Source organism: Rattus rattus, chromosome 8, assembly GCF_011064425.1.
Source record: "Rattus rattus isolate New Zealand chromosome 8, Rrattus_CSIRO_v1, whole genome shotgun sequence".
Lineage (NCBI taxonomy): Eukaryota > Metazoa > Chordata > Mammalia > Rodentia > Muridae > Rattus > Rattus rattus.
Window position 1 is genome coordinate 51557689 of NC_046161.1, and position 117713 is coordinate 51675401.

A 117713-nucleotide genomic window follows, 5' to 3' on the forward strand; every position below is an offset into this window, starting at 1 on the left:
TGAGCCCGGGCCCTGGCAAGACCCCAGTGAAAAGGGTGCAAGTCCTGGAGATGCTGGCTCACATGTGGGCCTGAGGTGTGCCCGGCTGCTCATGGTAAGCATGTGGACTCGCTCCTGCACTGAGAACATTTCCCAGCATTTCTGCTGTGTGTGTACACTCACCTGAAGCCTGACACTTTATACGTACTATCTCATAAAGCCTCTTACCAGCCCTGTGAGGTAGACTTATTATCCTCAGTTGCAAGATGAGAAAAGCCAGACTCAGGTTATGCAACCGGCTAGTGAATTTGAGCCAACCACCTGCTTTTTCACTTTCTGCTTCCAACGCCTGCTGAGCTGGAACAGCTCTTTAACTGCTGGCCCAGGACAGAAGTACGGGGATGAAGGAAGGGAGGGGCATGAAAAAGCAAACAAATGTCACCTTACTATCTGTCCTTGGGAGAGCACAGGTGGCCTCAGCAAAGCCCAGAGGCTGCCTTCTTCCTCGGAACAGTTTGAGGTGCACCAGGTGTAGTCCTTGTCTAGAAATGTGCCAACTGTATAACCCGAGAGCTGCCAGACCGGCGGATAATCAGAGAGCTCGGCCTTAGGGAGCTAGCTGAGGGGGCCACTGAGAGTTGGGGAGCTCTTAATAAGGTACAGGGCAACCTCAGGGGCTGACTCTCTGAACTCAACCCTGGTATAGGAAAAGCGGCATCTAGATTCCTTGTTAGAGGCGCGCTCACATCCGGTTCCAGACACCTTACCTCATCCTTAGATTCCTTTGCTAACTGGAAAATCCTTGCTTGGGAAGCAAATTGCCTCAGGAAGAAATTTACCTGACAGATCTAGGTGAGAGGCAACAGTGATTGGGTTTATTTGCGTAGGGATGAAGGGTATACTGGGAGAGAGATGACTCTGAGGATTAAAGAAAGGACCAGGAAGGATCACCTGGCCCAGGGACACAGCTCCCTTCCAAAAGGGTGAACTACTACCGAGTTAAGGCAGTGGAGTCGGGCTGTGGAATTGTCAGCAGACCCTGGCTTGGGGGTCTTCAGGCCCCTCTGAGAACTGGAATGAACTTGGTTTTCACTGTTAGAAGAGAGATCTGGAAGGTGACACCTGGCAACCCTTGTGCACCTCTGCTAGCTTTCTTCTGTGACATTATTTCCCATGGGCCTATTGTATTGGGCTCACTTTTCAAGGAAGTTCTGGATACTGTGATTGACCTCCTACGTGTTCCACCACTGAATCACAATTCCCACTCTGGAGTGGGGTTGGGGGCAACTTAAAGGGAAGACCTGGTTGGTGGGACATGCTTAAGGGAAAGAGCTGGGGACCTGACCTGTGCAGAGCGTGGGGTCCAGTGGAGTCCCTCAACCTCCACTGGGAGACAGAGACAGGAGCCCACCTTAGGGTCTTGTCTACATCTCATCTTTGCCCAAATCGTCCATCAGTGTTTTCCCAACTCCTAGAGTCAGAACAGCCTGAGATGCTTGCTGTATGTCCAGGGCCTGCCCAGGACAGAGCAAGACAGAACTGGCTCCATCTGCCTCTTACCTGCTGTCAGAGACAGTAGTGAGTGAAGGAGCAAAGTCTCTATGTCCAGTTTTTCCTGCCTTGGCTCTGGACAGAGCAGAGCCTGAGGTCATCTGGTTAAAGATTGGCCAAGTGTGCGTGAGAAGCCCAAGCCAACTCCAGTCCACTTGTGGTCAGATTGGGCAGTGACCACTGGATGTCAATCAACAGACCTGTCCTGAAACTTGCCAGGAAGCTGAGCCTGCAGAACTTTGATCGAAGGCAGTATGGAGATGTCTGCCTGTTGCCTCAAGGGTTTCCACGTGCCACGATCAGTCAGTGGTCTCCAGGGGAATAGCAGGGCCAAAATGAACACGCATTACGAAATACAGTTGGCTTGTACGATGCGGGCTCAGTAGACACTCACCAGCAGGAAGCAAATGTGGATCTGGGTGTGGTGATGGCCTTGGGAGGAAGAGGCAGGATAATCTCTGTGAGTCTGAGGCCAGTTTGGTTTACAGAGTGAGGCTATGCCTCAAAACAAACAAACAAATGAACCCCACAAAACCAAAAAACCAACCAGACAAAAGAAGTGAAGTGGAGCAGGAAAAAAATCCTGATTTCTTGTACCTGTCTGGTCTTTCTCTCTGTTCTCACGCTTTCATTTTCTTTCTTTTTTTAAATTTTTAAAAAAATTTTTAAGATGTATTTATTTATTTATTTATTTATTTATTTATTATGTATACAACATTCTGCCTGCATATATGACTAAAAGCCAGAAGAGGGCACCATATCTCATTACAGATGGTTGTGAGCCACCATGTGGTTGCTGGGAATTGAACTCAGGACCTCTGGAAGAGCAGTCGGTGCTCTTAACCACTGAGCCATCTCTCCAACCCATGCTTTTATTTTCTTAAAAAACAACAGCAGCAGCAACAACAAAACGGAAAAAAAAACCTATTTTTACTTTTATTTTGTGGTGTGTGTTTTGCCTGCGTGCACGTCTGTGCACCACAAGTTTGCCTAGTGCTTGAAGAGGCCAGAGGATCCCAGGAGCTGGACTTAGAGACAGTTGTGAGCCACAATGTGGGTACTGGGAACCAAGCCTGGGGCTTCTGGAAGAGCAGTCAATGAATTCAACCACTGAGCCATCTCACTAGCCCCCCTGAAACTTCTTTATGTCTGGGCTGCTGTTGGGGAGTGCTGCCTGTCCATTCTGGGGGCCAGCCTTCTCTCCTTGGTTAATCCTTCCTGCAAACGCCCTCCCAGATCCATCCAGAAATGTGTTTCTTCATTGACTGCAGATCGGATCATGTTAACAAGCAAGATTAACTATCAATGGGTGGCCACTTTCATAATATCAGCATGACTGTTATGGTCCAACCACTTCTGACTGAATTTGAGGTCTGCTGTCAGTAGCTCATTGCTGGAGAGCACATAGGCTCCAATGGGATGGCTACCACTGTTGCTTTGCTGAAAGGGGTGTTGATAAACTGCCTTCTCAATTTTGTTTTGTTTATGACCACCATAAGTGCTACTCTCAGCTCAGAGAGTCATTACTTGTAGGCCATATTTGTTTTGAACTTTATGAGTCATAGAGAAAGCAAAAATGAATCTAGGGAGCGAGATGGAGCCTGACGTGGTGGTGCACAACTTTAATCCCAGGACCCAAAAGGCAGAGGCAGATTAACCTCTGTGAGTTTAATGACTTCCATTCCAGTAAAGGGCTACATAGCGAGCCCCTGCCTCAAACCCAAACCCAAAGTCATCCCAGGGCTTTTCGCATGCTGCCCTTAGCATCCAGCCCTTTCCTTCTCCCAGCCTCACTCCGAGCACGCCACTAACATTTTCCCTCCTTGTTTTCCCACATCTGGAACCCAGAGAACCCTTAATCCCACCATAGCCAGCAGCCCTGTCCTTAGAATTACAACAGCGATTAAGGAGTCCCAAGAGGCCTCGTTTAGTTCAGATGCGTAGGCTCCGAGCTGGAGGTGTCTGACCCCAAGCCTCTGCACACCGACTGCACAGTCCTGTCTCTGCTGCCCACTGGAAATTGGCTTTGCTCTCACAGAGGAAACACCACAGACATCTTCACATCTTGTTATTTTTATTGTTCTAGACTTCTGTTTTCATCTTATTTTACATTATGTCTATGTGTGTCTCTGTGTGGGAGTATTTGCACATGTGTTTAAGTACTCATGGCGATCTGGGACATTGGGTCCCCCCTGAGCTGGAGTTACCGGTGGTTGGGAGCTGCCCAATATGGTGCTGGGAACCAAAGTTGGGTCCTTTGTCGGGGTTATGTGTGTTTTTAGCCACTGAGCCATCTCTCTAGCATTATTATTATTATTATTATTATTATTATTATTATTATTATTTAGATGAGGCTCTCTAGATATTCCTAGTTGGTTTGAAACTTGCTGTGTAGATCATGGTGGCTTTGATATCTCATCTTTCTTTGTCACACAGTATTTTATTGTCTCACTTGACATTTTAAAGATTGTGGTAAAACACGTATGAATTTACCATTTAAGTATGCAGTTCATCGTGTGTGTGTGTTATATATATGTGTGTGTGTATATAATATATATATATATGTGTGTGTGTGTAATATATATATGTGTGTGTGTGTGTGATGTTTTAATTATGCTTGGTACAGGGAGTGGCACTATTTGGCAGTGTGGCCTTCTTGGAGTAGGTATTTCACTGTGCTTTAAGACCCTCACCCTAGCTGCCTGGAAGCCAGTATTCAGCTAGCAGCCTTCAGATGAAGATGTAGAACTCTCAGCTCCTCCTGCACCATGCCTGCCTGGATGCTGCCATGCTCCTGCCTTGATGATTATGGACTGAACTTTTGAACCTGTAAGCCAGTCCCAATTAAATGTCATCCTTGTAAGAGTTGCCTTGGTCGGGGTTGGGATTTAGCTCAGTGGTTGGCTTCAAGGCCCTGGGGATCCCCAGCTCAAAAAAAAAAAAAAGAACCAAAAAAAAAAAAAAAAAAAAAGAGTTGCCTTGGTCATGGTATCTGCTCACAGCAATAAAACCCCAACTCAGACAGTGTGTGTTGTGTGTATGTTTGGTGTGTTACGTGTATGTGCACATGTATATGGGGGTGTGCATGCCCAACCCATGCATGTGCATTCAGAGCCCAGAGGAGTGTGTGAGGTTTCTTATTCTATCACTCTCTGCCTTGTTCCTCTAAGACAGGGTTTCTCACTGAACCGGGAGCTAGCTGTTTGGAGTAAGCTTTCCCAGGATCTACTTGTTTCTGCCCCTTTACAAGCAGGTATGGATGGGTCCCTGTTTTATGTGGGTGCTTGGGATTCGAACTTAGGCTGTCATGCTTGCACAACAACAATCTCTTTTACCCACAGAGTCATCCCCTCCAGTGAAACCCGAGCACCTCTGAGGATGTTATTCTCCCCTGACTATGAGAAGCCACACCTTCTACTTGAGATAGGACATAGGAGCTACCTATCCACCATCGGCTGGATGCCCTCCTTTCTGTCCCTTTCAAGTGTCCAAGTTTCAAGTGTTCAAGTGTCCAAGCATGAGGAGAAAGCAGTAAATGAAGCAACCACCGTGACTATGAGGGAAAGAGGATTCAAGAAAGCAAAGCCTATGAACCCGTATGACAATATAAATGGACCTGGAAAGAACTGTGTTAAGTAAAAGGAGCCAGTCACAGACCATAACTCACTGGATTTATATGAAACAGCCAGAGTTGGCAAATCTATTGAGTCAAAAACTAGATTAGCACGTGGCACAGCAAGCGAAACAGGGTAGGAGGAATAGTCATAAATCTTAATGGGTATGGGTTTCCGGGGAACAATGTAGACAATATTGAAAATTGATTGGAGATGAATTAAATGGTGGAGGAATTGTATCTCGAAAAAGCTGTTATTTAAAAAGAAAGGAAAGGAAACAAGGGTGGCGGCCCCGCCGATGTCTCGGCCATCTTCACTTGGAGAAGCGTGGCCAGGCCTGGATGTGTTCACAGGTTCTGGGCTTCATGGTCAGCCCATAGGTGGGTGTCAGGTCCACCTTCACGCCCGGTGGCACAGTGAACTCCAGCTGATGCAGGAGGATGGCTAAGAAGAGGAAGACTTCCCACTTGGCCGGGATCTCCCCAATGCACCGGCGCTTTCCCAAGCCGAAGAGCATCACCTTCTCACTCAGGGTCTTGTCGATGGCCGTGTTGTCATTGGTAAGAAACCGCTCTGGGCGGAACACAAAGGGGTCTTTCCACTGCTTCCTGTGGGAGGAACAGATGGGACCTGAGCTGTGTGGCCTCTGGGAGGAAAGGGTGGCCGCATGGGGAAGGCACCACGTTGCTGTTTATTTCCTTCTGTTATTGTTCCTTTTGTGTTGGTTTTGAGACTGGGTCTCATGCACCTAAAGTTGGCCTTGAACGCCATTCATAACCCCAGGGTCACCTTGGGTGACATTCTGACCCTTCTGCCTCTACCTCCCACGTGCTGGGATTACAAGCCTGTGCTATCACACCCAGTGCTTCCGATGGAACCCAGGGCCTTGGGCGCGGTTGGTGAGCAACTCTACCAACAGAGCTGCACCTCCAGCCATACTAATGACTTTTTAAAAAAAATTCTCTCTAAAATGATCAACTTTAAAGAGAGTGGACTTCGAGGGGGGAATCTGAGGGAGAAGGGAGTTAGGGGGAAGGACTGGGGGAAGGAGAGGGAGGGCTGCAGCTGGGATATAATACATAAGAGAAGAATAAAAAAAGAGTGGATTGTGATTGTATTTTAATTTTTAAATCATATTTTTATTTATTTACTCGTGTGCATGTGGAGGACAGAGGACAACTTGTAAGGATCAGCTCTCTCCTTCTCGTATGTGGGGTCTAGGAACTAGGGCCTTCTGCACCACATATACTACCAGCGAGCTATTGAAAGAGGGAAGACATGTTGCTCTCCCTCCCGTTTGCAATAGCCCAGTAGCACGGAGCTCAGTGCTCACTCAGCTCATGCTCATTTTTCTGACTAAAAGTTGACAATACAAATACAGATGGCGTTCTCATATTCAGTATGTCCTGGTTTGGATGGATCTCCTACCTACAATTTAGAGAGGACTTACCCAAGGGAGTCATTAGATGATTCCCATAAATCATTTGGGGTATCCTTGTTATCAGATTGGAACCTTGGGGTATGAGGAAACTTCCTAATTTCTCCTTCCTTCCTTCCTTCCTTCCTTCCTTCCTTCCTTCCTTCCCTTCCCTTCCTCCCTCTTTCCCTACCTCGACCTCTACCTCTACCTCCCCTTTCTCTCTTTCAACAGATATAGAATCTATGCTAGCCTAAAACTCACCTAGAAGTCCACACTGGCCTTGAACTCGTAATTCTCCTGCCTCAGCCTCCTCAATAGGGTGGATTACAGGCATTTACCACCCACACCACATACCTAGTTAAGTTCCCTGTACACTGAAGTTTGTGAAACAGGGTCTAAATTTTGTCACTTCAATAGGCTATCTAGCAATGAGGCATTCCTCTTTTTTTTTTTTTTTTTTTTTTTTTTTTTTTCCGGAGCTGGGGACTGAACCCAGGGCCTTGTGCTTCCTAGGCAAGGGCTCTACCACTGAGCCAAATCCCCAACCCCGAGGCATTCCTCTTATAAGCACTTCCTGAAGGGACAGACTGCCTTCCTATTGCAGAGCATGACCTTTCCCGAAGGGACAGACAGATAGCCTTCCTATCGCAGAGTCTGCCCCTTCCTGAAGGGACAGACAGCCTTCCTATCGCAGAGCCTGCCCCTTCCTGAAGGGACAGACAGACAGCCTTCCTACCACAGAGCCTGCCCTTCCCTGTGAGGGCTATGTGCTTACTCATCATGGTTGACCTGCCACTGGTTTATGAAGATGCAGCGCTCCTTGGGAATGTGGAAGCCATTCAGTGAGGTGTCCCTCGTTGTGCTGAGGAAAGAAGACAGATATGTCAATCTCAGGGCTTGGAAAAGCTGAGATGTGGCTTGTTCCTTCCTCCACTCTATCTCAGTTTCTGACTACCACAGTCTCCAAACCCAGTACTGGGAGACCATGTGAAGGTCAGGGAATATGGGCCCAGTTATCTTTCCTTTTCTGGGACCCTGCTCTTCAACAGTTGTTTACTAGACTCTCTTTGTGCATTGGGGCAGTCTGAAGCCAAGAAAGTAGCAGTTGGGGCTTGCCATGATGAATCTGTAGCTGTTTGAACTAGGAATAACTAGACTAGGGTTTGAGCCAAGCTAAATGTTCGTGCTTATAGTCAGGGAACGTGGGCTGGAAGTTCTACAAATCGTTGGAGAGTTACTGAGCCAAAAGGAGCGTCTACATGGAAGAGTGCACAGTCAGGACTGACGTTGGGCAAGAGTAGAATTTGGGAGCCAGATATGTGGGTAGATGTCTTTCCAGGGAGGGTCAAGCTTAAGCAAAGTTGGCAGGTGCCTGGGTTACCCTTGAGAGGGACAGTGAGGAGCACCTGGCTGGAGAAGATGTCCACAGGGAGCAAATACAAGTGGAGGTGAATGACAGTTGGGGCCACAGGGGACTGGACTGGGTGGGGTAGACCAGGGGCTGAGGTCAGGAGCTAAGGACAGGCTTCAGGAATGAGATTGATCCTGAGCTGGGGCCAGAGCCGAGAGGCTAGGTGGAGGAAAGTATGAAAACTTGGGGGGCATAGTATAGGGTCATTACCTGTGGGGGATGGTGAAGGGGACAAAGGATGTGTATCGGTAGATCTCCAGGATGAAGGCCTCCAGATATGGCAGCTGGGGTCTGTCAGAAAGCCGTGGCTGCTGATCTCTGCCAATCACCGTGTCTGCAGAGCACAAGCAGAATTCATGGGATGTTCTGCCCACTCCATTCACGTGGGTCCCTCCTGCACTAGTATCACTCTGTCTATGTTGGACTGTTGCCTTGTGTTTCTGAGACCCCCATAATTCTCCCACCCAACAACATATCCAGACAAGTGGGGGATGCCATATGCCCAGGACTTACACATAGTGGACACATAAACATGTATCTGTAGGTCAAGTGACCCAGCACCTCAGGGCTTCTCTGACTTTAGGGTTGGGATCAATACATACCCAGCTCCTCATGAATCTTCCTCTGCACCTTGGGCTCTGTCACAAGTAGCAAAATGCTCCAGGAGATGGCTGTTGTGACTGTGTCAAATCCTGGGCAGCAGGGAGTAGGGTAAGGGGGAAATAAGATGAACAGAGGGAAATGGGTTTTTTTTTTCAGTATTGTTTTGTGGGTTTTTTTTTTATTTGTTTGTTGTTGGTTTTTTTCTTTTTTTCTTTTTCTTTTTTTTTTTTTTTTTTTTTTTTTTTTTTTTTTTGAGCTGGGACTGAACCCAGGGCCTTGTGCTTGCTAGGCAAGCGCTCTACCACTGAGCTAAATCCCCAACCCCTGTTTGTTTGTTTGTTTTTTTTTAACCATTCAACACAAATGGAGCCCTCTCTCTCTCTCTCTCTCTCTCTCTCTCTCTCTCTCTCTCTCTCTCTGTCCCTGTGTTTACCCTGAGGGAAGGACTGAGTCCTCAACAGAATCTTAAAAGCCGAGCTTATTTCTAGAATTCCAACACTATGGAGTCAGAGGCAGGAGAATTGCAGTTAGTTTGAGGTCAACTTGGAATACAGAGGTGACACCTAGTCTCAAATATAACAAGTCAAAACTAACCAAATCCGAAACCCAAACAGATAAAACCCCATAAACACTCGTTTCTCAGTCAGCAGCTGGGATTATAAGCCTGAACTTCTAGGTGGTAGAACTCTTACACTTTCCCTGTGGGTAAACCCAGACCTCCAAAGGGTAGGGAACTCCTTTGAGTTGAGTTACTCCTAGGAGTTGGTGGGCAGCATGAGGTCACACCTTGGTCCTAGGGCAGGTGTCTGACCTGTGTCCCCTGACATTGTTGATGAATGGGCTGATAGGCTGGGTGTGGGTGAATAGCAGTTGGTACATGGAGAGGTAGGAATGTGGCTCCTACCAGCTCCAAAGATGTCATTGACAATGTTGACAATCTTCTCCTGAGGGATGAGACCACCGTTGTCTTTGTAGTTCTCACTGTGCTTGAACAGGGCGCCTGTGATGTCCTGGATACTGTTCTAGGAGCACACAAGTTTAAGAGAATTTAGGCACTTCGGTGCCCAATGCCCAACCTCGCCCATCCCATTTGATATACCCTAGGGGGCCTGAGAACTGCCTTGGCCTCCAGGCCCTGGGCTGGAGCTCGGATTTTTGAACTAGCATCAGCGCTAAACAGAGCATAGTCATCTCATGTGCCCCGACCCTTCTTTCCCATAACCCCAGGGCTCAGGTTTCAGAGGAGGAAGAGATAGGGTGAACACAGGGAAGAAAACTGACATGAAGCTGGAGCTTACTTAGGTTTTGTTGAGGTTCATTTCCTGCAGAACAATAAATAGCCTTTAAATTAGCGACCCCACCCCCACCCCATATTGCAAAGTTCTGCCAAGGCTCCGTTGACATGCCTTTGCTTTCTGGGGTTTGGAACAGTCCCCAGAGGCGAGCTGTAAGGAAAGGCTTCAGGTCCTACAGTTGCTAAGTAGCCCAGAGCCTTCCAAGGTCTTGGCAGCACATGGCAGCACCCGGGAGTACCTGGGAGTTCTCTGGTGGCGGTGCAGATCACAGTCTGCCTCTCAGTCTTACCTTGTTGAAGTCTTGATAGTGTTCCTGGACTGTTTTCTGCAGAAACAGCACAAAGTTATCATTGAAGTTCTTAAACCTCTTGAGGGCTGGGTTGGGCAGGTAGCGCAGGACCGGGAAGAAGTCCACAGCATTCCCTGAGGTGACATTCTCCACAAAGTCCTTGCTGCTCTTCACGATGTTCAGCATCTCCTCGCTCTTCCTGGGGAAGTTCTTCCCAAAGCACATGGCTCCGATGACGTTAGCCACCGATTCCACCACCTGGTTGACTGGTTCGAAGTGGCCAACCTCTGCCATCAGCTTCTGGAACTTGCTGACTAGATGGTTAGCCTCTTTGCTCACGTGCTCCTCCAAGTAGCAAGAGGATACTGATGTGGGGTCTGAGGCTATGGAGAAACTCTTCAGCGCATCCTGGGCCAGGCGCCGGCGGGCAGCCCACACCGGTCCAGAGTCTGGGTTGAAAGTCATGCTCTTGCCGTTAGTGATAAGTGTGAAGCTGTAGAGGTCTGGCCGGCCTTTGAAGTCATCCCCCTGCTTCACCAGGGCCTGCTTGATGGTGTTCAGGCCGCTCAGCACCACCACGGGTGTGGAGCCAATGCGGATCTGCAGCACGTCCCCATACTGCTGACTCAGCTTTGTCAGAGATAGGTGTGGGTTCTTCCCCAGGGTCAGCATGTGCCCAATGAAGGGCAAGCCCCAGGGTCCGGGAGGACTCTTCAGACCTTTGGGAACCTGGGTCCTTGTGGCTCTCAACACCCAGAACACTAAACCGAAGATGGCAGTGGCCAGTAGCAGCTCTGGGGCTAAGGAGATATACTGGGAGAACGCCATCTGTACGACTGCAGGAGAAATGGAGATGGCCTGGTTGAAGATGGATTCTGAGCCTTCCATTTATTTTTTCCGCTCACTCACTCAGTAGGCGCTGACATATACTCTATGTTTGTGGGGCCCTCAACCTCACATCAGAAAAGTGAATCTACCTGGCATGTGTCTTGTTCTTTCGGGGATTTGCCCTGACGCCATCACAGGAGCCAAGGGCTGGAAGGGAGCCTTGCATTTACAACTTTAGTGTCTGGATTTCCATCCCAGGCTGTTCTGTCTGCCTTTCTCATGTCCAGTTCTGAGACTGGTGTGGATGCCAGTGACCACTCCAAAACAATGACGCTAAAGGCAACCCCTCAAGAGCACCAATAACGGGGTTGGGGATTTAGCTCAGTGGTAGAGCGCTTGCCTAGGAAGCACAAGGCCCTGGGTTCGGTCCCCAGCTCCGAAAAAAAGAAAAAAAGAAAAAAAAAAAAAAGAGCACCAATAACAGCGTTTGCTGCACTTTCTACCGGAGGGTCCAACACATTGTCGGTTCCCTCTACATACCAAAGAACAGAAGATGCCTCTTTGCCCAAGCAACAGAAGGCCACTGTTTCTGAGAGGATATCAATGGCCTGTGATATCCTCCCTTCTCAGTAACTCTATCAATACCCACAGAGGTACCTCCTGCAAAAGCGAGTCTTCATTTTAGCACTGTGCTTAGAGGCCGAAGTAGGCTACAGCCAGGTCTGGGGCTGTCCGATGTCAGGTGGGTGTTCTCTCCCTACCTCTTCACTCCAGGTAACTGTCCTTAGAAAAAGCCTGGGTGAAACCGTGTAATTAAAGATAATGGGCTAGTGAGATGGCTCAGTGGTTAAAGCACTTGCTGGCAAGTCTTCCTGGAATCAGTGTGGTAGAAAGAAGGGACTGACTCCTGAAATATGTTGTCACACATAAGCTTCGGTGTTCTGATGGACAGACAGACAGACACACACACAGAAACAGAGATACACACGCAAACATATAAACACACACAAACATATAAACACACACACAGACACACACACACACACACACACACACACACACACACACACACGGGGATGTTAAAAAGAGAAGCTAAGGTGGGTCCCTGTTTCTCCATCTCTCATAGCATTCAGGAAATAGAAGCGGATTTCATGGTCTGGAAAGACACACAGACATACCTGAAGGGCAGGGGCTGGAGACTGGCAGAGTTGTAGGAGTCAGTCCAGGACTTCTGGGTTCTGACAAGGGGCCTTTTATAATACCACCTCCTCTGGACTGGCTCGGCTGCCCAGGTCACTTGATATCAAAGCTGGATACTGCACAAAGCTAAAAGGATCAATTCTTGGCTTCAAGCCATGATCCCTCAGTTCCACCTTTCACTTGGGGCTTAGGAATAGCTCTTTGGGTCAGAAGTGGTTCTGGGTCCATGGAGATAAATATCCATAGAGATAAAAAATATGACATTTTAGGGGCCAGGGTATATTTCTTTGAAAGAATACACTTCTTTCAAAGACAGCAGAGTTTGGGTGTAAAAATTAAGCTGATGGACAAGTATAGCCTCTTTCCCACCCATGAGCAAGGGACATGCCTAGCCCCACAGCCAACCAGGGACAGCTCATGCTCCCCACAGAGGCAGATAGGGAGGTACTTTTACTAGTGACTTGTCTTGATGTGACAACCTACTGACAAAAGCAAGGAAAGGAAGGAAGGAAGGAAGGAAGGAAGGAAGGAAGGAGGGAGGGAGGGGGAGGAAGGAAGGAAGGAAGGAAGGAAGGAAGGAAGGAAAGAAGGGTGGGTTATTTTGGCCCACACTTTTGGAGTATAGTCCATTGTGGCAGAGGAGTTGCAACAGCAGGAACGTGAGGTGTCTGGTCACATGGCATCTACAGTAAGGAAACAGAGAGAGAGAGAGAGAGAGAGAGAGAGAGAGAGAGAGAGAGAGAGAGGACTGCTGGTGCTAGAGTCTTTGTTTTTGTTTTTGTTGTTGTTGTTGTTAACCAGGGACTACAGTCTAAGGATGGTACAGCCCACACTCAGGCTTGGTTCTCCCTCCTCAGTTAACCTTTCAAGGTGATTCTAAATCTCACCAAGATGACGCTGGAGATTAACCATCACATGTATGATCTAGCTACCTCATGATGCCCCCCCCCCCGTGTGTGTATGTGCGTGTGCATGAGTAATTGAATCTACATCCACAAACATACTTGATGAAGACTCTACCACTGAACTATGTCTTGATTCCTCTCCCACCCCCCTCTCCCAACTTTTATTTTCTTTAGAATTTTGTTTTCTAAAGGGAGGCTCTCTCTCAACACCCTCCCTCCTGTGGAAGATGGCAAGGAATTAAAAGCCAATTAAGAAAATTCATGGGAGGGGTTGGGGATTTAGCTCAGTGGTAGAGCGCTTGCCTAGCAAGCGCAAGGCCCTGGGTTTGGTCCCCAGCTCCGAAAAAAAAAAAATAAAAAAAAATTCATGGGAGCTGGAGAGAGAGGTTAAGAGAACTGGCTGTGGGCTGGCGAGATGGCTCAGAGGTTAAGAGCACTGACTGCTCTTCCAGAGGTCCTGAGTTCAAATCCCAGCAACCACATGGTGGCTCACAACCATCTGTAATGAGATCTGATGCCCTCTTCTGGTGTGTCTGAAGACAGCTACAGTGTACTCATATAAATAAATAAATAAATAAATAAATAAATAAATAAATATTTAAAGAGAACTGGCTGCTCTTCCAGAGAGGTCAATTCCCAGCACCCACATGCCAGCTCATAACTGTCTGTAATTTCCGTTCCAGGGGATCTGACACCTTCACACAGACATATGTGCAGTCAAAACACCAATGTACATGAAATAAAAGTAAAGAAATTATTTTTTAAAGAATATTCATAGCATAAATTTCTCCTTATGACAACTGGCTTGGACTCTTGTGATCAACACTATTAGAGGGGAAAAAAACAAATAAACCGGACAAGTTCCAGAACCAAGGAACAAAAGAAGTGAAAGCAAATGCAGGGCTGGGTATGGTGGCACACATCTCTAATCCCAGCATTTGGGAGACAAAGGCAGCTGGATTTCTGTGAGTTCAAGGCCAGCCTAGTGTACATAGTAGTTCCAGGACAGCCAGAGCAACATAGTAAGACACATTAAAAAAAAATCAACTGCAATATGTGAATTTGACTGGATTTTATTTTTAACATAAAGCAAATTTTAAAGATATAGGAGGCATTTTTGGAGAGATAACTGGGGACTCAAAGACATGGTCTGGAAGTGGACATGGAGATTAAGTGACACTCTGAAATGAACACCAATTTTCTCAGATGTGACTTATAGTCGTACTTACATGATATCTTAGTTACTGTGCTAGTTCTGTAAAGAGACACCATGACCATAAAACGAAACATTTAACTGTGAGTTTGCTTACAGCTTTAGAGAGTTAGTTCGTTATCTTCCTAGCAGAAAGCAGAGCCAGGCACGGTGCTGGAGCAGTAGCTGAGAGCTTTACATCCTGCTCTTCAGGCAGCAGGCAGAGAGATCAAGATTGGGCCTGCTGTGGGCTTTTGAAACCTCAAAGCCCACCCCGTGTGACACACCTCCTCCAATAAGGCCACACCTCCTAATTCTTCCCAAGCAGTTCCACTAATGGGGGAACAAATGTTCAAATGTATGAGCTATGAGGGCCATTCTCATCCAAACCACATGTAGGAAGATATTCTTGTTCTTAGGAGGTCAGTGCTGAATGCTTAGGGGTGGTTTCATGATGCCTGCAACCGTCTTCTAAATGGTTCTGTTTTTAAAAAAAACAAACAACAACAAACCAAAAAAACCCTACATTTTGGGACTGTTGAGATGGGTCAGTGAGTAAAGGTTCTTGCCACGAAACCTGATGACCTGAGTTGGATCCTAAGGACCCATGTGGTGGGAAGGGCTGTCTTCTGATCTCCACATGTGTGCCCTGGCACATTTATGTCTTGACTAATGAGTACTCTCTCTCCCCCACCTCTCTTTCTGTCTCTGTCTCTCTCACACACAATAGATAAATACAATTTTAAGACTTAAATATACATACATATATATGTGTGTTATGTATGTACATATGTATATGTACATGTGTACATATACATTATATGCCAAGTGGTGGCAGCTGCTACCACTGCCTTTAATTCCAACACTCGTGAGTAGAGGTGGATTTCTGTTAGGTCAAGGCCAGCCTGGTGGTCTACAGATCAAGTTTCAGGACTACAGAGAGAAACTCTTTATACATACACGCACACACACACACACACACACACACACACACACACACAGAGAGAGAGAGAGAGAGAGAGAGAGAGAGAGAGAGAGAGAGAGAGAGAGAGAGAGAAGAGAGCAAGCACAGGAGAGGCAGGCTCTCAAATGGAGAAACTGGAGTACCCTAGAGGTTCAGTGTGTTTACTATATAGAGCTGAATGGAGAGGTGGGATTTTTGCATATAGCTGAACAAGGAGGTGGGGTTATCAGGTACAGATAAACAAGGAAGAGGAGTTTATGGCACTCAGCTAGATCAAGAAGACAGTAGTTGTAGTTTCTGGAGGGGAGGAGTCTTCGTACTGCAAATATCCAGAAGGGGAAAGCTGTGAAGGATGTTTTCTGCACATACCATCAACATACACACAGATCAGAAGAAAAGGCTTTGCCTCTGAGTCTCAGCTCAGGGGAGAAGGCTTTGCCATGTTCTCTGTGGGTCTGAGGCTCTGGGGTGCCTGGCATGGCTGCACCACCCCAATAGCACACATTCACTCAGGACCCCAGAATTCCCTGTATGTCCCATCCCCCCAAAGTAACTGCAGTGCTGAATTCTAATTGCATGTCTTAATTTGGTCTGGTTTTTGAAAAATATATTCCTTTATTATTTACGTTATGTTATATACACTTGTTGGCACAAGTGTGTGTACACCATATTGCATTCAGGAGCTCTCAGAGTCTGTGTCCTCTGGAACTGGAGTTGCAGGTCCCTGTGATATTCATGTGGGCCCTGGGAACTGAACTGGGGTCCTCAGCAAGAGCAATAAACACTCTTTAACTGCTGAGACATCTCTCGAGCCACAACTATTTTTTTAAGATTTACTTATTCATTTGTTTATTTATTTTATTTATGTGAGTACACTGTCACTCTCCTCAGTCACACGAGAAGAGGGCATCAGATACCTTTACAGATAGTTGTGAGCCACCATGTAGTTTCTGGGAATTGAACTCAGGACCTCTGGAAGAGCAGCCAGTGCTCCTAACCACTGAGCCATCTCTCCAGCCCAGTTGTCTGCTTCTTTCTCCTAAGTGCTGGGATTAAAGATGTATGCCACTATGCCTGTCTCCACCATGTTGAGACAGGATCTCTCTACATGGTCCTGGGTATCCTGAACTCACTATATAGTCTAGTCTAGCCTCGAACTCACAGAGATTCAACTACCTCTATTTCTCAAATGCTGAGATTAAAGGTGTGATACACCCAGCCACCTTTATTATTTAATTTTTTAAAATTTCAAATATTTAAAATGTGTGTTTTATGTGTGTCTTAGTCAGGGTTTAATTGCTGTGATGACGTCATGACTGAAAAGGAACTTTGGTAGGAAAGAGTTCATTCCAGATCACAATCCATCATTGCAGGAAGTCAGGACAGGAACTCAAGCAGGGCAGGAACCTAGAGGCAGGAGCTGATGCAGATGCCATGGAGGGTGCTGCTTACTGGCTTGCTCCTCTCTCTTGGTCAGCCTGCTTTCCTATAAACTCAGGACCACCAGCCCAGGGATGGCACCACCTACATAGGGCTGTGTTCTCCCCAATTGGTCACATTGAGAATATGTCCTACAGTTGGATCTCATGGAGGCATTTCCTCAACTGAGGCTCCTTTCTCTCTGATGGATTCTAACTTGTGTCAACTTGACGCACAAGCCCAGCCAGTACAATGTGTATCAGTATTTTGCCTACATATATCTGGAGACCAGAAAGGGTGTTAGATCCTCTGAGACTGGGATTACTGCTAATTGAGAGCCTTCCTGTAGGTGCTGGGAATTGAACCTAGGTCCTCTGGAAGAATAACCAGTGCCCTTAGCCATTGAGCCATCCTTCAGACCTTTAAATTTTATTTTATGTGTATGGATGTTTTGTTTGCATGTACGTATGTGTACCACATGTGTACCTGGTGTGCATGGAGGTCTGCAGAGGCCATCAGATCCCCTGGAACTGGAGCTGCAGATGGGTGTGAGCTGCCATGTGGGTTCTGGGGATTAATGCTGAGTCTTCCAGCCAAGGAACAGTTGTTTCTTGGGTTTTGTTTGGTCTCACTATGCAGTCCTGGCTGTCATCAAAACTATGGAGATCTGCCTCCACCTTCTGAGTGCTGGAACTAAAGGTATGCACATGGCCTTTTATTTTCTGAGGGAGTCTCTTAGCGAACCTGAAAGTCAGTGGTTTGGCTAGACTGGATGGCAGTGAGCGTTAAGGATCCATCTGTCTCCTTCCCCTCAGTGTTTAGGTTACAGATTTATGCCACTGTTTCTAGCCTTCAAAATGTGTTTCTAAACTTTATTTAAAAGTGTCTCTGTGTGCATGGTGTGTGAGTATTCATGTGTATGAATGTTGCCATGCCTTTGCCATACATAGGTCAGAGTCCAACTCAGGTTTCAGTTCTCAGTCTCCATCTTTTATATTTTTTTGTTATTTACCACTGCTCATGACTGGACTTCTGACCCTTGAGCTCCAGGATTTTTCTGACTCCAACACTTACCTTGCAATAGGAGCTCAGGAATTAGACACCTGCTGCAGAGTCTAGCTTTATGTGGGTTTCTGGGATCTGAACTTAGGTCTTTATACCTGTGTGGCAGGCGCTTTACCCACTGAGCCATCTCCCCAATCCATACCTGCCTCTTTGCACCGGGTCAAGGGATCTGAATTTAGAGTTAAGGGGCTGCATCCTACACTATGCTGAGCACCACACACCAAGAGACAGGAAATACTTCACAGTCTTTCTCTGTTGAACTCCACCCTGCCTTTCTGACCCAACTCCTGCTCAGTTTTATACCCTGCTCAGTTATCACCAAACTAGCCAGGACCCTCTGAATTTTTGGTTCTGCTCATCTGCCTTCCTTCAGGACTGTGAGTAACTTAGAGTTTGTTGTGATTTGAGATGAGTGTTCTCCAAAGACCTATATGTTTGAGATTTGATTCCCTGATCAATGCTATTAGGAAGGGGTGAAAACTTTAAAGTGTGCCCTATTGGAGGTTTGGATAACCAAAGGACCACCTTCGAAGGAGATTGTCAGACCCTAGATTTCCATTTTTTTTTCTTTTTATCTCCTAGCAATTTTGCTCTGCCATACTCTCCCCTCCACAGGTACAAAACAACAGGGCATTCTGATTATGAATTTAAATTTCTAAAGCTGTGAGCATGTAAATTCTTCCCTTCTCCAAGCTGATAAACTCAAATATTTGTTATAAGAATGGAAAGTTGGCTAACAAAGAGATTGACACAGCTTCAACTTTTCTTTATACCTTTAGTCTCTAATACTGGGACCAGGACACAACACACACTCAGGAAAAGGTTTGACAAATTAATTAGTCCTTACAAGCAGGTATATAAACCTGCACAAGAGCTTGGTGAAGGCTCTCGTTAGGGAATGTCCTGCTTTGGTCACATAAGTGAATAAGAATAGTTAGTGTTCCCTGAGCATCTGCTCAGCCCAGGATCTCCTACCACGTAACACAGGATGTCTCTGCTTCAACTGCTATTACTACCTGAGCCTCATTTCTCACTTGATTCAATGGAGACCTGGAGATGTTAAGTGGTTGAGCCTGAGTCGGATATAGGGCATAGGTAGAGGAAAGGGAAAATCAGAAAGTTACTGTGAGTGAAGAACTAGGGGAGTTTACTCTCCGAAGAAGGTGGGTAAGGTAGGGTTCAAGCTGTGCAGTGGAAAGATAGTGCTGGTTGGGTCACTCAAATTTTTTACTTAGGGCTATGGATATAGCTTACTTGGTAGAGAGTTTGCCCGGCGGGCATGAAGGTTCTGTCTCCAGCACTGCATAAAACCAGACATAAGCCTCTTACCCTGATCCTTGGGAGGCAGGAGTATTCACACTTCAAGGTCATCTTTGATTACATAGGGAGGCTTGGGCCATCCAAAGCTACGTGAGACTGTCTTGGGGATTAAACTCAGATGGTCAGGCCACCCATCCTGCCCGAAAAAAGGGTTTTCTATTTTTGTTGTCTGTTTGGTACAGCTGTAAAATGTGCTAGCCAGCAGTACTGACATGTTGAGCATTTTATTCTCTTGAATTTCGAGTGTGATCGAGATTCACAGCTCCCCAATGAGTGCTCCATGTTACCACCTAAGTGAACTTTGAGGATGCCAGATTCCTCTCAGAGCTGCTTCTTAACTTCTCAAGGCATTTAAAACAAGTTTCCTCAACTCGGTGTGTGATCCTGTCTTCCCGCATCATCTTCCTCTTAGTGTAACTCTCCCACCAGCCAGAGGAGAGACATCACTGATTCCTCCAGCTGCTGCCTCTGCATTCTTATGAGTTGTGCCCACCGCCCAGAATACACAACCCCTCCTTCCAACCACTCCTCCGCCCTCGAGAAAGTGCAGTTTTCCATTAGAGATGCTTGTTTATACCTCACCATCACGAAGCACTGGTGGCAAAGCACCTCCATCCCTCCAGTCAACCACCTCCTCCGGGGTTATCTTTCTTTGGACCTTTTCCCCCCATGGAACCAACATCACAGTGTCTTAGTGATTTGGCTTCTTCTTCCTCTTTAGACTATGATGCCTCCCACCATGTCAGCAATATCTTTCCCAAGTTGTTCCTCCCATTATTCTAAGCTCTCCAGAATCCCTATATCATCTGCCTCAGCCTCCTTGGGATTCTGTAACATCTCTGGGCTCTCCTCTGGCTTTCTTTGGGGTGTGACTCCTGTCTTCCTGGTGGAGAAAGGGATTTTTTTTTTTGGTAGGGTCTTGCTTGTTTCCTGGCTTCCACTACCTAGCCCTCAGCAGTTCTAACCAAAAGCCCCCAGCTATTGACTCTGCAGGTCGACTACAAGCTCTCTGCCTCCCTCCAGCCAGAGCCCTCTCCCTTCCCAATGTGTTCCTGGTATCAGTTACTAGGAAAGCCCAAGAGCTTCTCACGCATAGGCTTATAAACTTTGGCCTCAGTTGGGTGTTTATCCCTGTGCCAAGGTCTCCAAACGTTCTGCCCTTTAGCAAGGGATTAGTGAGGCCCATTCTTTCCATTGTGACCCTTAGCACAAACAAGTCTTGGTGATCATGAGTATAAGGCCCATAACCCCAGTGCACAGGGGCTGGGGAGATACAGGCCTTTGCTTAGAGCCTGGGCCTGTTGCCCAGGGCTTCCCCTTAGCAGGTAGAGCCATTGCCCGGAAGCAAGAGGTCAGGATCTTAGGCTCAGATGTCATCCGCCAGAGGTCACTGGGTCTTTTCTTTCTGGGATCAATCTCTCCAGCAGAGAAGAAAGAGAGGAACTGGTTTTATTAGCTAATAAAGTTTTTGGTAAGGAACATGAGCAAAACAGCGGGGCTTCCTGCATTCCTGTCTGCAAGCCTTGGAGCAGATTTCCTCGACTCTCCAGAGCTAAGGCATTGGTAGGGACAATGGAAATAGGCAGAAGAGTGAGTGAGGGCAGGCTGAGGGATCTACAAGTGTCTTGCTTCCACTGCCTGGCCAGGAGTTATTGCTACACGAGCTCTTCCAATTCTCTGGTTCTTGCTCCAATGTGGGTACCAGGAAGGTTCTTAAGCTGAGTCCAGAGATGCAGTGAGTGGAATGTCGGACTGCAAAGATGGCGAGAGGACCCACCTTACCTCCTATGTGGCTTTGCTTGCTCTGATGCCCAATTTATTTCCCTATTTTCTTTCTCTCTCTCCTTGTCCTCCTCTTTCTTAAAATTTTTATTTTTTCCCAATTTCGCTATCTGCTGTGTAAGACTGGCTAGTCTACTGTTACTATGTAGCCTAGGCTGACCTTGAACTCATGAAAGTCCTCTTGCTTCAGCTTCCCAAGTATTAGAGCTATAGGTATGTGCCACCGTGCCCAGCACTTCCCGCCTAATTTTATCATTACAGAGTTGGAGCTCAGTACTACCATGTTCCCCGCCTATAATGCAGTTCGGCATTCATTTCTACCTCACAGGGACCCGTATATCTGATTAATTTTCCGCATGCATATTTTCTGTGTTGGGACATAGAGGAAGAAGAGGCAGATTGTCAGGGTCAGGTGTCCTGAGAATGGCTGCAAAGACGCTGAGAAGGCCCCACCTCACCTCCTATGCACTTCCAGCAGCGAGGAACAGGTTTCTCCCACTCTCTGGAGCCAAGGCAGTGAGTGGTAGGGACATGGACATCAGAGGGAGAGTGATACCGAGTGAACTCTAACTCGCTGTCGAGAAGATCCAGGAAAGGATACAAGGGGGAAGCCATGTTTTATTTAGACTCAGAATCGAGACTAGTAGAACCCTAGATGGGCAGACCCGGAGGATGCTGCAAGAGGCTCTGGTTCCTATCTGCAGATAGGTAGCCAAGGGATTTCAGCAAACATGGTGGTGACAGAAAGGATTTCACATTCTGAAAGGCACAGCGGGGAAGAAGTTGAAAGAGTCAAAAGGCAAAGGGGAATCCAGTCTCTGGGGATCACTAGAGGTCTGGATGAGAGTATGGACATGGGGCTTCACGGATGTCAAGATGAACAGAAGGATTCTTGCCCTCCAGTCTACCTCCAGCACAGAAGCCTGAGTGATCTTGCTCAAGTTAGACAGCGCCCACACTGCTGACTCTTATCTCCCTCGTTGGGACACTTCTTGGTGGGATAGGTACGCATGTCAGGAGAATGTCACCCCTTCCCACAATCTCTATACATTTGCCTCTGTTCAGTGCTGTCCCAGAGAGCACTCCCCTGGCCACCTCATTTGCAGCTGTAAACTGTCCTCTGCTTATCGTTTACCGATTGCCCCCTTTGCACTATGTCTGTCTCTGTGTCTTGTTGCTTAGCACCTCTCCCTACCCTCCTGCCCTCCCAGCAGAGGGTAAGCTCTGTCAAGGGAGCATTGTTAGGTCTTTTCACCGGCATCGATCACTAGTGTCCAGCGCGTAGTAGGAGCTTGATGAATATTTGGACAATATGAGGATGACATGTGACCAGAGTGGGAGGTGAGGGGGTGGATGAGGTGGTTTTTGTCTTGTTTTGTTTTTCTGGTCTTGGTCACAGAGCAGATGGCAAGGTTCTTTCTGGGCTCTGGAGCTCACAGGGGAGGGCAGGTGAGGATGTTAGTTAGGAACAGGTTGAGTTAGACACGCAAGTTCAGGTGAACTTCTTACACTAATCTCACTCTGGGAGCACCCTTCAGGGCCAGAGAGCACCTGCAAAACAGCCAGCTAGGCGTGCCGGGTGGTGCTGCGTGTCCTGCCACTAAAAATGTGGACACACGCTGTCAGGCCTTTGCTCTCAGGCAGAAGCCGAGCATCGCACGCAAACCCGGCCCTTTGCACCGCTGGCGCTGTCTAGTCGCGCCCTTGCAAAGCTTAAGACTATTTCTGTCTCAAACCCCACCCCAACGCCCGGGGAGAGCTGGCCCTTTAAGAGCCTCACCCACGGCTCCCCTCCCCCAGCTAGCGTGACAGCACTGGGACCCGCGCCCGGTAGTGAGTTGGGTAGCTGGGTGGCTGCGCAGGCCTCCAGGCTCTTCTCACGCAACTCCGGGGCACCTTGTCCCCAGCCAGGTGGGGCGGAGACAGGCAACCCGACCTCTGCCCCCAGAGGATGGAGCAGGCTCACGCACGCCAGCTCCAGGAACCTGTGTGCACGCCAAGTATACCCCTTTGTGGCCCCAGACCCCCTCCTGCTGTCTCGCGTGGATCCTCCCTCCACTCTTTCCTCCACCATACGGTAGATAGCTCTGCTCCCGCCGCCAGACTTCTCTGTGTCGCCTGCTTCAGTATGCAAAACACTAGCAAGCCCTGGGAGCCTACAGGGAGCCGCGAGAGGAATCTCCCAGGCTTGTAGCTTGCCTAAGGTGACCCTTAGAGGTGCGATCTGCAAGCCACCCTTAGATGAAACAGCGCGAACTTCGGCCGGTACCCAATTTGTGAGGCACAGTCAGTCCAATGGCGCCACCGGCCTTCCTGTCCTGTGACCTCTGGGCTGGGGTCGCTGCACTTCTCACGCTAGCTTGGACTCAGTAACCCAGGGAAGCAAAGTCACCCTCTCTCTCTCTCTCTCTCTCTCTCTCTCTCTCTCTCTCTCTCTCTCTCTCTCTCTCTCTCTCTCTCAGCACTCATTGACTTGTAGTGAGCAAGAGGATCTTATACACCCAATGTGTTAGGAGCACAAAAATAGTGGAAAGGAACTCCTATGATCCGGGATGGAGCCCCCCCCCCAATACAACTTTTTAGGCTGCCCCAGAATTTTTTTTTCAAACTCCTCCCTTAGTGGGATTCTGTGCTGTCCATGAAAGTGCTGCGCCTTGAAAGTGAGGGTGACCCCAGCCTTCACACTGTGTGTGTTTGTGTGTGTGTGTGTTTGTGTGTGTGTGTGTGTGTGTGTGTGTGTGTGTGTGTGTGTGTGTGCGTGCGTGCCTTTACCTACATCAGGTGTCCCCATTTGGCTTCTTGCCTATCTCATCCATCCCCCTCCTGCCTAGAACACTCCCTAAGGCTGTCCTTCCCTCAGTCCCACCACTGGGCTCAGAGAAGGAGGCGTGGCCAACAGACAGTCTTATAAAGGTGGTGGTGCCTTCACCCTAACCATGAAGGGGGTAGTTCTTGCAGGTTTCCCCATCCTCCCTGGGGTCCTAGAGAACACTCTTCAATTCAGTCCTTCCTCACAGCCAAAGGTGAGTGCTTGGGGGTCCTGGACTGCCTTTCCTTCCCAAGAAAAGGAAAATTTTGGTGAAGAGTTTTACTGGGTAGCTCCTCCAAAAGACTAAGTTTTCTCTTTTCTCTCTCTTTCTCTCTCTCTCTCTCTCTCTCTCTCTCTCTCTCTCTCTCTCTCTCTCTGTGTGTGTGTGTGTGTGTGTGTGTGAGAGAGAGAGAGAGAGAGAGAGAGAGAGAGAGAGAGTAAATAAATTCCTTAAGGGAGAAACTGAGGCTGGAGGAATAAGAGAACTTGCCTGGTCCAGTAGCTATTATCAGATATTTAGATGGAAATGAGCCCCCTTTCCGCTTCAGGTCCACCCCTTTGGTCCCCTGGGTCTTCTCCTTCCTTGCACATTTACCCTTCTTCAGGACTGCCAGTGGGGGTGAGGGTTCCTCTCTCGGTGGGTAGGGTGGAGAGTGGAGATGCACTGATCTTTTCCAGCTTTCTCTGTCTTATTTAAAAACCACCCCCAGTAGTCTCTACCCTCCCGAAGAGTAGCATGTCAGAGCTGTTTCCGGCCAGGGCTAGAGAGGCCCCCGGGCCCACTGACTGTCTTCCATCCTTGCTGGACACCATCAGTCACATAAACTGAGAGCTTCAGGGAACTGGAAACCCCAGTGACATTTCCCTCGGTCCTTCTACCTTACAAAGGTAGAGGTCCTTAGGGGCATCAATTATGCTGAAGTATGTTTTGCGTTCAGCTCCTCCAGGAAGCCCCCTCACTTCAAGCTGGCTATAGTATTTGGGGTAGGAATTGTACATCTTCCTGTTGTATGTGGTTCAGATTTTCTCTTCCTGGGATCTGCACCCCCTGAATTGAGCAATCTTTTTTTTTGTTTGTTTGTTTGTTTGTTTTTGTTTTCCAAGACAGGGTTTCTCTGTGTAGCCTGGCTGACTTGGATCTCACTCTATAGACCAGGCTGGCCTCAAACTTAGAGTTCCTCCTGCTTCTGTCTCCCGAGTGCTGGGATTAAAGGCATGGGCCAGCACCTCCCAGCTGAATTGGGCAATCTTGTCTTACCCTCTCTCCCAGTTATGTAATTGAAGCCTCAGAGTTAAAATGACTTGTCCAAGACTACCTGGATCGTACTTCATGGCAAAGTGATTCTCCTGACTGGGCAGAGCCTTAGAGCAGTCTGTAAATTTGCTTACCTTTTCTAGAATAAGCCCAAAGAGAAAGTGTCCTCTTAGACAAAACTAAGCTCAAATCCATTCCAGATTTGCCTGACTCCAGTCAGTGTTTTTTTTTTTTTTTTTTTTTTATAGCTCTAGCATGACAGGAATCTTCCTTTTCATTTCTGCTCTTTTAAGACCAGCAAAAGAAGGGAGGGACCAGTCCATTCATTCATGAGAATTGAGCGCAAGAAAAAGCTTGGCTTGGATTGTCCTTACATGGAGCTGGTTCCCTTCCGCTTTTAAAGTGGCTCAGTTAAACTCAGGGAGCTAGGGCTGCGAGCAAGGTGACTTGGGCACTGGTTTCCCTGCACCCTCTCCTATTCATTCCTGTCCTCTACTGGGGTTTGGTGGGATTCTTTAGATCCTGAGATGAACAGTAAAGAACTGAGAACTCAAATTCTTTGATTTTTTTCAAAAGGAGGCACCTGGGGAAGCAGCCGTGCATTCCACGGAACTTTCCCTAAGAGCTGTGAGCCCTGGCTCTGCCATTATTGTTGGGTGACTTTGGGCAAGTCAATGCCCCATTTGGAAGTTGATTTTCCTGCTGCTAGAGTATGAAATGAGGCTGAAGAAACAAATGATCTTTGATTTCCTGATAGGATGGCTTTCCCAAAGGTGATAGGTAGGACCCAAAGAGACTTCGGGGTGATATTTGTTGATTGTGCATTAACTGCAATGTGTTAGGTGGAAAAAAAAAATCAAAGCCGTATTTAGACACAGCTACCTAGGATGATGCTACCTAGTGGATGCAAAACTGATTTTAGGAAACACAAAGTAATTGGGGGTTAGTGGAAACCACAGAGATTGGAAGCCACTGTTTGAAACCATACAGTTAAGAGAGGGTTTCTAGAAGTGGGTTACTTGGGTTGAAAGTTTACCCAACATTTCCTAGCTGCGTAACTTTGAGAATGTTACCTACTCTCTCTGAATCTTACTGCAGCCTTCCTCATCTGCTTATGTCTAAGACTGAATAAAAAATGATCGTGTGTGTGTGTGTGTGTGTGTGTGTGTGTGTGTGTGTGTGTAGTATGATTAAAATATATTGTGTAGGGGGGTTGGGGATTTGGCTCAGTGGTAGAGCCCTTGCCTAGCAACCGCAAGGCCCTGGGTTCGGTCCCCAGCTCCGAAAAAAAGAAAAAAAAATATATTGTGTAAAAAATAAAACGAACTCACACTGAGCTTCCTGGGTACGAAGACGTCTCCATGAGAGCTCAGTCTAGCAGACCTCAGCCTTTCTGTGTGTGGGGTAAGAGAGAGCAGCAGCACACAGTGGTAGCTCAACAAACTCTGCCCTGCTCTATGCCCAGCGAGCAGCTCTAGGAGGAAGGCTTCTCTTTTCCTGACTAGCATGGCGACACTTTAGGATATTCATTCCCTTACCCTCAGTCTGATGATTTCCTTCTTCTTGCCTCACTTCTCAGCAGCCACCTAGATCATGCCTTCTGTGTACGGATTCCCAGCCTTCACATCAGCCACAGAGCTGCTCCTGGCCGTCACCATATTCTGCCTTGGATTCTGGGTGGTCCGAGCCACAAGAACCTGGGTTCCCAAAGGTCTGAAGAGTCCACCCGGACCCTGGGGCTTGCCCTTCATAGGGCACGTGCTGACCCTGGGGAAGAACCCACACCTATCTCTGACAAAGCTGAGTCAGCAGTATGGGGACGTGCTGCAGATCCGCATTGGCTCCACACCCGTGGTGGTGCTGAGCGGCCTGAACACCCTCAAGCAGGCCCTGGTGAAGCAGGGGGATGACTTCAAAGGCCGGCCAGACCTCTACAGCTTCACACTTATCACTAACGGCCAGAGCATGACTTTCAACCCAGACTCTGGACCGCTGTGGGCTGCCCGCCGGCGCCTGGCCCAGAATGCGCTGAAGAGTTTCTCCATAGCCTCAGACCCAGCACTGGCATCCTCTTGCTACTTGGAGGAGCACGTGAGCAAAGAGGCCGAATACTTAATCAGCAAGTTCCAGAAGCTGATGGCAGAGGTTGGCCACTTCGAACCAGTCAAGTATTTGGTAGTGTCAGTGGCCAATGTCATCTGTGCCATATGCTTTGGCAGACGTTATGACCACGATGACCAAGAGCTGCTCAGCATAGTCAATCTAAGCAATGAGTTTGGGGAGGTTACTGGTTCTGGATACCCAGCTGACTTCATTCCTATCCTCCGTTACCTCCCTAACTCTTCCCTGGATGCCTTCAAGGACTTGAATAAGAGGTTCTACAGTTTCATGAAGAAGCTAATCAAAGAGCACTACAGGACATTTGAGAAGGTAGGGGCTGGGGAGAAGCAGGTGGTGATGGGAAGCAGTTAGGATCCAGGGCCAGAATGTCACGGGCAAGCTTAACACTGGTAGCAGTGTGCACTCAGTCCTCAGCAGGCCAATACAACTTTCCTTGGCTGGTCCTTCTGTGCATCCATAGGACAAGAGCTGCTGAATGGGAAGGAGCCCTGGGCCAGTTCTTACTGGATTAGGAAGAACCTGTCTCCTGGCTTCATGGTAGAAAAAAGAACTCATCAAATAACTAACAGTGTCAGGCTCTGTGCCTCCAGGGTCCCTTGAGTTGGGTCATCAATTCTCTAAGGTAGAACGAGACTCTGAGAGGCAAAGGGAAACTGGGACAGCTGCCTCAGAATGTCACCTCTTGAACAAAGGTGTTAATGGCAGTGAAGGGCCAGGCCAGATGGAGAGGTAGGTCTGAGATATTGCTCACCTTGTGCTCTTTTGTCTCTCAGGGCCACATCCGGGACATCACAGACAGCCTCATTGAGCACTGTCAGGACAGGAAGCTGGATGAGAATGCCAATGTCCAGCTCTCAGAGGATAAGGTCATTACGATTGTTTTTGACCTCTTTGGAGCTGGTACGTGTATCTGTGTATCATTTTTGTGCTCAGGGGCCCCTCCTTGCTACCTACCTAACCACTGCCTCTGTTCTATCCTGTTCAGGGTTTGACACAATCACAACTGCTATCTCTTGGAGCCTCATGTACCTGGTAACCAACCCTAGGATACAGAGAAAGATCCAGGAGGAGTTAGGTAGGTGGTGGCTCCATTCCAAGGACTCTAAGTGGAGGACCCTGATAAAGTCTTGGCAATCCCTTAATCCTTTTGAACCTCTGTATTTTGTAGATACAGTAATTGGCAGGGATCGGCAGCCCCGGCTTTCTGACAGACCTCAGCTGCCCTATCTGGAGGCCTTCATCCTGGAGACCTTCCGACATTCATCTTTTGTCCCATTCACCATCCCCCACAGGTCAGGCCACAGATCCACTGACATTTGATACTAGGTCTTAGTTTAGTATACACAGCCCATTATGATTCATGAGAAGGACATAGCATGTGTGGATTTCCCTTGTGGCCCCGATCCTGACTGAGCATCTTTTTTTCCCCAGCACCACAAGAGATACAAGTCTGAATGGCTTCTATATCCCCAAGGGGCACTGTGTCTTTGTGAACCAGTGGCAGATTAACCATGACCAGTAAGTTGACAGGTGCAGTGGAAACTCCTGGGTGGGATGGGTCCATCCTTGCCTGGGCTTCAGACCCCCTTGTCCCTTGGGGATTGACCTACTTGATACTTATATAATCCCCTGAACACTGACTTCAGCTGTCTCCCTCTGTATACAGGGAACTATGGGGTGATCCAAACGAGTTCCGGCCTGAAAGGTTTCTTACCCCCAGTGGCACTCTGGACAAGCACCTGAGTGAGAAGGTCATTCTCTTTGGTTTGGGCAAGCGAAAGTGCATTGGGGAGACCATTGGCCGACTGGAGGTCTTTCTCTTCCTGGCCATCATGCTGCAGCAAATGGAATTTAATGTGTCACCAGGCGAGAAGGTGGATATGACTCCTGCCTATGGGCTGACTTTAAAACATGCCCGCTGTGAGCACTTCCAAGTGCAGATGCGGTCTTCTGGTCCTCAGCATCTCCAGGCTTAGACTGTCCTGGATGCTCACCAGGCCAGGTGGCTGTTCCTGGGATTCAACTTCAGTCAGAAACACAGACCCTGGGGCATTGTGCCTGCCTCCTACTTTGGACTTGTTTCTCTATATGCTGAACACAGACACTGGGCACAGCGGAGACCCACAGGACCCTCAGATCCTTCTCAAGTTCAGCATCAACTAGGAGACCTAAAAGGGTTATGAGATACCTGGGCCTCAGAAAACCCCTGAAGAGCTCTCTGGATCCTCCAGTGGCTGGCTGGTTTGAAAAATACTTACAACAGGTCATGCCAGGATCTGGCTGGTTACTATGACAACCGGGAGTAGCCCAGAATGGAGGGAGAAGAGAACTCAAAACACTGGCGCGGAGGTGCTCTTGCCATCTGCTGAGGCTAAACTGTCTTCCCACATAGATTTATGACACCGCATGTGGGGGTGTAGCACCTTCATTCACCTACATAGAAATAAACAGGGTCTCCTTGTCCTTGCAAAGCCCATGCTCCTGTTTAGGAAGGGCTGAGAGTTGTGTCTAGAAAGACCTAAGAACATAGGGACAGACTTTCTGGGCAGTAAGACCAGGTTTAGAGTAAAGGAATGCCTTTTGAGACAGTATTGTGTAGTCCAGGCTGCCTCTGAACTTGCTACCAAGGGTGGCCTTGAACTCCTTAATTCTTTTTTCTGCTTTTACCACCCTACCAAGTGCTAGGGTACAGTCATGAACCGCTACACCAGCTCTTGCTCTCTTGTCTTTACTGTATAAAACGTTTCTTTCTTTCTTTCTTTTTTTTTTAAAAAGAAAATGTTTGTGCATAAGAGCTTTTTATTATGGCCTGTACTTTGCTTATGCATTTGTATTAGTCATACCTCAATAGATTTAGATAATTCGCTTAGTGTAATAGAGAAAAATCTAACTCAAGTATCTAGAAATATATAGGAAAAATGTACATGAGCTAAATAAAAATATTACCTGGAAGTACTCTGTGTAGAGAAGTTTTGAACCTGAAGTTAAGCCACATTCCCGTCCTTAAGCTCGACTTTATGCTGTGTTTTCCTGTGGGGAGGAGAGGGCTGGCTATTGAGAGCTGAAGAGAATGGCACATTATCAATGGGGTCTCCTCTAATGTGTCACACTTTGATAGAAAGTACTCTCTGGAACTCTAAAAAAGAAAGACTGCTTTCAGAAGCCCCCAAAGCTGGTGGAAGGGTCTGATGCATAAGCATACCATCTAATTCACAGTAACCAGGGCTTTACTAGCCCTTCATAGGGGAATAGGAATTCAAGAGCTGAGGATGTGGCTAGGTGGGGAGGAATACTGGAAAAAGACCCTAGGTCTTTGGGGGACATTTTAACAGAGCCTTCCTTGAAGGATGAGAATCAATCTCTCTAGCTTTCTCTTTATTTTGTATTGGTTCTTTGTGAATTTCACATCATGTCCCCCGATCTCACTCATCTCCCCATCCCTTCGTATCTGTCCTCTACCCTTCCAGTATATATATTGGAAACAAAACAAACAGAACCCCATCACAGAAGCTTCAGTGTGTCACAGTGTGTCATATAGTATACCCTTTCGCCCACACTTCTTTGCTTGCAAATGTTTATTGCAATGAATCATTCATTGGTCTAGTTGGAGGCCTCTGGCTTCTGCTGCACTATCAATATTGGATGCTCTCACTAGGACTCCTTTCAGATATCCTGTTGTTGCCTCGTGTCATGGAGATCCTGCAGCTTTGGATCTGCAGGGCCAGTCCCTTCATGTGCTCCAGCAGATCATAGATGGGATAGATGTTGGGGTGGGGCAACTCAAAACCCTGGGTGATAGCTAAGCTGGTCAACCTGTCAGCTCTCCCATAATCACACCGCCAGGTTGAGCTCTCCAGCACTGCCTCTGGCTAGCTCAGCCAATGCCACAAACAGTGAGGGACAGGGCCAGCTCTTCTGGAGAAGCATTCTCTTAAGTGGCTCACATTTTTTTATGCAGAAATCCTCATCCCTTAGTAATGTCAGAATGGCAGTGTCAGGTAGTGGTGAAGGACAGACCCACAGAGCCAGAAGCTCCTCTAACATGCTAAGAGGACATGCATCTTGGGATGTGACCCTTCCTAGTATCACCCCATTCAAGCCCCTTCTTGAACAGCTGGGAGTGGACAGTAGTTACCAGACTTATGCCTTCTGAATAGAGTAAATAGACAGTAAATAGAGTAAAAAACATTCACCAAGAGTTTCAGGCCACGATAAAGAGCAAACCCAAATCAGAGGGAACAAGGGTGCCCAGTTGCCATTCTCATGGTTGTATTAAAGCAAAGCAGTCGCAGCTGGAATGCTGCTCAGCTGATGGTTGTCTAGCATGCCCAAAGACTTGAGGTCTGTGGCAGCACACAGCTGTAATTCTAGCAAGCAGGAGATAAAGACAGGATGGTCAAAAGGTTAAAAGTCACTCCCAGGGCTGGAGAGATGGCTTAGCGGTTAAGAGCACTGACTGCTCTTCCAGAGGTCCTGAGTTCAATTCCCAGCAACCACATGGTGGCTCACAACCATCTGTAATGAGATCTGATGCCCTCTTCTGGTGTGTCTGAGGACAGCTACAGTGTATTCACATGTAATAAATCTTTAAAAAAAAAAAGTCACTCCCAGCTACAGAAAGTTTGTAGCCAGCCTGAAATATGGGAAATTCTGTCTTTGAAACAACAAACAACAAACAAATTTGTATTATATGCTATAATGTAGAGGAACACATAATATATCCAGAATAGGCAAATTAAATAGAGCCAAAAATTAAGGAACAAAGGGCAAAAGGAATCCGGAGGTGTGGGTTTCTTCTACACAGAGAGCACGTATTCTTAAATCAGGAGTGATGCTTGTATAACTTTATGTACACTAAAAAGCAAAACAAACAGCAGCAGACCGGGGAGACCTATGTGTTCAAGAATTCTTGCTCCTCCTCTAGAGGACCCAAGTTCCATGACCCTTGTAGAGCAACTCACAATTGTCCATAACCCCAGTTCCAGAGGAACTGAAAGCCTCTTCTGGCATCTGTGGGCACTCTCACCCATCCTGACGTATGCATATACCCCCCTCAAATACCCACATACCCACAAAAAGTAAATCTTCATTAAAATACAACAATCAATTGTGCAGGGTAAATGGAAGGGAAAATACCATTTTAAAAGTAAAGAATCTGGACAGCATAGGTAAAACAGTTTATAAGCAGGGCAGTGGTGGACACACCTTTAAACCCAGCCCTCAGGAGGCTGAGGCAGGCAGATCTCTAAGTTTGAGCCAGCCTGATCTACAGAGTGAATTCCAGGTCAGTGAAAACCTGTTTTGCCATGTACTATCTTGCTCCGCTAATATCCTAAATCTTAGAATCCATGGGCAATTGACAGAAATGAGCATTCTAACTTCCTAATGCCCAGATTGAGATCCAAGGCTTCTTATGAAAACAATTGGCCACAAATCTGGGACAGAAGTATTAATAAAAGACAAGCCTGGAACACTTAGCCACGCCAGATGGTAAAGATACTACGAAGACTCCAGGGATAGATTAAGTCACTCGAGACACTCTTAAACAAGTTTTAACTCCTGAAGATAAGGCAGTTTGACTATTGATAATAATTCCTATTGTGTAGGCACATGCTTTTAATCTCAGAATGTAGGCAGGAGGATTTCTTTGAGTTTGAGTCTAGCTAGGGTTATATAGCAACAAAGTAACTAAAAATTTGTCCCCATAAATTAAAACCCTTCATGAGCTCATAAACATTTCTAAATTTGTTTTTAGATTTATTTTATGTGTATTGAATGTTTTTGCCTACACCATAAGCCTGCTGGTCCTCTCAGTGGTCAAAAGAGAGACCCTCCCTACCTGGAACAGGAGTTATGGACAGTGGTAGGAAAGCAATGCTTTTAACTTCTGAGCCATCTCCCCAGCTTCTCTTTTCTTCTCTCTCTCTCTCTCTCTCTCTCTCTCTCTCTCTCTCTCTCTCTCTCCTTCTCCATCTTCTCTATCTTTCTTGCTAGCTCTCAGGAAATACTTCCCATAAGATTTAATCATGCTTAGTGGTGGCACATGCCTTTAATACCAGCATTTGAGAGACAGAGGCCAGCTGATTTACAGAGCAAGTTCCAGAGAAGGAAAGAAAGAAAGAAAGAGAGAGAGAAAGAAAGAAAGGAAGGAAGAAAGAAAGAAAGAAAGAAAAAGGTTTCACCTCAACAATGTTTTTCTTTTCTTAAGTACCACTAATTTCTCACCTCCAGTCAAACAGTATTGAATATCCCAGGAAAGCAAAAGTTTCACTTTTGTAGTTCTTGTTAACCACAGCCATTTCTTCAGCCCCACTTAACCAGAACCACAGAATCTTAATTTAAAGTAACAAATGGCCCAGATAGTCTTTAAATTTTTCTCTGAAACTTCACAAGCCAGGCAATCTGCACTGCTCTCAACATTCTTATCTTCCAATCTCCTACAGAAGAGCCCACTGAGCTCTCGTGGCTTTTCCAGTTCAAAGTTCCAAAGTCCTTCCGAAACATGATCTGGCCTGTCACTATACCCTACTCCTTGTACCAATTTATCTTAGTTTGGATTTCTATTGCTGTGATGAAACACCATGACCAAATACCAATTTGGGGAGGAAAGGGTTTATTCAGCTTACACATTCATATTAGTATTCATTATGAAAGGATCTTGAAGTCAGAAGCTGGTACAGGGACCACTGAGGAGTGTTTGTTACTGGCTTGCTCTCCATGCTTGCTCAGTCTTTTTTCTCATTGAACCCAGGACTGCCAGCCCAGGGAGGGCCCCACCCACAATAGCCTAGGTCCTCCCCATCAGTCACAAGTTAAGAGAAATGCTTTACAGGCTTTCTTACAGCCAGATCTTACAGAGGCATTTTCTCAGTAGAAGTTCCCTCCTTTCAGATAACTCTAGCTTGTGTCAAGTTGACAAAGTAGCCAGCATATTTTCTTCCTTTCTTTCTCTCCTCTCTCTTTCTTCTTTCTTACTTCATTCAGATTTCACACATAGAAAACATCTGGCTTAATTTAGCGGTCCTGCCCATCAATCCTTAACAATCCAACCACTCAAATTTCCCGGGAGCCCCGCCCCTTGGCTCCTCCCTGTGTCAACGGAAGTGACATCATTCGCGTTGGTCGAGACGCGGGGGCGTTTCCGGCGGAGGTGGTGGCTGCTCCTGTGTCTGTGGAGGTGGGCGTGAAGCCCCTCGGCGGTGTTCTGGTGAGTGAGGACATCTTGGTGTGCTGTGCAGCGCAGGCGGGGGCAGGCGGCCAGACAGTGAACTTGAGGGAGGCCGCGTGTTCGTGGGTGCTCGTTGGCTGGCGCTTCCGGGTGGTCAGCTCGGTTTTCTTTTTAGGCTGCGGGCTTCCAGGCCTTGTAGATTTTTATACTGGCGGACAGAAACTGCGGTGTGTGTGTGTGTGTGTGCGTTTTAGGCTGCGGGCTTCCAGGCCTTGTAGATCTTTATACTGGCGGCAGAAACTGCGGGGTGTATGTGTGTGTGCGCGCGCGTGCGTGCTCATGAAGAGAGAAGAGAGAGAGAGAGAGAGAGAGTGTGTGTGTGTGTGTGTGTGTGTGTGTGTGTGTGTGTGTGTGTGTGTGTGTGTGTGCGCGCGCGCGTCCCCGCAGGAACTGGTGGGGGTGGGCGCGTGGGCGCATGTGGAGTACTCACTGAGTTAGGTGTAGCCCAAGGATTCGGGTTGGAGGCAGGAGGTAGAGAGATTGGACATGATAACGGCTTGGACTGTCTCAGGCCAGCTTTGGTTGTCACTGTGGTTCTCACAGCTCTTTGCCTTCATTTCCTTTGACTAAAAGGTTAATAGCCAGTCGTGCGAGTGCCGCATGGTGGCTAATAACTTGTCACGGGACTGGGATGTGGAAATAGAGATACTGATGCCCTGCCAGTGCACACACTTAACTTCCCTCGATGCACTGCTGTGGTTATCCTTTCTGTGCTGTGACTGTAGTTATTAGTGATACTTGATCTGTGGTTTGAGTATTGGGGTGTGTTGGGGTGTGTTGGAGGAATAGCCCTCATCAACGTAAGTAATTGATTTTCAGTGTCCTGATTGCAGAGTTAAGAGGAACCTTAGTCTTTCCACAATATAAATGACTATCCTTGGAGCCCTCAGGTGGAACCCAGTTTTTTTTTTTTTTTTTTTTTTCTGTGAGCTGGGGACCGGACCCAGGGCCTTGAGCTTGCTAGGCAAGCGCTCTACCACTGAGCTAAATCCCCAAACCCCCTCCCCCACACACACCTTTTTTTTTTTTTTTCTTAAAAGAGTGATCTATCAGTGTTTTGGGGCACAAAATTCCTAGTTGTTGGTTTCTCTGAAGTAAAAGTAGTTGCAAAGAATGACTTTTTTTGGTGACAGGCTCTCAGGCCAGAGCTACATAGTGAAGAGCCTGTTCAATTGTCTATGTAGATCAGACTGGTCTGGAACTCACAGCTATTCTCTGTCTCTGCCACCAGAATGCTGGGATTAAAGGCTTGATTTTTGACTACAAAGGATTATTGGTTTTGATGTCATGGAGACATTCGGCCACTTGGGTCCCTGTTACTCAGTAATACTGCTGCTTTAGCCTCTGGAGTACTCAGATTATAGACGTACACCAACACACCTGACTCTGCTTGGCAGTTTCTGATAAAGTCAAATGCAATTTCAATTCTGATTTTCTATGTAATATTAACCAGAGCACATGTAAAAATGTTATTTAAAATGGAACTCAGAACTTGAAATAATTCAACTGTGTATAATAGGCTGGCTAAATTCATTGATGCTTAAACAAGATGGTACAGACATGGTAATTAACTTCTCCCAAATACTAACAGCTGAATTTCACAGTTGTACTATTGATTAAAGGAAACCAGACACATGAATCTGCGTGATTCTACTTTTGTGAAGTTTGAAAATAGCATAAATTTGTCTTTCATGATGTCAGAATAGCAGAGACACAGTGAGCCCTTTGTGATGTTTAGGTCACAGCTCCGTTGGGGATTACTGTGAACATTTTTGAGCATAAGATGTCATGGTGTGTCCCTGTAGTCACAGTACTCAGGAGGCTAAGGCAAGGGGATCTTGAGTTGAGCTTGTCTGGGTTACATAGTGAGTTCATGTCTTGGGTTGTTGTTGGTTTGTTTTTTAATGTGGAGTGATATACTTTTATGTAGATTATAACTTGATGGAAAAGTACAAAATACAAAATAAAAGGCCTCAAGATTTGCCCTGTGCTAGATACGTAATTCAGTGACAGAGGTTATCTCGCAACTAGCACAAGCTCTGTATTTGATCTCCATCAAAACGCATGCATGAGCACACACACACACACACAGGTCAGCCAGGCATAGTGACATTAATCCCAGTAGCCGGGAGATACAGGCAGGCAGATCTCTTGAATTTGAGGCAGACTGGTCTACATAATGAGTTCTAGGACAGCCAGAGCTAAACAGAAGATCCCCCCCCCAAAAAAAAAGTTCTTTTGTAGTTCCTGTCTATCTTCCTGCTTCACAAGCCCTAGCTTTTTTTTTTTTTTCCTTTTTTTTTTTTCGAGCTGGGGACTGAACCCAGGCCTTGCACTTGCTAGGCAAGCGCTCTACCACTGAGCTAGATCCCCAACCCCAAGCCCTAGCTTCAAAAAAAATAAATAAATAAAAAATAAACAAAAACCAAAAACCATGGGAACCTTAGTAGTGTGTGGGTAAAGGAAAATGTTCCACTTTTTTTTTTTTTTTTTTCGGAGCTGGGGACCGAACCCCGGGCCTTGCGCTTCCTAGGCAAGCGCTCTCCCACTGAGCTAAATCCCCAACCCCTATGTTCCACTTTTTGTTGTTGTTGTTTTCAGTGTTGGGGAATAGATCCAGAATTCATGCACACATTCTAGGAAAGCATTCTCCCACTGAGCTGTGTCCCCAGTCCTAGGAAATTTTGGCTTATGTTGTTTCCTCTGAGCCTGGTTTTTCTGTGTAGCTGTGAATAGCCTAGAACTTGCTCTCTGGGACAGACTGGATTCAGACTTGCTGTAATCCTCCTGCTCCAGCCTTTCAGGTGCTGGGATTCCAGGCATGCACCCCCACACCCAAGAGGTAGTTTATAGGATAACCCATTTGATTTAATTTTCAGTATTTCGTCAATGTATTTTATAGGGGAATTTCCAATAAAAATGGACAGTTGCACATCAATATAGAAGCAAGTAAAAAATTGCACTTAACAACTAAAAGCCACATTTTCTTCTTTTCTTTTCTTTCTTTCTTTCTTTTTTTTAAAATATGGACCGATTCACAAATCTGTGTGTCATCCTTGTGCAGGAACCATGCTAATCTTCTCTGTATCGTTCCAGTTTTAGTATATGTGCTGCCAAAGCGAGCACAAAGCCACATTTTCTTAGTGTTAACATTTTGATTCAGTAGTTACATACTAACTGGAAAAACAAGAGCTGCTCTCCATTTTGTTAAATTTTAGTTGGGTTTTTTTTTTTGTTTGTTTGTTCTTTTTTTAGTTTTTATGACAGCTTTTTATAATGCTGTTATCTAAAGCAGGTGCCAAAATAAGATTATGGAGTATAAATGATAAAAAAGGAAATTGATGCTACCCTAACATAAAGTAGGCAAAAGCTGACAAGGAATGGAAACAAGTCTACAGTAGGTGCCTTTGTTGTTGTTTGTTTGTTTTTGAGATAGAGTTTCTTTGTGTAGACCAGGCTGGTCTCAAACTCCTGCCTCTGCTTCCTGAGTGGTGGGTGATGGCCAATAGGTGTCTTTTATAGATAGTACTTTCTTTAATTAATTAATTAATTTATTTATTTATTTTGGAGCTGAGGACCGAACCCACTTTAATTTTATTTATAGTGACTTATTTAGTTAAAATTTTTATGTACAAAAGTTCACCTGAGTGTGTTCCTGTGCATCAGGTGTGTGCGGTGGCTGAGGAGGCCAGAAGAGGGCCTCAGATTCTCTGGAACTGCAGTCACCAGCACGTGTGTGCTGGGAATGGAACCCGGATCCTCCAGAAGAGCAACCAGTGTTTAACTGCTGAGCTCTCTCTCCAGCCCCTTTTGTTCAGCCTTTTAATTTTTTTTTAAAGTTTTGATGGTGCTAAAATTTAAACCTTGCTTGTGAGGTAAATAGCACTCTACTGCTTAGTCAAATACTTTGTCTCTCTTTGAAAGACGTTGCACTGTTACCTGCCCTGCCCTTGGCTCTGTAGACCAGGCTGGCCTCAAACTCACAGAGACCCACCTGCCTTTGCCTCCCGAGTGCTGGGTTTAAAGGACTGTGCCACCACCACCTGGTATCTACATGGTCTTTGCATACGTGTATCAATATTGCATATTAATATGCACATTCTTACTGATGGTTTTTGTTTTTTTAGACAGATTCACACTGGGTAGTGTGGGCTACCTGGAACTTACTCTGTATACCAGCCTGGCCTCAACTTAGATCCACTTGCCTGTTTCCCGCCAGCCTCCCAATGTTGGGAATAAAGTTATTTTAAGCTGGGTGTGGTGGTACCTTTCACCCTAGCACTCAAGAGGCAGAGATGCACAAACCTCTGTATGATTGAGATCTACATAGTAAGTTCTAGTTCCACCAGGTACACTGTAAGGCCTTGTCTCACAAAATAAAGCAAATCTAAAACAAAGGTGTGTGCACTTACACCTCACTTCTTACCAAATGCTCATCTTCTATGCGTTTGTTTCCAGGCTTTATCACCTTAGTGGCAGAGTGTTATCAACAGCACTGAGCACAGAGCCTGACGTACTGGTTCTGCACGGAGCCTTCACATCCGACACGTGGCAATGGATTGGCTAGGCAGTATTGTGTCTATCAACTGTGGAGATAGCCTGGGCGTCTACCAGGGAAGAGTATCAGCAGTGGATCAGGTCAGCCAGACCATTTCTCTTACTCGGCCCTTCCATAATGGGGTGAAGTGTCTTGTACCAGAAGTCACCTTCCGGTAAGTGTCCTGACCGACGTCCTCCAAAATCCAGCCTGGTGGGTTGGGTGCTGGAGTCGAGGTGATTGACAGTATCTTCTTGCCTGGGCTGTTGGAGTTGAGTCTTGTCAGGAAGGAGAGTTCAGTCTTACAGGCCTTAGAGTTCTGTTGTTCCTCTCAGTGGAGACTGGTGTAATATAGTCATCATCCTGTACTATCTCTTGCCAGGCTTGCACAGGACTCAACTGCCAAATTCAGAAGTGCCCCCTTCTCTTTTTCTGTGGGGGATGGGGGGATTAAAAAATTGGTTTATTCTGGTTAATCTTTGGATCGGGGCTTTTACGTTTTTTTACTTAAACACCTTTTTTTCTCAGATCCTTGAGACAAGATTGCAGTATGCAGCCCAGGCCAGCCTGGAACTCACAGAATTCTGCTCGCCCCTGCTTCTCTAGCTATTTTAGATATTTTAAAGTAATCGTAATATATAGGCATAGAAAGTAGATATACAATAAATCATCTATTGTTATTGGACCATATAGAAATTTATTTTATATAATCTTTGGTATATATAGAACTTTACCACTTATAAAAGGTGGATGTGCTTACTTATTTTTACATAAAGAATGCAAGATTGAGCTGGCAGAGGTAGTGCATGCCTTTAATCCCAGTACTTGGGAGGCAGAGGCAGGCAGGTATCTATGAGTTCAAGGCTAGCTCAGTCTACAGAGAGAATTCCAGGACAGCCTGGACTAGACAGAGAAACCTATCTCAAAACAACAGCAAAAAAGAATTCAATTCCAGCATGGCTGAATATTTGATACCGTAGTACACAGAGTATCTTCTTAATACTTTGATTTCATAGTTGTCAGGGCTAGGAATGTGGATTCATACATGTAGCTGAGCTCTAGATACTTTGTCTCCCATCTGTCCCAGGTGGGTGGTCTAAAAGATACCTCAGATTGAAGACCTGCAGCTGAACACTGTTTATTTACAGGTTTCTTCCTCAGGAGGGCTGGTCATATTATTGACACCTTTCACCAAAGTTGGTCATTTAAGACTTGGACTGGTGACGTGGCTCAGCAAGAGAAAGTGCTTGCTCACAAGCCTAGCAGCCCGAGTGCAGTCCCCAGAACCAGCTCCAGCACATTTCCTCTGACTTCCATGTGCACACTGTGACACTCTGTCCCCTCCATCTGCACCCTTCCCCCATGCAATGAATAAGTGTAAAGAATCTTAAAAATTTACAATTTCTTTTTTTTTTTTTTTTTTGGTTTTTTTTTTTTTCAGAGCTGGGGACCGAACCCAGGGCCTTGCCCTTCCTAGGCAAGCGCTCTACCACTGAGCTAAATCCCCAACCCCAAAATTGAAATTTCTTAATGTGAGAGACTGACTGCATTAAGTAACTATGTACCACAGGTGTGTCTGGTGCCTGGGTAGTCTAGAAGAGGGAGTGAGATCGCATGGGACAGGAATTACAGAAGCTATGTGTCCTCTAGAAGAGCAGCCAGCCTTCTTAACCTTTGGACCATCTCTTCAACCCAAGGGAAACATTTTTTAAAACAGGGTCTCAAAAGTATATAACCTTGCCTGACCTGAAACACACTCTGTAGACCAGGCTGGCCTTGGACTCACAGAGATCCGTTAGCTTGTGCCACCATGTCCAGGGTCCAAGAAAATAAAACCTTAAAAAGGAAATTTAAGAATCATAATAAACTTTTCCCAAATATGACGATCTAGAGAGTACCCTTAGAGTTTCAAAGAAAATCCCCATCAGGAGCTGTCCAGCACAGAAAAGCCAAAAACAGGTGGAAGAGCGACTGTATCATCCTGGCTGCCTTGTAACGCTATGTAAACCATGCTGTCTTCAAATGGTGGTGATTGGAGGTGGCAATCCTGCCTTTGCCTCCCAAATGTAGGGTTCTGGGCAAGAGCTGCAATGCCCTGTTGGTTCCTTCCTCTTTCCTGTTGCCATGGAAAAGTCTGTTGTGCTTATGATTATCACCTTACCTTCCTGATAGCCTTCTACAAGCATTTCTCTTTATGTACTACCATAGAGAACATTTGCAGTTCTTCCTGTGGACAGTGCCAGATTTTCTTAGTCTCTGACTCTCTGGGTGAGATGTCTTTCACCCTGGCGTCCTCTGCATGTGTCTTTTCCAGTGCGCAGACTGAGTCCCTTAAAGGAAGTACTGTGTCTCTGTGTAGCTTGCTCATAACCAGGGCTCACCACATAGTAAGGGCATTGTATGTTGAAAAGCAAGTGAGTGAAAGAATTTAAGAAAGCTACTAGCGTTCTGGAAATCTAAGGAGGCTATAGAGCTGTTCTTAACAACTGTCTCTAAAGTAGTGTATGAGTTGAAAGTTGGTGGCTGGGCATGGTCTGTAGATGTCCTGCTACCTTTCTTAATTTTCACTTCTGTTAACCCTGAGTTACTGCAGTTTTGCAGAGTGCAGTTTCATCCTTAACCCCAGTTTCATCTCTACCACTTCCTATTGCTACTATAATTTTGAGACTTGGACTTTTGTGTGTTTCAGGGCAGGTGATATTACAGAATTAAAAATCTTGGAGATACCAGGTCCTGGAGACAACCAGCAGTTTGGAGACCTTCATCAGACAGAATTAGGCCCTTCTGGTGTTGGGTACCAAATGAGTATCAATCAGAATGGAACAGGCAAGGTGGTCAAGAAGCCAGCCTCTTCCAGTAGTGCCCCTCAGAGCATCCCTAAGAGGACAGATATGAAGAGCCAGGACGTTGCCATTTCTCCTCAGCAGCAGCAGTGCTCAAAGAGTTATGTGGACAGGCACATGGAGTCTTTGAGTCAGTCCAAGAGCTTCCGTCGTCGGCACAACTCCTGTAAGTACAGTCAAGGTGCTGTCTTTTGTAACCTGGTGTTTCAGGCTGTAAACACTTACCTACTGTTGCTCCTTCCATGAGTCCGTCATTCCTCATACAAAGGGTTTCATGGAGTTACAGTGTGTTTCTGCCATTCTAGAGCCAGTCCCTCAAGATACCAAGGAAAAGGAAATGACTTATTAGAGGTTCACCCAAGCTTCTTGCCCACTTTGTCACTTTTCTCCCTTCAGGAAAGGTCTCGGATCTGCACCATATTCATGTTTTAAATCTCATAACTGTTGGGGTTTGTGATACCTGATTGACTCTACTTGGGGTATTCCAGCTAATTTCTTGAGTAGACTTTTACTTAGAGAGGAGGGGTTAGTGTAGGCATTGCTGTTAACCTTTCATTTCTAACAAGCTGATTGGTTTGTTTGTTTGCTTGCTTTGTTTGTTGAGGTACTGTGGACTGAACCCAGAGCTTTGCATATCTGGCAAGCATTCGGCCACCAAACTCTTAACCCTAGCCTTAATTGAGTATTTTACTTTTATTTTTTTTATGTCCCCACTAAAGGCGATTAAGGGAAGCACTTACTGGTATATATTACTCTTTGGTCTTGCTTGCTAGTAACAGATATAGAACCATAGATGGGTCACTAAAACCTGTAATGTTTTTAAACGTGTACTAGAGTAATGTAATTTTGAGATATAACAGATTTGTTCACGTCTGTTACGTTCCTTAAATACATATGAATGGTCTTTTTTTTTTTTTTTTTTTTTCCGGAGCTGGAGACCAAACCCAGGGCCTTGCACTTCCTAGGCAAGCGCTCTACCACTGAGCTAAATCCCCAACCCATGAATGGTCTTTTTAAAATTACTTCTAGGAAGGCTGGATAATCAGCCTGTTGGTTAAGAGCACTTGTTTTTGTAGAAGACCCCATTTTAATTCCCAGCTTGCAAATGGGAAGTTTACAACTCTGTAACTCTAATCCCAGGGGAATCTGATACACTGTGTCCTGATTTCCAAAGGCACTAAGCAAACATGTGCTACATATATGTATATGTAGGTAAAACACTCATACATATAAAGTAATAAAATAGATACAATTTTAAAAATTACTTCTAGGACTGGAGAGAAAGCTCAGTAGTTAAGAGCAGTTTGGCTGTTTTTACAGAGGATCTAAGTTCAATTCTCAGTACCCATGTCAAGTAGCACATAACTGCCTGTAACTCGAGCTCCAAAGGTTCTCTTCTGTCTTTTGGATACCTGTATATATTTATAGACACACAGACACATACATATAAATAAAAATAAATATTTAAAAAGTACTTCTAAATGGGTCTGGAGAGGTGGCTCAGCAGTTAAGAGCACTGACTGCTTTTTCCGAGGTCCTGAGTTCAATTCCCAGCAACCACATGGTGGCTCAAAACCATCTGTAAAGGGATCTGATGCTCCCTTCTAGTGTCTGAAAAGAGCAACAGTGTACTCATATACATAAAATAAATAAATAATTCTTTTTTAAAAACGTTAAAAAAAAAAGTACTTCTAAATAGTAAACTATCTTAGGGCTACTGTTGTTACAATGTAACACCATGACCAAAGCAACTGAGAGGAAAGGGTTTATTCAGTGTACACATCTACATGACAGCTCATCATTAAGGAAGTCAGGACAGGAACTTAAACAGGGAGGCAGGAGCGGATGCAGGAGCCACAGAGGAATGCTGCTTACTGGCTTGCTCCTCATGGCTTGCTCAGCCTGTCCTCCCATACAGCCCTGGACCACCAGCCCAGGGATGACACGACCCACAATGGGCTGATTCCCAATCAATTATTAACTTAAGAAAATGGACTATAGGCTTGTCCACAGCCAGATCCCATGGAGGCATTTCCCCAATTGAGGTTCCCTTCTCTCAGGTGACTCCAGCCTGTGTCAGGTTTACTATCCAGCACACTATTCTTACTTTTCTTACATTTTATACCTAGAAGTAGTAGCAAATATATTAGGAATTTTAAGTGTGTTTTCGTTGACACACGTAAAACTCAAACTAGAGTCATACTAAAATAAAGCCAAGGCATTTCCTACTAAAAGGCAGAATTTAGAATGAGCTGTTTTCTAGAGCCCACATAGGAGTGGGAGAGTTGATTACAAAAGGTTCCAGATGCCACTTACTGTCCTTTTGGCTCCTTGTTATTGTCCCAGTGGCCGTCATAAGATTTTGGTGTGCTCTTCAGTTCCAACTTGTGATGTGACATTTGTGTCAAGCCTGACATTTAAGTTTTAGAAATTCTGACTTTGGGCTGAAGCAATGGCTCAGCAGGTTAGAGCACTGGCTGGTCTCCTGAGGACCTGGCTTCAATTCCCAGTACCCACAAGGTAACTCACACCAGTCTCCAGGATCTGACACCCTCACACAGACAGACACACACCAGTCTCCAGGATCTGACACCCTCACACAGACAGACACACATGCAAATGAACACCAGGGCACATAAAGTAAAAATAAATAACTGAAAATAAAACAAGCAAAGAGAAGAAAAAGAAATGCCTACTTTAAGTGAAAAAAAAAAAAAAAACAATAAAAAGGGTATTTCTAGGGCTGGAGAGATGGCCCAGCGGTTAAGAGCACTGACTGCTCTTCCAAAGGTCCTGAGTTCAATTCCCAACATCCACGTGGTGGCTCACAGCCATCTATAAATGAGATCTGGTGCCCTCTTCTGGTGTGTCTGAAGACAGCTATAGTGTACCCACATATTTTAAATACATAAATAACCACCACCCCCATTTAAAAGGGGGGGGGTGTTTCTAGACATTTTAAATTCCTGTAAAGCAACTGTATTAACGAGTGACGGCCTAAAACAGAAGACTGATATGCATGCAGTAGTACTTGCGTGTCCTAAGAAACACTTTAATGCTTGGGTAGAGAATGACTCAGTCCACTTAGACTTTAGTCTTTTTTGAATGAGGTGCATATTTTATTCAGGTGCCCTTGTTTTACCCTAATGTCTTAGATCTTATTCAGCATGTTACGTTTAGAAATTACTAATCTTTAACTGACTGTGTATTTGTCTGTCTATTTATTTTGGGATGTGTGTTTGTGTGTACATGCATGCATACAGGTATCCCAGGAAGTCAGAGAAGGACATTGGGTCCTTTACATCTGGAATTTTAGTAGGTTGTGATCCACAAGTGTCCTCTGGAAGAGCAGTTTACACTCTTAACCACTAGCCAGCACTTGAGCCGTAGGCTTTCCTATTTTTGTTGATAGATACTTTTGATGCATACTGGTCAGGTATTTTGTAGAAAGTTCCTCAGTTGATATTTTTCTTGTGATTAGACTAGTATATTTTGGGTAGGAAAACACAAAGGGTAAAATACCATTTTATTATAATGTATCAAGGGTCTGTGCAGTGACTGTAATTTATGACTTGTGTGTGTGTGTTGTGTGCCATGTGCATTTGTATGTGCAGATCTGTCCATGTGTGTGCACTTGTAGAGGCCAGAGGTTGACACTGGGTATTTTCTTTTGTCACACTCTCCACCTTACCTTGTTTTTTGAGACAGAGTTTCTTACTCAAGCTGGAGCTCACCAGTTGACCAGACTAGCTGGTTAATGAGCTCCTATGGTCTTCCTGTACCTACTCCCTAATGCTGGGATTTCAGGTGTGTGTAGGCGTGTGTGTGCTCGTGCACACACACACACACACCTCTCTGTTGTCTGTCTGTCTGTCTGTCTGTCTGTTTCTTTGTGTGTGGGGATATATGGTAGGGATCTGAATTACTAAAGTCCTGATGATTGCATAGCACTACAGGGAACCATCTCTCCAGCCCTGCTCTATTATTATGTGTTGGTGTTGGAGATTAAACTCGGGACATTGAAGGTTAGGAAGGTGGTGTGCCGTGAGCCATGTCCCTAGCTACTGTGTGCCACTGGTACCATATTATTTCAGCTTTGACTATAGGAACACTTTTTTATCGAGTCCCCATGTCCCTGTGACATACTCCTGACACAGGAAATAGTTTTTTATTCTCTAATACTTCCTTTATGACACTTAAGATAACTTGAGGCTTATCTTGTCTTAGCCTGAAATGAATCAGGTTCCTTGTCTTTTTTCTGGTATTAAAACCCAGTAGGTTTACCCATTGCTAACTACTGTCATCTTATAACTGACAGCAGAGAGACAGGGGTGTGTCTTTATAGACGTGTATAAATACTTATGTCTGGGACCATGTCTACCATGCTAAGTGTGAGTCCATACTGATCTCCAACATTACTCCAGTATCTCATTACTTCTATGAGTTTTATGAACTTGACAAAAACTGTAGTCACCCCGTAAGAGGAAACTCACTTAAGGAATTGCCTCCCTCCATTTAGACATTTTTGTTGGACATTTTCTTGATGAATGATTGATTAATGTAGGAGCACCCAGCCCACTGTGGGTGATGACACTCCTTTGCTGACTGTCCTGGGTTGTATTTCAAAGCAAGCTAAGAAAGCCAGTAAGTAGCATTCCTCCATGACCCCTGCTTCATTGAGTTGCTGCCTACAGACCCACTCTGCTTGGGTTCCTTCCTTAGCTTCCCTCAGTGATGAACTGTGTGATTGGGAAGCGTAAGCCACATAATCCTTTCCTCTGCATGTTATTTTTGGTCATGTTGTTTTTCAGAGCAACCAGAAACAAACTAATACATTCATGGATTAGTTTTCTAAAGATTTACTTATTTTTATTTATGTGTTTGCTTGCATGAATTTTTGTGTACCGCATGCTACAGAGGTTCAAAGAGGGTAGCAGGTCCTTTGGAAGTAGAGTTATAGGCTGCTGTGAGCCTCCACGTGGGTGCTGGCTTTTTACAGCTGAGAGCCATCTCTCCAAATGATGCATTATGAGCGGCTTTTACCTTCTTTCACTTATTATAGTCTTGCATGCCAACAGTGAGGAGCTTGATTCCTACCATTTGTCACCTCTCTCTTACTTGGTTCCAATGTATGTGTAGTGATAGAGAATGAACATCGCTAATCTGAAGATCAGAAATTTAAACTTGACACTTGAACGGTGACATGATGCCACAGTTGGAAAATTCCATGCCTATTCACATGTCACAGGTTGCCATCAAAATCAGGTATACTGAAAATATTACCTAAAATCACCTTCAGGCCTGGCGGGAAAGGCAGTTATGAATTTTGTGTTCAGTTTTAGGTCTTATTCCTAGGATAGCTTATGCGTATGAAGACATTTCTAGAATCCCAAACACTTCTGGACCCAAGCATTTCAGATGGAGAATACTCAGTTTATATCAGAATTACTAACTTGTATTCCCCAGCCCGGGAGCTGAGGCAGAGGCTGTGGAAGGATCAAGTACTGGTCCAGGTGAGGGAAATCACTTATGGTTTATTAAGTGGATAGGTCTCTGTGTAGGTAAAACTCATGTTTGTTGGGCTGGTGATGTGGCTTCGTTGCTACAGTGCATGCTTACCATGAAAACCTGGATTAGATCCGCAGAGCCACGTAAACTGGACTGGTCCTTGTCTATAATCTCAGCAATTAAGAGGTAGAAGTAGGAGGATCGGGGCATTGTATCATGGGTGCAGATATGCACAAACATACACTAATAAATTTAAAATTAAAAAACCTCCTTTTTAAATCCCATGTCAGCTAAAAATAATGACTCTTAGAGACTGATAAAGACACTCCTCTGAAATCACATTATAATTGTGGATGTGGCAGTCATTCATTGGCTACATGCTGTTGAATGGTTAAGGCTCTTTTGCTCATTGAACATGAAAGGGCTTTTAGCTCACTTTTATATAAGCAGAGGTTGTCTTATAGGTAAGACATTTTGAGGGCTCTTAGTGCCTGTAATTCCAGCTCCAGAGGATCTAATGATTTCTGCTGGCCTCTGGGGCATTTCCCCACCCCCACCCCAGAAGCACATATGCACAAAATTAGAAGTAAAATAAAATCATAGGTACAATGTTGTATTAGTTGGTGCCAAGTTCCCCCTTCCTCTATTGAAGATAGAAATTAGTATAATTAAACCATTTAGATGGAAAGTTGTATGTTAACTTGTTGCAGTGTGACTGGGCTTTAATGATTTGGTAGTGATCTGAGGTTGGAACTTAGGTTTCCATGGTTCTATTAGAAGTCCTCTTGACTTTGTTTCTCTTTGGATGTGCTTCATCTGTTTGCCAGACTGGAAAGAACAGGGCTGTAATCCGGTAAATGATCAGAATGTTTTCAATGTTGACAGGCTTTTTGTCATAGATTCTAAGTTTGGAACCAAAATATCTCAGTTTGTCTATCGGGCAACCTTAGGTGTAGGACAAAGTTCTCTTTTATACTGTATACATGGCAGAAGCCAGTTAGTAAGTGACACTAGGGTTACACAACTGTGGGTTTGTTACAGAGTGTTCTGGCCAAAGGGCCTGTGTATCAAAGGCTGGCAGAAAAATGGCACAGGAAGGCCAGTGTCCAGCCTTAATGCTTGGTCCTTGTTTGAAAGGTATGCAAGCCTGGGAAGGACTGTTTATCTTTTCCAAGGGAAGTTCCTTGTTCTCCCAGTGGCCAGAGGCCAGCCTGCTTAATGCATTGCCAGACCAGGGGCTAAGTGAGCCAAGTACTGAGCAAGCTTAGTCTCCAGGGACTTGCGAGTCCCTGTGCTGAAGGAACTGGGAGACTGACAACCCACTATCTTACCTGCTTTTCATTAAAAACAAGTCTTATTTCCTGATCATCTTTTTTTCTGGTTTGGGATTTATCAGTGTTCAGTGCCCAGAATCTTCAGAGCCAACATAATTTTCTGTCGTGAACCCTGCTGCCTTTGTAGTGGGGCATTGTGTCAGCACGCTGAGAAGCTCTGTTGTACAGCCACCTCGGGCTGTTTGCTTTGGCTTTGTCCTGGGCATCTCAGTAGTACGTCATCGTCCAGTGTGATAGCAACTGAGTACACCATATTAACTTCATTGTTGTTGACTGATCTACTTTATTAAGTTTCTTATATTCTGACTTCTACATTTCTATGATAGTCATATAGCTATTGATTGGCTCAACAATTTGTAATTATTACCTGTTGATGCAGCAGTCTTTGTGTGTTGCTGCCTTCCATAATGTCACACAACAACCAAACACTGTAACAGCACTATTCTTAGAATATGTCCTCATCAGTAAATGATTCAGGCATTGTAATTTAAATACTGATACAGCCGAGTGTGAGGCCACACATACACTAGCTTTTCCAGGAGCATTGTTGCTGGGCTACATGGCCCAGCTTTTCCAAGGCAAGACCTTGTCTTTAAAAAAAAAAAAAAAAAAAATCAAGACTTACTAAGTAGAGAATCCTGGGTTTTTCTCCAGATACCTCAGAAATGATAGTGATTTGTGGCATGAAACCTCATAGGAATGCCAGTGTACATTAGCATAGTAAATTCATGAAGTATCATTTCCTACAGTTTTTCCCTAAAAGCGAATAATAAAATGTTTTGTGATATCTTCTCCATCCCAGTGGATTGTCCTGTGTGGACCTGGGGATGAACACATCCACCTGAGAGGTGATTGGGTTAAGTGCCCATTTCCTAGTAGGGAGTTGATTTAATATTGGATCATTGATTATTTGAGAGTTGGACTCTTTGTCCTGTGCTTTCTGTCCTTTAACTACAAATATTACTGATGGCATATTATTTTTTTTTTCTTTTCTTTTTTTAGGAGCTGGGGACCGAACCCAGGGCCTTGCGCTTGCTAGGCAAGCGCTCTACCACTGAGCTAAATCCCCAACCCTTGGCATATTATTTTAATTCCTTATTTTCATGCCTGTTCTCCCATTCTTGATCAAGCTTCATTTTCTCTCCTAGAGTTCTGTGGCACTTTATAAATTTCTGGGCTGGGGAGCATCTCAGTGGGTTAAAGCACTTGCTATGGAAGCATGGGACCTGACTTCATTTTTTTTTTTTTTTTTTTTTTTTTCGGAGCTGGGGACTGAACCCAGGTCCTTGCGCTTGCTAGGCAAGCGCTCTACCACTGAGCTAAATCCCCAACCCCGGGACCTGACTTCAAATCTCCAGCACCCAAGTGAAATCTGAGCATGGCTGCCTGTGCCTTTAACCCGTGCAGGCCAGAGACAGGAGCATCTCTGGGCTACCAGCCTAGCTCCAGGCTCAGTGAGAGACCCTGTCTTGGGGAATAAGCTGGAGAGTGATGGAGCAGGACACATGACATCCTCCTCTGTGTGCGTGTGTGTGTGTGTGTGTGTGTGTGTGTGTGTGTGTGTGTGTGTGTGTGTGTGCATGTGTGTGTATGTGCATGTGTGTGTGTGCACCTGTGTGTGTATATGTGTGTGCATGTGTATGTATGTGTGTGTGTGTGTGTGTATGTGTGTGTGTGTGTGCCTGTGTGTGTGTATGTGTATGCACACGCGTGCACACACACAACTGAAAACCTTTTAAGATTTGAGTCTACATGACATCTTCACTGTTTGTATACTTTATTCTCTGTAGTCAGTATTGATTGTGCACAGTCTGTTCCCAGCACTGGGTTATGCCAGGCAGCATGCCCTCAGGGATAAGTCTGACAAACTGTTGAAAGTGCAATTTAGTGTACTCTCTGAATTTTTCTCCTTTTGTAGAGGTTTAGAATCTGAACTGTTAATGGTATCTTGGCTGCTCCTTATTATTTTCATTGTGTTTTGTTTTTTTCTTCAGAGACCAAAGTCAGATTACTACCAAAACCAGCAAAAGTTTTTCCATACCTAGGCATTAGGAAAACATGAGTTATAATTCCATAATATTTATACCTCAGGATAATGTCATTTGCTAGTGTGGATTAATTTGTCAGCTGTTTATTAACTGCCTAGAAGCTGTGCTGTGAGCATTTGCCTGATGGAGACAGAAGACTGTATTTCACTCTTGGTTTGTTTTCTTTTTTAAAAACAAGATCTCGTGTGGCCTAGGCCAGTAGGTGACCTTGAGTCCTGCCTCCCCTTCTCAGTGTGGGGATAACAGGTGTGCCCACCATTTGTGGTGCCAGGGATTGAAGCCAAGGGTTAGCACATGCAGGGCAAGCACTCTGCCAGCTGGGCTTCAACCCCATCCCCAAATTCTATAACTCTGTATGTACATTGTGTGTGTGTGTGTGTGTGTGTGTGTGTGTGTGTGTGTGTGTGTGTGTGTGTGTCTCTGTCTGTGTGTGTGTGTGTGTCTGTGTGATTATATGCATGTGTGCATGCCAGTACACATCCACATGTGCTCAGGCTGCCAGCGGTCAACACTGGGTGCCCGTTTTCATCCCTTTCCTTGGTCTCTGAGGCAGAATCTCTCTCACTGAACCTGGGACTTACGAATTTGCCTGCACTGGTTGGCTCAGCCATAGCTCTCAGGGTCCCTCGGTTACAGATGTGTCCACCTTGCATCCAGCATTTATATCTGTACTAGGGATGCAAGCTCAAGCTGTCATGTTTGCTTGGCACATACTTTAATGATTGCTGTTTCCTGAGCCCTTAGATTATATAACATTGATGGCAAAACTAGATGAAAAGCTCTTGGAAGGATTGTGAAAAGGGAACATTGCAGTTGAGCTGAAATGATGTGTAGATGTAATTTGTAAAGATAATTCTTGGTTCTCTGTGAATGGTTGGTTTAGAGAAATGTATAGGGCTTCCTCCCAGAGAAGTATTGATTGACACATAGCAGCCAAGTAGAGTCTAAGAGACAGGGTGGTTGGGTGCTGCAGTGTTGATGTTTGCTCTGCTCGACTTGTCTTTGATAGTTCAGAAAATGCTTATATAGAGATAAAGTTCTGAGAAAACAAGAATTGAAAGACCTTTCAGACTATCTGGATCTGTTGTCTGGTTCTTGCCTGCTGTGGTCTCACCTGAGGATAAATTTGGTCAGAAAGAACCTTGGTCGTTATGCAGAGAATAAGAGTCAAACGGCGTCTTCCTGTGGATTTCCCTCTTGTACCTGGTGGCAGCAGCTGGCCTGGCCTAAGGACATGTTGCTGCCCTTGCCACTCTAGCTCTTACTTCTGTTGCCTTGTGTGTTGGGAGTTCAGGGCCAGCCTAGGGGATTTATTGATAACCTCAATATTAAAAATTTCTGTTACCTCTTCCCTTATGAAAGGCAGCACTGGTTAAGGTTTTCAGGACTACTGCCTTTTTCATGGTCAGTTATTTGGGTAGTTTCTCAGATTGATGATTCCATGTGAGATTTGTGTGCTTGTCTTTTTTGCTACTAATGTGATGTAGAAATACCCTGCCTTTCCCTTTGACTATACTCTGTCAGATGACTAACGTCTTGCACTGACACTGCACACTGGCGCACTGATTTTGTTCTTTATTCTCCCTCCCTCCAGGGTCATCTAGTAGCAGGCACCCAAACCAAGCAACCCCAAAGAAAAGTGGTTTAAAAAATGGCCAAATGAAGAATAAAGATGATGAGTGCTTTGGAGACGACATTGAGGAGATCCCAGATACCGATTTTGACTTTGAGGGGAACCTAGCCCTTTTTGACAAGGCAGCTGTGTTTGAGGAGATCGACACTTACGAGAGGAGAAGTGGTTCCCGTTCTCGGGGTGTCCCAAATGAACGGCCCACTAGGTACCGTCATGATGAAAACATCCTGGAATCGGAGCCAATCGTGTACCGGAGGATCACAGTTCCACACAGTGTGAGCAAGGAGTTCTGCACAGGTGAGTCACGCTGAGCCCTGCCTTGGGCTGCTCTTACTTCTTCTGAGTTTGTTCTTTGGAAGTCAGCATCTTGCATCAGAAATTGGTGACCTAGCTATTGACACAGTGCTGTTGTTTGTTGGGGACTATGGCTAACTTAGCACTGATCTGTGGTGGCAGAGTAATTTCAATACTTGTCCCTTTGTGTCCTACATCTGGCAGATGTAATGTTCATCTGACCTTTTCTTTGGTCTGGTCTCCCTGTTAACTATCTATATATTTTACCAGAAATGTAGCTCTGTTTGCTAGTTTTTGGCTGATGCAAGAAAGAATTGAAGATGGGTAAAATCCATGTATTAAATTGGTGTCTTAAGAGGTTACATTTGTTTGCCCTACTACCCTTATCTGCCTTGATCACTGAGAGCTTGGCTAGTTAAGGTTCTCACCTAACAGAGTAGTCCCTTTGTAGTGATAAAAGCCACTGTATTATAGTGTAGTTCTCTTGCCTTAGCGATTTTCTTTGATTGATTTACTTTTCAATTTTATGTGTGTGCAGTGCCCTTGGAGCCCAGAAGAAGGCACTGGATTCCCCTGGACTGGAGTTACAGTCAGTTTTGAACAGCCTTGTAGGTGCTGGGAATATAGCCCCGTCTTCTAGAAGAGCAGCCCCTAGTTAGTTTTAAAGGTTTATTTTAGAAAACAAACTTTTACTCTGTAGCCCTGACTGGCCTGGAACACCCCAGAGAGCCATCTACCGCTACCTCCCAAGCACAGGAACTGGAGGAGTCTGCATCACATCCAGCTGTTCAGTTTTCTATTTTAGTTTCATTTTTTAAAGATATTCTTATTTTATGTTATGGATGTTTTATCTGTACATCTATCTGCACACCAGAAGAGGTCATCTGATTGCCCAAGACCTCAGTTGTAGACGGTTGTGAGTTACCATGTAGGTGCTGGGAATTGAACTCAAGACATCTGAAAGAGTGACTAGTGTTTTTCACCTTGAAGCCATCTCTCCAGTTTCTGACTTTTTTTAAAAGCATTTAATTGGGAGCTTGCTTACAGAGGCCTAGTCCATTATCCTCCTGGCAGATTGGTGTGATGCTGGAGAAGTAGGTGAGAGCTACATCCTGATCCACAAGCAGGAGAGTGGGGAGTTGGGGAGGGAGGAAGAGGGAGAGGGAGAGGGAGGTAGGGGGAGGATAAACTGTGAGCCCCTGGTTCTAGTTTGGGCTTCTGAAACCTCAGAGCCCATCCCCAGGAGCACACCCTCTCCACCAATGTTACAGCTGCTGAGCCTTTTAATTCTTTCAAATAGTGCTACTCGCTGGAGACTAGACATTCAAATATAGGAGCCTGTGGGGGCCATTCTCATTCAAATTACCACAAACTTATCTTCAAATCTGTGGCCTAGAAGCACAAATGAAAAGCAGCTGTAGGAGACTGCCTCATCAGTATCCTTCCTTCTCCAAACCATATATTAACCAGATTTGTTAGAATACAGCATACAAATTATTGCCCAGTGAACCTAGGAGCCCAGACATTTTAATCGTGAGTGCTCACAGAAAGAAAATGTGTAGACACCCAAATTGATTAGATGACAGCTTGTGCACCCTATGAAGGATATGCAAACTGCCAGGCTAAGACTGCAGTTGTTCCAGTTCTCCACTGGGAGACCCTGGTAGGCATGCCTCTTTACAGGAGTGGGGCGTGGGGGGGTGTGTGTGGAGGTCGGGGGACCTCCTTAGGTCTCAGTGACTGCTGAGCTTTGGTTTCAAAGCTACTTGTCTAAGGACAGGTAGCCTTGCTCAGACTTCAGGCTACCTACCCCCACTTCCTCCTCCTCTTCCTCCTCCTCCTCTTCCTCCTCCTCTTCCTCCTCCTCTTCCTCCTCCTCCTCCTCTTCCTCCTCCTCTCTCTCTCTCTCTCTCTCTCTCTCTCTCTCTCTCTCTCTCTCTCTCTCTCTGTCTTTCTTTCGTTGTTGTTGTGGTGGTGTTTGTTTGTTTGTTTTTGAGGCAGGGTTTCTCTGTGTAGCCCTGGCCATCCTAGAACTCATTATTTAGATCAAGCTGGCTTCAAACTCACAGAGATCCACTCACTCTGCTTCCCAAATGCTGGGATTAAAGGTATACACTTCCACCTCCTGGCCTAATTTTCAGGCTTTTCAAAATTAGTCACCTACTAGGCATGCTCCCTGACCTACTAACTGCTGTTGTTGCTGTGTCTCTCTGTGCTGCCATCCCTGTGGCGCTGCAGAGTGGGGTTGGAGTATGAGATATGTGGTTTCCTGGAGTTATTTAGACCAAAGGAATGCCCGAGCCTGGGAAGATTATGGTCTGCCTTGTAGGTAAGTGAGAGTCTACAATGAGGATGAGGAGAACATTTCAGATCCTTAAGAACCCAAGAAGAGAGGGGGGGAAAAAAAGAACCCTAGAAGACATTTCTTGAAGAGCCCAAACAAGTACTCATTTTTCCCATCAGACACTGCACCTCTACAGCTTTGCATTCATACATCTTTTATTTTAATGACAGGAATAGAAAATTCAGTTTTCATGAAATTATTTTCCAAGAAACTATATGCCACATGTGCTGGTTCTTGACCAAGAACTCAGGGATAGCAGCTTGTGCTGTGCACTGCTAAGTGGCATTCTCCCAGTGCATGACCATTAGGGCCCAGGAAGCCCAGCAGCCTCTTGCCACCTGGTTTTTCCTAATAACAGTCAGTAGAAATTAATTTCCTCTGTCATGCTAGAAATAGAGCAACGGTTGTCTCACTGAGCAGCTTCTATTTCTTCTCCAGCTTTTTTTTTTTCTTTTTTCTTTTCTTTTTTTTCGGAGCTGGGGACCCAACCCAGGGCCTTGCGCTTACTAGGCAAACACTCTACCACTGAGCTAAATCCCCAACCCCTCTTCTCCAGCTTTAAAGCACAGTCTTCAAGCAGGTTTTTACTAAGCTATATTCAAATAGCAAAGAGCTGGACACTCTTCAGTTCCAAATGTTAGCATCAGAAAAAAAGCCATCTGTCCAGGCTATTTGGAGAAATGATCTAGTTGATATTCCTTTGTCTCTTGTGTGTGAGGACAAGTGAGGAAGGGACTCTGTAGTGTAAGAAGTGAAATCTGATTAATGGCAAACAGATGCAGTCTCTAGAAAGTGCTGTCTCAGAAATGGCCCAGTCTGACCAGTAATTTCCAGGAGTGGCCTGGAGAACCCTCGGCCTTGTAGCATTCATGTTTTGAATACTGGATGCTTTCATTTTTGCTAATACCTAGGGTAGTGGAAGAAGAGCAATATGCTGATCACCTGTTTGGTGCTGGCTTGGGTTTTAGATCTAACAGCTTGCTGTGGCTGTCCTTCATATTCATGCTAAGTAGTGTCAATAACACGGAAGCAGGTATCTGATAATTGGACATATTCCCCTTACAGTATTCTCTGCCAGCAAAGGGAGAGGAAGGGGGACACGGACGGACACACACACACACACACACACACACACACACACACACACACACAGAGCACGTGAGCGAGTGCGAGCGCGTGCGTGCATGAGCGAGAACACAAGTGCGAGCATGCCTGAGTGTGCATGTGCACGTGTTTATTACAGTAGGTCAGTTAACTGGGAAAATACATCCAGGATCAACTACATTTAGGTCCTTGTTTAGCCCACGTTTCTCTGGAAAGCTCCTTTTGGTTCTTTCTCAGGGCTATTGTTTCTACTGGGACAGGTTTTAAGACAGTGTCTTGGCCTACCTGAGTAGGTCAGGGTGTCTCTGGATCCAGACTTATAAGTTGAAACTGTAGAAAACAAATTGTTAGTATATGTGTATGTGAATGTACTAGGTACAGTGAAGAAGTCCCCAGAGAATACTGCTTAGAGGTGGTAGGGTGCCAGAGGAGAATTTTTGCAAAATATATCCTGAAATGCGTACTTGGGACCAGTTGGGTCTAACAAAACACTATACTTGGGCTGAGACAATTGCTCAGTCAGCCAGATGCTTATTGTACAAGTGTGGGACTCTAATCCGAGTGAGACTGCACAAGACCCACATAAAAAACTGGGTGTGTCAGTACATGCCTGTAATCCCAGTGCAGGATACATGGAGACAGGAGGGTGGATTCCTAGAGCTTTCTGACTAGCCACTGTGTCAGGGTCTATTTTAGATCTGGTTTTAAAAGTAAGATAATGACTGGGGGGTGGTGGTGGTGGTGGTGGTGGTGGTGGTGGTGGTGGTGGTGGTGGTGGTGGTGGTGGTGGTGGTGGTGGTGGTGGTGGTGGTGGAGGAGGAGGAGGAGGAGGAGGAGGAGGAGGAGGAGGAGGAGGAGGAGGAGGAGGAGGATGCCTCTGGCCTTGATATGCACCCATAAAAGCACACTAACACCAGAAGAAACTTGTGCTTATTATTTGTAACCTGCTCTTAATGTAGTAGGAGCTGGGCATGTTGGTTCACACCTTTAATCCCAGCACTCAGGAGGTAGAGGCAGGCAGATCCTGTGAGTTTGAAGCCAGCCTGGTCCACAGAGCAAGTTCCAGGACAGCCAGGGAGGGGTACACAGAGAACCCTGTCTCACAAAACCAAAGAACAACAACAAAAGGATTTAGTCGAGAGAGCTGGGGTACAGCTTAGCAATCAAGAGCTTGATTTGCATGTTCAAAACTTAGTCCTCAGCTTGGGAGTAGGAGTGGGGAGTCATGGAGATAGAAAGATACCCTGAATGCCCAGAGCACAAGAAGGGTGTGGATAGTAGGAGTGCTAGGTGTTGAAAGGCAGGCAAGCTACAGGTGAGGTTGCAAGCTTTAGTCAGGAACAGAACAGAACAGAATCTCTTGGGCAGAATTTTCTAGGCTGAGAAGAGGGTGTTTATTGGTAACAAGGCAGGTACTGATGATTCTAGTGAGCAAAAGCTGGTTTGGTTGAGGGTAGAGTTTGTAGGGTGACTAGAAAGTAGTAAGAACAGCTTTGGACCAGAGCACAGAGGCCTTGTATATATAGCTTTGCATGTGTATGTATTTTGCATACATGCTGTAGTGCACATGTGGGGTCAGAAGACAACTTGGAGATGACAGTTCTTTTCTTCCACCATGTGAGTCCCTGGTGTGTTAGTCTTGGTACCAAGTGCCTTTACCCATTATCCTGTCTCAGCAGCCCAACTGGATTTTAGATCAGAGCATTATATGATCCCAATCTTACTGGTCTTCTGGGAAGATTTAGCACTGAATGAGAGGAACAGAGGACACTGAAGCAGGATCAGGTTGACATTCAAGATGAAACAAATCAGAATGTTGAACAATTAACTGTAAATACAAAGATGAGAAAGATATGACAGGAGAATTTGATACAGTATGATAATTGGACACAGTTAAACTGTTGAATAAGCCAGAGGCTTGAGAGGGACTGGATGTGTAGTGAAGGAAGAGTGGCTATAGCAGCCTAGCTGTACTTAGGTTGCTGGACTGTAGAGAGCTGTGTGTGGTTTTGTGAGTTGAGTCCCCACACCTCTTCAGTAATGCTTTGCAGTTGAGCCCAGAGAAAGAAAAAGGTAGAGGTTCCACTCTGAAGGATAGATTGCTGGGAAGGTAGTTTCAGTAATAAGGATTTGAGTTCTAAGCCAATAGAAAGTTACTGAGCCTGTGCCCTTCTCTGTAGAGTGGGCGATCATTGTCAAATAAAGTAGACTTAAAGCAACCTGCACAATTCTGCGTTCCTATTGGTTGCTCAGTAAATACTTGAGTTTAAATGTGGTTGCAAAGGCTGCCTCAGGAAGATTATGTGGGTCTCCCTGCTCTTGTGGATCATTGGCAGATACAGTCCATGAGGGCAGTGGGAGCAGAGACATGGAATAGATTCAGGAGCCCTGTGAGTATGTCCAGTAAATAAAGCATACCAGAGCCTGCAGTCAGTAGGCAGACCAACTTACTTAGGGAAATTAAAATCATATAAAGTTTTGGGGGACTGAGGGAAGGGACATCCAAGATGGGCAAGGGTCAAAGGCTTAGTGTACCTGGAATGCCTCATTAGCATGGGAAAGCATTTCAGATGGCTGAACAGGTTTTGTCAGGAGAAAGGAAATTGATCCCATAAACTAATTTCACCTCATGTAGAGGTGAAAATGGGGTCTTAGAATTCCCTAGACAAGGTCAGAGAAGGAGAAAACGCACTAAGGAAAGGAGTCTCCCATATTGCATGGAGCCCAGAAGCTATCGGGTCATGGTGGACTTAGCAGCGTTTTCCTGCAAGATTATTTTAGTACATCGACATTTAAAAAAAAAATACCAAGCGCCAGACACTAGGTACTAGATAATCAGATACTTAGTCACTTCAGGACCTTTAGAGTGCTGGACAGCCAAATACGTAAATATCCAAATACAGAAATGGGTTCAGTGCTTAGCTGTGGCTGAAATGGGTGGTGGCACCTGGAGGAGTAGCATAATTATCAGCAGCTTAACAGGTAATGCAGAGTGAGCATTTGCTGTATTCAAACACCATTCAAAGTATTCCAAGTACTTAGGTCATAGGCTTTTTATGGCATCTCTGAGATTGGACTGTTGAGTTCCTTGTCTTTGTCATCACTGTTTTGCTGAAGTTAGGTGATTTGGTCAAGAATGACTTGTGTGTGTTTGGGTGTATCTGTGTGTAAGAATGTACATGTGAGTATGTGCATGTGAGTGCACATGTCTTCAAAGTCCATAAGAGGGAGTTGGATCCCCTGGGGTTAGAGCTACAGATAGTTCTGAACTGCCTGACATGGGCACTGGATCTGAGCTCGTCTGTCAGCTCTTACTGCCTTAACTGCTAAGCCACCTCTCCACTTTGATGGGGAGACTTTACTAACCTCCACAATCTATTTTCTGCTGTATCCCTCTTCTAAAAGGACAGGTAGGGCCATTGGGCACTAGTAATGGAGGCATTGACTCTCGGCAGCTCTCCTGTCTGCTTTACCGAAGGATTCTTCTCTACCTCTACTCTGTCTGCGGAGATGAGGAAAGCAGCAAAACCACACTGACATGTTTGTTGTCCTGCACAGGATCCGTCTCAAATCTGAGTTAAGCTCTCTGGTTTTAGCGCAGACTCATTTCTTCTGACCGCAAGGCCAGAGTTGGTTTGTTTCTGCTGTCTTGTGTTTCTTCTCACCCTGGCAAGCTGTCTTTTGAGTCTTGATGGATGTCTCATCTTCTCAAGGACAGGTTTGATTCATCACTTCTCTTTGGCCGTTGTCTTCCATAGTTGGCATTTTATTCTGCCTCTGAGCTCTGGGCAGTTTACTCTTGTTACCAAGAGTCTTTCAAGAGCCATCTAGCATTTCTAAGTGCTCTACCACTGAGCTAATTCCCCAACCCCTCTTTATTACTTTTTTATTACCTTTATTAATCCATCTTCCTTAAAGGTAATATATCAAAGCCAGGTAGTTCTTGCTCAACCATACCCTGACTCCTCCTTGTTCACAGTTAATTCATTGGACCAGCCATTTTTCAGGTGTTCTGCCTGACACTTTGGAGTCATCCTTCTGTCTTCCCTTCTGCAGAGAGCTCAGCACTCCCTTTTCTAAATATAATAGCAAGAAGTGCTGCTGTCCTCTGTAGCTGCCACAGGAGAGTGTGTCCTTTACTCACAGTATTCATTCTGGCTCCAAACTTGTTTCTTCTTTATTTTTATTTATTGTTATTTCATGTGTATTGTTTTGCCTCAATGTATCTGTGTGAGGGTGACATCATCTAGAACTGGAGTTACAGACAGTTGTGAGCTGTAATGTGAGTGCTGGGAATTGAACCCTGGTCCTCTAGAAGAACAGCCAGTGCTCTTATCCACTGAGTCGTCTTTCCAGCTTGTACAAACTTGTTTCTTCTTTCAAGTTTCCCTTGAATTTTTCATGAGTTTTTTAGTTTCTCGTGCTACCTCATAAATCCCCAGATATCCCTTGGAATCACTCTGTTAGGCTTTTTCGTTTTCACTTTTTTTTTCCTGCCTTCATCTCTTTGATAAAACTGTTTGTGTTTGAAAAGCCTTCTGAAAAGCGGTACTGCCCATTCTCCTCAGCTGAACCTGATATAAGCCAGACTTTGTGGGCGGAGAACGATGCCTTAACTGCATGTCATTGCCCATTCTGGTCTCTGGAGTTTTGTCTGATTCCTCTCCGTTTGGAGCCCCTCTTCTCTTGAGACTGCAGTCCTGCTTGCTTTTTTTTTTTTATTCATTTATTATATATAAGTACACTGTAGCTGTCTTCAGATACACCAGAAGAGGGCATCAGATCTCTTTACAGATTGTTGTAAGCCACCATGTGGTTGCTGGGAATTGAACTCAGGACCTCTGGAAGAGCAGTCAGGGCTCTTAACCACTGAGCCATCTCTCCAGCCCCCTGCTTGCTTTTTAAGGCACAGCTGACATGGTTTGCAGTCCATGCTTGGCACCTTGTTCAGACCACACAGTTTAAGATAGTAAGCGTTCTCTTTGATTTCTGCACCTGTATTTTTTCTGTTAGGTTCTGAAACTCTGAACAGTGGGTCTGATGGTTTTCCTCACTTGACTCCTTAGCCTACTGCTGGCTTGGTTCTTTGTTACTTTGTAAACAGTTAATGTCATATTCTGAAGCACTTAGCTGTGTTTTGTTTTTTTTTTTTTTTCTTTCTTTCAAACTGTGTGTGTGGTTTTCATATGGATAACAATGCAAACTTCATATTGAAACTATTTAAATATTCTAAAAAACCCCTAAAGTAGTGTAGTGAGTAACCAACCATACATCCTTCGTTCAAGGAGCCTCAGTTACGATTTGGCACATTTAAATATGTACACACAACACAGAGCTTTGCGACTGTTTCTGTGACGTTCCTTAGTCAGGGGCCACCATGCCTGACCTCCAGTACTTATTTTTAAATTACTACTCTTCAGACAGTGCATGGTGGTGCACACCTTTAATACGGTAGGGGTTGGGAGGCTGGTGCTTGCCACAGTGAGCATAGTGGTCAGAGGACAACCTTTGGCATCATGTCTGTCAACCTTTATGTGGGTTCCAGGGATTGAACTCTGCTCATCAATCTTTTGCAGCAAGTGCCTTTTACTCTCTGAGCCATCATGCCACCCTAACAATAATGCTTTTTGTTTTTATTTGGGGACAGTTTCTCATTACAGAGGCCAGGCTGGTCTGGCACTCAGAACTCAGAGATGCACCTACCCCTGCTTCCCGAGTGCTAGGATAGAGTCATACACCAACATGCTCAGCTCAGTGGTTTATAGCTGTGTTTGAGTTCACCTTTGCCTGTATACAGTTACGTGTCGGGTTCCTTTTGCTTCCTAAAGTCTAGACCAATTTCCTAAATGTTTGTTATGTTTTTTGTTGGTTGGTTTCTTGTTTGGTTAGGTTTTTTTTTGTTTTTTTGAGACAGGGTCTCTCTGTGTAGCTCCAGCTGGCCTGGAACTTGCTAGGTAGCTCTACCTGGCCTTGAACTCACAGAGATCTGCCTGTCTCTGCCTCCTGAATGCTAGGACTAAAGGCAGTCCCAGCATCCTTGGCTAATATTTGTTATCTTTTGTGATTCTCATCCTTGTGAATAGTCTCGGTCATTGCTTTGTAGACTGTCATGTCAGACGAGTTCTTCAGCGATGAGTAGGGTCATGTCTTCCTCAAGACGGCACATTAGGAGTTCTCAGGTAAATCTAGCCTGTAACCAAGTCTCTGTGGGTCATTTGGTAAGGTATTGTCCCTCTGACCTTTTCATTGTAGTGGTATTTGTCTTTTGATTTAATTAATTCTTTGATAATTTCATATAGCCATACATAAATCATATTCACTCCCAGCAGTCCCCTCTCTTTTTCAGTGCAGCCTGTTGCATGCTCTTTGGCCTTCTTCTCTCGTGCAGGTAACCACAATTGCAGTGAGTTTTTAAGTGCAAAAGCCTTGTCATATACAGAAGATGGCATTTCTCAGTACCCTCCCCATCCCCTGGCTCTGAAATTCTTTCTGCCTCTTTTCCCAGGATGTGGCCTGAGCCTTGGGGGCTTGATGCACATGTCTGGTTTAGGGCTGGGCCCTAAACCACTAACTCGGACCAGTTACGAGCCTCTGCATTGACCACTGCCCACTGTGGAGGGGGTTCTGTGGCCAAGGTAGAGAGCTGTACTAATATATGGGAATAAACATAAATATATAGAAGGCAGTTTGACAGTGTGTCCATTTAGTAAATTACCAGTAATGGGTTTCCCCTAGGGCTAGGGCCTCCAGCCCTATGAGCTGTAAATCAGGTTTACAGTACCGAGCGTGATTTCCCACCTGTGGAGCAGGCCTCAGACCCAGCTGAGGATCTGAGTTGGTTACCCCATAACCCCTATGCCACTGTTAAATTAGTGGGCACATCTTGCCTAGCAGGTTGATATTGTAGCATTCAGAGTCTAACACTGGGTTTGACCTAATTTAAACATTACACATCTCCATGTTTATTGAACATTACATGGTACCACATTAAGATATATAAGTTTTATGCTTGGTGTATTAGTTAAAAGTAAAAATTACTGGTCTGAGCAGGGCGACCATGGTATAAACCTTTAACCCCATGACTTGGAAGGCAAAGGCAGATCTCTGTGAGCTTGAGACCAGCCTGGTCTACAGAGCAAGCTTCAAGACAGCCAGGGCTACATAGAGAAACCTTGTCTCAGAAAAATTATTGGTCTGATGTCTGACGACCTGAGTTTGATCCTCAGAACTACATAATGGTAAGAAATTACTGACTCCCACAAATTTTCTTCACATTTCTACATATATGCCATGACATACATACACAAATGAGTAAAAAAATAAAATATTTTAAAGTAAAAGTTGAGAAATTCTAATACTAGGAGAGGGAAGCTAAGAATTCCTAAAGGAACTGTTGGAATAGAGACCATAAGTAGGCAAGGTCTCTGGGGCCTGATAGAGGTGGTGTGTGAAGTAAGAGCTATAGGTAGTTGCAGCCAGAATGGACGGCTCCCCGTGTCAGGGTAAGTTGGCTGTAGTAGTAGGCTTCTCTTAACAGTTCCTTTTGAGACCACATTGCACTTATGGTAGCTTTCACAGAGATCTGCAGGGGCTGCCTGTACATTGCTAGTCTGAAGATGCTAATTTACAGGGGGTTTTGAAATATAAAAGGAAGACATGCTCACCCTCCAGACTCCCCATTTGGGGACTGCCACAGAATAGACTCAGTTCACAGATCCAGAGGAATCAATCCCACACCTATCATTGGAGCTGTATCCATTGTTGATGAGATACAGGGCACAGAGCCTTTCACACTAAAGAGCCACCTTTGTGTAAAGATTGCATCACACCAGAGGCACTTGGTTGTAAGAGTCAGTTAGGCAGGAGAAAGGCCAGACCTGGACAGAAGGGAGGGGAAGCCTGGACGTAGCACTGCCATACTGGACCATGGAGAGTATCAGAACATGTGTGTCTGTAAGGTGTACTGGAAGGTGGAGTGCACAAATGACAGTGCGGGAGTGGCAGATACCTGCAGTCTAAGACCCAAGAGGCAGCCCAGCCACACTGTGGAAGTGAGCAGTGCAAAGAGGAGCCTCATTTCCTGGCCCATGCAGTGTGTACTTGAGTTGTTTTTCTTGATACCTAGAGGTTAATGGGAGCCTTACAGATGCTGTGCTTGTCACAAACTGGATACAGTTAGCTCTCCCTTTCTTCAGTACAGCTGTAGAATACATAGAATATTGAGAGAAACCCAGCAACTCATTTGACTGCTTCTATTCTCAAACAACAAAGACCACCTTCCAACCCAAACATAATTAGACTTGGCCCATGTTCAGATTGCCAGTGTTATTGTTTGCAGTACACACGCTATGTTCTTGCTTCTTTTCCTTTGGGACTTATTTTATTCCTCCTGCCTGTTTCTGATAAGCCCGTCTAGCTTCTTGAACTTTATTTATAAGTGTTTAAAAGGAACATTTTGTGATTCTTGTGTGTTCCTTTTTGGAGAAGCAAACAGAGCAGGCTCCAGTAAGGTCCCCAGCATAGGACTGCAGGCAGAGAGGAATCGAGCCCACCTCGCTCTAGGTTATCAAATGGTGCCAGCTCATCGTCATAGAGCAGGGGGAGATGGTAGGAGGGACACTCTGTTCCCAGCTGGAGTAGCCCCAAGTCAGGGTGGAGACTGCTTGTTTCCCCTTATCTCCGGAGTTTCATTCATATTCTCTAGGACTGTGAGGGAGTACCAGCTGAAAATGAATCACTTGTTCGCAGAGAGCCCCTTTCTGGGCAGCATAAGAACTAGGCTCAGAAAGCCTGATTTCTAGTGTAGCAGGCCATTTTAGACCAACAGTGCTTATTCAGGTACATGGGTGAAGGAATGTAGACAGTGAAAGCCCTGCCTTGCATGACTTTGCAGGTAAAGAGGTTTTTGAGATAGATAGGTGTGTACCCGGTTGGACAGAACAGCCTAGGATTCTTGAAAATTCAGCCAGCCTTTTCACTGCTATCAGGGCTTCCTAATTAGTTCTAATATGTGCCTGCCTAAAGCAGGCATAAAAATGGCTGTTTTAATCAGCTCTTGACACGTAAGGTCAGGCTGCACCTTCAGCCTTGGCACCTGGGACACCACTGACTTATATTTTAGAAAGGGGTAGAAAGAGAGACTTGTTTTTAATGGCACTGTTTGTCACCTTTGCCCATAACAAAAACAGGAAGCAGGCAGGCAGAAGTACTCAGCTGACATTTATTTTGACAAATGTTAGGCATTTTTCATTATGTCTTCCTTACATTAAATTGTATTATTCTACCTTCCTTGAGAAGACACAGACCTAAATGCCATAGAATTGGACTTTCTGCTTGGTTCCTTTTGCTAAAACCCATAGCAAATACTCTGCTTGTGTCTGGTTTGGCAATCTGTACATCCAAGATTAGATTCATAGTAGAAGTAAAAGCAATTTCTCTAGAAATGGCCAGTAAGTAGGCAGGCATATTTTTCTAAATAAGAAATGCTGGAGCAATGGGATGATGATAAGTCCACAAGAAAATTAATGTTTTTAGGCTAGATCGTAAATAGCATGAGGTTTGTGTCTACACATTTGACCAATTGGTGAGACCATGCCTGCGTTAAAGACAGATGCAACAAGCTAACAAGCTTAGTGAATCATGGCTACTGATGTAACAGAGGCACCACCCTACTTGAAGGAGTTAAGGATTTGGGATCCAAAGTGACAGACTCAGATAATCTGTAATTCTCTGATGACTTGCTAGAGCTTGTTTTGTTGTTGTTTGTGTTTTTTAAATGTGTACAGGTGTTTTGTCTGCATGTTTGACTATACCATGTGTATGAGTGCCCACAGAAGCCAGAAAGAATATCAGATTCCCTGGAACTGGTGTGGGTGCTGGGAATCCAGTCTGGATCTTCTGAAAGAGCAGCCCATGTTTCTAGCCTTTGAGCTATCTCTTCAGCCCAGAGGCTCTCCTGGGCCATTGCATTTGTAAGATGACATTGTTCCTTTGGGAGAGCAGGGCCTTCGTTGTTAAGGAGAGGGCTTTGGATCATAAGTTTTTACTTTGCGTTGTTCCTTGCTTGACTCCCTGACCTCTGTTACTGGTCTGCAGATGCTGATACGTTATGTGTGGTACACCTCATAAACTACCAAGAAGACTAGCTGCCAGGTAGAACTCTTAGAATTTTGTTTCTGGTGACTGAGAAAAAAAATGCTCTTTTAAATAGCTTGGCAGTCGCTCCGCAGTAGTCCTTGCTGGCCAGAAGGTCGGGTAGTATGCATGGGGAGAAGACGACGCATTCTTTTTCATAGTTTTTTTTTTTTTTTTTTTTTCCTATTCTTTTTTTCGGAGCTGGGGACCGAACCCAGGGCCTTGCGCTTGCTAGGCAAGCGCTCTACCACTGAGCCAAATCCCCAACCCCAAGACGACGCATTCTTTGAGAAAACAAGTTGCTGGCTGAATTTCTTAAGCTAAAAGGGAAGTACTAACTGGAAAAGAGAAATAAGAAGCAGAGAACAAATGAATGGGAATTCCTACCAAGAAATTGACAAGAATAGTAATGTTTAAAGGAGTCAGAGGACTAGTTTGTATCTGTTCCGATTCTTGGAAAAGAGGAGCAGCCTGTTTATGAAGAAAACTCTATAATGTCCAAGGTGACTTCCCATTTCAGGAAAGTGTGCTGTTTTGTTGTGATGGGATGCATAGTGGCCTAAGCTGCATTGCTAAGCAGGGAGGTTAGAGCAGTGCTTCTTAACCTCCCTAGTGCTGCCACCCCTTAGTACAGTTCCTCGGGCTGTGGTGACCCCAGCTAGAAAATAATTTTCATTCTTACTTCATAGCTGTAATTTTGCTACTGCTGTGAATTGTAGTGTAATATCTGTTTTCTGACGGACTTAGGCCACCTCTGTACATTTTCCCCCACGACCACACTCCCTTCTACCCTCCATGCCCTGGGTCATGACCCACAGGTTGAGAACTGCTGATCTAAAACAGGTATTAATAGGTTGCCATGCATTCGCAAGCATGCTTTAGCCTCAGGGAGGAGGCTAGAACAGGAGGCTTGGTCTCTACACAGCCATGAATGTTCTGGACTCACTATGCAAACTAGGCTTGCCTCAAACTCAAAAGAGATCGGACTGTCTCTGCCTTTAGAATGCTGAAATTAGAGTCGTGCTCTAACTCCCCAGAAAGGCTTATTCTTAAGAAGTTGGCATTTGACCTAGAATAAAGCTCATTTGATAGTTTTTGCTGAGCATACACAAAGTTCTAGGTTCAGTTCTCAATACTGAATAAACTGGGCATGTGTGTGTTTCTTTGTAATCCCAGCAGTTAGAAGGTGGAAACGAGGTTTGGAGTTCAAGGCCATCTATGGCTACATAAAAAGTTTATGCCTGGGCTACCTGAGAGGTCCTGTCTCAAAACAAACAAAAAACAAACAAACAAACAAACAAAAAAACAAAAACCAGTTGACTTTTGCAGATTCTGTGTAGAATGGCCACATTTTTAGACCTGATTTCTTATAATAAATTTTCCTTGTTCCTTGCCTCTCTTTTACCATAGACTCTGGCCTGGTAGTCCCAAGTGTTTCCTATGAGCTACATAAAAAACTGTTGTCTGTGGCCGAGAAGCATGGGCTGACCCTAGAGCGGAGACTTGAGATGACTGGTGTGTGTGCCAGTCAGATGGCGCTGACTCTCCTTGGAGGACCCAACAGGTGAGTGGCTCTAGACTGGCAGTGCTAAATGTGGGGTGGCAGTGCCCTGCTTGGTCAGCCCACACACCTCACATGCACATAGGAGCTGCTGCCAGGCAGTCACTGATGTCCCCTGTGAGCCTCTTATGCTGCCAACCTTCTTTGCCCTCTTCCCTGTCTCCTGGAAGTCCATACTGCCTTCTTTCCTGATAGCAGCGGTCTGGTCTTTTGAGATCCATGCTGATTGTCAGGTCTGACTTTGGGAAGTCCTGCAGAGATCTGGCCTTTGACACTGGCTTTTCACTAGAAAGCGTATCAGTCCTGAATGCCATGGCTCAGGGCATTTAGAGGCACCCTGACACCTAGCGGAGGAGGTGGTTTCTGCCTGCCTAAAGGCCACTGTTAGCAGCAGAGCTTGGTCTTCCCAGAGTATGTGTTCTAGACCTTCTCTTTGACCTTGGGCACACTGGAGACAACACAGCACACTGCTCATGCCTGGGGAAGTCTTCATGCAGGAAGTAAGGTGAATTGTCATGATGAAGGAAGCAGAGAGAATTGTCTAGAAATCCCCTGACTGCACATGGCTGGACAGTGTCTCCTGGTTCTAGAGCAGTCTTACGAAAGCAAGTTTGGTCCAGGAAGGATAGATTTCATTCTGGTCTCAACTGCTTGCTTTGTAGAGTTATGAGTATTTGTTCCGTTGTGTGCTTTTCTTGGACCTGTTCTTTCCTATGCCTGACACTCATGTGCAGAAGGGAAGTGGGCTCCCCAAGGAGGGATAGCTTGCTGCACACCTACTCTTGGAGTAGCCACCTGGATTGTCTTGGAATGAATTCACTGGGCAGAAGGATTTTTGAAGCCTTTAAGTGACTTTCTAGAAACTGGTGCAGGGCAGAGGGTATGCATGTCCACACCAGTGTATTCTTCTCTCACTGGCTTCTTCTGACTAGTGGACTATTTTTCCTTCCTTCCTTCCTTCCTTCCTTCCTTCCTTCCTTCCTTCCTTCCTTCCTTCCTTCCTTCCTTCCTTCCTTCCTTTTTAAGGACAGGTTTACTCTGTAGCCCTGGCTATCTCAAATCTCCTGCCTCAGGCGCCAAGGCTTACAGGCACTTGGCTACAGGTGTTTACCACTGTGCCTAATCCATTTAGGATTTTTCTGTGTTTGGTTGGTTTTGAAAAAAAAAAAAAATGTTTTTTGTCTGTTTGGTTTTTTTGAGACAGGGTTTCTCTGTATAGTCCTGGCTGTCTTGGTGTAAGGGTCCATGATTCGCCCAAGAATGATACTCTGGACTTAAATAGTATGCAAACAGAGTGTTTTATTCTGCAGAAATCTAGCATGTTGGGGTTGCTCCATTACCAAGATAGACAACTAAGTGACCTCACAGGCCAGATTTAAAGCACATTAGGGGATTCCAGAGTCAGTGACCTTTATCTTACTCCATCTCTAGGATACTTCATTACTGGGACATGGGGTCTGGCTAGAAACTGCTGACCCATTGTCCTTGTTTCAGGTGGTGGGACATTTCTGATGGCAGTGCAGTTTCTAACTAGCTGCCTAAAGCCTGAGTTTTTAGGCCTAATGTCCTGAACTACCAATTTGCAGCCTGCCATGGAATCAAACTCTCATCATTGGAACTTGCCTCACTCTGTAGACCCAACTGGCCCTGAGCTCACAGAGATCCATCTGTCTCTGCCTCCAAAGTGCTAGTCTTAAAGGTGTGTGCCACCACCAAGCCTTGCCTGTTTTTCTTAATCTGAGCTTTCCAGTGCATCTCTGTCCTTTGTAGCAGTTACTAGTCTTTGGGAGTCAGACACATTGTTTTCTGTCTATGTTAAATGTGTGTGTCAAGTGCCATTTTCACAGCCGAATTTTATGTGCTCCTCAGAGCTTCACATTGAAGGGAAATGTTACAGACCCATGACTTAAGAGGAACAAACTGTGGCTTGGAGCTTGAAGGAGCATCCAGGTAACACTGCTGGTGTAATGGTGCCAGAACTTCACCCTGCAGAGGTGCTGTGGGTGCTAAGACCCCAATCGGCTTTCATGCTGGTGAGAGCTTATGGGGTTAGGAAGGGTCTTGGGGAGTAGACCCTTGAGTCAGATGCCAGGACTCTGTAGCATGTATGTAAAGGAAGTCTTATTTCCTCTAGAACAGTGGTTTTCAGGCTTCCTAATGCTGCGACCCTTTAATACAGTTCCTCATGTTGTGGTGACCCTCAACCATAAAATTATTTTCGATGCTACTTCATAACTGATTTAGTTATGAATGTAATCTGTTAAATGAATCCTGCAGAGGGTTGTTCGACCCAAGAGGGTGTGACATACAGGTTGAGAACCACTGCTCTAGAAGCAGAGATAATGGGGTAGAGAGTAGCTTGGCATCTGTGTAGAGGATGGTACTAAGTTCTCCCAAGTATGTTTGGGAAGGAAAGTCCTGAAACTCCTTTTTAGTCTCGACAATACCTGTAAATCTTCACCACCTCTGTGGGTAGTGATGATTGGCACTGGCCCACCCTACATCTTACGGTTCATCTCATCTCTACCTTGTGGCCCCCTCTAGGGCTGATCTCAGCCTCCTTAGCATTGGCTGTCATAAAACAAAGACATGGCAGCTTTGACTAGCAGGAGGACTTCTCCAAGGCAGGTTCTGCCCTGATGCCTAGGAATCTCAGTTGAGGATTTCTGTGTGTGGGGAATCGAGTTTGATGCATTTGCTCACACAACTCCACAGGAAGTAACGAGGCGTCATCCACAGCACTGCGTTCCTTGGATGAGTGGCAAATAATCAGGGACAATAGGAGTCGAGAAAAGAAGAGTTATCATGACTCATAAGAGTGAGGTGAAGCTTTAATCTGGAGCTCAAAGAAAAGGGAGCTCAGAGTTTGAAAAGTGAAGGGCTTGTGTGCTTAGTGGAGGTCCTGCTTGCCCATGGCTTTGCTTGCTGTCCAGGCCCAGAACCAGCACTCTGGGTTGGTCCACCCGGCATCTGTTCCATCTGCAGGCTTCTGGGGCATGTGGAGGAGCCGGTCCTACAGAGTCAGACGTTGCTGAGTGGAACAGGTCCTGAGTCTGCCAACTGGCCCTCAGCTTGTAACCCTGCCTGATAGACATGGGTGGGACATGGGATGCTGCCTGAGGGCTATGGGTGTGAAGGTGTAACCTAGTGAGCCTCTGGGAAGCCAAAAGAGCAGGGAGGTGTGCGGCAGCCTGAAACTCACCTAGAGCCTACCCCGAGATGCCCTGCCTAGCTGCAAGATCACCCTGACTCTGGGCAGTAGCAGGATATACTAGACGAGTTCTGGCAATAGTCCAGTATTTATGGTTCTTCAGAGACCAGAGGCCTTGAACCAGACTGACAACTTGTAGTGAATATTAGCATGTAAAGCTGTTTGGGCAAGAAAATAATACTGTGTGACATCCTGCAGTTTCCAATGCTATTACAGTGAACAATATGGAGAGGAGAGAAGGATAGGGGAGCAGAGAGGTGCATGTGTGGTGGAGAGAGGCTGAACTAGAGACTCAACAGTGGTGACAGGTGTGAGAGAAGGTCCATGCGGATGTTTATGGTCTATTGCCACCTGGGGATGTCCATGAGCTGGGCTGCTGCTGGGGACCATATTGGTGTCCTTGGCCCATGTTAGTGTGCTTGGTCTGTGCTACAGCAGAGGGTCATACTGATATCTGTGGTCTGCTGCCACTGGAGACCATGCTGAGGTCCATGGTTCATGCTGTTGCCAGAAGCCTTGGGAAAGTTTGCTCCGTGCTCCTGCTGAAAGTACAGGAAAGGGAGCTAGCTGTTTGTGCAGTGGCATTGATGACTCATGGTTGAGAAAGGGACATAGAAAAGGCTTTAGTGACTACTTCCACCCCATCCCCAAAATGTCAGCACCCAGACAGGAAACCATCAAAGAGAACTCTTAGACAATGGTGATAAGGACACTGAAGCATAGCTCTCACTATTGAATGCTTCTGGCGGGGTACAGGTGGGGAAGGACTTATTTGTCTTTAAGGGCTGGCCACTGGGAGTTTGACTATGCTCCAGTGAGTATATAGGCAACACAAATTGGACTATTGAACTTGTGGGGGTTTTTCCCTTCTCTTTTTGGAGGGGGGTTAAAGGGGTGGCAGACAGACCTTGGAGGACTGGGAAGTAAATGTGATTTTGAGGTGTATGATATGAAACTCCCAGATAATCAATAAAAATATTATGGAAAAAAATGAAGGGCTGTTTGGCCAGAGGACATGGTTTACGCATGGGCAGATAGAGCCTTACATCTGTAGGAAAGAATGAGGAGATTGACCATGCTGGCGAGCCATCTACCCTTGAGGGGCCTGGGACTCAGAGTTGGAACACGTGGGGTTCCACCACATGGAGTTTGGACTTCACTGTTTTTCACATGCAGATGTTTTGGGCTTAGAACATAGTTCGGACAAACAGGGTTGTGTGGAAAGAACAAGCAATGAATGCCACATTACAGGCATGGCGGGCTTGTAGTGCTCTTGCTTTATTCTGGGGCCCAGAACTTGGTCAGCAATGGAGAATAAGGTACCCACAGAACAACAAGTACTTGTTTCTGTGATAGGGACTCAAGGGATTGACCCAGTCTGTCCAAGTAACTGCTTCTCCACTTTTGTGTTCTAGGTTGAATCCTAAGAATGTCCACCAGAGGCCTACAGTAGCTCTGCTGTGTGGGCCCCATGTGAAGGGGGCTCAGGGTATCAGTTGTGGGAGGCACCTAGCCAACCATGATGTGCAAGTCATCCTCTTTCTGCCCAACTTTGTCAAGATGCTGGAGTCTATTACCAATGAACTGTCTCTCTTCAGCAAGACCCAAGGTCAGCAAGTGTCCAGCCTAAGAGGTGAGCATCAGCATTGGAGTGTAGCTCAAGGGTAGAATACTTTGTGACAGTCTGGTGGTGCCACCTAGTGGTGCCAAGTAGAAAGGCATTACATGGGGAGAATTTTCTTCATTCACTCAATATGGTGGTGACTCACACCTAAAATCTGTTATTAGGAGATGGGGACAGGAGGTTCATGAGTTTGAGGTCAGCTGGGATTACATAGTCAGAATCTGTGGGGTGTGTGTGTGTGTGTGTGTGTGTGTTACACACACACAATGTTTTACTTCCAAGGACGTCTTTAAATTACCTAGAAGAAAAATCCCAGGCCCTACCCTTTTCCTGCCACTCAGAGATAGATAGATACCCACTGTCTCATTTCATAAATATTTATGGAACTGGCACTGTTCTCAGTTCTGGGAATAAATGTGGAAATGACTTATTTTTCAACCATTTTCCCAGCAGGGTGTGGTGGTACATATCAAGTTCTAGGGCTATGTAGTGAGACCCTGTCTCAAAGAAATAAAATTGTTTCCCCCTGATGTGATCCACACTGGTCAGAAGAGATGGACATACAAGTAACATCAGATCAGACAGTGTCAAATGTTAGGAGTCAAATAGCAGAAAGGACAGAGCATGCTGGAAGTCGGGTCACAAGGGATTGAGCTTTGACTCTAGGTGGAATGGAGGGTCATTGGTGGCAGAACAGAGAGATTATATACTAGGACAATTTTTTGTTTGTAATCAGAATCTCACTATATATCCATGGTTGGCCAAGCTAGCCTCAAACCCATAGACTCAAACCTGTTTCTTACCTAGCTCAGCTGCTAGACAAGCACTGGGCTTTGAGTGGGTGGTCCGGTTACAGAAAGGTTCTGAGAGTCTCTTATGAGAATTAGAGGTAGCAGATCGTTGAGACAGTAGCTATACTAGAGGGAGTGATGGAAAATGCTTAGCTTCTGAATCATTTGGAATGTTGGAGGGTAAGCTTAAAATCAAGAAGGAAAAGAAGAAATAGGGATGACTCCAGGGAGCAGCTCAGGAGGCCTAGGCAGAGAGATTTTTAGCTTGGAGACATCCTGGGCAACCCAATAAAATTTAAAAAAAAAAAAAAAAAAAAGACAACAAAAAACGAAAAGACAAAGGGGTGGAGAGATGGCTCAGTGGTTAGAAGCACTCTACTTGCTGAGGTCCTGAGTTCAATTCCCAGCACCTTCATGGCAGTTCAAAACCATATGTAGCTCCAGTTCAGGGTATCTGACATTGTCTTCTGGCCTTTAACATGTAGTACACATTCATATATACACATAAAATGAAAGGACATCTGAGAGAGAAAGAATGAGAGAATGCTCTAAATGTTTTGGCCTCAGTACTTGGCAGAGGAAGAACCTCTTAGGTTAGATATCTCTTGAGTGTTCAGGGGTTGGAACCAGTGCTGCTCAAGCAGGAAATGTTGTGGATCTGGAGTAAAAGGGAGGATCCAGCCTGGAGTTTCAGGTGTTGTGGGGGTAGAGAAGTTGTTGGGGAAGAGGAGCCAAGGACCTGGGTTCTTCTGTTTCTCAAGCCAGGGAGTGTCAGAGAGGGTGGAGGAGGTACAACAGAAAGTCATGTGGAGGAGTTTCAGCTTCATTCCCAGGAAGACTGAGAGTGAGACTGAGCAGTGTGGAGGCCTGGGATACTTAGGAAGCACAGTTCTGGTGTATGGCCAACTTGTGACTGTAGTGGGATTTAAGTGAGAATGGAGTCAAAGATAGACGGTCCGAGAGGGAAAGACTGGGGGCTGGAGAGATGGCTCAGTGGTTAAGAGCACTGACTGCTCTTCCTAAGGTTCTGAGTTCAATTCCCAGCAACCATATGGTGGCTCACAACCATCTGTAATGGGATCTGGTGCCCTCTTCTGGTGTGCATGAAGACAGCTACAGTGTACTCATACATTAAAAAATAAATAAATCTTTAAAAAAAAAAAAAAAGAGGGAAAGACCTAGTCAGAGGCCACATGGCAAGTCAGGAGGACTAGACCAGAACCACAGGCTTTTCTGCACACAAAGGGTTCCATGTGAGTGATCGATTCATGGCCCACAGGAACTTTATGCACGTTTTAAGTAGGGAAGCTTCGAGTCTCTGATTGAGCAGTATCATTAACTGTAGACTGAGCACTAGAATGCGTTACAATCTCTGATGTGTGCTATTGTCTTAGGGTTTCATTGCTGTGAAAAGACACCATGACCAAGGCAAACATTTAATTGGGGATGGCTCACAGTTTCACGACAGGAAGCATGGCAGCATCCAGGCAGATTTGGTGCTCCAGAAGTTCTATGTCTTGAACCAAAGGCAGCAGCAGGAGACTGTCTTCTGCAGGCAGCCAGGAGGAGCTTCTCTTCCACCTTGGGTGAAGCTTAAACATAGGACCTCAAAGCCCACCCCCCATGTGACTCATTTCCTCCAACAAGACCACACCTCCCAATAGTGCCACTTCCCATGGGCCACGCATATTCAAACCACCACTGCCATGGTCCAGCCAGTCCTTCCTCTAGCTATCTAAAAAACTTCCTGTGGTAGCTGCTTTAGGAAGCTGGCCTGCAGATAATGACCCTGCAGTTTAGTCTTATTGTTGCTCTATCAGGTTAATTTCTTAGGTTAATCCTGGATTTGCATACATGTTGAGACTTCCTGTTCTTACTGTTACAGAGGACTATAGTCTGGTCAGAGCAGAGGAGGAGTTTTTTTCTAAAAAGAAAAATAAAGCATTGCTATTACATTTTAAGTTTGTGTGGTATGCATATGTTATGGCATGTGTGCGAGGGTCTAAAGGATAACTTGGGGAAGTCAGTTCTCTCCTTCTACCATGTGTATCTTGGGGATCAAACTCAGGTCATCTGGCTTGGCAGCAAGTGCCTCTGTGAAGCATTGAACCATCTCACTGGCTGTTAGGGAAACCTTTAGGTTCTGGGAGAACAGAGATGTTACCTCCTAGTCCTAAATTTGGGCTGAGTGGAGGAATAGACCCATTTGCATGAGGAATTCCCAGAGCAGGGCAGGCTAGCTAGAGTGGGATATACAGGCCAGCTTTTGAGTAGAAATGCCTGTTGCCAGCTGGTGTTTCTGCTGGACCCTGAGCATCCTGAGAGGGCTGACTGCCTTTCCAAAATGTATAACATCATCAGGGTTAGTCAGATATAAAACCCTATCTGCAAGGCAAGAGCAGGTGAAAGCCTTCTGCCCTTGAGAAGACTGGCCTTTGGAGAGGCACTGGAGTGGTAATATCTAGAAAGCCGGGTGTTTCTGGGACCACTGGAACCCTGGTCTGGCCTGCTGTCTGCTCCAGGAATTTTCAGATGCGTTCTTTCTATCTCCAGATCTCCCCACCAGCCCTGTGGACCTGGTTATCAACTGCCTGGATTGTCCTGAGAATGCCTTCCTGCGGGATCAGCCCTGGTACAAGGCAGCTGTGGCCTGGGCCAACCAGAACCGGGCACCAGTGCTCAGCATAGACCCTCCTGTACATGAAGTTGAACAGGGCATTGATGCCAAATGGTCCCTGGCCCTGGGCCTGCCGCTGCCACTCGGGGAGCACGCAGGTCGAGTCTATCTGTGTGACATTGGCATTCCCCAGCAAGTCTTCCAGGAGGTCGGCATTGACTACCACTCACCCTTTGGCTGCAAGTTCGTCATTCCCCTACACTCCGCCTAGAGGCTCTGGGCAGCTGGGCCCGTATTCCCTGCACTTCCGCCGCCAGACCCACCAAGGGACGCCTTAAGGATGTGAAGCTTTGTGGACCTTGTAGACTATCTCTTGGGTTTATTTCTTCTGTGAGAGAACAAAACACTTAAAACTTGCCTGCCACCTGCCCTTAACCAGGGAATGCTTTCCCACTGGCATGTATGTCGGGTAGACCAGTGGCTCCAGGTAGCTTTCTATCCTACCCTGCCTCCATTCAATTGGGGCTTTGTTTACAGACATAGGCAGCTCTAAGACTGTTTCCGGTTTACAGCCACTGGGCATGGGCTGGCACATTGTGGGGTGAGCTGTTAGGGCCTCCAGCCACTCTGATTTCAGAAGGTTTTGTGTTCTATGCTTCCTCTGGCCCTGCAACCAGGCACACACTCTTCTGTAATCATGTAGATCAGGCTGCATGGCAGCTACCCAGAAGACAAGCCTGTGCTGTCTCTGCTTCCCCCCAAAGCCACCAGAGTTTGTTTGGAAAACTTTGGACCCTCCTCAGATGTCCCAGTTTTATGTAGGGACTTTTCCTGAAGATGATGATGACCATGGTGAGATTTTGGGCTGGCTGCTCTGCTGTCACCTTTAGCAGTTTTGTGCCTGTCATGCTATAATGCCCACCTAGTTGGGAACCAGACCTTCAGGATACAGCTTTTCAGTATTGGGGAGACCCTGGGGGAGCTTGGTGCTGAGCCATAGGAGGCTCCCTGGTGCTTCAGTCCTACCATCAGTTCCTACCTCCTTGTCCATGAATAACACTCCGTCTGCCCCTTCTCCCTGTCTCTGGACACCCCCCCCCCAACCCCCCGCCACAGCTCCACTCCAGTTCTTATGTTTAGGCTTTAATCCTTTATAGTTGCCCTCCCCAGGTATGCAGACTAGTATGGGACTAGTGGCCTGTCTCAAACATGCCAAAAACAAACCGTTCCAGATGGCCATAGTGGTGGGATTCAGCCACAGGAACATCGTACTGTTCAGATCGAGGATCTTCCTGGGCTTAGGTCCTTCAGGTTAGTAGGATAGGACCATGCCTTGGAGCCTTAGCAGAGACCTTTGTAAAGTTTTTCCCCACAGGCTTTCTGCTGTGCCCATCAATAGTTGAGGGGGGTATAGGTGGACAGGCAGATGGGCTCACTAAAATGTTTGGGTACACGGGTAAACCCTGGTACCTTAATTTCGGGCTGCTGTCTTGTAGGAACATGGCCAGAACAGATGGTGATAGCTTTTCCTTTCCTATCTTTTCTCTTTAGTTATTTCCAGCTGCAAGAAAGAGGCCAAGGACTGGGGGCCTCAGCTGCACGACAGGACTTTGTAGCTTTCAAACTGGGCCTCTTTTCTAAAGGCAGGGTTATAGCAGGCAGCCGCTATAGGTTACTAGACACAGGCTACTAGACACGCATAAAATGAGGTAGAACTCTGGTCCTGAAGGTGGCTAACAGGTAGTTCTCCCTGCTCTTGGCCTGGACCTCCCTAGAGTTGAAAGTGTGTTACTCCTTCCTCCAACTCTTTTTGGAAGTTTCTGCTCAATGGCTGGTTTCAGTCAGGTGGTCAACCCTGTCACTAATGCATGCAGCTCTTGGGGAACCCAAAGCCAGCACAATAAAGTGACAGTAACCTGTGCTATCTAAACTGCTTTGTAGAGTGATGGGAGTGCTGCTTTTCTAATCCCTAGGAGCCTACCTTGATCACTGGAATTGTTGGGTATGGGTGTGTACATAGTGACATGATGGCATGACCAGATTGTTTGGCTAGCTATAGTAAGCTATGTCCCTTGAAATGAAAATGCAAGAGCCTTTCTAGGTCTGGCAAGTCTCCTCGGGCCAAAACTACTGAACTCTAGTGCAGTGGTTCTCAACCTTCCAAATACCAACCTTAAAACTGATATGAAACTTCCTAACGGTTTACTGGTATTATATATCATAAGTGTTTTCCTATGGTCTTAGGTGACCCTTGTGAAAGGGTTGTTCGGTCCCCAAAGGGGATGTCACCAAGAGGTTGAGAACCGCTGCCCTAGAGGGATGTTCCAGCTTCTAGCTTATTCAGTGGCTTGCCTTTCTGTGTCTGGCTCAACCCACACTTAGCTTTCCACAAGCTGAGCTGCTAAGAAAGACTTTATTAGTAAGTCAGTCAGTATGGGGAGAAGGCAAGGAGCCTGGAGATGGACACACTGGTACCAGGGGGTTACAAACAGTAAGAAACACTTTATTATAACTTTACAACATATAAATAGCTTGGGTCCAATCTGTGCTTTCTGGCAGCTGGGCACCACACCCCCCATCCCTTGCAGGTTCCTGCCTTCCTTCACATTGCACTGTTCATCGGTGGCTCTGGCTCTGAAGCCAGTAGGAGAGGCTGGAGAAAAGGGGCCAGCAGCCCAGTCCAGCTCTCCAACTCTTCGTGTGCTGGCCTGCACCTGTCATCTGCTGGGGTTACGGCTGCTGTGGAAGGACCGCTCCTCAGGGGTCAGGCCAGCAAAGAAGGGGTGCAGCAAAGCTTCTGCCAGTGTGATGCGCTGAGCAGGGTCGAACTCTAACATCCTCCTCATCAGGTCAAACAGCTGCACATGCTCCAGGGAGTCCTGGAGCATGTAACTCTGCTCAAGGACACAAGGTGCCTCAGTTTGACGGCAGGGTTGTGGAAAGCCACCGCAGTCCCCTTGCCTCTGGGAAGCCTTGCTGGGATGGGTCGAGGAGGCAAGGATGCCTCCTTAGAGGACTACTTCTGCCTTTCATGACAGAACAGCCGCTCCTTTCCTTTCATGTTCAGAACTTAGGCTACAGGGTGGGATCTTGCTGGGTTGGTGCCTCTACCCCACATGCAAAGTTCTGATGGGTGGGTAGAAATCACCTCTGAAAAATGCACTTGTTCAGGTACCAAATTACAGTTGGCAGGCCTCCTTTGGCCACATCTAGGTTTTCCCTCCCACTTGCCTCAGTCCTGCCTAGTTCTTCTCAAAATTCAGAGAAGAGAGAGGGACAGGAAATGGCAGTCTGAGAGCTGGCTCTTCTGGGTTTTTCCCCCATTACATTCTCAGCCACCCTGTAGACGGGCAGGGCTAAGAAAGAGCCCCTTGGGCAGCACGCAGAAAGCCTCACTGCCAGTACCCAGTAGTCTTGGGTGCTGCCTCACAGAGAACTGAGACGATCAGGCAGCTGTTGGCTGCCCATCCTGTCTCTGCTGCTTGTTTGCCCAGTGCCTGGGGTCTCCTTGGCATGAGCTGAGCTGGGGGAGCCATAAACTGACCTTCAGAGGTTTGCAGTTCTCCTTCACATACCGCCCGTCAGAGCTGTTCTCATCCCAAACCAGGCCCCCTTTGTAGAAATACTTCTGCTTCCTGAAGAGTCAAGGGGAAAAGGGGAGTCAAGGAGTAGAAACCCTTAGTGTCTAGGGTTAGGTGGGACGTGGGAAAGGGTGGCTGCTGTCAGTCTTCATGTGGGCCTGACCTAGCAAGTAGGGACAATAGCTTACCAGATTGGCTTGAAAGACATAGTAAAGGCTATGTAGCAGCTTAGAGAACCAGAGTACTAGGCAAGGGCTGTACATCTGGTACCCTGATGACCCAGAGCCATGGAGACTTCTTACCTGGTACGGTGGATCATGTGTGATGGGATGGGTCCTAGGATCTTCTCCATCATAACCAAGTGTTCTCTGTTTTCATGGGTCTACAGAAGACCAGGGACAGAGCAAGTTGGAATTAGGCACAACCTCTGCTCACTTTGGGAGAATAAAGCATGAAGAAAGGCCAAGAGCTCTCCCTGCTCCAGGAGAGAAAAACTTAACTTGGTGGCCACCTAGGACTGGAACAGATGGACCTGGTTGGCTACTGGCACTCCAGGTTCTCCATGCGAAAGGAGGCCTATGATAAGCCCTTGCTCAGACAGTATCTTTCTGTGCCCAGTCTTGTCCTTGATAAAATCCTCCCTACCTGCTTTAGACTCAACTGAGTCCTTCCCCTAATCAACTATAACCCTTAAACCTAGACTCATCCTAGGGATGGAAGACATCAATTCCTCAACCACACAGAGCTTCCTGCCCATGTACCCTGCATTCCACCAATGCAGTACTTTACCTGGAAGAGTGTAAAGCCACGGTAGTACTCAAAGAGAATGCAGCCGATACTCCAGACATCACAGGGCTGTGCCCAGCCCAGCTCTGTAAGCCAAGATGGTAAGATATGAGACCCTATACCCAAAATTCCTAGGAAGCTACATGTCTGTCTGGCAGAACTCTTGTTCAAGCCCCACTGACAAGGCTATTTCTGCCTAAGACCAAGTCTACCTCATCTTAGGTATTGTCTAGGCCTAGATGGCAGACTGTTTACCACCACTTGCCTCATTTTGAAACAGGATCTTGGGTAGCCCAGGGCTGGCCTTAGCTGATCTGTTGTTCTTCTACCTTTTAAAGACTTAGATAACAGGTGTATGCCACCACATCCAGCTATTCTTTTTTTTTTTTTTTTTAAAGCTGTATTTATTATATATTCAGTTTTCTGCATCCATGTATACCTGCACCACATCCAGCTATTCAATTTTTTTTTTTTTTTTTTTAAAAAAAGCTGTATTTATTATATATTCAGTTTTCTGCATCCATGTATACCTGCAGGCCAGAAGAGGGCACCAGATCTCATTATGGGATTATGAGCCACCATGTGGTTGCTGGGAGTTGAACTCAGGACCTCTGGAAAAGCAGCTAATGCTCTTAACCACTGAGCCATCTCTCTCCAGCCCCCCCAGCTGTTCATTTTGAATTCTGCCCAATGTAAACAATATTGAAGGCTAGGAAGCACACTCACCAAGGATCACCTCAGGTGGGCGGTAGTGCCGGGTGGCGACAATGGTGGTATGATGTTCATGATCAAATGTGGCACTGCCAAAGTCTGCCACTCGGATGCTGGTGTTCTTCACTGACTTCTCCTCGCAGCTCTGAAGGCAAGGCATGCCACCTAGGTCAGTCTGCTCAGGTAGATAACCTACCTTAGAGCAGGGCCACACTCTTGCCCACCCAGTCAGTGCTGTCTACCTTGTGCTCATTGTAGAGGGTTTCAAACTCAGAATTCACAAACAAGATGTTCTCTGGCTTCAAGTCTGTGTGGGTCAGCTGGTTCTCATGTAGAACTAGGAGAGGGAGAAGCACATATTGAGACCCTAAGCTTGTCCACCAGTGCTAGGCCCTAGCCCTTCCCAGCTTTCAAAGAGCTCTGTGAAACTTCATAAGCATTCAGAAGGCAGGGATGGAAGGAGTGTTTTCATTTAAAAAAAACCAAAAAACCCTCTACCACTCTACCTCACTAACCATCTCACTGAAGCTTCAGGATGGGTGAGCCCTTTTCCTCAGCACTAACAGGCCTCACTTCACCAAAGGTGTGACTTGTTGGATCCCATGCCTATGAAGGACACCTGCCTCCACTCTACCTCACTGGTACTTCTTACCACTCATTACTTTTCAACCTCAACGTTCCCACTTGGCCTGTAAGATTCTCACAACTCCATGACCCCACCTGAGCCAGAACACTCTCCAGCATGTTCCTTCTCCACTGGAGTGAGTCGTCACATCCCATATCTTTGCAGAGCTGTGTCCTTTACTGGTCAGTTCTTTTCCCATCACCTACTCAGGCCCTACACATCTTAGTTCTAAGCCTTTCACTTGTCCCTTCCCAAGTTGCCTTTCAACATAAGTTCTACAGTGGTACCATCAAAGCTGCTCTTCAAGGTTGGGGGGACAGATGAATGATGGAGGTGTCTGAGTAGCAAGACCTGAGAATCTGTCAGGTCCACCTTCTGCCTTTTCCTCTTTTCCATAAAGGTAGAGGCAGGGTCAGTAGCTAGGCCACTTCTAGAGTACTTTCCTGTTTTCTTTCTAAACTGGGGAAGAGCTGGGCCCATGATGTCCATCCGGGGAACTCGAGTTTTCCATCCCTGCACTACAATTCCCACCAGAAGGCAGAAAGACCTTTCAGCCAGAGGCTCTAAGCCTATGAGGCCTTGCAGAATGATCAGGTGTGCTGGAGGACAGCAAGACCACCAGGTGACTTATTTTTGAGGGTAAAGTACTCCATGCACCAACCAACAATGAACACTTACATCTAAGGGCATGACAGAGCTGGTAGGCCATGTGCCGGACATGTGGTAGGGGATAAGGCTGGAAGTTGTTCTCCTTCAGGAACTCAAAGGTGTTCTTGCCCAGGAGCTCAAAGGCGATGCACATATGACCATGGAAGTTGAACCAGTCAGACATCAGGACACAAAGGCTAGAGAAAAAAGACAGGTTGAGTTCAAGCTCTGCCTCACCTGACCCACCCCCACACCCCAAAAGGACACTGTTCTGTAAGCCTCAGAGCCAGAGCACATGTCGCAATCCACTGTCACACAGCTAGACTCTAAGCAAAAACTGTACTTCCCGGGTTGGGGATTTAGCTCAGTGGTAGAGCACTTGCCTAGCAAGCGCAAGGCCCTGGGTTCGGTCCCCAGCTCCGGAAAAAAAGAAAAAAGAAGAGGAAAACAAAAAACAAAACTGTACTTCCCATTGTGTAGAGGGGCTACATTTTGATCTCAGCTCACCCATGGCACCCAGAGTGGGCAGCCCTAACAGTCACTGAGGGGCAGGTAGAATGGCACCAGTACAGTGCAGGCCTCCATGTACTGCTCAGCTTCTTGAGGACCTGGTCAGGTGCACCGCCTCTGCTGACTGTAGCACAGTTAAGTGCTTGTAGAGAAGCTGACTGGTGTCTTAAGTGTCCCCAACCTGTTACGTCCCTTAACTCATAAATGCAGGGCTTGGGCTACTCCAGAACACAAAGCCAGGCAGGGTAGAGCTGAAGTTCAAGGGCTCTACAGAAAGAACACCTGTCAGATTCCCAGTACTGTGAGAAGGTACCAAATGCGGGGACACTGAGATGTTCCCAGGGAGTCGAGGTAGCTGGAACTAGAGAATGCCACCCCACTGAGTGATGCCTGTGCACTCTTTGCAGATACTTACAACTTATTTTCTTTGTCTTTCTCCTTGATTTTCTTGAGAACATTAATTTCTAGACGAGCAGCTTCCCGGTACTTGCCCACATTACGGATGATCTTCAGGGCAACCTGTGACTTCCCTCTATAGAGCAGGAAAGAAACAAAGGCTCCCATAAGCCAAGTGTCCAGCCAGCCTTCTTCCCTTTCCTGAAACCCAGCAACTCATAACAAACCCCACTAGATAAATCACAGGTTCTAAGACTGTTTATACTTGAGGTCCAGCCTGTTGAAAGCAACACCAGCCCTCTGCTCACCATACAAGCTTCCCTGGCATTTGTATGGGTACTCTTGGCTTTCATATTGTTACGTACATTTAGGATCTCGGAAACTTCCAGCTCCCCAGGGAGAATCCAGGCAGAGGGGTTGAGGCAATCCTGATCACCCCCAATGCCCTGGAATCTTATCTGACAACCTACTCTGTAGGCCAGACTTTCTTGACCTGGACAGTATTGAGATTGAACAAGCAGTTAGGGTACCAGTAGTGGAATTTTTGCTGAAGCTTAGGCCACTCCTTATATTACACCCTAATCTAGGTCCTTTCCCCCAACTATCTAACTGCCTCAGAATTTACTACCAGCCACAGAGGGCCAAGAACTCTGTGTCCCAGGAGAGTTCCTGCAGTTGTTGCTTGATCCTTCATACTCTACTCCCATTTGCAGGATGTGAGCAGACAAGGAAACATGTCAGGCTAGGTGACCAAGACTTGCCAAAGAGAGCTAGTACTGAGATATCAGTGGAGACCTGAAATGAGGTAGTCCTAGCCCACCAGGGTATATCCTCTGATATCTCAAGCGCTGGCCTTGATACTGGGAACAAGTTCATCCGGCTCTGGGCAATCAGAATGCCCTGCTTTGCTAACCCTTATTTTTTTTTTCTTTCTGGTTTCTTGGGCAGTGCAGGCCTAAAGAAGAGGCTACTACTACAGTCTTCTGAAACAAGGTTCCTCCCCACAGCTGTCTTATCTTTAACATACGTGTAACTTATTCCAAAAGAAGCCCTGCCAGGGCTGCTGGCAGAGCTGAAGTTCACATCCACTGGCCCTGTACTGACTCCCTTTGTATTCCCCTTAAAGGACCCAGGACCTTGTCTGTCCTTTAGTGACTTCAGACTCATTTCCTATCCAGCTACTCAACACAGTATAGCTGTCTTCATAGGTCAGAGTTCTTGGGTCTGTCCTGTCTACATCTGGTCACAGGACAGTGTATATGTGTTCCTATATACTCATTCTAGGTTCATGGTGAAGGGGTATTTGAATGGAAAATGGGAGCAGGAGGAAGTTTCTCAGTCACATTAGTACTTCATCTCATAGCTGAGGGAATGGCTAACTTTGGGTCCAGTGGTCTTTTCTGAGCAGCTGACTTAATGTGAGAGACCAAGCATAGCAGGCCCAGCTCTGTCATCAATGGCTGAGGTATAACTTGGGCAACTTCAGAACATCTTCATATTTTATGTCTGCAGCAGTGACTGGCATAGCTCAAATGAGGATACCAGCGCTCTGTAGCTAATGCACCAAAGCAATTAGAGATTATTAAGGCAGGAACACAACTGGCTCCCCAGAGGGTTACCTCTCTAACATACAGCTACAGGGAAGGAAGCAATGACTCTACTCTGGCAGATGATAAGGGGTAAGTGTTATATTGCTAGGATTGGAAAGAATGATTTGGCCCCAGCATTATGACATACAGGTACTGCCTCCCGAATCAGCATGGACTATTCATGACCCTAGCCATAATGGGGTAGGTAGTAGTAGCTGTTTGGTGAGAAAGGCCAAAGTCTCATTTCCCTCAACTGGGATCTCTCAGGCAGACACGGGAGGGGCAAAGGCACTATCAGGCCAAGCCAGCAGCATTCTCAACCTTCTGGCCAAGAGAGGCCACTACTTCAGACTTCTATTGCTACTTCTTTTTTTTTTTCGGAGCTGGGGACCGAACCCAGGGCCTTGCGCTTCCTAGGCAAGCGCTCTACCACTGAGCTAAATCCCCAACCCCTACTTCAGACTTCTAAAACAAGGTCCCTCCCCACAGCTGTCTTATCTTTAACATAGATGTAACTCATTTCAAAAGGAGCCACTGGCCCTGCTGGTAGAACTGAAGTCCACCTCCACTGACCCTGCACTGACTTCCTTTTAATTCCTCAAAGGTTCCCAGAACCTTATATGTATCCTTTTCTCTGCCCAAAAACCAGAAAAAATGGATGAGGCCTGGCCAAAAATCTCCAAAAGCTCATGGGATGTAGCACTAGGCCACATTATCTAGTGCCACAGCTCAGAAGTAGGTAACCAAGGAAGAGGCACACACTAACCAAAAGTCCTTGTAGGTTATCACGTGCATGTCTAATCCTAAGAGTGTCTCCCTTAGATCATGAGATCAGCAAACCCGACACACATCCAGCAATGGCACCACCCTCCAAAAAGAGTTGCACTAGCTCTTTCAAGGATATTCACGCCAGCATGCTCACCTGGCATGGTCCAAGCACTCCACCACCTTGCCAAAGGTGCCTTCACCCAGGTTCCCCACGATCTCATCTGTGAGAAAGAAGAAGCTGAGCATGAGAGTCTGGAGGGTGGGAGGCTGGCAGCTCCTGCAAGTTCACAGCATTCAAATCCTCAAAAACAACAAAGGTTCTTGCTCACTGCTACACTCTTTAAAACAGAAGTTGCTAGTGTCTGTGTCATTCAGGCAATTACTGGTGGCCCCACTAAGGCGCCACGCGCACTAGAGGCCCCTCCACGCAGGAGAGGTCTTGTCTAACAAGGGGGGTAGAAAGTAGAGAGGTAAAGTTTTACGAAAGGTGGCTGTACATCGCTCTTGGAGCCAATCGCCGATCCGGCACACCAGGTGGCCCTCCTTGTCATCTTCCACACTCCGGCTGCTGCGCTTACTGCTCTGTTGGCTTCTCTGCATGCACCGCCCCCCGAAACGCCATCCGACCAATCGCATGGTAGGCGGTTCCGATTGACAGATTGAGGTGTCAGTCAAAGGCAGAGGTGGAGACGGTGAGGAGCCGGTGGGTTGGTTGGTTGGATTTTCCAGATCCCAGCATTTCATAAGGCACACAGCATATATAACGATAGGGATATTGCAAGGGACACGTCAAGACACAAACTGACTTCAAAACAGAAAAGCAAAAACAGCTACAGGTATGTAAGAAAACTCGGACATTATCTCTAAGAAGAGTGCCACAAATGCTCAGAAAGATGTCCAGCCTCTGACAGAGGGGCCAGGCCCCAAGTACAGCCATAGCCCTGACTCCCTCCTCTTCTAAGTCTCCCCCTCCCTGACCCTCCCATGACTCTGGCCAGAGCTGAAGACGGCGCAAAAAAAGGCAGCTGGCCCAACCTGAGTCCAACCTTCTAGATCGGTTGGGGCTATCCTGGCTTCAGCAGCAACAGTATGCTCAGCCTTTCTTTGCCTGCCTATGCTAGCCCACATGGCCTTACAACATGTTCAACAGCTGCCACACAGAACCAAGCTACTACCTGCCCCCACATGACATCCTTAGCCAGATGTAACCAACTACCAGAAACAGAACTCTGCCAACAGCCCTCCTGCCACCAGACTCCAGCAGGAAATGAGCCTGGCTGAGGTCCTTTGGGCCAGCTGACCTTCAGGTCCCACGCCAGCTCCTGACCTGGCCTTAGCACTTGTGCCACTCATAAGTCAGACCCTTCCCACAACGACAGAGGGCACCAAAAATAAGCAGAGCACCAGACTTGCACTGCCATCCAGTGGCAGCATATGGCACTGTGTGAGGCCCATGCTTAATTCACCTGCAAGTCAACCTTCAACTCACACCACTCAAGTCACAGCGCTGGGTAGAAAAGATACCTCCACCAAACCCACCACTACTAAGAGGCCTCTTGGCCCGCAGGAGGACAACACAGGAAGAACACACGAGAAGAAGAGAAGACAGCACATGACCTTGGAAACACAAGTGACTTTCCTTTTCCATGGGATTGAATACCATGTGGGCTCTTGGTCTGTTCAACACACCACCAAGAATGATGGCCAACCTCTGTTCTTTAAGTGGCCTGCAACAAGGTGAGGCCTGGGACCTCATCACACAGCCAGCTGTCGCTCCTTACCAGAAGTAACCCACCTACAAAGGAACAAGGTAGAAGAGAGCCTGGCTGGAGGTCAGATGAGAAGCTCCAATGTGAGCTGATTTGACAGGGCAAAGTGATGTGCTCTTACAGACCAGCAACTTGGAAAGGTAAACACAGAAATTCAAGACCCATATCTAAAAAAGAAAGGGCTAGGAAGCCAGGCAGCGGTGCCTAGCACTCAGGAAGTAGAGAGAAAAGGATCATGAGTTTTAGGCCAGCATGGAATACATAAGACTTTCAAAAACAAAGAGGAGGTGTGGGGAATGGGGTGTGATACAGTTCAGCAGTAGAATACCTGCCTAGTATTATGTGTGGACCCTGGGTTGGACTCCAGCATTTGAAAAAGAAAAATAAAATTGACTGGTAAAGTGTCCCTTTTTTATTGGGTAATGCAGACTCTGGTCCTCTGGGAGAGGAAGGCTGTGGAGATGAGCTGCAGAAGTGGTCAAGTCCACACTCATCAAAGCATAGCTATGGGGCAGGCCTGATAGGGACAAGACCTGATATGAAAAAGACTAGGACATATAGACCCAAACCACAAACCAACAATCTTAGTACCAGCCCTGAGAAGTGTGTCCCAATCATGTGCACCATGTAGCCTGTGTCTGGAACAGTGGGTAGACACAGACAGGCTGGAAATCAGCCAACGCCGGAGCCAGAGCCTCTATAGTTGCCATTGGCAAGAGGCCAGAAGATGGAAGGCATAACATCCTCACTCAGTCCTATACCAAACACACACACCACACCACACACACACACACACACACACACACACACACACACACACACACACACACACACACCTCTTGTGTGTACCCACAATGGTGTATGTACACGGGGTTGCCAGTACTCACCCAGACCAGCTAGCCTGAGAGAAGGCGAGAAAGAGGTGAGGCCTTTAGGCCCCTATTAGCACACTTTGGCCACCACTCACCGAGGAGGCGCCACAAGACCTGGTACGACGCTTGTGACAGTGGTGGGCATGTTTATGGTACGGGCACGGCCCCTCTCTCGTGGACTGCCTCCGATGTCGAGAACGTGAAGACCCATAGCAGTCCTCTCCAAAGGATGGGCTCCGCTCTTCACACCGATATGTATCGCTGTCACGGTGTTCCCGGTACCTCCTCTGGTAGGGTATACGATCATGGCTGCCAAGAGAAGGTAGTGACATGAATCAAGAAGGGTTCTACTAGTCAGGTTCCTGCCAGCAGGCAAGAGGCCTTTGGCAGGGCCCCTGAAAATGCTCGAGAGAAAAACCTGTTAGAGCTGAAGTATCCAGGCTAAGGGGAATGAACAGGTAAGCAGAAGGTACAAAGGTACAAAGCTTACTCTCCAGAGCCTTGGGTAATGACAGTGTCCCTCCAGTGCCACAGAGGGAGGAAGGCCTCAAGAGTAGCAGAGTTGACCAGCCTGGTACAACTATAACTTTGATCTGGGGACTCAGATAGGACTTGGGACCAGTCTTTCCAAGGCTAGGATTATGTTCCTACTTCCACTGAGGAAGGCCAGAGATAGAGTACTGGCCTAGAAAATACAGAGGGAGAAAGACCACCCTGTGACAAAGAAAGAAAGGGTGACAAGGAAGAATGTCTGTTGCGGTCAGGAAAAGGAAGTAAGGATAGGCAAGGACCCCAAAGAGGTCAGGGCAAGAATCTATGGGCAGCTGGGCAGAAGCATCATCTAAAGGAGCCTGAGACCATTGAGCCTCTGGGCCATTTTGCTCATCCAACTGAGGAAAGAAGTGTCTCTTCCAACCCCGCTCCCACTCACCTTCTGGACCTTGATCTCCGTGGGGGAGGCTCCCTTCGGGATGGGTATCGTAGTCGACCTTCATGCTCCCGACTGTAAGACCGCCTCCTCTTCCAGCGGTAGCTCAGGTATGGGTCTGGCTCTGGGGAACGGTATCGCTTACAGTGATGCATCTAGGCCACAAAAAAGAGAAAGCCCTGCTCAACACGCAGCTCACTGCTTCCAGCCACAGGGTGGCCTGATGCAGCCAGGTGTTCCTGAAGAAGAGGCCCATTGTTCTGTTTAGGGGCAGCCCCTCCCAGGGGTTTATGAAGTAAAGAAGAACTCTGAGGTCACAGTGACAGAACAGCCGACAATGGATGGATGACTCCTTCCTTTGCCAGTGAATAAACAAACAGGCACCTCTCCAGCATGGCCTAGAGGTCTAAACATTTGAACTATGTAAATCAGGGCCGGGACCCAGAAGTAGATCTAGTGGGATGCTGAGCACTGTCACAGAGATGTCAAGGACAGGAGGAAAAGAGCTTTTTTGCTCAATTTCTTCATGCTTATGGAGTCCTATAACCTTAATGTTCTAGAAGCCTGAAGCTAATGAACTGACGGCATAGAGCCAATGTACTAAACTAAAACTTGCCTGGTTAAAGCAATGAACTGAACTCAACTCAAAGAAATTCAAAACTCTTCAGTCAGTGAGAAACCACAGTAGGAATGAGAACTCTGACCCTTGATCAAAGATACAATGTCTCACCAATATTCCCTACCTCTGCCAGGTTCCAGCCAAGTGGGCCTGGGCCCAGAAGGCCTGCCCAGTTCTTACTGACCTGTCCAGTCTCAGCCCAGAAAGGTGCCACAATCCTCAGGGAATCTAAGCTTCTTGCCTGAGGCACATCCTAGTGGCCCTCAGACCAACTAGAGTCCCACACCAGGTGTTTCACCTTTCACTAACAGCATCACTGCCATCCCTTCCAGCTCCTACTCCAGCACTCACTCACTCACTCTGCCCTATCTCTGGAGGAGCCAAGACGTGGCTGTACATTGGGAAGTAGGACAAGTATTCCTTAGCCACTGAGCACTTAGATCCAATACAGGAGACTCCCAAGTGGGTTCGGCAACCATTGACAGAGATGGCTACATAAGTCTGGCACTGTTTTCACCCATATCCAACCCCTTCTCATTCTCTCCAGCAGATGGCCAGGCATGAGAGCACAGCTTGTTTGCTTTCCAAGCTTTCAATCGCTCACACCCAACCTCTAGTAGTGCATAGTCCTAGGCTTGCCCGGCCAAGCACCTTTTAAACAAATCCATCAAGGCTGCTCCATCTCACCAGCACAGTCCAAAGATGAAACAGGTACTTGTGTATGAGCAGGATAGGGAGGCAATTTATCTAAACCTCTGGGAGCCTCTGGGAACCCTAAGAAAGGCACTGCCATCTATCTTCCCACTAACAACCCACCATCTGAAAAGTCTAGGGAACCAGAAATCCTTGGTGATAAACACTATATAAAATCAGAAGACTTGTTTTCACAATCATCTGAATGTTCCCACCCCCACCCCCATTATCTTATGACAGGTGCTCAAGCTATGGCCTGAAAGCAGTATGTCACGTCTCACTAATTGACCCAAAAGACATCCTACTGGCCAGGGCACACATCTTCCCAAAAGGCAAATGGTCCTGCCCATCTTCACCAGGCAGACGGAGCACTCTAAGCATCCTATTTGGAGAATGTGGTAATGTGATCTAATCTACAGCAGGCCAAAATTTTCCTTCTGGGACCTAGATGGATTCTATGACCACATATGTCTACTTGAGTGGAAAGTCACAGCTTCAGAGTTGAAAGCCAACCTGATCCACAGCACCACCACTTCACTGTTTGCCTTTGGGCAAGTTATTAAACCACTTTGAGCTTCAGCCTCCTCTTGAAACAAGGGAACAATAATCTCTTACAGGCTCCGTAAGAATTAAATATATCTGCCCTATAAAGTAAAAGCCTAGCACAGGTTTGGGCCACAAGAAGTACTAAAGACAGCCTTTCATTAGCACTGAGACGATGCCAGCTAACACTCAGGGATATGCTGAATGCCTTAGTTTATAATTCCTTCCTTCCAAGAGACCGGGTAGGAAGTTTTGGCAGGAAACCTTGAACTTGATCCCAGTGCTGCCACTTACTGGCCCTGTGGCCTTATACAAGTCACTCTAGACCTCAGTTGTCATGCCTGAAAAATAAAGATAACACCTTTTAGATGGGCAAAGGTGGCCAAGTATTTTGGCCATGAAGTACCACACATAGGCAGTAATAGAGATCATCTCCCTTGCAACGCATCCAAGGCAGGTGAAAAATGGGAAATACCAGGTGGCCCACATCATGCTCCCAGCCAGGTCTTTTGAGCCTACTTCTCGAAAATTCCCTGATTTCCTGAGACCTCAGCAGAAAAGCTTTTTTTAAAACTTAAGGACCACAATTATGCTTTGGGAAGCTCTGCTCTGCACAGTAAAGAAAAAGGTAATGTGACCAATGAAACTAAGCTAAGGATGCCAGCTTTTCTCTGAGCACAGGCCTCTCTGGCTTCTCATTTGCTGTTCCTGGCTAGAGAACCGGGCTAACAAGAAGAGCAGCCAGCCAGGTCAGCGGCTGCCCTCCCGGATTCCTGCCACCCAAGCGACCCATGGTTATTTTTGGCTGGCAGTGCCCCACCACTGCAACCTCAAACCTGCCACCTCGCAAGCTGCGGCTGCCACCGGGCAAAACGCTCCTCCTTTTCAAGGGCACGGAGGAGGGAAACTGGAAAGCCGCCAACTCCGCCTTGATGGGGGCTAGACTCAGGCAATTCCCACCCAAGCATCAGGGAGCCCGCACCCGGAACTAAAGCATAGAGGCTCCCGACCGGACCGAGGAGCAGCCTGGACATTTGTACTCCTGGCTTAGTGTGGCCCATTCTCCGGAATGAAGCGGTCCCATCATAACAAAACACTGAGGGGGCCGGTGGCCCGCACTCGAGTCCCTTCCTTCCTCCCGGAACCCAGGGATCTTAGAGTCCCGTTCCCCGTAACCGCCAAGGGAAGACCCGGCGACCAAAGGGATGGCCAGCCTGGGCCAGAATCAAACTCCAGGCGGCGCGCGAAGGAGGTCTGCGGGCTATGCCTCGAGCTCGGGATAGGGAAAGCCTTTTCCAGGATAGCTTAGATCGGACACGACCCCAGCCTGAGGGCCGGCTCGGGGCCCAAAGTGGATCCTCCCAGCCGGCTCCGAGGCAGCTGGAGCTCCGCCTCCAACACCGCGGGAACCAGAAAAGGGGTCTGCAATGACCGCCCTCCGGGAGAGAAGCGGCGGGTCAGGGGTGAGAGGTCGGGACCGCGGCCTGACGTGGGCCGAAGAGGGAAACAGGTACACACCGAGACCCGACCGGGTGCCAAGGTACCCGTACCAGCTTGGCTGTCCCCACTGACTGACCCCAGCTGCCCGGCCGCGGGCCCAGGCCCACACTCACCGTCTCCCAGGCTCCGGCTGCGGCTAGGCCCCACTCCCCACTCCGAGCGCCTCTTCCGCTTCCGGCTCTGGCCTCCGCCCGTGGCAGCACCGCCCCCTCGCGTGACGCAGCCGTCGGCGGCCCGGGCTCGACCCGGCCCAGAGGCCTGGCCGCTCTAGCCGCCAACTCGCAGACTCTGGGGGACTGGCTTGCCCCGCCAGGGTCCGGGCCGCAACGCTGTAGGTCTCTTCCGGGAGGTCCCGGGAGCATCGTCGGGCGGCGGCCTGCCCCTCTGCGTGTAGTGGTGCATGTAGGCCCCCGAGGCCGCATCAGTGCGCGGCCGCGACCGCGGTCTGAGGCCAGCTCTAGGCCTAAAGGAGGAACCCACCGGACTGCCAGGCTGGGGCCGCTTCCCCGCCGCGGCCCGGCGATGCTCGCCAGCCTCTTCCTGCGCGAGGAGAGGACCGGCATTGTTCTCCCGGGGCCCGGGAGGGCGCTAGAGACGAAGGCGGTCGGTTCGCCCGGGCAGGGGAAGGCGGGCTCGACTCCGCTTGCGCGCAAGAAGCAAACGACACATTCTGCTCTCCGCTTGTGCGGGTTTTTTGAAAGTCTTGGCGCCACGCCCCAGCTCGCTGGAGCTTGAGCAGCCTCCGGGAAGATCCCCACGAGCCTCGGCGGTGGGGTCTGACGGAGAAGACGTCCCCTTCCCTTGAACACAGCGTCTTGCTTGTCAATCAGCACGGTTGCTGGGTTAGGAAACCCGCGCCACACAAAAGCCCCGCGTCGCGCCGAGCTCCCGCTCTGCCACTGGAACCACTCGGCCAGTCCTTTTGCTGAGGCATCGGACTTGAGGCACCCAGTCTAGACCCCTCCCACCTACTGTCCAACGCTTTGTCGTGACAGCATCATGAGGTCTTATTTTATCAGAAGAGAATACAAGTCGCGGTCCTTTGGTAGGGCCTCGTTTTGACAGCGTCCCGCCCCCGCGCGTCGCGCAGCCAAGCGGGCGGGTGCGGCGCCTAATTGTCCCACGCCACGCGATGTCCGCGAGGCTGCGGCGGCCGGCCAGGGCGGGGCATCCCTTTAGGATCTTGCTGACTCAGCGGGGCAGCCAGGGTTTCCCAGGTGCCCCCTCCCTGTAAAGGATGCTCGCCCACCAGGTGCTGTCGCTCCTGACTCCCTACAGTGCTGAAACTGTCTTTAGAGACTTTGCCTCTGGTTCTGACATAATGACCTGGCATCTTCATCACCACCCGAGTAAACAACAGTGGCTGAGTTAAAAGGCTGGGTGATTATGTTTGCTAAGGCAAACTCAAACTGATCCCTTAGTCACCTTCCAACCACGCAGCATTCAACAGTCTTTAAACTGCTTCTGCCCCTGAGTCTTGTCCCATTGATTTCCAGCCTAGGAGCCAAGGACTGAAAAATCCAGGCGTCAGAAGATGCACCTCCCACCTGAGGCCAGGCCCACACTGACAGAATTTCGTTCATTCACAGGTTTCTGTGGTGTCTTCACCTCCCACCAAAGCTGCCCACCCATGTTTCCATGGCTACCGGAAAACAGTATCCTCCAGTTTAATGCCAACATCTTCAAAAAGTCCCTGTCTTCTGCCCTACCTACCCCAAGTGTCAGAAATGGGGTAATTTAGGCAGTCTTCCTGCCTGCTCTTCCAACGTGGAAAATCTAGGCAATCTACCCACAGCCCCACCCCCTCTACAGAAAGCATCTCTTGCTGACTCTGGTACTGGAGCTGTCTCCTCGCAGTCCTGTCCTCTCCAGAGGCTGCTGCTTGCCCTTCCTTCTTGATGGTCTCCCTTTAGACCTTCATCCTCTTGTCTCTTTTCATAAAATCTAGCAGAAGGAAAGAGTTGGTCCTGAAGTAAAGTTAGGTTGATTCACTTCTCCCTATGTTCAAATCTCATTCTCTCCAGTACCCTGTTGAGAGGCAACTCGGACCAGCTCCTCCACCCCACTCCTAGCCCCCCAAAAGGAGGCTTGCTGCTCACTGGTCTTAAGCACCACACTTTTCCCAGCCTGTGTCCTGTGCCCTGTACCCACCAAGACTTTTCTGTGTGACTGGTCTGCAACATGACTCCAGGACAAAAAGGAGATGCCCCGTTCTGTTTTTACTCAACTCCTACAGCATCTAGTACTCCCTGTCTTTTTTTCCCTCCCAGGTTCGTGGGTCCCAGTGCTCTCTCATCTGTCTGCCCTTGAATTCTCCTTTGCGATATCCAGCAAATGAATGAATTGATGTACATTTGAGCCTCAGCTCTAAGGTCACCTTCCTGGAAAGCAATCCTGGGAGAGGTCAGGTTCTTTCTGTGCTGTGATCCCACCCTCTCTTGGCTCCTCTCACCCAACACTCTGACCTGGAGGACCATGCGCCTCTTAAAACAAGTTCAGCATAGCTCTGCTTCTCTTTTTTTTTTTTTTTTTTTTTTTTTTTTTTCCGGAGCTGGGGACTGAACTCAGGGCCTTGCGCCGCTAGGCAAGCGCCACTGCTGAGCTAAATCCCCAACCCCCGCTCTGCTTCTCAAAGAGGGCAAGGAGCAGCCACCTCTAGAAGCCTTGCTTCTTCTTGAGCCTAGTTAGGGTGGACTTGTGGGTGCTATGCCAGGGTGTAGGATCAATCTTCACAGTTGGATTTTCGAGTGAACTGATGTAGATGAACTGGTGCTGGTGTAGGAAGACAAGGAGGGGCTTTGGGGATGACCTGGAGTGGAGGGGTCAACCTGCTTAAAGAGGAAAGGAGGCCTGCTGGAAGGTGGTGCCAACCTTAGAGGGGCAAAGTTCTGAGAATATAAGATATGTCAGAGCCCTAAAGGGTGGGATAGGAGAGGGGCTCAAATGGAGGCGTTGTCTAGGCCCTTCTTAAAGCTGGAACAGGAGACCTGGAGCCTGGAAATGGGAAGGTCACAGAGTCCTCCCAAATCCTGTGAGTGGATGAAACCCCAGGAGGACTTGGTCCAGCCCTTGTGAAGAGGCAGGTGGTGAGAAAAGTTGGTGCCCCTGAGTCCCCTCACCCAAGCGGTGAGGATGGAGGGTAGGTGTGAAGCCAGAGAAGTACCAGAGCAGAGATGAGAGCTTCTGGCTCCCCACATCAGAAAGTTAAGTTGCAGATATCCACCTGAGCCCTACACTTTCCATACTCCATACTTCCGGGAAGACCACTGGGCAGTGACAGAGCTGGGAAGGTGGGCTCTTGAGCCAGTCAGAACTGGGTACAAACTCCAGACTTTTCTGGACTGCCAGCATGACCTGAGTCACCCATCATCCTGTTTGCAGCTTCAAGTCCCCTCCCAAACTGCCTCTTGTGAGGATCAAACAAGGTCTTGTTGACTGGGGAAGGCTGTCTGCAGTCAGCACCCCACAGTTCAGGGAGGCATAGAGCTGAGCACCAGAGGAGTTGGGGTTGATGTCTATATGAAGTCTGAATCAAATCACTGAAGGACCCTGGACCAGGGGTGAATGGTGGGATGAGCCTCAGGTCTGCATCTCAACCCTGTACTTAGGAACCCGGCCTGTTCCATATCTAAAATCTGCAGGACTTGTAGCACAGTATCTGTGGACACATACCCAGCCCCACCACCTGTCTCTGGCACTCCTCCCTCTGGCCACTGTTCTGTGTCCAACCCCTGAATCCCACTAAACAGCTAAGTGAAGGAGTCAACCACAGCAGCCTCCTGGAATCCAGGTCACAGCATGGCTCCTGGCCTCCTGTCAGGTGTTCAGACAGACCCACAGTAGAACAGGAAGAAGTCAAAGGAGCTTCTGGTCTGGCTGGCAGAGAACAGGTGGCAGTGAATGAAGCCAGCCAGCCACCTGTGAGCATGCCAGAGGCCCTGTGGAAGCAAGCCCAAAGTCTGTAGATGTGTGAGCACAAAATGAGGTTAAGCCAGGCCTACTGTGATCCAATGATCAAAAAGAAAATGAGTCTCCTATACTCTCCCCAGGTCTTTCTTGCCTACCTACAGGCCCAAAGAAGTCTTCTCAACTGACAAGTTCCCCTTACCAGGATGAAAGCTCCAAGATGCTCAGAGCTCCTGTCCACGTCTGAATTTATCCTGTTCTAGGAGTCTGAAGGAGAAAGGGGAATGCAACACCCAGCAGGGAGGCCCTGTTAAACAGTGCTCTCTCATGGCTGTCCATGGAGCTGTGCTGACATTTGGGAAGCATGTGCTGGGTGAGGCAAGGGACACTCACTGGCTGGAGACAGAGGAAGGGGCAGGATAGCACTTCCTTATATAACCAGATAAAGTGAGTATCGCCAAAGATAGGTTCTGAGGCTTCCTGGTAAGGTCACCACTACTCTGCTCTTTGCAAAGATATAGGTAAAGCCTCTTTGGTTGCCAAGACTTCTAAGTATTTAACAACTCAGTGTATAAGCCCATTGATGACCTCATGGATCCAATTGCATTCGACCTGGGCTAGGTAACCCTCAGGACCCAGTTGACAACCCATTTCCTTAGTCTTCCTGCTCTCTGGCATTTCCAAACTAGAGGCTCTGGTATGGCTGCTCTGAGCTCTGGGGCCCTTTACAGCTAGAAGGGAGAGGTGGCAAGGCTCACTCAGATCAGCTAGGGTGGAACTTGCACATCTTGAGCTCTCTCTGTAGTAATAGATAACACAGTGGAGCAGTCAGCCCGCCTTTCTCAACCCCACCCTTCCCCAAGATATGAACCACACTCCCTTGTGTACAAGCCATGCATGACTCAGGACTCCTGGCTGGCCATCAGTTGAGCCCCTAGCTAGGAATCTGCTTTACACAAGGCTACAGACTCCATCCTGCTTGGTGAGGTGAAGAAGGCAAGCTCGCACTCCCCACCTACTCTGCAGGCCTGCTGCTGCCTTCAGGATTATTCCCAGCACATGGGATGATTTCTGGCCCACATGGAGCCATAGAGGCACTTGCTGTGGGGACCCCAGGGACAACAGGAGTGGAAGAGGATCCAGAAAACAAGTGAGGTGAGAACTGAGAAAAGAGAGGAGTGGTAGAGGGGAGGCAGAGAGCCCCAGACAGTGGCAGGAAAGGCTCAGCAGCCTTTGGACCAGATGTGTTGACAGCTCCTTGACCCACAACCTAGCCTAGAGACCCCTAGGGTAGGGAAGACATCAGAGTTCCCCCTCTGTAGTGGCTATTCCTGGTTGTCAACTTGACTATATCTGGAATGGACTATAATCTAGAATTGGAGATTCTAGATTAGACTATAATCTAGATTGGAGATTTTGAGGCTGGGGGATACAAGTTTCTGACCTGGATCTTGGTATGAAGATCTTGAGGCAAAGTGGCTATGAATCTTAGGAGCTTAAGTCAAAGAGATCTCTGAGTTCAAGGTCACCTGGGACAAAGCAAGTCCTAGACCCAGGGGTGGTAGTATACACCTTTAATCTGGGACGCACCTAGGACATTGGAAGAAGGAAGACTCTTTTTTGCCTGCCTGCCTGCCTGGTGGGACAGAGCCACTGCTAGATCCTTGGACTTTTTTTTTTTTTCTTTTTTTCGGAGCTGGGGACCGAACCCAGGGCCTTGTGCTTGCTAGGCAAGCGCTCTACCTCTGAGCTAAATCCCCAACCCTGATCCTTGGACTTCTATTCACAGCTTCTGCTGATCATTGTTGGGGAGTTGGACTACAGACTGTAAGTCATCAACCAATTCTCTTACTATATAAAGACTACACATAAGTTCTATGACTCTAGAGAACCCTGACTAAGACACCCTCCAAGTGGAGTATGGCAAAGCTCTGCCTCCAGATCAACTGTGCCCTGTACTTTATTGTCTGGTCCTCAGTCTTGAAGCAGGACCCAAGGAAGGAGTGCAATAAGCAGACTTTTACCCAGGTAGAAGGATACCCTTCTCAGCCTTTCAACATTCAGTCTAATTTCCCCTGGCCAGATGGAGAAACTGAGACCAGACTGTAGAGAGAGCTTACACACAATTCTTTTTTTTTTTTAAAGATTTATTTATTTATTATATGTAAGTACACTGTAGCTGTCTTCAGACACACCAGAAGAGGGCATCAGATCTCATTACAGATGGTTGTGAGCCACCATGTGGTTGCTGGGATTTGAACTCATGACCTCCGGAAGAGCAGTCAGTGCTCTTAACCACTGAGCCATCTCTCCAGCCTGCTTACACACAATTCAAGTTGTGGGGAGGTCCTAGCCACAATGTACCCCTTGGATGGGAAAAAGCCCACAGGACCCTGCAGTGTATATTCATATATTCATAGCAAATGCCGAGGTCTGGCCTGTAGAGCCAGGAGCAGAGCTGTAATGATGACAGGGCACAGATGCCTCGGGGGCACAGGCACAGTCTCTCTGGGAATAGCTGACATCTCTGCCCTGGCTTGGGAATGGCCTCATCTGATGATTGTTCAGGTGGGTTAAGAACCTTGGTAGGAGAAATCTGGGTACAGAGTACATATATACCTGGGGGCAGAGAGAGAAGAGCCTGGCTCTATTCCTGGGGACTTCTGAGGTTGGGCAAGGGCTACTAAGAACAGGTGGGAAAGAGAGCACCGGGAGAGACCAAGTGGAATAGGCCTTCACATAGTGTAACCTGAGGAAGTTCATCTACACAACTGTTCCCATAGCTGGCCCACTCTGCTGATTGGTAGTCCAATGCAGATCTAAAGTGGTAGTTGGTCCATGGAAATGTCTCTGCAGCTGGAATGGTAGCAACACACTACCTGGAAATGTTGATGTGATCTGAATAAGAATGGTCCCCAAAGACTCAAATATTTGAATGCTTAGTCACCACATAATGGCATTGTTTGAAAGGATTAGAAGGATTAGGAGGTGTGGCATTGTTTGAGGAAAGATGTAGCTGGGGGTAGGCTTTGAGGTTTCAAAACTCATACCAGGCCTAAGCACTCATGCTATGCCCTCCTCTGTCTGCCTCTGCCTCTGCCTCTCTGCCTCTGCCTCTGCCTCTGCCTCTGCCTCTGCCTCTGCCTCTGCCTCTGCCTCTGCCTCTGCCTCTGCCTCTGCCTCTGCCTCTGCCTCTGCCTCTGCCTCTGCCTCTGCCTCTGCCTCTCTCTCTCTCGTTCTTGCTCTCTTTGGATCAGGATGTAACTCTCAGGTACTTCTCCAGCACCATGCCTGTCTACTACATGCTCTCTGCCATGATGATTATAGACTATGCCTCAGAAACTGTAAGCCCCCAATTAAATGCTTTCTTTCATCAGAGTTGCCTTGGTCGCATTGTCTCTTTCAAGCAATAGAACAATGACTAAAATAGTTGGGTTCCCACGAAAGAGTGGTTCAAGGATTCAGGGAGAAGGGGACTGCATGAGTAAAATGTTTAGAACTAGCCTAAGCCCCACAACCCCAGCAGAGGCTGAGCCACTACTCTGGGTATGCTGGATTCTTCCTTGGTAAACAAGAGACCTAGAAGAACTGGGTCAGAACTACAGAACAGAAAGGGCCTCTGAACAGAAAGCTGACGGTGTTAGAGGACCTGTACTGAGTACTCCTATAATCCTAGTACTTAGAAGGTGGAGGCGGAAGGGTCAGGAATTCAAGGTTATCCTCAACTACACAGTGAGTCTGAGGCCAGCTGGACTACAGGAGACCTTGTATTAAAGAACTGAGGAGGGTGAGTTCTATCTCCACTACTCATGGCTGCACCCAGAGGCAGAGGAAGAGGGCTGAGTAATGTTGGAGTTAAGTCCCGGTTCTGTGCAGGGTAATATGAAGATAGCTGTTCAACTCAAGATGTGTGGAAACTAGAGTGCCAGAACAGAGGGCTTCTGGGTATTCAGGAAGACACAAAAGAGACCTTACTGTTCAGCTAACAAGATAGTGAATACATCTATTTTTGAAAGAATAAAGGCCCACCCAGGGTCCAGAGTGCCTCATTTATCAGCACACCTGTTTCTGGAAGTTACTCAGGAAGGAGCTAGAGGAGAAGTTACTCAGGAAGGAGTTAGAGGGTTGCATCATGAGGAGGGAGCTGACTATGAGGGGACATTCTGGCACCAGGTGGCATAGCTTTGATGTGGATGGATGGATGGATAGATACATACATGCATAGATAGATAGATAGATAGATAGATAGATAGATAGATAGATAGATAGATACATAGATACATAGATACATAGATACATAGATACATAGATAGATACATAGATACTCCAGAGGCACAGTGGAGTCTGGCCTTCTCCACCTCCTTCTGCTCTCCATTGTCTTCCTAACTGCAAGACAACGAGGTTCTTCCCCCTAGCTGATCCTATGCCTTCTTCTCTCTCTTTGCCAGCCCTTCACAGAGCTCCCATCCACGGAGCTCCCATCCATTCGGTATGCATTCAGTAAGCATCTACTACACACGTGGGCTTCTTCTATGGTACAGAACTTATGTCAGAGCAGCCTGCTTCTTGTCCCCAAAAGCACATGACTTGAGGGTATACAGGTCAAGAAACAAGTGATTACAATTTAGAGAGCTCAACCAGGGGCTGGACAACAGAAAGAGCCTCTCCAATGAAGGGGATTCTGTTCCTCTCACCTGGGGTGACATTTTGATAATTCTGGAGTTTTGACTTATTAAAAAAAACACAGGGGCTAGAAAGATGGCTCAACGGTTTAGAGCACTGACTGCTCTTCCAGAGTTCCTGAGTTCAAGTCCCAGCAACCACATGGTGGCTCACAACCATCTGTAATGGGATCCGATGCTCTCTTCTGGTGTCTGAAGACAGCTACAGTGTACTCATATACATAAATAAACAAATAAATCTTTTTAAAAAACCAGAAATATTATAAGAATGTGCTTTTGTTTTAATACGGGGGGTGGGGGCAAGACTGCTTTGGACTGTCTGCAGTAGCTGACTATGATTTGCCTCATGCTCTAGCAGAGGCATGGTTTTCCCAGCTGAAGATAGTTTTTGTGATTGTGTGACATTTGGAATTCTGGGAACTTTTCAGAGGGTATATAAATGCTAGAGCCCTGATAGACAGGGTTGGTGGTTGTTGATTGTTGGGTGGGGGATTGTGGCTTGTTAGTGGCCAGGGCAAAGAAGAAACAAAAGAAATTAGATTCAGTGATCTCCCCCCAACCCCAGTCTCCCTCTCCCTCTTCCCTCCCCTTCCCTCTTTCCTCTTCCTCTCCCTCCTATCTAGTGATGGGGGGTGAAACAGGGGGATAAAAGATGGGAAATAAAGAACTTACAAAGTAGCAAAGACCAAGTACACTGACCCCTCCCTGAAAGCTGAGTGGAAATCTTCCAGAAGGAAAGCTTAAATACAAGACACTTCAGAAAGAGCAAGCAATAAGTCCAAAGGCCCAGAAAAGAGGGAGCTGGGTGGGAGCTTGTAAGTGACCCCTGACCCAGACTGGGGCATGAGCAAACATCTGCTCACTCAAGACAATGAATTGAGGACAAAGTAAGGATATCACCCAAGTCTAATTTGTTGAAAACATTGAGTTTGCTGGGGTTCCTTACAGGTATATGAATGAAGGGTGATTCTCAAGAGCAGGAAATACACAAGGGCAGCTGTGTCACTGAAAGCCCACCTCAGCCCTGGTGACAGCTCTTGAAAGCTAGAAACCTAGAGCTCATTGCACAACTTACAGGTAGTTCAACCAAGTCTCTTCCAAGCAGTACTGCCATTCTGAGGGTGGCGTTCAACAGTCCTTACTGCTTATATGAGTTCAGGGAGAGAGGCCCTAGCACTTTGTTTCAGGAACTTCCTGAGGCTATTTTAGTTGTTTACTTCCTAAGTCTTAACCTATCTAGAGAGAATATCTTAAGTCTTTATGGATGTAGCACCTGTCAATAACAAATTTGATGACCTATGGTTAGTCAGGAAATAGGAAGTGGGACATCCAGGAGGAAGAATAATTCTGGGAGAGAGCCAGGTGAGAAATCTGCCCAGGAAGATGTGAGGAGATGGACAAGTGGGACCTGAGCACAGATAACCAGCCACGAGGCAGAATGTAGGTTAAAATAGATGGGATATTTTAAGTTATATCTAGTCAGAGAAGAGTCTAGCTACATGGCCAAGGTATACGTAAATATATTTTGAGTCTGAGTCTTATTTCTGGGAGCACAGGGCTGGGAGGAAGAACCAGGCGCTAACTTTTACAATCCCCCTTTAGAACTTTGAGTCTTAATGAGATTCCACCAAGATGGAATGTTTTATCTCCAGGGGAATTGTTACACAACAACTGGAAGATGGCTCAGGAGGGAACCATACCTAAGCAAGCCTGGTGACCTAAGTTCCATCCCTGCAACCAGCTTAAAGTTGGGAGGAGAGGGGCTGGAGAGATGGCTCAGCGGTTAAGAGCACTGACTGGTCTTCCAGAGGTCCTGAGTTCAAATCATAGCAACCACATGGTGGCTCACAACCATCTGTAGTGGGATCTGATGCCCTCTTCTGGTGTGTCTGAAGACAGTGACAGTGTACTCACAAACAAAAAATAAATAAATAAATAAATAAATTCGTAAAAAAAAAAAGGAGATCTGCCCACACAGGGGCCCAATTCTTGTCCCTCCACTTTCATTTGCTAGCTAGCCTCAGCCTCAGACTAAAACAGTTCTGCAGGCTGGAATTTCAGAGGCAGACCCTGCCTGTTGCTGCAGGGTCCCTACTGTGGGATCCTATCAGCAGGCTCCTGCAGCCTCTGCCATTGCTGTCACCTGGGACCCTGCTCAAACCCCCCAGGCCACACGTGCATCCGAATTTACTTTTCCCCTTCTGTAAAGATAACAGTCACATGGGATTAGGACCTAGTTCAGGAGCCTCTTTCTAATCTGGTTATAATCTCCAAATATGGTCATATCTTGAGATGCAGGAGACTGCAAAAATCCTCTTTTTGGGGACACAGCTCACACAACACCCCCACCTTGCTTCCTGCTACTTTCTTGTTGGGTGGGCGGGTGTGACTTAGCATCTCAGGAACCAGCTACTCTGTTTCATTTGTCTCCTTACATGACCCAGGGAGGATCACAGCTGCCAAGAGCCTGGTGTTCAGAGGATGGTGGAGGGCACTGCCCAGGATACCTGCCTTCTCCACGGCCCAGCTATGAGGGCAGGCAAGGCTAGACTGCAGGGTAGGGCCGTTTGCATGGGGGCCCTGCTCAACCTCAAGGGAGAGATGTGGGCTTGGGATGAAAATACAGTTTACCCCTCCCAGGCCTTCCCTGGAGGCCAACAGGAGCAGAACACAGGCTCTGGAGATGGGGGACAATCAGCTGGATGTTGAGACTTAGAGGAGCTAGGAGCAGCAGGAGGATAGCCCCACATGAGAGCAGGACCCTCTTGCAGAACAGTGAGAGCTACAGGCACCGCCAGTCACTAGCACCCCTTTCCTCACAGAGCATCTTCTTTCTGTATAATGGGTCCCACACTTCCTGTCCAGGGACCTGCATAGTTCCTGAGCATTCAGACCCAAGAGTATATAGGGCTTCCAGCCCTGTAGTAGCTATTCTGTTCCAAGATTAGACCCCAGGCATGGGCTATGGTGACTACATGTATGAGGGTTGGGCCAGGGTTTGGCTGCTGCTGATACCAGAACCTAGGGTCAACTGCTAAGATTGAGAATTGGTCCGTTGGTCAGTGTGGCCTGAGCTCACACCCAAGGACAGGGACATGAGAACCTGAACAATTAGCCAATTAGAAGGGAGGCAGCATTTCCTGCAGGAGCCCAGGTGTTCCTGTGTTCTTAGCACCTTGCCCCTTCCCAGAGCTAGACCTCTGCAGGAGTTCCAGGCCAATTCCTGGAGTCCCAAAGAAAAGTGGGCCCCAGTTTGGCTTTTCTTTAGAGATCACAAAGGTGTTTCTCTCATATGGGATCTATCTGTGCCCCGCTCCCTCAGCCTGTGGTAACCACCGATGACTCTTTCTTATGTCCACTAGACACAGGGATTCCATAAACTCCTGCTCTCAGCTCTACTGCTTACTGGGCCCTGTGCTGTCCCCATGGCTCAGATGCCTACTATGGGCCACTGGGAGCAGTACTCAAAGGACTCTAAAGAGCTGGGGCACATGGAGACCCAGTGGTCTCCTTGACTTCACAGAACAGGGCCAGTGTCTCACTAGAGTGGGCCACTGGCTATGGTTGGACCTAGCCGAGGTCAGAATGGAGTGGAGACAAGGGGACAGGCCACCCCCTAATTTCTTTGCATCTCAGGGCAAGAGGCTCATAGAGGAGCTAGAAGATGCAAGCAGCAGACTCCAGCAGAGGCCATGGGCAGAGACAGTGGGGGTGACAAAGGACTGTCCTTCACAATCACAGGGAGGAGTTGACCCCAGGTTTTCTAAACACTGATCTCCTAAACCCTTTTAAGAGCTTCAGGGGGTAGACTCTCCTGTGTACAGGACACAGCCCTGATCTCCCTCTGCACTGTGGAACGAGTCCTCTAAAGCCACTGGACCCTTGTTTCTAGGAATGGGAGGAGCTAAGCCCGAGGACATCAGAAGTTAGGTAGGGTCCAGGCTGGAGGCAAGCCACAGAGGTTGGCAAGGTATACAGAGTGAGTAATGGGGTCTCCTCTCAGGGCCACATACGCTTTCCAGACCCAGAGACAACCTCTTCTGCCCTCACACCTCCTCAGGGGCCCTGGAGGGGCCAGGGATGCAGGGATGCCAGAGGCTATGTGGGTATTCGAGGGAGCCTGTAGCAGGAGATGGGAGGACCTAAGCATGTAGAACAGAACTGCCCTGGACTGACTTTTGGGAGTTTAGCAAAAAGAGGAACTTTGAGTGAAGCATGTTCCACTGAACATTCTGTTCTCCCACAACTAAAAGGTTGTATAGTGCAGTGTGGAGGGAAGAACGAACCATTTCACCCTCTCCCCCAGTGCCCACTGTCAACCTTATGTGCGGTGCCAGGGAGACCTCTTCTCTAGGTGCATCCACAACCACAGACGGGACCCAGTGAGGGTGGAGCCCTGAGTCCTGCCAGGAACTGTGCCTTTGAGGAAGGAGCAGATCAAGACGACTCAATTCTGCCTCTCTCAGTCCCACAAGAGGTGGGCTGGGAGCTGGTGAAGTGATGGGCTGGGCTAGAAAGGATCTGGACCACACTGGAAGCAAGCTTCTCCAAACTGTGGGCTTTGTGTGAACCCTGGAGGCCACACAGGAGTAGCCAATCAGCACCCACCTCTAACGCTGTCTGTCAGGCCCCTCAGGATCCTAGGCCTAATCCCTGGTGTGCGGCTGGTCATCTACCTCCCCCTCTCACACTGGCTCCAGCCAGGGGTGTGTTAACCATTTGTCTCTCCTCCCACACAGCCATCATAGACATCTGGTTCCTCTTCTAGAGCAGGAGCTGGTAGACAAATGAGGACTCAGGTTGGGGAGCTCCCATATCCCGGAGGGAGGTGAAGTTGGGGAGGTGCATGGGCTGAACCATGTACCTCCTGATTAGCCTTTTCTCCCTGGCCAGAGGATCCAGGGAGGAGGAGGAGGGGCTAGGGCTAGGACTTTGGATGATGGGGGGCCTGAGTGATATGTGGGAGAGGAGTGGCCCTCCAAGCCCAGAAACCCTGGGCTCACACTGGACCACTGAGCACTCAGAGTAGGAGCCAGGCTTCCCCAAATCTATGTGTCTATAAAATGAGGGCAGCGACAGCCCTGGCTATACAGGGGTGAGGGTGACACCAGTCGATGCTATCTTCCTGACCGTCCCCCCTCCCCCAGATTTTCCCTGGAGCTGGGGTCCTGCTAGACTGAGGGAGGCTGGAAGTCAGGAAATACATTGTGTTCTGGGGCCTACTGCGCATTAGCTTCCGTGACGGTCTGTTTATCCCATGTCTGATGGACAAGGCTTCATTGACAAACACTTCTTACCAAACCAAGAAACACATATGAGCGGCTGCCAGTAGTCACTGATGTGACACCCACTGAGTGAGTGGTGGCATTGGCCCACTTGTGCTCAGACATTTTATTCTGGGACCCTGAGGAGAGGAGCCCTAACTTCTCTTGGGGACTTTAGACAACTGATCAGTATCCCTAAAAGGGATCTAGGTAACTCTAAGCATTCCGGGACTTAGGAGAACTGTGTCCTCAGGGAATGGGACTGATACCCTCTCAACACTAAGGGTCATTGCAGCCTCTGGGGACCCACTAATAGGGTGGGCAGAGTGACTGCCTCCCTGAATAGCCCAAGGAGTGCAGAACTGTTCTGTGCCCTGGTCGCTCACCAGCAAACTGGAGGAAAAGAAGAGATTCAAAGGCTATTCCCAGCTGGGGCTGAGCTGGTTCTCAGTAGGTTTATCATCTGTGTCCCCTTTCTGTCTTACACGTAGGTAACCGTGTGTCTCTTGGTCTCTTGGTGTCAGCCTCTGCTCATCTGCTCCTAGCTCCCAATCCCAGCCCTGGAGACCAGGAGAAACTGAAGACAACTAAGAGCCAGGGGACAAGCCGAGGCTCTGTAAAACTGGCCCCGAGCACTGGGAACTGTCACAGCTGTGCTCCTGAAGCTCCAGAGGCCAGGTTAGCCCTGCCCACTTTAAGGAGATAGGTGGACCTGGCATAAAGACCTGGACACACAGAGAAACAAGGACTGCTTGGGGGAACAGGAGGATCATGCTCTATGGCTATGGTGTGGTAGGTAGCTACAGTCAGAGATCTCTCCGTTAAAATCTTGTCCTTGCCCTCTGTCTGCTATGGGGCCTAAAAAATGCCTGCGTTGACCAAACTGCTGACTTTTGATGGGTGAGGCCGTGTGTGCGCCCGTCTCCATGTGGATCTTGTGACTAGGAGAGCTAGGGACAGATTTATCTGTTAGGGGTGCAAGAACCTCATATGGCTTCATGTGCCTGCTGTCATGGGGATGCCAGCAGTGACCCTGTGTCCTGCTGGGAAAGCCCTCGAGTACTGGCTTTAGAGACTCAGAACTGGTGCCTCAAACAGCTGCATAATCCCCCTTCTAGGCAGGAAGGAGAGTAGCTCACCCCAGATCACACAGCTCAAGAACCACTAAGTCCTTCCTTGGTCTCCTAATCCAGGTCGGAAAGGTGCTTGCTCTCGGCTGGTTGGCATGAGCGTCCTCCACAGCCACAGGCGAGGTCAGTTTGGGGTTTGCATCTCCCTCAGCTTCTCTGGCTGTGCTGGCTAGTTTTATGTCAGCAGGAAACAGTGTATAGTCATCAGGAAGGAAGGAGCCTCAACTGAGAAAATGTCTTCCTAAGACTAGGCTGCAGGAGAGGTGGCTCAGTGGTTAAGAGCACTGACTGCTCTTCCTGAGGTCCTGAGTTCAAATCCCAGCAACCACATGGTGGCTCACAACCATCTGTAATGGGATCTGATGCCCTCTTCTGGTGTGTCTGCAGACAGCTACAGTGTACTCACATACATAAAATAAATAAATCTTTAAAAAAAAAAAAGACTAGGCTGCAGGCAAGCATGTGGAACATTTTCTTAAATAGTGACTGATGGGAGGATGGGAGGCCCACTGTGAGTGGTGCCAGCCCTGGGCTGGTGGTCCTGGGCTCTGTAAGAAAGCAAGCCATGAGAAAGCCATGAGGAAGTCACTGAGCAGGATTCATTTCTCCGTGGCTTCTGCATCAGCTCCTGCTTCCAGGTTTCTGCCCTGTTTGAGTTTCTGTTCTGATCAATTCCAGCGATGAACAGTGAAGTGTAAGTGTAAGTTGAGTTAGCCCTTTCCTTCCCAAGTTGCTTTTGGGTGTGGTATTCCATCAAGCAATAGTAATCCTAAGACTGGTTAGGATAAACTAGCACCAGAATAAACTGGTACCAGGATAATGGGCAAGACTGTAGCAGATCTGACCATGTTTGGGGAAGAATTATGAAAAGACTTCGGAATATTTGGGCTAGAAAAGCCATTGAACATTGAGAGCTTAGTGGGATCTTCTTTGGGAGCTTGGAAGATAAGAAGGCTGATCATTTAGATGATGGAGGCCTGGTTTGTGAGGTTTTTGGAGGGAAGCAATGACCCTATTGGGCCATTTCTGTGAGGTCTATGGTGTCTGATCAGCTCGGGCTGAAGAGTGATTAACAAGAGGCCAGCATCATGGAAGTAAAACCTTTGGCTTACTGAGACAATTGATGCTCATCAGCTCTAGCTTAGAAATTAGCTGTGCTTGAGACCAGCATCTCTGAGGTGAAACCTCTGGGAAGTACTTCCTGAGAGTCAGCACTCAGAACCTGTGTTAGTCCGAGGTTGCTAAGGTTGTGCCTCGCATTGGCAACCAAACTTGGTAGTGAAAGGGCCAACAGGTGGTACTGGCTTTGAAGGCATGGGGAGCAGTTGAGGCTTGGCACTGTGAGCGGTCAGGAGAGGCCATTGGTGAAGCCTCAGTAGCAGTTGGCAGGCCAGGACTGAAGGGGTCATGCAGAGAAATCGAGGTTTGGCACCATGAAGAGAGCCCAGGAGAAGCTGCTGGTGAAAGTACAGCCCAGCTGCAGCAGGCCCAGCATTTTGGAGATGCCAGTACCATGGAAAGACCACCCAAAACAGCAGAAGCAGGGAGCGGACTCCACCGAAGCCTAGAGGACAAGCTCTGTACACTACAGAGGGTGGAGTCGGAGAGGTGACCCAAGCCCTTAGGAGGAGTCCAGAAGACTGTGAAGAGATCCCAGACTTTAGACACTGGGTCATTGCCACATTGGAGCTTGGTTTTGCTTTGATCTGATTGTGACTGTGTCCTGATTCTTCCCTCTCAAAGGGAGGAAATATTTATTTGCTTTTATAGGAACCACAGTTTGACTGAAAAAAATTTTTTTTTCTTTTTTTTTGAGCTGGGGACCCAACAGGGCCTTGCACTTGCTAGGCAAGTGCTCTACCACTGAGCTAAATCCCCAACCTCTGAAAAATTTTTAATGATTTATTTATTTTTACTCTATGTTCATTGGTGTTTTGCCTGCACATATGTCTATGTGAAGATTTCAGATCCCCTGGGCTGGTGTTATAGACAGTTGTGAGCTGTCATGGAGGTGCTGGGAATTGAACCTAGTCCTTTGGAAGGGCAGTCAGTACTTCTAACTTCCGACTCATCTCTCCAGCCCTAAGAGAAACTAAATTTTAAAAGATATTTTAGATTTTTAAAGGACTTTGGATTTTTAAATAGAATTTTAAAGTGTTTGAGCTTGTGAAGACTGTCAGACTTTTAAGACTTGCAATATTTTATATGGCACCTTGGGTGGGGCCATCCCTGGGCTGATGGTCCTGAGTTCTATAAGAAAGCAGGCTGAGCTAACCACGAGGGGCAAGCAAATGAGCGGCACTGGTCTCTGCATCAGCTCCTGCCTTCAGGTTCCTGCCCGGTTTGAATTCCTTCCCTGATTCCCTTTCATGATGAAGAGTGGAGGAAGTGATAGCTGAATAAACCCTTTCCTCTCCAGTTAGCTTTTGGTCATGGCCCTTCATCACAGCAAATAGAAACCCTACGACTGTTAGGGTCCAAGGATTGCCAAGGAATGTCACCCCAGACTCAAGTGGTATGCAAAAGCAAAGAGCTAAACGCTTCAGCTGACTTCCCTGCATGCATGGGTCTCTCATTTGGGATTGGAGACCTCTGGTAGACTCTCAGGCCCAGCTTTTATTGTTAGGGGAATTCCACGGAGGGGTCTGTGTCCTTTTACCTTGATTGGTTAGCTCTCTCTCTAGGGGTCTGGCTGACTGTACAATTGGTTGGGATCTGGAGACATCCCAGGGGGTTGTTTACTCATTCTAGCTACCTATTTTTACTTTAGGCCAGACGACGAGGTGTCTTCAGATTGGCTGCCCACTGTTGTGGTTTGCTGACCATAGATAGGTTCCTGGATCTGGGAACCTATTCTCATTTCTGGGAAACAGAAACTTAGGCCTAGTCTCCCAAATGGCCAGTTTGCAGCTTGTCATGGAGTCAGCCTGGCTCTAGCTAACAGTCCTCTCAAACCCTTGGCCATTCTTTTCCTGGACGTCCTTTCCTACTCTGCCATTGATTTCCCCCTCCAGATTCCCCCCTCCTATCTATATCAGCAGGGGTATACAGACTCAGCCATGCCTGCTTGCCTCTCTGCTGAGTTTCCTCAGACTTTTGACTCAGCGTTTTAGGATTGCCCCAGTGGTTCCTCTACACAGCCTACCTATTGTGGATCCCTTCCTAAATTGTTGGATGTGGGGTGAGGGAAAAATGGGCACCTGCCAAGTGCCCCACTTCCCGACATGGAGAGAGCTGGATTTTGGTGAGAGCAGATTATTTCTCAGGATGTAGATTTGATGGAGAGATTATAGACAGGTCAAGGGAGTCTCACACATTGAGAAGACGTCAAGTTGACCTCTGGGGGTGACCTATAGCAGGAGGGGGCTACCATCCATAGACGAAGCATCCTAAGCCTCCTCCACTCCTTGCCCCAGCTCCTATTTGTGTCTGTGGCTCCAGTGTAGGGCAGGCCACAAGCTCGTTAAAACTGCCCACCTCTCACCATCTTGGCCTTCTGGTCTTTTGATGTGTGGGGTGGGGCCTTGTTTTGTAGCCTGGGCTGGTCTCAAGTTCCTGGGCTTAAATGATCTTCCTGCCCCAGCCCCTTCAACTACTGGTACTACAGACATATGGACTATGCCTGGCTCCCCTGTCCTTCATGTATCTTAGTCATTGTTTGGGTTTGTACTTCAATGTCCCCAAGCTCAGCAACCCCTTCCTATTCCAGCCACTCTTAACTCTGGACCAGGCTGGCCTCGATCTCAGATATCTGCCTGCCTCTGCCTCCCAAGTGTTGAGATGAAAGGCTCGTGCCACCACTGCCTGGCCTGCATGCCATTCCTTAGCAGTTCCTTCTATCCAGTCATGGTTCAAAATCCTTGCCAAGTCCCTCAACCTCTACTTCCCTTTCCTTCTAACGATGACCTCTGTTTCTTCAGAGAATATAATGGCTCTCCTTCTGTATTAGTCATGGTTCTCTAGAGTCACAGAACTAATGGAATGTCACTCTATAAAGGGAAATAATTGGAATGACTTAGAGCTTGCCGTCCAACTAACCCAACACTGGGCAGCTGTGAGAAGTCCGAGAATCTAGCAGTTGCTCAGTCCCACGGGGCTAGTTGTTTCAGTTGGTCTGCTGTATAAGCTGGAATCCTGAAGAAGTAGGTTCCAGCAGATGTGCTGGCAAGTAAATACAAGCGGCAAAAAAGAGCAAACCCTTCCCTTTTCCATTGTCTTTATGTAGGCCTCCAGCAAAAGGTATGACCCAGATTAAAGGTTGGATTTGGAACTTGCTCTGTCTCAGGCTGGCCTTGAACTCAGGGATCTGCTTGTCTCTGTCTCATGACATTAAAGGCATGTGCAACCTTGCCTTGGCCTAAGCTTTTCGTGGCCACTATACCTCAAGATCTGGATCACAGATGTGCCCTCCATTTCTGAATTATAGTTCACTCCAGATGTGGTCAGGTGACAACCATCACACCGCCAGAGGAGGGACACGGTCTGTTTGTGGTCTTTGACTCTGTGCAAGGTTGTTAGGCACACCGCCATGCTCTGCTTCCACTGGCTCTGAGGAACTCCAGCAGAGGAGAGGTGGCCAGTCATGGTGTACTTGCTGGATTTAAGTCAACTGGACACAAGCTAGAGTCATCAGTGAGGAGGGAGTTGAGGAAATGCCTCCATGAGATCCAATTGTAAGGCATTATCTCAACTAGTGTAAGTGTTGGGGTTCAGGAATCCCCCCACAAACCACATGAACACAGATCTCAGTCAGACAGGGATAGTTTATTGAATGCACACCTAAGACTGATTGATCATGTACATAGCCAAGACTTCAGGAGCTGAAGCTATCTATGACCCTGAATATTTCTCAGGGCCAGCTTATACAGGCTAAAACCACAAAAAACAGAGTCCGATCATACACGGATGCTGGAAGTGCTGCCTGGTGGTTGGCTCAGATGCAAGCTATTCTAGACACAACTGTTCATATTGGCCTTTAATTTGATGGGTCCTAAGTGAAGCTTATGGTTGTGGAGTTTCTGAAGATTAGCAAACCTCATAACATACACAACATAACAAGGTGTGTGGTCAGCATGGCCCTGCTCTGGGTCGAGTTATTTTCCTGCATCAATGGCTGGCAGGCATTTTACAGTAACAGTATGAAATAGTTGGCAGACATGGAACAAAATGGCTACAGCTGTGTCAGTGGGGCGGGCCTTAATAGTAAGAAAGCGGGCTGAGCAAGCCAGGGGAAGCAAACCAGTAAGCAGCGCCCCTCCACGGCTTCTGCATCAACTCCTGCCTCCTGGGTCCCCTGTTGAGTTCCTGTCCTGACTTCCTTCAATAATGAATTATTCCTTGAATAATGAATATGGAAGCATAAGCCAAATGAATAAATAAACTTTAATTAGTTCAGATCCTGTTTTTTTTTTATTTTTTGGAATGGATTTTTTTTTAAAGATTTATTTTATTTATGAGTACACTGTAGCTGTTTTTAGACACACCAGAAGAGGGCATCGGATCCCATTACAGATGGTTGTGAGCCACCATGTGGTTGCTGGGATTTGAACTCAGGACCTCTGGAAGAGCAGTCAGTGCTCTTTTTTTTTTTTTTTTTGGTTTTTTTTTTCGGTGTTGGGGACCGAACCCAGGGACTTGCGCTTTCTAGGCAAGCGCTCTACCACTGAGCTAAATCCCCAACCCCGCAGTCAGTGCTCTTAACCGCTGAGCCATCTCTCCTGCCCCTGTATTTGTTTTTTAAACAGGGTCTGACTTTGTGGCCATCCTGGAACTTGCTTTGCTGCAGGTCTTGAACTCACAGACATCCATCTGCCTCAACTTCCCAAGTATTAGAATTAATGGCATGCATGAGAATGCTTGATTTTCTTTCTTTCTTTTTTCTTTCTTTCTTCTTTCTTTCTTTTTTTTTTTTTGTAGCAATTCCCATCTGTGTTGTTTGGAAATTGGCAGTTCAGTTCACAGGTTAGCAGTAGCAGCCTGATCCACTCGCAAACACTTCACGGATACAGCAGCAGTCCAGTAGAGTTGGGATAGCAAACAGGAATCAGAAGTGGTGGCACTGCCTAGCAGAGCCAGCCAGGCTTCAGCCTCTGCTCAAACAAGCAGGAGGGACTAGGAGAAGTTCTCGGCTGTGCCTGTCTCAGGGAGGACTCAAGACCCTCAAGCATAGCACAGCTAGCTGTACCAGCAAGCCTAGCTCAGCCTCCATCATGTCCATCAAGTTCTAGTTATACTCCCTCCAAACAGCACGAGTCCTCGGAAGTGGCAAGAAACACACCAGCAGTTTTGTTTTTGTTTTTTTTTTTTTTTGGTGCATTTCTCTCTATAGAGTCCCGACAAATGGAGCTCAACTACGGAATGTAAGGCAGACCAATACATGCATGTTGTTAGCTAAGAATCCTTCATCACGTGTCCTTTCACATGTTTGCTTTAGCAGAACATCCTTTCACCTGTGTCTGCTTCAGTGAAACACTCCTTCACATGTTTGCCCCCACAAAACACCATCCAACACAACTGACTTTCCAAAGAACCCTTCAAGTGTTCACTGCATAAACCCTTTTTCTCCAGCTTACTTTACGTCATGGTGTTTTATTAAAGCAATAGAAACCCTAACCAAGACACATGGATAGCAGCAGAGGTTTTTACCTCAGGGTGCTAGGGCCACCAGGTGGCCCAGGATGGGCACAGGGTATAGCTAAGACCTGTTGACAGACACCCATGGATCCTTTACCTCCCTTTTTCCTTCTCAAGAGGGCCGCCATTTTGGAGTCCAATCCTCACCCTTTGGCTCATCAAGCACACTCCTACTCAATATTTACATGTGTACCATGAGCAGCAAGTGCTTTACAGGCCGCACAACATGAGCACTGGGCATACGGCACTTGGCATGGTGGTTGTGGATAATCCAGCCCCGCCTACTGTGGGCCTAGCCTTTCAACCTCTCTGCAGGTTTCTTCATCTGTAAAGTAGGTTAAAAAAAAAAAATGGTAAGTCCTACCTGATAAATTGGTAGAGGACTGAATTAGTTACGTTTCCACTGCTGGGGGGAAACCACCATTGCCAAGGCAATTGATAAAAGACAGTGTTTATTGGTGCTCACGGTCTGAAGGGTGGAGTCCATGGGCATCACAGCAGGGAGCATGGCAGGCACGCTGGCAAGGCGCTGAAGCAGAGGCCGAGAGCTCACACCTGATGCACAAGGAGTCAACGAGGAGAGATGTATGGTGTGGGGCTTTTTGAAACCTCAAAGCCCTCCCCCAGTGTCACACCTCCTCCAACAAGATCACAGCCCCTAGTCCTCCCCAACTGGGGACCAAGTATTCAAATATATGAGCTTACGGGGACCATCCTCACTCAGACCACCACAAAAATAAAAAGGACTTAGTCCGTGTAGACGCAGAGGGAGAGCCCAGCCCATGCCAGGTTCAGTGGCTGCTCATTGCTGTGACACACCCAGGGGTGACTTTTCCCAGCCCTGGTGGGCAAGCGTATGTTCCATTTTCTCAGAAACTGGTTTCCAAATCTGTCAGGCCACGTCCCCCCAGCCCCCAAGGAGGAAATCCCCACCACTCATTCTAATCCGGACGGGGTATGGCTGTATGACCTCGGGGCTATGCAGTGTGTGTGCACTTTGATTCCTAGTGAAGTCGGTTGTGTCTTCTGAACTACTCTAGTGCCAGGCACAAGTCCCACCGAGCTACTTCTCCAGCTCTATCTTCATCTTCTGAAATACGGTTGTTTGTGGCTCCTGCCTCCTTTTTCTTCAGACTGGGTCCTGTGCAGCCCAGGGAGTCTCCCACTCCTTATGTAGCCAGTGCTGTTCTTGAACTCCTGATTGTCCTGCCTCTACCTCCCAAGGGCTGAGGAGCCTCCGTCTCTACACCCATGTTTCCTGCTCTCCTGTCTGCTTTTGTCTTAGTAATGAAGAAGCCTTCAACAATCCATCTCACTACTACCTTTGCAAGCACTCTCTTTCCCAGTTTGTCTTTTTTGAAACCGGACCAAGCTGGACTCTGTTTCATAGATGACTGCTTCTTTCTGAGTCCTGGCATTCAAGGCATCTGCCACCATGTGTGGCTTTGTTTTTTATTTTCAGTGTGTGTGTATTTTGCTTGCATGTATGTATGCATGTATGCATGTGTACCACATGTGTGCTTGGTGCCCTTGGAGCCAGAAGAGGGCGCTGGATCCCCTAGTATTGCAATTACAGATGGTGCGATCACCACTCAGCGATTAGGAATCAAATCAGAGTTCCTGAAGGAGCAGGCAGTGTTCCAAATAGCTATTATTTTTATGGTTTGATGATTCTGTGTGTGTGTGTGTGTGTGTGTGTGTGTGTGTGTGTGTGTGTGTGTGTGTGTGTGTGTGTGTATGTGTGGGTGGGGTGAAGTTTGAAAATATTTTTCCCTGCCTGGCATCTTGAAATAGAAGGAACTACAGCGGCCTGGTGTGTTTCTCAGACTCAGTTGATGAATTATTTGAATTAAAGGACTGGGAGGTGTAGTCTATGGAGTAGGTAGTTGGGGGAGGTGTATCACTGGGGATGGGCTTTGTGTTTCCAAAGTCCACACCAGACCAACTGTCTGCCTCTCTTCCTCCTGCCTGTGCATCAGGATGAGGCTCTCTGCTCTGCTCAGCGCCCTATCAGTCTACCTCCCATCACGAGTAACTAACCTGTACAACGAGCAAGTCCAGAATTAAATGCTTTCTGGTAAGTTGTCTTGGGTTACGGTGTCTGCTCACAGCAACAGTAACTGAGACAGTCTCCAAGCCCCCTACAGTGTCACTCCTTACCTCCTGGCCCTGAAGCCTGAGGCTGGCTCTAGGCGTGACACACGGCTGGTGACTAGGGATTAAAGTGATGGTCAGTTTTTATTTTTTAGATAGGATCTCATGTAGCCTTCGTGGGCCTGGAATTCCCTAGGTAGCGGTGATGGCTAATCTTAGTTGTCAACTTGAGTACACCTGGAAGTAACTAAAACCCAAGCAGCCGGGCATTTCTTTCTTTCTTCTTTTTTAAAAAGATTTATTTATTTATTATATATAAGTACACTGTAGCTGTCTTCAGATACACCAGAAGAGGGCATCAGATCTCTTTACAGATGGTTGTGAGCCACCATGTGGTTGCTGGGAATTGAACTCATAACCTCTGGAAGAGCAGTCAGTGCTCCCCCCCCCCCTCGCGGAGCTGGGGACCAAACCCAGGGCCTTGCGCTTCCTAGGCAAGTGCTCTACCACTGAGCTAAATCCCCAACCCCCAGTCGGATGCTCTTAACCGCTGAGCCATCTCTCCAGCCCGCAGCCGGGCATTTCTGTGAGGGATTTTTTTTGGCTGAATTGAGGTGGAAGACCCACCTTAATCTGGGCCACATCTTCCAGTGGCTGTCTACACAAAAAGAATGGAAGAAGGTAGCTTTTGCTCTTATCCTGCTTTCTCTCATTCTCACTGACAAGTTCATCTGTCCTGTTCCTGAGCCATTCTGTCCCTGGTTCTAGAAACTTTTTTTTTTTTTTTTTTTTTTTTTTTTTAATAGGTTCCAATGTAGGCTGAAAACTGGCAGCTCTTTTGTGACTTCCCTAGGATTCATGTTGTGGCTCGAACAACTGCTGGACCCTTGGCCACCGTTGGACTGCAGCAGTTCTTAACCTTCCTAAATGGGGGACCCTTTAATACAGCTCACGTTGATGTGATCCCCCAGCCATAAAGTTGTTTTCATTGCTACTTCATAACTATAAGTTATGAAGTTATATTTGCTATTGTTATGAATCATGAATGCCTGACATGAAGGACATCTGATGTGTCCCCCGTGGAACGGTTTGACCTCCATCCCAAAGGGTTAGCAACCCACAAGTTGAGAACCACCGGATTACTCAGATCCCAGCTGTAAACCACTCTAAATAACATATATAATTTCAGTCTTGTTCCTTAAGGGGACCTAATTATATTAGGGTTCTCTAAATTCACAGAGCTTATAAAATGAGTCTCTTTATATACATATATATGTGATGCGCTAGCAAGGTGAGAGCAAGCAGGCAAGGGACAAAACTTTCCTTCCTCCACGTCCTAATGCAGACTTGCAGCAGAAAGTGTGGCCTGGATATTTGTTTTCCTGCCTCAAGGTCTAGATTAAAGGTGTGTGTCTTCTGACCAGATCAGAGGTGTGTGTTCCTACCTCAGAGGTCCGGACTAGAAGTGTATTCACCCACCTCAACCAAGCAGAATTTCTCTCACAGGCATGATCTCCATTTCTGGATTGTAGTTCGTACAGTTGCAAAGGACGACTCACTCTGCCCATCTTTCTGGTTACTCTTGCTAGGATTAAAGGTGTGTCCCTTTGGCTAGATCCATCTTCTTTAAAAA

The 117713-nt window shown here is 47.1% G+C and overlaps 4 protein-coding genes and 1 non-coding gene across 6 annotated transcripts; 2 read left to right on the plus strand and 3 right to left on the minus strand.

The window, feature by feature from the left end:
* Positions 1-5184: 5184 nt before the first annotated feature.
* On the minus strand, positions 5185-12209 carry LOC116908076 (cytochrome P450 1A2). Its single transcript, XM_032911352.1, has 7 exons — positions 12169-12209; positions 10163-10998; positions 9483-9600; positions 8578-8667; positions 8186-8309; positions 7340-7426; positions 5185-5752 (listed from the first exon to the last, which is right to left on the minus strand). The coding sequence occupies exons 2-7, from the start codon at positions 10988-10990 to the stop codon at positions 5458-5460; spliced, it is 1542 nt and encodes a 513-aa protein (XP_032767243.1). The 5' UTR covers positions 10991-10998; positions 12169-12209; the 3' UTR covers positions 5185-5457.
* An 11566-nt stretch (positions 12210-23775) lies between these two features.
* LOC116908090 (cytochrome P450 1A1) lies at positions 23776-29961 on the plus strand. The gene is made up of 7 exons (XM_032911373.1): positions 23776-23860; positions 26481-27331; positions 27796-27922; positions 28008-28097; positions 28191-28314; positions 28454-28540; positions 28689-29961. The coding sequence occupies exons 2-7, from the start codon at positions 26495-26497 to the stop codon at positions 28996-28998; spliced, it is 1575 nt and encodes a 524-aa protein (XP_032767264.1). The 5' UTR covers positions 23776-23860; positions 26481-26494; the 3' UTR covers positions 28999-29961.
* A 4186-nt stretch (positions 29962-34147) lies between these two features.
* On the plus strand, positions 34148-76689 carry Edc3 (enhancer of mRNA decapping 3). Its single transcript, XM_032911353.1, has 7 exons — positions 34148-34229; positions 38709-38962; positions 41477-41796; positions 52115-52450; positions 67440-67593; positions 72217-72434; positions 75770-76689. The coding sequence occupies exons 2-7, from the start codon at positions 38805-38807 to the stop codon at positions 76102-76104; spliced, it is 1521 nt and encodes a 506-aa protein (XP_032767244.1). The 5' UTR covers positions 34148-34229; positions 38709-38804; the 3' UTR covers positions 76105-76689.
* On the minus strand, positions 37270-37376 carry LOC116908463. The gene has a single exon (XR_004388981.1). It is a non-coding gene; the product is annotated as a U6 spliceosomal RNA (small nuclear RNA).
* Positions 76690-78227: 1538 nt separating the features above from the next.
* Positions 78228-93405, minus strand: Clk3 (CDC like kinase 3). Of its 2 annotated transcripts, none has more exons than XM_032911350.1 (13): positions 92485-93405; positions 89020-89171; positions 88184-88397; positions 85945-86041; positions 85602-85668; positions 83110-83226; positions 82215-82381; positions 81154-81248; positions 80927-81056; positions 80204-80286; positions 79717-79796; positions 79378-79468; positions 78228-78727 (listed from the first exon to the last, which is right to left on the minus strand). In XM_032911350.1, exons 1-13 carry the CDS (start codon positions 92932-92934, stop codon positions 78551-78553), a joined length of 1920 nt encoding a protein of 639 aa, XP_032767241.1. In that variant the 5' UTR covers positions 92935-93405; the 3' UTR covers positions 78228-78550. The 2 variants fall into 2 exon arrangements, with proteins under 2 accessions (XP_032767241.1, XP_032767242.1); XM_032911351.1 differs by lacking the exon at positions 92485-93405 and adding an exon at positions 90287-92282.
* Positions 93406-117713: the final 24308 nt, after the last annotated feature.

Bases quoted from the DNA above. Each gene is read 5' to 3' on its own strand.
- LOC116908076 (XM_032911352.1), bottom strand. From the start codon at position 10,990: ATGGCGTTCTCCCAGTATATCTCCTTAGCCCCAGAGCTGCTACTGGCC. The intron at 8,668-9,482 runs GTAGGAGCCACA...CCTGCTGCCCAG, and splicing joins CAATGACATCTTTGGAGCTG to GATTTGACACAGTCACAACA. The intron at 7,427-8,185 runs GTAATGACCCTA...TTCTTTCCTCAG, and splicing joins CCCTTCACCATCCCCCACAG to CACAACGAGGGACACCTCAC.
- LOC116908090 (XM_032911373.1), top strand. From the start codon at position 26,495: ATGCCTTCTGTGTACGGATTCCCAGCCTTCACATCAGCCACAGAGCTG. The intron at 27,332-27,795 runs GTAGGGGCTGGG...TTTGTCTCTCAG, and splicing joins ACTACAGGACATTTGAGAAG to GGCCACATCCGGGACATCAC. The intron at 28,098-28,190 runs GTAGGTGGTGGC...TGTATTTTGTAG, and splicing joins AAAGATCCAGGAGGAGTTAG to ATACAGTAATTGGCAGGGAT.
- Edc3 (XM_032911353.1), top strand. From the start codon at position 38,805: ATGGATTGGCTAGGCAGTATTGTGTCTATCAACTGTGGAGATAGCCTG. The intron at 67,594-72,216 runs GTGAGTGGCTCT...TTTGTGTTCTAG, and splicing joins CTCCTTGGAGGACCCAACAG to GTTGAATCCTAAGAATGTCC. The intron at 72,435-75,769 runs GTGAGCATCAGC...TTCTATCTCCAG, and splicing joins GCAAGTGTCCAGCCTAAGAG to ATCTCCCCACCAGCCCTGTG.
- Clk3 (XM_032911350.1), bottom strand. From the start codon at position 92,934: ATGCCGGTCCTCTCCTCGCGCAGGAAGAGGCTGGCGAGCATCGCCGGG. The intron at 82,382-83,109 runs GTAAGTATCTGC...TTTTTTCTCTAG, and splicing joins AAAGACAAAGAAAATAAGTT to CCTTTGTGTCCTGATGTCTG. The intron at 81,249-82,214 runs GTAAGTGTTCAT...TCCCTCTCCTAG, and splicing joins GCTCTGTCATGCCCTTAGAT to TTCTACATGAGAACCAGCTG.